Source organism: Gouania willdenowi, chromosome 7 (assembly GCF_900634775.1).
Source record: "Gouania willdenowi chromosome 7, fGouWil2.1, whole genome shotgun sequence".
Classification (NCBI taxonomy): domain Eukaryota; kingdom Metazoa; phylum Chordata; class Actinopteri; order Blenniiformes; family Gobiesocidae; genus Gouania; species Gouania willdenowi.
Window position 1 is genome coordinate 16,994,659 of NC_041050.1, and position 143,967 is coordinate 17,138,625.

At 38.2% G+C, this 143,967-nt stretch overlaps 4 protein-coding genes, 1 long non-coding RNA gene and 1 other non-coding gene across 8 annotated transcripts; 3 read left to right on the plus strand and 3 right to left on the minus strand.

The window, feature by feature from the left end:
* Positions 1-425: 425 nt before the first annotated feature.
* e2f1 (E2F transcription factor 1) lies at positions 426-12,006 on the minus strand. Of its 2 annotated transcripts, XR_003674492.1 has the most exons (8): positions 10,759-12,006; positions 10,578-10,677; positions 7,608-7,827; positions 7,380-7,532; positions 4,597-4,711; positions 4,233-4,509; positions 1,551-3,347; positions 426-1,348 (listed from the first exon to the last, which is right to left on the minus strand). XR_003674492.1 is itself a non-coding variant. In XM_028453193.1 (7 exons), the coding sequence occupies exons 1-7, from the start codon at positions 11,002-11,004 to the stop codon at positions 3,106-3,108; spliced, it is 1,353 nt and encodes a 450-aa protein (XP_028308994.1). In that variant the 5' UTR covers positions 11,005-12,006; the 3' UTR covers positions 426-3,105. The 2 variants fall into 2 exon arrangements, 1 of the variants encoding a protein (XP_028308994.1); XM_028453193.1 differs by having other exon boundaries at positions 426-3,347.
* An 866-nt stretch (positions 12,007-12,872) lies between these two features.
* On the plus strand, positions 12,873-37,680 carry znf341 (zinc finger protein 341). 2 transcript variants are annotated; one of them, XM_028454121.1, is made up of 16 exons: positions 12,873-12,911; positions 15,975-16,085; positions 19,216-19,406; positions 21,184-21,333; positions 23,127-23,423; positions 24,066-24,249; positions 26,126-26,219; positions 26,314-26,404; positions 26,801-26,990; positions 30,248-30,486; positions 30,587-30,795; positions 31,907-32,003; positions 33,611-33,743; positions 33,952-34,063; positions 34,150-34,220; positions 36,013-37,680. In XM_028454121.1, exons 1-16 carry the CDS (start codon positions 12,881-12,883, stop codon positions 36,498-36,500), a joined length of 2,688 nt encoding a protein of 895 aa, XP_028309922.1. In that variant the 5' UTR covers positions 12,873-12,880; the 3' UTR covers positions 36,501-37,680. The 2 variants fall into 2 exon arrangements, with proteins under 2 accessions (XP_028309922.1, XP_028309923.1); XM_028454122.1 differs by having other exon boundaries at positions 26,129-26,219.
* Positions 37,681-38,541: 861 nt separating this feature from the next.
* itchb (itchy E3 ubiquitin protein ligase b) lies at positions 38,542-74,264 on the minus strand. Its single transcript, XM_028452332.1, has 24 exons — positions 74,122-74,264; positions 64,575-64,671; positions 60,227-60,368; positions 58,216-58,340; positions 56,987-57,121; positions 56,810-56,852; positions 55,598-55,779; positions 52,399-52,645; positions 51,891-51,986; positions 51,623-51,797; positions 51,476-51,545; positions 50,181-50,265; positions 48,647-48,775; positions 48,123-48,195; positions 47,140-47,211; positions 46,849-46,937; positions 45,755-45,914; positions 45,512-45,645; positions 44,074-44,214; positions 43,869-43,989; positions 43,696-43,800; positions 41,645-41,741; positions 41,451-41,523; positions 38,542-40,122 (listed from the first exon to the last, which is right to left on the minus strand). Exons 2-24 carry the CDS (start codon positions 64,663-64,665, stop codon positions 40,023-40,025), a joined length of 2,685 nt encoding a protein of 894 aa, XP_028308133.1. The 5' UTR covers positions 64,666-64,671; positions 74,122-74,264; the 3' UTR covers positions 38,542-40,022.
* Positions 74,182-97,273, plus strand: calcrl2 (calcitonin receptor-like 2). The gene is made up of 14 exons (XM_028452333.1): positions 74,182-74,279; positions 75,044-75,197; positions 84,175-84,232; positions 84,322-84,481; positions 88,196-88,303; positions 88,390-88,502; positions 88,925-89,016; positions 89,114-89,243; positions 91,253-91,406; positions 93,835-93,895; positions 94,171-94,237; positions 94,445-94,663; positions 94,776-94,817; positions 96,185-97,273. The coding sequence occupies exons 2-14, from the start codon at positions 75,148-75,150 to the stop codon at positions 96,467-96,469; spliced, it is 1,539 nt and encodes a 512-aa protein (XP_028308134.1). The 5' UTR covers positions 74,182-74,279; positions 75,044-75,147; the 3' UTR covers positions 96,470-97,273.
* Positions 97,274-100,007: 2,734 nt separating this feature from the next.
* LOC114467594 (uncharacterized) lies at positions 100,008-101,287 on the plus strand. Its single transcript, XR_003674527.1, has 5 exons — positions 100,008-100,030; positions 100,154-100,273; positions 100,361-100,453; positions 100,632-100,801; positions 100,896-101,287. It is a non-coding gene; the product is annotated as an uncharacterized LOC114467594 (long non-coding RNA).
* A 2,576-nt stretch (positions 101,288-103,863) lies between these two features.
* trnaq-uug (transfer RNA glutamine (anticodon UUG)) lies at positions 103,864-103,935 on the minus strand. Its single transcript has one exon. It is a non-coding gene; the product is annotated as a tRNA-Gln (tRNA).
* Positions 103,936-143,967: the final 40,032 nt, after the last annotated feature.

Consider the following 143,967-nt stretch of genomic DNA (forward strand, 5'->3'; position numbering starts at 1 on the left):
ACTCAAAAGCCTGAAACTTATTGTACAAATGAAATTTAAAAAAATGCTAAAATATGTCCAAAGCGGTGATTACATGCATCAAACTACACATTAAAGTTGTATAAGTATTGTTTTTATCGCTGAGAGATGACTGTAGTTTTAATTTAACTGAGTTCACATACAAAACCTCTAACATTCAACCTTAGATCAGCAGCAAAGCCAGTAACAACAAAGTATTTCTTAAATTCAGACTAAGGTAAAAAATAATTCACACCTGCGAAAATGGTTAAAACTATTCTTTCTTGCTTCTGACCTCACAGGCTGATGTCAAGGCTGCACATGAGAGAGAAAAACACCAAAATAAAAGCAATGAATAAAGTCCAAAAAAGCAGCAGCGGCACAAACGCTTCTTATTTTATGTACGAAAACACATTAGCAATGTTGCCAAGATTTACAAACATAAAAGTCCCTTCCGGTCAAAAAAAACAAAAAAAACAACTTTCATTTGTGTACCAGATACAAACATCAAACAATAAATAAAACAGTCAAAAAAACATTTTTTTTTTTCATTTTTAACACATACTCACCCACACAGGATAAAAGTCCAACACATAAAATAATTGACTTGTTAGCTTACGTAACTTAAATACAAGAAGGTTGAACGATGATGCATGGAAAAGGACGGCTCTCACACAGAACAAGCCGACGTGACATTATTGCTTCTTTTCTAGGAATCCAAACAATCATCAGATGGACCCAGTGTGACCTCTGCTCAATCATGTTATCCAACACCATTTTTAACTGATAGGTCACTGATTTAAGGCAGAACAATCAACCCTCTGAATTCATATTTGAAGTGCATACGCTGAACATTAGCAAACATTAGCCCGACTATACTTTGAATCCTTCCAGATGCAGTCGTGCTTGAATGGACCCACAGCAGTGACCCGACTGCAGTGAAAGCTCCAGTAATACAAAAAGTTCCAAACATGATTCCTGGACATCCGCAGTCCTGCACCCGTTTGGTGTGTTTGAACAGCATCTAAAGCATGCAGGTCTGTGGTCCTCTAGGGCTGATCCAGCTTAATCAACAACAACAACAAAAAAAACCTCACTGGGAATGCAAATCTCCTACATCGCCACATCAAATCCATCACTGTAAGACTTTGCTCTGCACCAGCTACCCATACTAAAGCTAACCACATAGCTATAATGCTAACCACATAGCTAACTATAGGTAATCACACAGCTAACTACAGCTAACCACACAGCTAATTATAGCTAACCACATAGCTGACTTTAGCTAACTAAAGCTAACCACAAGGCTAACTATAGCTAACCACAAGGCTAACTATAGCTAACCACATGGCTGACTTTAGCTAACCACATGGCTGACTTTAGCTAACCACATGGCTGACTTTAGCTAACCACATGGCTGACTTTAGCTAACCACATGGCTGACTTTAGCTAACCACATGGCTGACTTTAGCTAACTAAAGCAAACCACAAGGCTAACTATAGCTAACCACATGACTAACCACATAGCTAACCACATAGCTAACTTTAGCTACCCACACAGCCAACTACAGCTAACCACACAGCTAACTACATAGCTGACATTAGCTAACTAAAGCTAACCACAAGGCTAACTATAGCTTACCACATGGCTGACTTTAGCTAACTAAAGCTAACCACAAGGCTAACTATAGCTAACCACATAACTAACCACATACCTAACTTTAGCTAACCACACAGCTGACTTTAGCTAACCACATAGCTAACTAAAGCTAACCACAGCTAACTATAGCTAACAAACTACCTATCCAGTATTTATCAATATCATCACTTCACCATCTACATCCTCCTGGTTTCCTGGACGCTGAAGAAACACTACAATTTAAAATAGAGTTTTTTCAGTTCTTAAAATCTTGACTTTGAGAGAAAAATAGGGAAAATTTTGGACCAATTGAAAAGTGCTGTGATGTAATAATTTTAATATAAAGTGACGCATAGTATTTCTCCAACAAGAACCTGTTGTGCTCTGTTTTGTTGTGGCTTTTTTTCAGTTACGTGAGCGTTTAAAATGTATTCATCTTTAACAGTCTACAGTGTATTACTGAACACACCAGGAAATGTTTCATATTATAAAACATTAAATCCCAGACAATCCTGACACTTGCCAATTACTTTCTGCTTTAACGTCAACTTCCACATCAATATCTAAACAGAATATTAACAGTGATGATGCTGATGTTAAATGACAATGAATTTCAACCTGTTATGCTATAGATACAAATTAAGAGTTTACTTAAAATCAACATTTTTTATATATAATGAGGCTGGTTTCACACTACAAGAGGTGAAATTGTGATGAAGGTTACAATCACACGACGAGCTGAGTCAATGTAATCAAATGGCTTGACAATAACAAGACAACTTGAATGACATTTGTGGAGAAATGATAATATTGAGGCTGGTGTCAAATTACAAGCACCAAAGAAGATGGAATTACACATTCAAATCTTTTTCCTTTTTCATGACCGCAATCCATTTTCTCCCCCAATTGTGAGAAAACTCTACAAAAACATGAGTATTATTTGTCTGGGACCCTCCTTTCATTGAAGTCACACACGAGGCTCTGAGTGGGACGAGCCAAAGACGGTCAGTGTTTTATGATGGGAGACTTATGTTGTTTATAAAAGCATAACATGTCCTCGACTTTTCTACCCTCAAGCGGTAAAAATTACTACAAATCCACAATCTTAGACTCTAAAAATGGAAAATCCTGTGTAAAGATACAGAGGATGTTGAACATGTTTTTACAACTCTAAAAACTAACTGTATTCCTGTTGTGTAATTGTGCTGTGAAACTACAACCTGCAGGTTGTGAAGGAGCATGTACTGTAGGTCTATCAGCGTAGAGGAAACCAGCCCTGGGACACGTAAACACCGCACGCGTAAAGGATTAAAACATCACCACCTTCAAAACGCTCACCTGCTACAAACCTCCCATCACACAACATAAATAAATTAAATAGCTATGCTAAAGCCTAGCTCTATACTTAGCCCAAATAGGAGCCAATGAAGTGCTGTACAACTGATAACAACCCCCACCCCCATTAACCTCTATCCGTCCCCCAAAACCTGTGAGAGATCTCCAAAGTCACAGTTGAACAGTTCGCTGATGCCTTCGTGGTCCTCCAGTCCAAAGTGGTAGTCGTGGCTCTGTGGGGGGGACAGGTTGATGAAGCCGTCCAGAGCGAGGGGTAGTCCCTCTCCGTTCAGGAAGTCCGAGGAGGAAAGGGGGGAGAGATTAAAGTCTCCCAGGTCTCCCAGAGCAGAAAACGGGTCACCTCCCAGCAGCGGCTCTGTCGACATGTTGATACGAATATTAAAAACAAAATGAAGCTAAAGATTACAAATGGAAAACATTGCTTTAAAAATTGCTTAGACTCATTTATCACCTCATCCTGCCTCTGACTGGCTGGGCTGTTACCCATACAGCATGCTTAGTTATCAGCTCAGACTAAATGACATCATCAAGTCTGTCTGAGCATGTGATTGGTCAGAGATTTGAGGTCAGTTTATCCAGAATGTATTCCTCAAATTAAGTCGTATTAAGCAGCCATTCACATTAGTTAGGGATCATATGGTAATCACGTTACTTGTCGACTGGCATAGGAATTTTTATGTATTTTGATCACAACATGTTTTAGGCCAATAGTTAATATAATTATCAGAACTAAACATAAAAACAGACTTGCTGTTTTTTGATGCAATCATTTTTTTCCAGTCCCTGCAGGAAACAACAATAAATATTCAGCATTTTCCACTGAAAAGCATGGCTTGGTTATTGTTTCTTTCCACAAGGAAACTGTGTTTACTTTGAGTTTCTATTTTTGTGGCTACACCAGTGGATGCCCACTGGTCCTCAGGGAGGGGTTAAAGACAGATGACTAATTTGGTGTATGTGCCTGTGCATATATGACAATAAGGGCTGATTAATAGTATTATTCTCAGACTAACAAGAAAAAGTGCGTTAAGTAACGTGTGCAGGCTTGAGAACCCAGGAAGCAGGCGGAAACAAAACAAAAACATGGCCGACCTGAAACAAAGTTTGGTTGACCTTTTTTTTGTTTTTTTTCCTACCATATATATATTCCCTCCACTTCCATGTTACGTATTGTGTTTTCTGGTTGTTGCTGTGCTTCTTCTTTGTTTTTGTTTGATCACGTGAGATTATTGCCACTCACCTGCTTCCACACCCATCATCAGCGAGGTTGGATCCTCCTGGGAGGCGGCGGTTATGGTGGACGACGTAGATGCAGGTGATAACACACCCACCTCTGGGGTGGCTGTGGCGTGCGAGGCTTCAGCAGGTTGGCTGTGTGGTGGTGTAACCTGGGAGGGCTCAGCACTGAGTTTAGCAGGGCTGCTTCCTGTTACAGGACTGCACACACCCGAGTTGTCGTCTGGACAGAGGAAAACGTTGATGGCTCCCCGTGTGCTCTTCAGTGATACGCTGTAACCCTGAGAGCACAGAAGATGCACACATTCAGGATAGAAAAGACCAACACATGGAGGGACACAAGGAGCGTGAACAATGTGCGTGCTGACCTCACTGGGCTCAGACACCTGCATCTGGGTCTCAGGTGGAGCTCTGATCACCATCACCAGCTGGTCCGGGGACTCGACGGATCCCCTCAGGTCTCGACAGCCCACGTAGCCCAGCGTGATGACACCATGAAGGAACCGTAATGTTTTACACACAGGCAACAAGTGGCCATTTCATCACAAGCAAACAAACATCAGATTAGTTCATTTAACCAAGCACATGCTTTGGGGGACTACACCAGAGTATGAATGTGGGCTACTTTTGTCACAGCGGGGCCACAAAAATGTGATTGATCTGAGGGCCACATTACAATCACTGATGTCAGCATTTAAAATAACTCGTACAGTGCCCATCGGAAGTATGTATTCATATAGTGGGGGCTTAAGTAACGTTGTCAATTATGGTCAAATGAGTATGTGTTTGAAGGTTGGATGTACAAAGAGGTGTACATACTCAGTACTCTGTAGTGTTATAAAGGGGTTTATTTGCGGGTGAAAAGTAAAATAGCGTGTGTGATTTTCCTGGTTTAATTCTATAGGACATGTGCATGATAAATGTGTTTGTTTTTTTTTACTCGTTTTTATATATTTTTTTTCGTTTGGTGTATTTTTCAGTAATGTATGTTATTTGGAGTCAGTGTGTGTGTATATTTCAGTTGTTTATTGTTTTTTGTTGTCATTGTAATGTGATTCTAGTCATTTTGTGTATTTTTGTATAAATATTTACTTTTGTGTATTTTTGTATAAATACAGTATTTACTTTTGTGTATTTTTGTATAAATACAGTATTTACTTTTGTGTATTTTGAGTCATTTTCATATTTTTGTTGTCGTTTGGTGTATTTTTCTGTAATGTATGTTTTTTGGAGTCATTTTGTGTGTTTTTGGAGCCGTTTTGTATATTTGTGCATTTCTGTTGTTTTGTGTACTTTTTGTATAAATATTGTTTAGTTTTTTGTTTGATTTTACTTATTTAGTATATTTTTATTATCTTATGTGGGGTGATGGCATGTTTTGAGATGTGTGTGTGTGTGTGAGTGACTCTCTCCATCTCTCCCGTGGGTTCTCTCTCACACACGCACATGCACATACTCCGTCAAATGTTGTTGAAATGCGTGTGGAGAGAAAAAAAAAAAACGGACCTGCAGGAACTCTTTCGTTGTCGCAACTTTCTCTCCAAACAGCTCTGTGTGCATTCAGCATGTACAGTACATCCAAGGTGCACATTTGATTATTTAGCATGTGGGGAATATATCAGCACTTATAACGCCGTATCCTAGGAGATATTTGCATTTTTTGCATCCAACACAGCCGCAGCCATGGCACGTCAATAACTTCTGGGTCACGTCAGAACTTCCGGGTCCCGTACGTCCAGTCTAAACAGCGAACGGTCAAACAAACATGAAAATAAAAGTTTTGAAACGTAACCACCACAAACACATGCAGACGTTTCTTGCTTTAATAGGTAGATTATTAATCTGAGCATTAATACTAGAAACAAAGGGTGTGGCCTGTTTTTTGTATATTTCTCTCTCATTTTGTGGAGTTTTGTTGTCGTTTAATGTGTTGAGTCATTTTGTGCATGTTTGTTGTGTGTTTCTGAAGTCCCTTGAGAATTTTTTCATTGCCGTAACGTATATTTTTCTCTTATTTTCTATCATCTGTGATGTTTTTGGAGTCATTTTAACTTTGGGGGGCTGCATAAAAATCAGCCGTCCATGTCTGCTCGGCACTATTTAGCAGAAAAGTGAAACACCAAACAGAAATCCAATGATTAGAACTGATGAAGTTACAGTATTCATTGCTTCCTATCAAAGTGATGATCATTTCCAAAATAGTCAGGATGAACTGTAGATCTGCTGGACAGACAGTTACAGCTCAGTTTCATCTGATTTATACTTTTCTCTGTTGACTTGAAGAAAAAACAAAAAGTTTAGTTCAGCCAACATACACACAGTGCAAATAAAGCAGTAGACAGGTGTGAACACAGCTGTAACAGATGTAACAGATGCATCTTAAACTAATAAAAAAGAATCTTTAAATTAGTGTAAACCACTTTGCCACTTTTTTTTTTTTTATTTAGTCTAGTTTACAATTTGGACAAATGCGACAATATTATTACTCAACCCAATCTGTACAAGACTAAAGAAAATGGCTTCATCTAATGTATTATGTACGTTGTATTATCCCACATTAGTTAATTTTATTTCCACATTGATCATTTCATCATTATATCCCACCTCTGCACATTAACTGGACACGTTTGACTGGTTTGGTCTAGTTTTCATATTTCAGCATAGATTTAAGTCACTATGCTAACATTTGCCTTTTAAATACATATAGTTGACAAAAACTAGGAGTATTTTTGTGTGATCTTTGTGAACTATTACACTCTGTCAATAGATCACCTTTGAAACAGTTTGTCTGTTCCTCAGGCTGTGGATGCTTATGATTCAGTGAATTACCATGTACCATAAAGATTATAATCATATTAAAGCTGACTTCATCATATGACCTAATACTGGTTTGAGGGAAAAGGTGCAACACCAAATTTAAACTTAAATACATTTTTCTTTACGTTTCCTCAGCTTATAGTTTGTATATAATTGAAGCCAATAACGCAATATGTTTATTTTTAATAATTTAATATATTTTAGATACATTCTTTACACATCTCTGTTTGCGTGGAGAGGGTAGATGGGAGGACAGATGACGACGATGGGAATTTACCAGCAGACATGTCACATGGTCACTGAGGTGTTGCACTACAGTGAGAGTAAAGGATATTTCTTGTTCTGTGGGTCCTCTGTGAGCAGGCGAAGCTGCAGGTTACATTTGGCGATGAGTTCATCCAGCTTCTCCTCCGCCTCTGTCAGATCACACAGCTCCCTCTGCAGCTCCTTATGACGCGCCACCAGTGCTGCATCGATTCTATTCCCCCTGCAGGGAATAACACACACACACACTTCAATGAGATGTTTAAAAATGCTTTAAAGGTTTCTTTATTTCACCCACAGCCACTGAATGTGGTTCTTGGACTTCTTAGAAATGAGCTGGATTCCCTCCAGGACGTTGGTGATGTCATAGATGCGCCTCTTCTGGACATCCAGGACTTGTGAGGCCCAGTTGAGATCCACCACGCCGTCAGCGGACTGGGACAGCAGGTTGAGGAAGCGCTTGGTGGTCAGGTTCAGAGAGGTGTCGTAGCGGGACTTCTCTGAGGTGCTGCGGGCGACTAGATGGGAAGAGAAAGGAAGCATCTCTCAGCATTGCTCAGACTTTAACAGCAAAACTCAAGTTCTTTGTGAATCATTTATCATCAATTATTTTAGTCCTGGCTCGGTGATTTGTTTTATTAGTAATGTTTTGTTATAACTGTGCTCTTTTGTCATGCTGTATTCTCTGTATTTTAATACCTTTTACATTTTAGGTTGCCTTTTAAAATCTGACCAGGGACACCAGATGAAAACTAGCCTATTTTGGCTAACTCTGGCTCATTTATGTGCTTATGTGTTTATTAATGTGCATTGTCCCTTTTAAATAATCAATAAATTCAAATGAAACTCATACATTGAATTGACAGGGTGTAAAAAAAACAGACTAAAGGGATTAGTTGGAGTTCTTCTTGAAATATGAGACGCTAAATGTTCTGGTGATGACCCGTTTCATACCAAACCGGTCCAGGACCCCCAAACTGACTTCGATCAATAAGTTACGGGATTTATTTTGTCTGCTGACCCATTTTTATGAATAAAATACACAAAACAAATATAAGAAAAACTAGTATTTTTATTCTATATATTATGTATTATAATATAATAACCTATTTTATAATAACCTTTTATAATAGATTTATTTTTTACTTTGAAATTGGGAGAACATTTTCAGGTTTTTATTGGTTTTGGAGGTGGACATTTGTTTATCTATCAGCTCTTGGTTCCCTTGTGCCACCAGCCAATATTACATTTTATTCACATCATAAGCCAAAAACATAAACAGCACTGTTAATCAGCACTGTTATTTTTTTCAGCACTTATTTCTGAATGAAAATCGCCCTGCTCTGTACATAATTGTCCAATTCCACACGTATAGTCAGTGACCGCGTCCTAGTACAACAAGCGCTTTCCTAAAGTCACATAAATCAGAACAGAGCTGGAAGAAGTGTTGAAGGGCTCGCTTCAAATCCTACTTTGGGGAAAATCTACACACAGAGAAATTAGTACATTGAAAATAGTATATACATGTAGGGGTGTCCCGATCTGATATCAGTACGATATCCGCCTAAAAACCAATATTAGATTCAAATTTCTGATTTATTTATTTTATTTCCTTTTTTTGCCCAATTCATTTTTCATTTATTTTTGTTCAATTGTAGAAAACTGTAGATATTGTGTTAAAGGTTAAAATGTATGTAACCAATTGGTTAATAATAAAGGGGTCAGTTTTTCTCATACCTACTGTTGCCGACTATTATTCTGTTTGAGTGACATCACTTTTCTAACGTTCCACACTACAAAACAAGTAATTATTATTATTTTACTAAGGAAAAAAATAGTAATAAAAGTATGTATGAGTCATGCTGATATCAGCTCAATATCAATAATAAGGCTGCAATATCGGTATAATATCGGAAATGAAAAAGCTGTATCGAGACATCCCTATATACATGTGATTATTTATGTAGAGAAATATATTATTCATACATTTTCCCCAAAAGCCTAAACAGACGCAAAGATCCAATGCATCACACCTGATGTGAAAATACTGTACCTGTGAGTGGAATCCTGGCCTGTAGGTGAAATGAACCCGTTTTTGGAACCATGTGGCTCAGATGTTACGATGAAACATCACTACTTTCAAGAAAACAGTGGCCTGGTATCATTTTCATAATGTGAAAGTTGTTGGCTTTTTAATCAAATATTTCTGCTGATTTTCTGCATTTATATTTAGTTTTTCGTATCAACATCATCACTCTAAATGGGTAGAAAATGACTAAAACGCTCTCTGCTTAAGGGGAGGGCCATGACAATTAAAAAAAACCCGACTAAAATCTTTGAATAATGGTCGAGCAGAGTTCTCAGACTGTTTACTAACTGTATTCATTATAGACAAACTGGGGAGGATCAAATAATCAACTGGAGGAGGAGAACAGACAAAGAACACTGACCATTAACATACACATAAATAAGATGGCAGTCAGAGCCACTGGTCTAGAATAATTCAACTCTCCTGATATCTGCTGCTTTGCAATAGAAACATCTGATCATTTCCATTTTTTTTTTTTTTTTTTTAGAACACAATGTTTGTTAAAGAAACGTTGAAACAGTTTGATGAAAACAGCCACGTGTTGAATTACACAGTTTCGTCAGCCGACTTTTCCATCCACCTGGTTTTATTTTTGCTGACATGGCAGCTAAAACGTTGTAACAAAAAAAAAAAAACTACAGATCGTTTACATAAACCAAATGAATACTATGGAATTTAAGGGTACATTGCCACAAGAAATGTCTCTCAGTAAAGCTACAGTGGAGTGATCTTTGGTCCTACTGCACGGCTGTGTTTGTAATCACATACCAACGTAACTACAAAATGAGTATATGGTGCTTTCACATTAGAAAGAATGAAAAGACTAAAAGAGTAAAGGAGAGATACCAGGATGTATACTAGATCAGGACAATTTTGAAGAATGCACGCTGGGCAAACTAGTCATACTCAATCGCCCCATGATGCACTGCGAGAGGAACATAAAATCGTCCTGGGATAGGCTTCAAGCTAGTAATCAAACATCACCATTTCAAAACAAAAGCATTTATTTTTGTCTTCCATTCGTTGAACACTTTTGTAAACAGGGCTCTTGTTTTGAAGTTAACTGGAAGTTCAGTCAGTAGCACCTTCGTCACGTCTCCGAAATGTCGGAATTAAATGTGGCTGTGAGGACAATGAGGTCACAGTGTGGAACGATCAGACTGATCCGTGGTGTTTTACCTCTGGGAGGGGCAGGCGTGGAGGGCGGGGCTTGGCTGGTGGGCGGTCGGGTGGTGCTCACATACTGATGATCGCTGTCAAGGTCCAACTTTCTTTTTACCTAACGAGGAAAGATGAACAACTTATTACATATTCTAAGTTGTGATCAATGGATTTGTGTGTTACCCCCTCCCCTCCTTACCGGGGGTCTCCCCAGTGCTGGTCGCCTCCTGTCTGGGACATCAGCTGACCCCTGGGGGGTGGCGAACAACAGGACCTCCCCCGTGCTGGTGGGAGCAGATACGGGGTGGAGGCCGTCATTGCTGGGGGTGGTGATGATCACTATCTGGTGCTCCTCACTCAAGTCGATGCTTCCAGAGTTCAACAAAGTCTCAAAGTCAGCCAACAGATCCTCCGAAGTGTGGCCTGTGATCAGAGCCTCTGACATGGCAGTGTGTGTCACTGAGTGGACCCACCACTGGCTTTATGGAGGTGGAGGTGGGGGGGAATCACAAACTGAATGAGGGGCTACTAACCCCAGAATGGTTTGTAGAAGCAGGGTGAAATCACCTGATGGTGCACAGACATGTCTGAAAATGTATCTCAGCTGGTTCACTAAGTAATAGCTTACTGGGAATCGTGATCAGATCCAAATGACAGACACAGGGTGAGGCAGGAGTCCAGGAGGATGTGAAACAAACTGGATATCGGTTCAATGAAGTAACACAGCTCAGTGAATCATACATGTGTTACTTTAGCCGACGATATGAGGTCTGATCATCGTACATGTTGTGTCCGATTAGCCAGTGGATCACAGAGTTAGCACAGCAGCTAATTCTTTGTGTTGACTGAGTACAGTTGGGCCGAGGCCTGTCCACACTGCCTCATTGCGGCTACACAACCTGCTAACACGCTAGCTAACCACACAACAACAAACAGCGCCCAAACAGTTTACAAACATCTAAAACACTAACACATCATCGCGATCGACCCGCATCGATGCTCATTAGCGCTGAGGTGAGCTCAGTTTGAAGACATGGAAACTTTACACTAGCCTCCAAAAGTGAGGATAAAAATGAACTATTCGCTACACAACATATACAGACGTAACTTCAAAACACCCGAGCTACAACTAAAAAGATGTGCATCGGTCTTCTGTCACAAAGCACAGCTCCGCAATCACAAGTGAAACTAAAGGACATGTTAGCATGCTAGCGGTTTATTAGCCTCTGCAGTCCCCTCGTTTAGTCGGGGCGCACAGGAAGCAGTGCGAGCAAACTGCGAATAAAAACCAATAAAACACAAAAAACATTGGCAATAATCAAACCAACAGGTGTCCGTTTTTCGCAGTCACACCCCGCAGACGGTCCTGTCACATTCGCCCCCCTGCCACCCCGTTCCAGCCCGTTCTTGTTGTTATTGTCTCAGCTGATCAACGTCTAAACAAGATACTGACTGTTTTCGCGCGAAATCTTTTTTGCCGCGAAACTGGCATGTGATTCGCATCCACCCCAACCATTGGTCGAAAATATGCGTTTTTCATTGGGTGGGGATAGAACGCTCTGATTGGTCCAAACAGGTGTCTGTCACAACACCGAGCACAGAGTCATCGATCAAGAGCCGCCCTATAATGCCTTCAAGGGCTGTACAAAAAATCTGACATTGCACGATCCATACTTAGTGATTAAAAAAGGTTAAAATAAAACAATTGAGTGTGTTCAATATTATAAATGTAATTCATACCATTTAGTGTAGCATTAACACATTGTATGGATACTGTCTTTTTTTTAGGTGCACTTCTATTATGAGGAATGTCAAACTGTACAGTGCAGCTTATGAGCTGCGTAGCTCGTAAACTGCAAAAAAAATAAATAAATAAAAAATAAATGAATATATTAATTTGTATTAGTATTCAAATATTTTTCAAGGCATTTAATAAGTGTTTGTGCGTGATTTCCTAAATATCCATGGAGCTTTTTGTCAAATAAACAGATACAGACACTAAATGAAAAGTATAAAGGAATACAACAGACAACTCTCCTAATGCCTTTATTCACAGTCAACATCGGTATTTAACATCATCTTACATAACTTTGACAGCAGCCTTGTGTTATAATCTGATTTGACGTGTTAAACCTTTATTAATGTGTTCAACTTTAAATCAATTTAATTAAATACGTAATGTTGTCAGTCATATCAAGCGTAAGCTTCTCCTTAGATAATTATCTTTTAAAATAATTATTTTTCGTGTTCATCTTCAGTAAAAAAATCACGCCTTAAGAAGCAGCCACTACTAATCGAGCGCCTATCCATAGCAATACAAGATGGCGCAGGCAATATTTGAAGTGCTCGAAGGTAGGGACATTTAATTCCAATAACTGTACTATTAGTGACTTTAAAACTTCACTGTATTGGTTGAATAATGTGTCCTAATGTGTTTGGTGAATGGGTTGAAGACCTTGTTGATTCATGGTCATGTGTTTGCACTCACACATTGAGTGGGGTGTGTGTGGATGTAAACAAGCATGCAGATTACTGATGGGATCTTTACAACAGCAATTATAAAAAAACAAACAAAACATCTACGACAATATATCTACATGTTCCTATAAGAAACATCGTTTCACAGAATAAAAGTGTTCAGATAAATCCAGCTGTGTGATTCTTTCTAATATAGTATAACATTTAGAGCCTCACTTCAACTAACCTTATAATATCAAATAACAGGTGATTGCATTTATTATTAGTGATTTAACGATTCACTCAACTCCCGATACGATTCGATTCACGATACTGGGTTCACGATACGATTCTCACGATTTTTTCATTTACAAAATGGGACTGTAGACAATTTTTTTTTTTTGGGAAAAAAAAAACTAGAAAATACTGTATTATTTTCCTTATATTTTTCATTGTCAAAAGAATTCCTTGATAAACTATTCAAAACAATGCAATTTAACTAAAAATAAGTCTTGAATTAAATAAATAAAGGAATAATACAAATGAAAATGAAGCCTATTAATTTAAATTCTGGTTCTATAATAAACAATGCAAAACTGCATAATAGTTCTTTTTCTTTTAAAAGTGCAACTGAAAATGTATTTTGTGCCTTAACAATTGGACTTTAAAAAAAAAAAAAAACCGTCATTGCACTGATTTACGTCATATTTGTTTGGACCATCAGAGGGCGCTGGTAACCCAGTGGTTGGTTGGCATGCAGATATCTTGCAGTGAAGAAGATAAGCTATGTTAGCAGACAGAGCTAATAGAAAAACGTGACTTTTACAGATATTCAAGTAATATTACAGATATTCTTTCGGTGCTAAAGGGGTAATGAATCATTTATTAACATATTTAAGAGTAGAAGGCAGCCAGAAAGAAAGTATTAGCAGACTCCGCCCGCCGCCAACACTTCCGGATAGCGCCGTCTGCTGGTTAAAAAAAGTACTGCGATTTAATTGTCAGAAATTCGATATCAACCGTGATACCTATGAATCGATTTTTAACTGCCTTACGATTAATCGTTACATCCCTATTTATTATGTTAATATAATTCACTGTTTTCAATCAGAATAGATGCTTTCAATATTGAATGATCTGATTCAAGGATTAGGGTGTTTTTTTTTTTTTTAATAATAAGAAATGCTTATATGATGCTTTATTTTTAATTAATCCAGACTATGTTTAATCCTGTTAATTTTATTCCATCAAACGAAAGCTACGAACACTATTCTTACATTAACAATATAACGTGACAACAAGTTACTGTACAGGTATAATAAAATGCAAATAAATTATAGAAAGGGAGGAGGCCATGTATATAATCTTAACCCCTGATTCAAATATATAAACAAAAGGAGGAACCCCGAACAAAGGAATAGAAAAAAATAATAATACGTGTAACCAGTGAACCTAATTAAATGTTTAATAACTGATTATTCAATGTCACTGTTTTTGGTAGCCATTGACTGACAGTCATCATATGATTATGTTTTGCACCAATCAGTCTGAAAGAGGAATTCATCGCAGATTTGATGTTTTCACACCTATTTTGGCGATTGTGTTTTTATAGTTAATAAAGTTCTCTTTGTATGTGTGGTGCCTCTTAATTTCAGATTACAATTATGTGTGGTCAGCAAATGTTCTTCAGTAATAATGCAATTATTGAATAGATGAAACATCTAGAATAGGATCAATAGTTCTACTCATTTAAAATTGTAAGGTAAATCATTTGTAAAAACCAACAATTAGGGATGTAACGATTAATCATAAGGCAGTTAAAAATCGATTCATAGGTATCACGATTGACATCGATACTTTGAAAATTGAATCGCAGTACTTTTTTTAAACAGCAGAGGGCGCTATATATTTATCCCTTCTCTTGTCCAGCAGTGTACCGACGGGCGGATTCTGCTACTATTTTCTTTCTGGCCGCCTTCTACGCTTACATGTGAATGTTACATGTTAATAAATGATTCATTATCCCTTTAGCACCGAAAGAATATTTGTAATATTATGTGAAAATCTGTAAAAGTCACGTTTTTCTATTAGCTCTGTCTGCTAGCATAGCATCTCTTCTTCACTGCTAGATTAGCTGCATGCCAACCGACCACGGGGTTACCAGCGCCCTCTGCTGGTTAAAACTAATATCTGACGTAAATCAGTGCAATGACGGTTTTTTTTTTTTTTTAAGTCCAATTGTTAAGGCACAAAATAAATTTTCAGTTGCACTTTTAAAAAGAAAAAGTACTATTATGCAGTTTTGCATTGTTTACTATAGAACCAGATTTTAAATTAATAAGCTTCTTCTTCATTTGTATTATTCCTTCATTTATTTCATTCAAGATTTATTTTTAGTTAAATTGCATTGTTTTGAATAGTGTATCAAGGGATTCTTTAGACAATTAATAATAAAAAAAATAATACAGTATTTTCTAGTTTTTTTCCCCCCCAAAAAATAAAGGAATATTTTTCAGTCATCATTTGACTACAGTCCCATTTTGTAAAATAAATCGTGAGGGAATCGTATCGTGAACCCAGTATCGTGAATCGAATCGTATCAGGAATTGAGTGAATCGTTACATCCCTACCAACAATAATCAGAATCAGAATCAACGTTATTGGCCATATATGTTATACACACGTGGATTTTGACTTGGTGAGTAATGTAAACATTAAATAATAATAATCAACTAGAAAATATAAACAGTAATTAATGACTAATTTGTACAAAACTAAATAGGATAATATAACAAGATAATAAGATAATAATAATAGGATAATAGTATAATAGTGCAGTGGTAAGTAGTGCAATAAGGTGCACTGTTATCTACATTTATCATTAGAAAATAATTCTATCGCTTAACTATATCACAGTTAAATTCAGAATAGTATAACACTGTGGCTCCTTCTTCCCAGGCATGGACAACCAGACGGTCCTGGCAGTCCAGTCTCTGCTGGATGGCCAAGGCGGAGTTCCTGATCCAAACAACCAAAACGTATCTGGGACGTCTACGATCCAGCCCATGGGTGAGTAAAGGTGGATCTACGACAAAGAATTCATCACTTAAATCCTAGAACAGATCTACAATAGACAGTGACATGCTGCATTAAATACTTAGTATAAGGGGTGTGGAAAAAAAAGAAAAAGATTTCACAAAATATCGCGATTTTTTTTGGGTGCAGATTTTAAATAAATTTTTTAAAAAAAACAACATATTTATATACATTTTTTCATTTTTATTTATTAATTCTGATATTTAATCAATATTTTTCTTGTCGTATTTTTCATATTTTTGTGGACGTGTGTTTTCTACTGCGCAGGCATTTTATTTTCATATCATCTGTTCAGATCAGTGTTTAAACTGACACAATAGGATCAATTATTTTTTCTTATTTTTGTGCATTATCAGTAACTCAGGGTGATTTATCCTTAATGTTCTCACTTACAGTTGTTACAATGCCGTCATTATGTTGTCATGGTTACTTTGAGACTTCTATGCAGTAGTTACAGTGAAAATAAACTTGTTGCACTTTATTTAATGATGTGTAACACTGTGTTTTATTTTTTCAGTGAAAATGTGCAAAAACACTAATAATAAATAATAAATAAGATGTTTTGAAGCAAAAAGTTTTGACTCAGTTTGTCCTCTGAATGATCAATATCTTCTGATGAACATATACAGCAACTTGATTTTTCATCTCTACGTTTAATTTTGATATTAACTGGGTAGAATATCACGATATATCGCGAAATTGTGATAATATTGTATCGTGACCCAAGTATCGTGATGCGTATCGTACTGCAACATCCTTGCCAGTACTCACCCCTACTTAGTGTGGCTGCACCTAAACATTCTGAATGTCAATTATTACTTATTCATGTTGACCTAAGTAAAAAAAAAAAGAATGCACAATCATCAGATTGTTGTGTGAATGGCAGAAAGGTAAAGTTTGTCGTTAGGTTAGAAGCCACATCCTCGTCTGTGAGTGTTTAGTGTCATCAATAACATTTCTCACTATCTAATGCACCAGCTTCCTCCTAGATGTGCATTTGTCTTTACAAATGAGAACTTTTAAAATGTCCTTTGATCCTTTGATCCTCAGTGCATCACAATAATTCCTCCCTGGAAGAGAGATGAGGTCTCTATTATAGTGTAGTGAAGTGTAGTGTTGTAGTAGTCGAGACCGGTCTTGAGACCAAATTTGAAAGGTCTCGTCTCGGACTCTGAAGTATTTTGACTCGGTCTTGTCTCGGACTCGGGATTTTCCCTCAAGGCCGTTCGAGACCAGCACTAATTCCTGCTATTTTTAAACTTTTTTATAATGTGATAATAACACGGAGAAGAAGGGGATAAAACAATCCTTTATTCATTCTTTAATCCACCCTGTATAATGACCACAACCTTCCTTAATGTGACGTGTGTGACACTGACACACATACACACACACACACACACACACACACACACACACACACACACACACACACACACACACACACACACAAGCAGGAGAGAGAGGTGGGAGCTAAACATGTCCGCTAACTTGTTGGTTGTGAAATTTGGTTTCACGAACCACAAAGAATACACTTGTAAAAGCACAGCAAAGAGGAAACACTCTGTGGTGTGTAGGTGACCAGCCATGTTATTTCTTGGCAGAAATGCGTTTAAACACTTGCTGTACATTCAGCTGACATGAAAATCTTGTTTTCAAATATGTAGAATAATTGTGAATTTATCAGTAGCAGTAGTAGTTTTAATATTTTAGTTAATTTTTTGCAGGCACCTTTTTTCTCCATGAAATGTATTTAAAAGAAACTAAAACTAAAGAGAGAATGTTATTTAACTGTCAAACCTTGTCATAATTTTATTTATTTATATATTTGTTTAAATAAAAAAAAAATGTTTATGGTCTTGGTCTCGGTCTCGGTCTCGGTGCATTCGGGTCTCGGGCAAGTCTTGGTCTTGGATAGTGTGGTCTTGAACACAACACTGAGGTGTGTTTGATAAATGCTCAGTCACCACTTTAATGTTTTGTGTGAATTTGCTGAAACTTTGGTTTCTCTTCATATTGACATTCTTCGTTTGTTTGACATTCATAACAAACATTTTCCAAACTTCTGTTTGTGCCAGATCCAGGAACATGGACACGTTTTATACGCACCATTTAAAACGTCTCCCTAGGTAGAGGAGATAGATAGATATGTCATGTATTCATTATATTTACTTGGTACATTCTGTTCCATGTGACTCATCAGTCATCCACCTTTCTTGAATAAAGATAGAGGAATGTAGTTACCTGTCTAGTTCTGAACGACTTACCTTGTTAAATAATAAATAAAATGTGCTACTGTCAGTTTGTTTATAGGCACAGCTTCTCGTGCTATAGCAGACAAGGGCAACTGGGGGCCACATACGGGCCTCGGCCTAATTTTGTGCAGCCCCCAAAGTAAATGCACAAATTGATTCCAGAAACAAACAAAATGGCAAAAAAATACAAAAAACGGACAAGAAAAATAGAAAAAAAAAAAACGAGAGTAAAATGTACAAAATGACAACATAAATGAAAAAAAAAGCACAACTTCAAAATGAAACAAAATAAGAGTAAAATATATAAATTGACAACAAAAGCACAAAAAATGCCTAAAACCTTTGTTGTTGTGTTGATAATCTCAGATCAGACGATCACATTATTGTGGCCCCCACCATTTTTGTTGTCACTCACACAGAACAACATTTAGGTGTTGTTTTGTGTGTTTATTTTGTGTATTATGTTGCAATTCCTTCCAACTTCTTGAATTACTATTTTTGGGGGGCCACACCAATTTAGACGGAAGGCCACATGTGGGCTCTGGGCAGCCAGTTACCCATGTCTGCTATACAGTTTCTCAAGCACGGTTGACTTCATCTTCCCTAGGTACACAACACAGTCATTAGCGTGATGTAAAGATAATACGGTACAACATGCAGGAAGTCATGTCGCAGATTTAAATGTCACATGCCCATTTTTTTGTCACTTTGGGAGGTGGATCTGTTGCTATGAAGCTAAATGCTTTGTAATGTTTGTATTTTTAACCTTTTAACAGTATCATTCTATGCAGTAATAATGTGTGTATGAACCGTGCTGATCTACTGCATTTGGATGTGTTTCTATGCAGACGATGAAGACGTATTCCTGTGTGGGAAATGTAAGAAGCAGTTTAACTCGCTGACAGCCTTCATGACTCACAAGCGGGAGCAGTGTCAGTCCAGTGCCCCCTCCCTCTCCACCGTGTCCCTGGCCTCCACCAATGCCTACACTCCAACCCCCCCCATCAGCGCCATACCACAGACTCCCGCCAACAGACAGGTGCTGCTGCTTTGTGCAACATTTACATTCTAATCAGTGGTTTAAGTGGGCTGAAACGCACCGGTACGGAGTTGCAGGACTTCTAAAAATGTCAATTGAGCGTCTTGGCTCTTCTCCAAGCGCTAAGAACGTTCTTTCAGCATTCCGGTACGCTCACCAGCGTGTCTATTTTAATCCTTCAAATAGCTACTCTGCCGCTTATCAGAGCACATCAGCCTTCACAGTGCCGATGTACAGTAGGTACCAAATGTGTCCGGGCATCCAAATTAGTCCGGGGTCCGGCATGCATACTATTTTACAGTAGTTCATGTACTATTTAAAAAGGTTGAAACCCTGCTTTTTAAAAATAATTAGAAGTTTATGCTTTGAGTGAATTCTGATTTATTTTGGTTTTTATCTTGTTTTCTGTTTGGTTTTTGATTGTCAATGTTTTGTATTGTGTTTTAATTCATTTTTTTTTAACCAAAACACCACAAAACAGTCACATATTTAAATGTGTACTATTAAAATGTTTAATAAACGTCATATGGTCGGTTTTCAATCAAAATTCTACTTAAGTTGTAAATGCACCATATTTCAAAAACACATGTAATAGTATTTCACACAGATTTGTTTTCATACAATTGAAAGAATTAAATGTCTGGTGTTTTTATTAAGAAATGTGCAGTCGTACCAAACCTGGTCTAAACCAGCTCAGTCATAGTCCAAATGTGCTGTTGGTGGTTTTCACACTTTATTATTGAAATGTTTCTGTTTTTTGTTTGGTCCAAAAAAGTTGAATATATTAAGCTAGACTGAAAGTATTTTTGTCGTTTATTTTTGGTCCATTTATTTGTGTTATGTTGTTCACTTTTTTTGCTATTGAATAGGGATGTAACAATTAATCGTAAGGCAGTTAAAAATCGATTCATAGGTATCACGGTTGATATTGATTTTCTGAAAATTGAATCGCAGTAGGCGGCGGGCGGAGTCTGCTAATACTTACTTTCTGGCCTCCTTCTACTCTTAAATATGTTAATAAATGATTCATTGCCCCTTTAGCACCGAAAGAATATCTGTAATATTACTTGAATATCTGTAAAAGTCACGTTTTTCTATTAGCTCTGTCTGCTAGCATAGCTTCTCTTCTTCACTGCAAGATATCTGCATGCCAACCGACCACTGTGTTACCAGCGCCCTCTGCTGGTCCAAACAAATATGACGTAAATCAGTGTAATCACTGTTTTTTTTTTTTAAAGTCCAATTGTTAAGGCACAAAATACATTTTCAGTTGCACTTTTAAAAGAAAAAGAACTATTATGCAGTTTTGCATTGTTTATTATAGAACCAGAATTTAAATTAATAGGCTTCATTTTCATTTGTATTATTCCTTTATTTATTTCATTCAAGATTTATTTTTAGTTAAATTGCATTGTTTTGAATAGTTTATCAAGGGATTATTTTGACAATGAAATATAAAAGGAAAATAATACAGTATTTTCTAGTTTTTTTCCCAAAAAAAAAAAATTTGTCTACAGTCCCATTTTGTAAAATAAATCGTGAGAGAATCGTATCGTGAACCCAGTATCGTGAATCGAATCGAATCGTATCGGGAGTTGAGTGAATCGTTACATCCCTACTATTGAATATAAATTGACCTTTTATTTTTTTAAGATTGACTCATGCAAAAGAGAGTACCGGCACCTTTTTAGAGCCACTTAAAGCACTGATTCTAATACTTCAATGTCGTCCAGAATCTGAAGCTAGAAACTGACCTGTAACGCTTTGTGCTGAGCAGGTGTCCACCTACATCACAGTCCCCCCCTCACCTTTTACACACACTCTGGTCCAGGGGAACGTGCTCGTCAGCGATGATGTCCTCATGTCGGCAATCTCCGCCTTCACCTCCATCGACCAGCCGATGGCGACGATGCAGACGCCCATACAGGTGAGCAGTCAGCCTCTCGCCCTGATGGACTCCTAGCAGTGTGTGATACAGCAGAGACAATAGTCTCAATAGTGTGGCCTCTGAAATAAAAACACACAAAATATAAACCAAAATATGCAACATTGCTCCAAATATACACAACATTACAAAAAAATCCACAATATCAGAAAAAAATAAAACCAAATGACAACAAAAATGCACAGAATAACTCTAGAAATACTTAAAATAGCAACAAAAAGAGAACAAAAATACACAAAATTAGACAATGAACTACATTTTTAAATTTGTTTATTTTCTTTTTATAAGCGCGCTCTGCTAAATTATGTTTTATTGATTTTTTTCAATGGTATTATTGCTTTTATCGCTTGAATTTTTTCTGCCCTTGTTCTGTAGCTATTTTAGATTACTAAATGTAACAAATTAAAGGTATTATTATTATAAAATGACAACAAAAATGCACAAAATGACTCTAAAAACACACAAAATACACAAAGTAGGAGACAAATATAGAAATGACGTGGAGGCGTATATCCCATAGTGAGACATGTCACTCATGTTACTCATATTACTCGGGTTTTGTAAATAACCTATAGTTCTTTCCTGTATTAATGCTCAGAGTGCTCATTATTCTAAATGTTGACGTGTGTTGACGATGTGGCCCTCGGATCAGACGACCACATTTTGTTGCCCTGCTGTGACTAAAGTTGCCCGTCCCTGGGATTCAACCACCTCCTCCTGTAACAGACGAATGGTGTTTTCCCAGAGCTCAACTTGTGAGGCAGGAAACAGAGTTGTGAGTGTTCTGACAAAGCGTTCTGTTAACCTACATTGGAATTGTACATTAAAGTTAATTAGAGCTCAGGACTAGTGTTAATCATAATTTGCACATTTGGATGCTGTCTTTACTTTTAGTCTTCTGGTGAGAATTGTATTCAGTTTTAATTTATTTTAGTCATCAAGTTGTTTTAGTTTATCTGCTTCCTTTTAGGTTTGACTTTGAAACTGAATAAGTGGAATATTTAGTTAATTTTATTTTGAAAAATGTAATGAAATTAAAAGTAATGTACAATACAACAGTATTAACTTCTCATGCAGCGATTACTTTGGATTAGCTCATTTAACATCACGACTTCCTAGAATAATGAAACTATCTACGACCACATATCTGCATGTTCTTAAAGGGATCCTCCACTGTTTGGCCTAACATCTTGGAAATGTACTTATTAGAAGATCTAGCCTTAAAAAAAAAAACACATTATTATTCACCATATTTATTTTATTTGTCTTTTCAAAATGGGACCACTTTACAGTTTTAGAGCTTTTCCTGGTTTTTTAGAGAATCAAAAGGCATAGATCTTCTAATAAGTACATTTCAAAGATTTTAGGCCAAGCTTGTAAAAACAGTGGAGGATCCCTTTAAGAAACTGCAAACATTTGACTTTAGATCTTCATATGAAACTGAAACTTTCCAGTGTGGACCACGACATGTTGCAAAGCAGCACCATTCTTCTCATTTAGAAACAAAAAACACATTGAGTTTTGCACATTTTGACTCATTGTACACTGTTAAAAAAAAAAAAAAAGGAACTATGAGTAATTTTGATTTGTCAACACTTGTGGTTCTTTGCACGTGAAATGCATGTGTTTTTGGAACTTGGTCTAAATATGTTTAAGAAACACATTTTTTTCTCCTTCTATTGCTGTTTCATTAATCATCTAAACACAATTAAAAAGTATTTCACTTGTTTAGAATTAGATCAAAGGAATTGTCGGTTCTGTTTTTTTTATTGCAGAGCAATCTGAGCATGCACACAGCGGGCGTGTCCTATCTTCAGCACCATCCTCACCCTCACTCCCACCACAGCCACCATCACCTCCAGCAGCAGCAGACCTCACACCCCCAAACACCCGCTCACCCCCTGGAGCCCGGGCAGCCCACGCAGCAGCCGCTCACTTCCCAAGTGCCGTCGAGCCACAGCAGCTCTGTGGTGCAGGTGTACAGCACGATGTCACAGATGTCTGTAGGCAGCAGCAACAGCGGTGCTGACATCCACCCAATGGGAGGACTCCAGCCTTTCCATCCTGTGCAGGTAAGTGATGTTGTTGTCATAATTGTTATTAAATTGTAATTGAGTTTAGATAATTGACTTTTTAACTGTAATTGCCATTAAATTCTGTAGAAACATGCCTGTAATAATTTCATGCCAGAGTGGGGAACCATGTTACAGTTCTATGTACATACAGTATGTAGTTAACAATTATTAAATAAAATATGTTTCATATCAAACTTTCCCACATTTAAAAAAAAATTGAAATTGAGGGGTATAGTGACACAAAAAAGGCTCAGACGCCCACACCAAAAATACTAAAACCAATATTTTCATTGATTAGGAAGCCTAACAAGGTAACCAATATATATTAAGATAGATATTTGTATTTTACAGCTTATTTAGGAGCTGTTATCATAGGAGGTGCTAACAGAAAGCTAACACAAGAGGAAGGTTAACTTTTATTAGTTTATTTATTTAGTTAAGGCTCAGTAATTGTGATTCATTGTAATTTAACTTTAGTAATTAAGAAAGTAATTGTAATTGACTTTCGGAGGATACATAATAATTGTGATTTAAACATTGGTAATTGAAAACATATTGTACATGAAAAATGTGTGACTGTGTGAGGAGGGATCAGTGTTAGGAATGTGTGGTTCATGTTTGTGTGTGTGTTTACTTCAGGTGCCCAGTCAGTGTGTGGAAAGCCAGTCATTCACCACCCCTCCAGTCTACAGCCCTGGGAAACAAGGCACCAAAACAAAGACCAGCAGCATCACTGGGAACCTGGCAGAGCTGGGTGACTTTGAAAAGGTCATCATCCCCAAACGGACCAGGAACGGCAAGAAGAACACAGACGGAGCCACAGGTCGGTCAACATTCAATCTGTGCTTCTCTAAGGGGCGTCAGGCTTTGCGGCCCCACAAGCCCCGCCCCCAATCAAAGAAATATTTACAAAACTCCAGACTTCTGCTGTATGGACCATATTTTTGGGGTGTAGTTTAAACCAGATGGAAATTAGCCTATGACTAAAATCTGACGTATCTACATTTGTTGTATGTTCATTGATACAGTATGTACTGTCCCTACTCAAATAAATAAATAAGAATAAATACATTCATAATAATAAAAAGAAAACTTAAATGAGGAAGCTACAGAGCAACCTCCCTGTGTATTTTTCAGCCAGTCGATTGCACCATATAACAATTAAAAATGTGACTTTGAAATGTGTTTAACATGCATCTTGACTTATAGCGAGGAACCCTGTAAATGCCTGATTACATTAGAATTATTAAAATAATTTCAGTTCAATTCAAATTCCTTTGTGACAGAGTGTAAAAAGTGCCAAAAACAGAGCAGAAAATGCTGTAGAGACCATACACATATACAGTACACATGACACTATTTAAAAAATGGTAGATGATGTTTGGAAAATATCAGAATTATCTCTCAAAAACTGATTTTTAATTTTTTTTTAACAGCATTTCGAATTTTGCTCTCATGTAAACAATTGGAATCAATGCAAAAATATCATTCATTTACTTATGGAGCCAATTAATCTTTTTATTTTTAAATGACCAACATCTCCATGCTCTCCAGATGTAATATGTGAATTTGCCGCTTTTTATCTTAAATAAATAATAATAATATTTGACAGCATTTTAAATCTATTTTTCCATGCTAAAAGCTGCTGTCTTGTTTTGCCTAAAATTGCCTGGCCTCGACCATTGCTGCGCAGCAGCTATAATTAATTTAGTCATCCTGCCTTGGTTTGCATTTGATTGGAGAGTGTCGCTAATTATAAATACTTTGAAAATTGTTATACTAGATTAACACTGCTCTCATGTTGGTGTAAAGTTTAAACTAAGAAAATACTAGGCTGTAAATAATGTTCTTGACTTTTTTTTTGTCCAATTTTAAAATATTGACTCACTTTGAACTCCATCACAAAGTGTATTTCAGTTTTCTGAAAGAAGACTTAAGTGAGTTAAAGGGGCCATATGTAGAATTATTGTGAATTTTCAACTGTTAAATACGTCTGAAATACCTCAACTCTAAGTTTGAGTGTTAAGAAACATGTTCTTAGCTGTCATGCAAAATGTGTATTTTTTTTTTTTAGATGACATAGTTACATTATATATAGATTAATAAATAATGCTGACCCAGCCAACCTGTAGTACCTATTTGCCAGTATAAGCCTCTTTACAGCAGAGCCGTCCCTGAACTAGGCCATCTCTGGCGTCAAAGCCTTTTCTGTGCGCATTGTCTTTTTACAGTTTGATATAATGTTCACTACCATCACCGCTGTGTCCATATTTTTGGCTTGTGGTCGTCTGTTAGGTGAAATATACGCCGGTAGGTTGATCATTTCAAACATACGTGTTAAATAAATTTGACATCACTTCCTTTTCGACTGTTTTTGCTGTTTAGATTTACATCAATTAGAGAAAGATAACACACAAACTATTGTTTCTTTATATTTAATGATGATAATAATAAATGCAAACTTACAATCACAAAAAATAGGTTTTATCCTATTTAAAAAACAAAAACAAAACAGAAAACCTATCACAAGTAATAAGCCACCTGGTGGTGGCAGAAATTCATTGCAAATTCAACTTATGGCCCCTTTAATAATTGACACAATAGCTGGTTGGACTTAAACTGCAGGTATTATTGGACGACGTATGAAATCTATGACGTCTGATGGAAGGTTGATCCTTAATGAAATGTGTATTTCTCAGCAGAGCAGCTCAAGGGAAAAGGTCCAAAATTAAAGTGTAATTTCTGCGACAAAATCTTCTCAAAGAACTTTGACCTCCAGCAACACATTAGAAGGTACGTTTAGAATGACTTCATTTTTTGAAAATTACTTCAAAACAAAAAAAAATCTTTCTATTTTTTTTTTTTTTTAATTCCTTTTCCCCTGCAGCCACACAGGAGAGAAGCCTTTCCAGTGCATCGTCTGTGGACGAGCCTTCGCACAAAAGTCCAACGTGAAGAAACACATGCAGACGCACAAGGTCACTTCATCACCTTCACTAATGCAAACATTCACCTCAGAATCAGAATCAGAATTGCTTTATTAATCCCAGTGGGAAATTGCTTATGTTACAGCCACAGAAAAAAATCACAAATAAATGAACAAAAACGTTAAAAAAGAATAAACGTTAAGTAAGTGTATAATTAAATAAAAGACTGTTTAAAATAGGGATCAGATACACACACATTACAGTAGTAGAAAATAAAGTAGGATAGATAATACAACTACTAATAGTAATAATAATAATAATACAAATATGATGCAGATATTTACAAAACTTATACAATGATTTAAATATTTACAACAATCAAACTATGAGGTTACAGTGATATACATTATCATGGAATTAGTAACAGTGTGTGTGTTTATGCTGAAGGTGTGGCCTCTGAGTGTGGCCAGCACGGCGTCCAGGCTGCCGATGACAGTAAAGGTGGTGCCAGGCTCAGCCAATGAGGAGGAAAGCAGCGGTGAGATGCAGCAACAGCATCACGCTGAGGAAGATGAAGATGATCCACAGCAGCAGAACACTCAGCAAAGACACATGGAGGAAGAGTCGGTGCACACAGGTGATCTTTAGACATTCTTTAAAGGTTCCATGTCGTGCTATTTTTCATCCATCTCCATTTGTTCTAAGAACCCTAAAAATATAGTATTTGAGGTTTATTTTCCCAAACTCGACTGTTTTCCAGAGTTTTAGCCTCTGAAAAGTCACTTTCTGAGCAACTCTACACAAACAGGCTGATTTGCGGCCTACTGATGCATATTCATGAGTGGGCGTGTCTATAGATGGGACACTGAATTCCTCCTTCCAGCACGGTGACGTAGGGCCAGAGGACGGCCCGCCCTCCTCCCACCCACTCCGTAGCCGAGCTCATGCTGCTTTATAAACACGAGACAGAGCGTGGGGGCGGGGCGTTCACTGGTACATACATAGACTGTAGAAAATACATACATAGCACTGTGTGAAGGACGCTGAAATGTTTGCATGTCAATCACGACAGAGAGCTTCCTGGAGGCGCGGCTTCTCCAGCTCAGTGCCGCGTCAAATTCGTCATCAAAGTGGGAACGCGTCATCAAATTGGAGTGAGGTGTTTGGGCTCACCCTGCAGTAAGAAAGGAGCAAATCACCCTCTAACTAAAGATTGAGGGAACCACTGAAAAAAACACTTTGGGCATGTGTATGAAGCCCAAATAGCACTTTTATAATGTTTAAAGCACAGAAAAGTTGATTTAGCTTAACATGGGCCCTTTACCTTATTATTGCAGCCTTTAGAGCAGAGATGGACAACTGTTATCACAGCAGGGGGCCACAAAAATGTGATTGTCTGATTCATGGGTCACATTATGAAAGTGGTTCCCAACCTTTTTGATATCACAAATGTCCTGCGACCTCAAAGACATTTTTTTTCTAGAATTAGTTTTTGATCATGTTTCTAAAAGTCTGTAACAAATACTGAGCAGCCTGGATTAGTGCACACACTGACAAGTGCACCACCTCAGATATTTTTACAGCATTTTATTTCAACTAGATTTATATTGGAGAAAGTTTAAATATAAGACACCGTTTTGAAAAGAGCTGAGACACTCAGAGGGACTGTTGTTAAAACGCCTGTATTCCATTAGGGCTACAGAATCGTTAAAAACATGCAAACATGTATCAGCCTAACAGGCCTTCATCAGGGCAGTAACAAAATGGCTGCCAAGCTGCTTCCTTTAAAGATTTTCAACAGGTCACATGACCAAGTGAAAGGTTAAACAATTAAAAACTGTAGAGCCGTTCATTCAATGATCACATAAAATCACATTATACTAGATCGATACACATAGATGTATTAAACATGTATTAAAGTAGGACCCAGAAAAGCTACAAAAAAAGCTACAAAAAAGTTCCCAATTTAGAGCTGGATTGTGTCGCTTTTAATGTATGAACCCAAAAAGACTCTTTGTAGAAGCAATTTTAATAAATCTCCTCCTCTGATCTGATTGAGTGTTGTATTTGCTCAGTGCCTGATATTTTCGGAGTTGCAGCTACCATGATTAGCCTCTTTATATGACAGCACAGTTATTTGATTTATTGTGTGTGAAGTGTATTTGAACAAGTTCGGATGAACTACGGCCGGGCCCGCGGAACGTCTCCGCGCCGAATAGCACATACCACGTTCCCGAGAATTCAGTCAAATGACTTGGTTCTACCGCATAAAAAAAGGGTCTCCGAGAGGGTCTTGACATCCACTCATAGAATGTCCTTGTCAAATTACAGCCCGATTCAACAATTATTAACGGAGGAGTAGTCATTTGAAAAATGGAGCCCCCAAGGCACATACGGAGTAATAGGCCCCATTCATATATTGGTGTGTTAGTGATTCGGGACCACCGACTGTAGCAATATTTGACTCACAAATAAATGATAAAACGACTTTAATGGAAATTGCCAAAAAAAGGGAGGTGGGTGAGGCATAATTGTAATCTACGTTGAATTATCTTTGAAATGATATATCACACGACTATGTTCCCATAAATTTGGAAATTACCGAAAATCAGAGGTGGGCCCCTGGGCCCCATTTCAAAAAAAGGGCTCAGAGCGTCTCATCATATCCATTCATAGAGTATTCATATCAAACAGCATTCCGATCCAATGAAAACTGTCGGAAGAGTAGTCATTTGAAAAATGGGGTGACACGTAATGGGCCCCATTTATATAAATTTGATAAATTTCTTTATTGGAGGATATGCCCCTTGAGATGGAACATCTCGTTTTCGAGTATGTATCGGTATGTGCCAATGATTCGGTACCACCAACCGTCGTAACATTTGACTCGCATTTTTTTCTTCTTTTGGGCCCCAAATCGAAAATCTGGCTCCGAGCGTCGATACGCACACATCCATAGATTATAGCTACCAAATTTCAGCCCGATCTGATCATGAATAACAGAAGATTAGCAATTTTAACTAATGTACACAAGAAGAACAACAACAACAAAGTGAGTGGCGTTTTGAGTCCGGTAGCCCGGCCTAAAAATTATAATATTTTAAAAAACTTTAAAAATACAATTTTAATCAATTTTTACCTAAGTTTATTTATTTATTTTACCAATTACTAGACATTTCAGGCAACCTCATTTTAATTCCAGGCAAATGCAAACACTGCATTATCAACACTCATGTTGTTTAGAAAAATGACCTATCTGATTATTATTATTATTATTATTATTATTAGTTGGTCATTTTTGTATATTTTTCTCATTGTTTTTTGTGTTTTTGCGATCATTTTGTGTTTTTAGAGTCATTTTGTATACTTTTCTCTAATGTTTTTTGTTATTTCTAATCATTTTGTGGGTTTTTGTTGTTTAGTGTGCTTCTGAAGTCAATTTTGTGTATCTATTTTGTCTTTTTTGTATCTTTTTCAGTTATTTTGGTATGCATTATTATTTTTTTGGCATTTTTCTGTCATTTTGTGCTTACAAAGTTTTGTGCTGTCTTTAAACCGAGGGCCATGTGTGGCCCCCCACACTGAGACTTACGTGTCTTTGTGCTTGCGTGTGACCATCACTAGCTTTCTCTGTTAACATTAGGGGGCAACTACACACCAACCAATCTTCATTTCATCTCGCATGTAGGGGGCCTCACGCAAAAAAGAAGATAAAATATACTGTAAGGGTAAACAGAGCTATAGATTAGCATAGTGAGCTAATGACTAAACCTCTGATGTTTATGTGTAAGAAGCTACAGTGTGTGAGAGGAGAGACGTTGCTCTTTGCTGGGACAGCGTCAGAACTGGAGTAACTGGAATTAGTTTTGCTGAGTTGTGTGTGTGTGATCACAGACAGAGTGGGTCAACTGGAGGAGAGCGTGTCTGATGGTCAGGCCGACCCAGAGAGCGTTCAGCAGGACGACGTACAGAACGAGCATCCTCACGTCCAGACGCTGTCCAATCAGAACCGGCTCTGTCACATCAAGCAGGTCATGGTCACCAACAGCTCCTACCAGTGCCAGTTCTGCAGCAGCAAGTTCAAAACCTACTTTCAGCTCAAATCCCACCTGACCCAACACAAAGAAGAGCAGGCGAGTGCACGCTCACTGTGGAGTGTGTGTGTGTGTGTGTGTGTGTGTGTGTGTGTGTGTGTGTGTCTTTTAAAAAAATAACTCCCACCTTTCCCTACAGGTTTACAAGTGTGTGCTAAAGTCCTGCTCCCAGACCTTCCAGAAGCTGGATCAGTTCCTGGAACACATCAGGACGCACCAGGAGCAGCTGACCTACCGCTGCCACATGTGCAGCAAGGTGTTCCCCTCACTGTTTGAACTGGGAGTCCACCAGTACTCCCACTGCTTCTGTCCACAGCAAAACACACGCAAGGAAAGCACCATCTACAGGTGAGCGCACAGCTACGTTACCACGGTAACAGAGTGTATCTAAACCACATTCCACACAGTACTCTGTGTATTTCAAAGTGGGGGTATGGGTTCCCCCCGGTATGTGAATAAAAATTTAAAAAAACACCGTAAACTAGAATATAAATAGAGAAGCAGTCAGGAGCCGCCAAGCATTCCCACAATTTACACATTGGCCTCTGTAAGACAGTGGTGATAGAAAAACAATCTCATCAAAAAAGGGAAAATATGATGAGAGCTACATTACTTGATGCCCTCTGCCACCATGTACTGTACATGTATGAAAGTCAATTTTCAGCTTCAACAAACATGAAAACAAAATACAGAACAAGACTTTGCGTAGAGAACAATTTAAGACTCAGACTCTCTTAATCTCAGCCAAACAATGCAGAGTTCTGTGCATCCGCTCAACCTAACGCTGCTCATTGAAGTCATAGTGAATTGCACAGTTTCAGGGTGATGTGAAAAAGAGAGATTTTTTTCTCACTGAAAATGCCAGAAAGCTAATTAAATAGATCGGGTGATAATTCTGAATGTTTTATTGTGTCCTTACAGACTATTGTTTACTTTTTATTAAAAAGTATTTTATTCCTCAACAGGATAAATAAAACTCAGAGACACATCTCACTGTAGGAGAACATTATATATGACGTTACATTATTATCCAATCCAACTTTATTTGTTAAGCACTTTAAAACAACCACAGCTGACCAAAGCTGTACAGATGAGAAAAAAAACACAAAGCAGCTCCTATTAGATTAAAAAAAAAAAAAAAAAAACTACATTTGAAATACAAAACAAATCAAAAGACATAAAACATGAAATATAAAAAATAAATTAAGAAGCATAAAAAATGTCAAGGAACATGGTAAAATAAATAGAATTGATGTCTTACTAGATGTCAAAGGCCAAGGAAAAGAGATGGGTCTTAAGAACTTAAAAACAGGCAGAGAAGAGGCCTGTCTAAGGTGCTGATGTTGTTTTTAGGGGCTACATGGCTTCAGATGAAATGTCTGAAGGGGTACGGGACTATGACAGGTTTAGGAGCCACTGCTCTAAAGGACTAAATTCACTTCTTTGTGTTCCTTTGTAGGTGTGTGAAATGTCAGAGTAAATATTCTACCCAGGAGGCTCTGGAACAACATGTGCTCACCGCTTCACACAGCTTTCCCTGTCCACACTGTCAAAAGGTACGCACACGCCTGGCTGCCACCACTCAAAGAGCCACTTTATTAGGCACACTGGTTGATATCAGTGATATCAACCATACTGTCTAGGGTATGACCCCCGCCTAGCGCCCAGTGTGAGTCAGAGATAGGTATCGGCAGACCCCCGCAACCCTGAAAAACAGGAACAAGCCGGTCTGAAAATGGATGGATGGATATCAGCCATAGTTAAGTTCTATTAATGCTAGAATTTGGTTTACTAGTGCATGAGTACACTTTGCTATTGAAGCAAAAAAGGTCAATAGTACTACAGGAAAGTCTTGTATGCTAATAAGGGGGTGGGGACAAGCAAATTCAGGCTTGCCCATTGGCTTTCAAACATATTACAACCAATCAGGGTCCTGTATTTAGTGATAATCCCTCCTACTTAATTTAAATCAGGTCTGCTAGTAGTGAATATTTTGGCTTCAGTACTATGAATGCACATTATTGGAGTTTTGGCAGATATCCAATAACAGATATAGATATTTTCCCCCTCACACCTAATTGCAGAGATCATCTAGTTTCTGTAGTGGAGTTAACATACAGAATTATTCTGCAGACTCTTTATTATGTTGGCCCGCTGGCAGATGATGTAAGACAAAGCTGAGAATGATATAGTATCACTAATCATTACTTGTGTAAATTGAATAATACCTAAAGGGGACATACTGTATTATGGAAAATCCACTTTTGCAGTTTTTTTAATCACATATGAGGTAACTTGAGTGTCCACCGGCACACGAAACGTGAAATAAATCCATCAAGTCGTTTTTTCGTGGTCTGTGTAAGTCTTATAACACAGAGAAAATTGCTCCGTTTCAAATTATCCAGATTTGTGATGTCACAAGTCAAATCGGGAAAGAAAATGCCCTCCCCTCCGCTGGTAACCACCCATGGACTCCACCCCACAACCTGATGAAAACTTTTGCGAAAGTCTTGCTTGCAAAGGAGTGATGGCTACCTGTAAAACTAAATACAGAACATTCCTGCTGCCGTTGCCGTGCCTCCACAGTGAACATACACTGTAGTGTAAGCACTATTTGTTCATGCGGAGGTGTACTTCACTCTTGTGGTTCGGCGCATTGGCAAACCTGTTATTTTGCCTCGTATCACTGATCTGACCTGTTTGCGACACAATCCGGCGCAGCGGTTGGAGAGAACAAATGATTATCACCTTAAATGCACTATTCCTGTAGTTAGAAGAGCAATGGAGGAAGAGAAAGTGACTTAGCAGCTTAACACTCCGGTGAAAGTTTGAATGACTGCTGCTGAGATGCACGGAACCTGAAGCGCGTAAGTAGGCCCCAAAGCAGCCTGATTTCAGAACTGTTTAGAAAGTGACTTTTCAGAGGCTAAAACTTTGGAAAACAGGCGAGTTTGGGAAAATAAACCTCAAATAATATGTTTTGATGTTTTTAGAAGAAATGAATATGTCCTCTTTAAAGAATACCTAAACCTCAACACAATCAATGTATTTGCTATGAAGTAGTGTTTGATTCTTGTCCAACTCTTGACACTTTAGTCAAAGTGTTTCAATTTGACATGTTTTTTTAATTCACCGCTAAGGCTCTTTCCTGTGTTCCTTGTAGGTGTTTCCATGTGAGCGATACTTCAGGCGTCACCTTCCTACTCACGGCGTTGGGGGAAGGTTCAAATGTCAAATCTGCAAGAAAGCCTTTAAGACTGAGCACTACCTGAAACTACACACACGGATTCACTCAGGTAGGACCACGGCTGTGTATTCTCTCTGACCAGCACATGCTAACTGGCTAGGGCTGTGATGTTTCAGCTAAAGCTACAGGTATGTCCTCTAAATGTTCTTAGTAGTGCTTAAAGATGCTGGAGATCAAACAAAGACATAGTGATTCAAGTGTGCAGCTATCCGTAGGTTTTTACTTGCTGACAAATTAGACTATGTTCCATTTTTCAGGTGAAAAGCCATATAAATGTTCCCTCTGTGAGGCGACGTTCAACCGCAAGGACAAAGTGAAGCGACACATGCTCATCCACGAGCCCTTTAAGAAGTACAAGTGTCCCTTCAGGTAGGAGAAGACCTCTGAACTCCTACTCATTTCCCTTTGACCTTCTCCACATGTGTTGACGTGGAGCTTTTTCTGCTTCTGCTCAGATCACATGTCGGCTGCACCAAAGAATTCAACAGACCAGACAAACTCAAAGCCCACATCCTGTCCCACTCTGGTGAGTGAAGACTCCAACAACATGACATAGTTGTACTTGAATTAATGCTTTTTGGTATCAGCATCATATTGAATCCAAAGTATCACTTGTATATCAGATTGGTCTGGAGTTGTTTGACAATTAGACATTTAAGAAAAGAGGCTGAGACTCTTAGTAAAATAGGAAAATCTTTTTTTTTGTCTCCTGTGAGGGACCCACAGAGCATTTTCACTCCAGAATAGTCTCGGTACAAGGTTCACATGTTTAAGGAATCATTTTACACCTTTCTTTGTTGTGCTTCATGTCCAGGTTTTGAAGACACTGAATGCTAAAGTTCTAAGATTATAAAACGGCACAGTCATGTAATTCATCAGCAAACGTTTGCGGGCAAAGATACAGTCAATGGATCATCTTTTTTATAAGCTTATTAAAGATTTAGTACAATCAGCATTTGTATAAAAATGTGGAATATTGGGGCTTAAACCAAACATTTCTTTTTTCCGGGTGCGCTTCTTGTGAATGTAAAGTGAGAATATTAGAACATTTTAGACGTTAAAGGTCCATGTCAGGCTGTTTTTCACCCATCTCCATTTGTTCTAAGAACTCACAAACATAGTATTTGAGGTTTATTTTCCCAAACTCACCTGTTTTCCAGAGTTTTAGCCTCTGAAAAGTCACTTTCTGAGCAACTCTACACAAACAGGCTGATTTGCGGCCTACTTATGCATATTCATGAGTGGGCGTGTCAATAAACGGGACACTGATTTCCTCCTCCCCACACGGTGATATAGGGCCAGAGGACGGCCCGCCCTCCTCCCACCCACTCCGTAGCTGAGCTCATGCTGCTTCATCAGAGCTCAGCAGCGAAAGTAGCAGTTTACCTGTTTAACACTATTTTTTTAACAATGTGGATGCTGTTTGACATGAAGGTACTGAAGATCTGTGGTTACTTTTAGAAAACATCAAACCAACATTACACAATAAAAGGTGACTTGGCGTTCTTATCATGCACGTGTGTCAAAATCAAGGCCCAAGGGGCCAAATCTGGCCCCTTTAAAGCATCCATTTTGGCCCGCAAGAGAAAGAAAAAATGACAGAGAAAACATGAATCATTTTGTAATTTACCAAATCATTCAGGTGTAGAAATCTCAGATTCTCAAAATGCACAAATTCAATGAAACTCCACAATATTTACAGGGCTCACAGTTTCCCAAATGCTTACATCACATGATGGCAGTCATTTTTAATTACAAAGTGTTTAATGAAGTCTAATTTTTTTCCAAAATCCTGCAATTTTTCTGCACATTTCCCCAAACGAAATAAAACTTGCTCACAAATGAAAGGAAATCTAAATAAAATCCTGCAGCTACTAATATCTGTCACTTATTTCTTGATGTTGTCGGTGCTTTACATACTTGCGCTTCGTCCGTCCGTGCGTCAGTCCGTCCGAGTTAAAGGGGACAGCTTTTCTCAGAAACGGTTTAAGATAGGACAACCAAATTCGTTGTGTGTTCAATATCTAGATAGAGTTCGAAAATGAGAAGTGTGCAATTATTTTTTCGGGAGTTATTGCCCTTGTCCTGGTTTTCTTACTCTGTTCACGGTATCTTCAAAGGGGACTGCTTTTCTCAGAAACCGTCTAAGATAGTAGTTGTATATTCTGATGTGATAATATTTTCTCATCTATTCATCTAACTTCTTAGATTTAGGACATTTAGGAAAAGGTTGAGAGTTATAATGAGAACCAATCTGGCGTGGGGATGTTGATGACTATGTCTTCTTATTTATTATAATATGACCTTGTCCTCCACAGGCATCAAACCCTACAAGTGTCCGTTATGTCGGAAGGCGTTCAGCCGCAGGGCTCACATGCTGGAGCACCAACAGTCCCACACAGACAACTACCGCTTCAGATGCTCCGCCTGCAACAAGGGCTTCACCAGACAAAGCTACTACAGAGACCACAAATGTCCCGCAGCATGCGCCGGCCCAGGGGGGGCGGCAGAGGAAGACCTCGCCATGGGGGGATCCATGGAGGAGGAGGAAGAGGAGGAGGACAATGGAGAGGAGAGCAGCAGAAGCAGCAGCAGCAGGTTCAGTGGGACATTAAGAAGACCTCAGCATGCAGGAGAGGATGGAAGCCCGCAGGAGGAAGAGGAGGAGGAGGAGGAGGGGAGGTCTGATGAAGGCTGTGTGGCGGTGATGTGCATCACGAACAATGAGGGGCACATGGACCCAGAAGGTCAAAGGGAGGCACAGATTGACAATGAGCAGAACTGTTTGCAGCAGCCATGTTTGTAGTCTTATGGTGCGTTCTCACATATAGTCCGATGGACTCAGTGCGGTCCAGGCGGTGAATCTGCAACATTGTTGCATTTTGGTTCGGTCCACTTTCACACATTCTGTTGGCCAAGCGCACCAAACCTTCTGAACAACGTCACGCATGCGAAACGGTCGGTCTCCGATTGGACAGAATAGCCTCGTCAGCCTCTATAGACTTCTGTCAGAAAAATGCTTTTTTTCGGAAATTCTGTGTGTGTTCGTTGCCAAGACGATGTGGCACTGTCCTGTCACTACTGACAGTCACGTCCTATATTTCGTTTCTCTTCCTATGTTTTCCAAAGGAAATCTAAAAACAATCCCTGCAGAAAAGTCACTAATAATAATTCAAAATAACCCATAATCACACAATGCTACAACCTGCGCTAATGCTCTACATAAACACAGAGATGACTTCGCTCCGTCTCCATCTGTCAGCACTCAGCTGTCATGTCACCGCTAACTTACCGATAAGGATGTGTAATATGTGACGATATGATAATATATACGTAGATAAAACAGAGCAGTCAAATCTACAGCTATCGCTGATCATGTGAACAGTTTGGGAAAACAGAGATGAGTGAAATAAATGAATGATGTGGGAGAAATACGGAAGAGAGTGAGGAAATGTGACGTGTTTGTGTGCTGACAAAGCGGCTCAGAAAATGGATGGATGGATATCTGTGTGTGTTGTTGCTGGAGCACTGGGTTGTGACGCAGCGGCACGGCTGCTGCTACATGCCTGTCACCGATGGAGTTGCTCCGTTATAATTGCGTTTCAATGTAAAGTCCTATATTTGGTCCTGGTTGCTTTCTCACATGATTAAAGACCGCACCATGCTACTTTTGCGCCGAAAACAGACCTACATTTTTCAGAGGACCAGTGTTTGTTTGTTTGCTCCACACCAGAGTTCCAGTGACCTTTCACATATCACAAAAAGACCGGAGTATCCGAAAAAGCGAAGCATGGTGCGGAGCAGAGGCATGTGTGAAAGCACCCTTATTCTTTCCCTGGATATGGACCAATGGTAAATCTACATTAAAAAAAAAAATACAGGAAAATAACGTTTTAAATTAAAATGTTATTTTCATTTTAACACAGACATTTACTTTATTAACTGTATATACAGACAAGTGATATCAAATAAAATATATTGTTTTTCATTGTTTCCAGCTTCTTTCCTTAAAGCTTCATATTTCCATTAAATGTTGTCTAAAAATCAATGAATAGATTCAAAGGGAGTAAATGTTAAATACAGTCTATTCAGCATCAATACATGATTGTTCTTCACGCGTCAAATGGAAAAAACTAAAAAAGTGAGTCTGTCCCGATGCAACTTTTTCACTTCTGATGCCTATAATGTGTTCTTGTTTATTGGCTGATATGGATACAATATTAGCAGGATCCATACATACGTTCACTACTTATTTTGTAATGTGAAATGTTAGAAAAGCCTTGATCAAGTGATATTACTGAGAACAAAAAAACTGACCCATTATTAACCAATGAGTTACATACATTTTAACCTTAGACAAATATTCTACAATTGAATAAAATAAACTAGACAACCCTGAAAAATATATAATATATATATATTAAAAAAAAAGTGCAAAATAACCTTTAGTTTACCTTAAAACTTTCAAAAATTCTACAAATGAATAGACTTAAAAGAGTTAATTATAAAACTAACACCAAAATTGGAATCGAATACCCTTATTGAAAAGTACATGAAAGTTGAGTTTGAAAAGGTCTTAATAATATAATAAACTTAACTGAAGCTTGTGCAATAATACTGACACACAACGCTGATTTTTTTTGTCTTGGTTAGTCACAGCAGGGCAACAACTAGCCAACATTCATAATATTTGCAAATAAAGGTCACAAATCATTTCCACCTGCACAGCTTCATCCACAACCTGATTAATAAATAACTCCGAGAGGAAAAATAGGAGCCGTGGGATGAGCAGATGCAGAAACCCTGGCTGTCATTAGTGCTTCGTTTCAGAAAAGCCACAAACGAAAATCATTTGGATTTCATTTATTAAGATGACACCTTCCACAACACGCATCCGTCATGTACATCTCAAACTAAACATGGCAAAGAAAACAGTGTGTTAGAATAGAGCTCTTAATAAAACCTTTGTTTTACAAAAGAAAAAAATCTGTTATTGACACAATTTACATGTTCTGCTCCCGTGCACAAATGACACTGGTTTAGGTCGGGAGAGGATTCTAGAAATCAGGATCGTTACACGTTTGCTTCATTAAAAAACAAACTCCTAAGATTGAACCATGTGATCGACAGATAAGAATAGGACACTTCATTATTACACTTTTTCTCATACATTCAACACTTGATTCTGACTTAGTCTCAGTAGTCGGTTTCCCAGCTCCAGTCTCAGAGCTTCTTCTTCTTCACAGCTGAGTTTGTTCATCATACGGATGCTGATGTTTGTGTTTGGACAAACAGAGAAATTAGGATTAGAGGAAAAACAAAGAGTCCTGAGACATGGGTGTCCCATGCGTTTGCCGGGAAAGAAAAGTGCTTTTCATGTATAGACAGACTTGGTCGTTATGAATTTAAAGTTCTAAAGAGATTAGAAAATACTTTGAACACCGTGACCTCACCTCACACCATGTGATGGTGTTTAACTCTTTACTGACAGCCTGACACAGAGTCGCACACAGCTAGAGCAATCTGAATGAATACATTATTCTGTGAAACACATCATTATGGTCATAAAAAGAAAAAAACAAAGATGTATGAACTTTAAGATGAGTTCTCAACAAAGTTCATTTAAATCTAAGGTTCAAGATTAAAGCTTAGGGCCACAATAATACAAACCTGTGCCCAATTAATATGATTCCCATTGTGTTGTCAAAAAACCCAAAACAAATTAACTCAAATTCAAAGATTATTGTGAAATATTTTTAAAAGACTAATTTCAAAGAAAAAAAAATAGAAATGAGGCTACATCATCAGAATAATAGTTGGTTGAACATTTTTTAGGCACTACACATTTAGATTATGGTTGATGATGATGAGGATGCTCCGTGTTAGACAAATGAACAAATAAAATTGAGAGCACGTTCATGTTCCGGTTCTGTTGATCCTGGTTTTAGTAAAGTCTCTCTCACACACACGCAGCAGTTCCAACGTGTTCATCATCACATCAGGCAGGAGCAGAAGAAGAAGAGCTGAGGATGTGGTTTCAGTGATTTGGTTAAAACGTAGAAACAGAAATCCCTGAAAAGCGTGGCGACGTGCAGCAATCTTGTCAGAAGATGAGCGAATCAATGTTTAAATCCCAGGGTTGGACTTACACTCATGTATGAGTGTGTGGTTGCAGGAGGACACACACACACGCATGCACGCGCACACACACGCGCACACACACACACACACAGACAGACAGACAGACACAGCAGGCTGTACTAAAGAGGCTCCCTGATTGAACGTCTGCATGTCTGCGTTCCTCCTCCCTCCTGCAGCGTTGCCTCTGTCACTCCTGTCCAAAGCCTTCGGTTTCCTCGATGGCAAACATCAGCTTCTCTTTCAGCTGCTCGTAGCTCTTGTACGGAGGCAGGTCCAGGCGGTTGAAGCTGGGAACGCAACACAAACACAAACTTTCACTGGGTGACAGACAGTGTTGGGCAAGTTACTTTTAAAAAGTAACTTGTTACAGTGATGAGTTACGTCTTCCAAAAAGTAATTAAAACGTTACTCAGTTACAAATTATAAAAGTTACTAGTTACTTCAGAAAGTAACTATTGTGTTACTTCCAAGTACATTTTTAAATGCTCAAATGTGACCCCACCTCCACCCCTCTTCAACGGAACTTCAAATACATGTGCGAGTTAAATTATTTATGATAAATGTGAATATTATAATGAAATGGACACTTACTACAATACATTACTAACAGAAACAATGTACACAAATCTAAACTATTTAAAATTAAATAATGCTTGTTAAACACTAAAATAAATAACACATTTATATAGTCTTTGTAGGGCAAAAAAAAAAAAAAAACTTCAGACAACTGTTACTAGATATACTGAACTTAAAGTATTTTCTTCCTTGAAGAAGTAGAACAGTGTAACAACATGAGGTGCTTTCAATCTAACTGAAAAGTACAATGTATAGCATAACTAAGGAATCCAAACATAAACTTTTATCACAGTGGGGGCGACAAAAATGGGAATGATCAGAGAATAATCTGAGCAGGTTAAATATCTGAGCTTTATCTTCAGCTAATTCAATACAAGGTCCTCCACAGATCCCACATTACACAACAGAAAATGTATAAAATGGGCTTCTCCCCAACAAACATCTGCTCTCAGTGCACCCAGGTAACAGCTGATTCATATTTACATGCCGTATGACTTTGTTCCCCAGTTCAACAGTTTTGGTTTCTAATCACTGAAAAACTGTCCTCCATTTTAGACTGCAGGATTCCTCTATCTCCAAATCTGTCTGATAGGAGACCAAACTATGCTTGACCTTCCGGCAAACCAATCGCAATTCATTCTTGCAGCACTCACCATAGCAAGAAAAACAATATTAGTGAATTGGAAAGATAAAAAATCCTTAAACATAAACCAATGGCAAAATCTCCTCATAGAATTTATTTCCATGGAAAACATGTCTGCTCTCAGAAAAAATAACATAACCTACTTTGAGGAGCATTGGACTCCTTTTCTACTTGATTTAAAATTAAAAAAAAAAAAAAAAAAAATAAAAAAAAAAAAAAATATATATATATATATATATATATTTTTTGAGAAACAGATGAATGCAGTTTATCCTAGTTTAACTTCCCTGGTTTATTTTAAACTTTATGTGCACTCATATCATGCAATCCATGCAGCAGTTTAGGTAACGTTCACAGTTCCACACACTTCAGAGACATACGTGGACTTAAACTCACCATGTGTGACTTCTGGGAAGCCAGTTTTCTTTTCCTACTTTTTCAATGCAGAACTTCTGTGGACCGTTGCTTCCTATTAAGTGAAACAGTACAGCTTGATATAAACTGCGTATTGTGAACATTGTAAACAAACAGCTCATAAACCCATTGGGTAGATAATGAGGGCTTGTAGTTATTATTGGTGTAACTATTACCCATAAGGTCAGAAAATCCTCCCACAGGCAGACGACAGGTACCAGTCACAAACTGAAGCAGTCTCATCCTCTTCTCATTGTCCATCTCCTTCATAAACTGTAGCGACACAAAGAAGGAATTACAAAATTATACATCCTGAAAAACATAGAAGATTAAAAAAAAAAAGATAAATCAAACTTTGAAAGTTGCATTCCTTAAAACTAAGATCGTGTTGTTGCACACAAGTGAATAAGTTTTTATTTCTAACTTCTCTTTCCTTTTTTTTTCTCTCTACAAAAAAATCCTAATTACTTATATTAATAAAATTTTTAAAAAAATGAGTCCTTCTGAAGAACAAGAATAGAGACATTAACTGTAACAAAATCTTTGGAAATGATTTAACGATGACACACAATGGAAAAAAAAACAACACGTGTCAAAGAAGCTGAATGTTTAAGAAGAAAATGTGTATAAAATGTGAAATAGATTCTTGCACAATGTCGACACATTGTTAAAGGGTTTGATTTCAGCACAAAGAAAAACTAAAGTGAACAGTTATGTCAAAATCACCATCAATTATAAAACAGATAATCATCATCAGCAACCTTTTATTGCAGACTCTTATTTGAAGAAAAAAAAAAAAAAAAAAAAAAAAAGCACCATTATTTAGAACAAACAGCTGTACCAATGTCTCCAAAGTTCAGTTTATTTGATTGGGACAGTGCATGTTAATGGACATGCACCAATAAAAAATACATGAATGTAAACACGCCAGATTGTTGCCAGTGGCTAATTTCCATCTGTTGTCCCAAATGGGGCCGGGGTCACAAAGGGCTGGGTCACATGGGGTAATATACAAAATAAGACAGTAAGCCATACACAAATACCAAAAGTTGACCCTTCAGAATGTTCTTTATGTTTAATAAACTCCTTTAAAGGCAGAGGAGCGAGGGAATGCAGGACCTTGTAAATTAGACATGCTCTTTTAAGTTTAATTGTTATTAATATCTAGCAGTCTATGTTTTTTCAGAACATGACAGTAAAGGTGGGATAAGGTTTGTTTATCAATGTTTTTAGAGCTGTTTTGTAGAGGTTTTCTATGGTTATAAGTGTTGTGGGGCACGAAAGTGACCAGCTAGTTAGGCAGTAATCAATATGGGGTATTATCATGGAATAAAAAGGTTTTAGCAGCGTTCAAATTCAGGTTGTTCCGAATGTGACAGAAATTTCCTTAGTCAGGCTTATGATGATAATGTTTGTACGTAGATAAGAAGCTGATGGGACTTATTTGTATTTGTGCTGTTATAAACATATTTAATAAACTATAGTAACACTTTTTTATGAGATATGATAAACCACATTCACTGCCATGTAGAAATTCAACCACCTTTTTCATACCAATCAGAAACCCAATGACTTGTAAGAACAGAGCTGCACTAATTCAGTCTTCATTACACAGTTCAAACAATGAATAATGGTGTACAATAAACAGATTTAAAAAGGGAGGCAGCAATTAAACATTTGTTTAAAAAAATGAGAAGGGCCCGTGTCCTAATTCTACTGTAATCACGATACTTGACTACCGATTTGATTTATATTGTGATTCTGATTTTTGAGTATTGCAATTAGATAGTAACGACTATTGTGTTCAATTCCTTTATTTTCCTTCTCCAAAAAACATAGTAAAAAAATAATATATATATATAATGCACATCACAAGAATAAATAAAAGTGTATCTCGATTTTATAATCACAATTAGTATCAATTTTATTTTTATTTCATTCATTTATTGTGGTTTCAAAAGTTTCAATAAATAAAATAAAATTGTAATATATCAGAAATCGATATTTTTTCCCCACCCATATTAAAAACATGATGTTGAATGCTCAATAGTATGTATATTTGCTTTGATGAAAGATAAATACAGTAATCAGTGATGCACCCTAATCAAGATCACCATTATCTAATGAAAATGATGAACCACATTGTTCACCCTAATATCTAAGTTTGCAGATATATTACTGAGAGTTTAAAAGCAGTGGATTGTTGCTCAAAGCATCTCACACTGACCTGCCAAAACCAAACAATCTGTTTGCTGCTGCGAGTGTAATGTCTGTAGATGGTGTTTCTCTGCCAGTCTGTCAGGTCCACCTCCTGCATTCCACACAGCATCACCTGCCACAGCACACACACATCAGACCACACACTCCTATAGCGTCAAACTGCAGCAGCTGGGAATTTACCTCCAGCTCTTTGGCATCAAAGTACTGCAGGTACTGCTGAGGCAGGACCTCGTTGAAGCCTTCAAAGAAAGCTTGAGTCTGCTCCTCTACTCCTCTGGACAGACGCCACTCAGCCACCAGCCTGCAGTGGGACACCAGTGGAAAGTGTGAAACACAGCTTGGTTTTTATCTATGGAAACATTGCACTGTTCTGACTGAAGCTCACCTCACATACTCCTCCTTGTTCTCCTCCGTGACCTGGATGTCTCCTCCTCCTGGCTTCAGCTCGTGGGTGGTGACTTCTCCCAGGATCTCGTTGTCCACACAGAAGAACATCTCCAGGCCACACTCCTCTATGTCGTTATCTCTGAGGAGCACCACAGACTACGGTCAGTACACATGGACTCCATGAAGCAGCTCGCTTTCACAGTTCCTGCTTTTTCAAACTTTAATAGTATCATAAACTAAACCGTAGACAAACAGAATAAAAATACTAATGACTATTGGATCATTTGAAACAAAGTCACTCGATGGCACAGATGGAAGTTTGTAACAGAGTAAATAGGCCTGAGGTTAGTTGTGATTCTCTGAGTGAAGTTTGAGAGACATTCGTGTTAACTTTATTAGATTTTATAAACCGACTGTAGAGTGAATGTGTGACAGTCTTTGATCGTCTGTCCTATATTTGTTTATCAACGGTTTTATTTAGATGGCAACATATACTAGGTGTATCCAGTCCAGTGCTTTTAACCTCTTTTCACCATATTTCATGCTTATTTTTGCCAATTTAACCACATTCACAATTTGTCAGGTACATCATTTGCCAGTTTAAACTAATTGTTCCAAATTTTTCTGCCACTATTAAGCAAATATCAACACAGGTGCAGTGGCTGTAGTCTGTAGCATCAACCTTGTTTATTTATTGGCACCATTAATTTGGGGGTCGCATGCTGAAAAGGTTAAGAACCACTGATCTAGATTCTCTGAGCAGTTATTTATTCTCCAGGAAATTTGTGTTGACGCAGACACTGATTGCATTATGTTTGATTTTAAAAAGCTGATTAATGTCTTTGCTGCTGTACAACAGTCTGGAAGTTAGCTGTGGAGGAAAGCTTAACGACGTTTAGTGCTTCATGTGCATGTTGGGGGGAAGAAATGCATCTGATCAGACTGATTACAACCATGCTTGTAAAATGTAGCTTATTGTTATCAGATCTTCTGCGGTGCTGCATGATGGCATACTGATTGGATTCAGCTGTGCTGTGACACTGTCCCAAACTGTACTTTTCTTCAAGTATTAAAAAAAAAAATCACTGCAATCCCAAGAGACCACACTTTTCTCCAAATGTTGCTGGTCATTTTTTAAACTTCCACTTGGGAAAAAATACAAACAGCTTGTTCCACATGAAACATGAACACAACCCAATTAATAACGCCACTTTTAAAAAATTAACAAATATTTACATTTTCTGGATGTCTTCACTTCATCTCATGCTCTGTCATATTTGTGACAGCACTTGTTTTCATAGAAGGTTCCTTCATCGCAGCCTAAAGTGGAGCTGTGCCTTAATGCATTCTCTTTTTTCACTTTAAAACAGGTTTCCTTTGTTGAATTTGTCGTGTTATGCAAAAGTGTCAAACATACAGCAGATGTCTGTACTCACTTGATCCAAATGAGAGAGTTGTAGAACTCGGGGTCGATTGACTCGAGGTCTTTGAGGGCCAGCGGCTTATTGAGGATACGTTTGTAAAAAGGCAGTGAGAAACCAGTGTCGATGAATTTGCCGTGGAAAAGAGCCTGCAGTGCAAGGACACCATTAAGTGTTTCATTCAGCTGGTGTCACAAATTGTCTCTGCAAATATTTTACGTGCACATAGCCTGTAACTAATAGAAACGTGGGACAAACCATGGCGATGAAGCGTCCGATGAATTTGAAATACTTGAGGTGGTCGGGGTTGATGTAGGAGGCGGGGTTAATCTGGAGGCAGTAGTTATCTTTCCCAGCATATTCAAACAGACAATACATGGGGTTCAAAACCTCATGGGATAAAAGGAAGAACCACTCCCTGGAAGAGAAGGAACCACAGGAACGTATTAGCTCAGCCTGACATGGAAACAATGAGTCATCAAATACAGAAATCTCTGAAATCACTGTTCAGAGAGGAAACCAAGTAAAAAGTAACTGGTCACTTGTTTTGTTTACCTGCTGCAAGGATATTGCTAAAGAGTAATTGAACCCAAAAATCACATTTGTCTGCTGTAAACTAAAGTATTTGGTATGAAGTAGTATTGTTGATTGTACAGTGCATCCAGAAAGTATTTACAGTGCTTCACTTTTTCAATAAATTAATCTCTTTCTTCAAAATTCTACATAAAATACCCCATCAAAATCACAAAGGATTTTATTTATCAAGTACAGTTCAAAACAGGGTTTGAGGTGGGGAAAAGAATTGCAGCCAGCCACTGGGGGTTGTTTTCAGCCAAAAAACTTAACATTAAAGTAAAACACATGGCTATGCAATAGGCTATTGTAATTGTGAGTCCGTCTCAGCGCTTCAGTCTCGTAGTAGCAGCAGCAGCAGCAGTCATCCAGCTGTTGAACTGCTAAGTCACATTCTTCTCCTCCTCTCTTCTAACTACAAGAATAGTGCATTTAAGGTGATAATCATTTGTTTTGTCTACCCGCTGCGTTGCATTGTGTCACACACATCAGATCAAGTCAAACGTGATACGAGGCGATAGAACAGGTACTAAAAATGTGTCTGCTCGCTGGGCGCTGCCCACTGCTCCTCAGGGAGGGGTTAAATACAGAGAACACATTTCGTGTATGTAACTTTACATTTATTTACTCCATCTCTTCTTAAATAAATACTCCTCTCTCTGTGTATTTGTGTTCTATATTATTGTTGTTAAAATACTTTTTCATTAAACCAACGCAGGAAAAACTCAGTGTTCCAAAAATCCAGTTACCCATGAATATGGTAACATTTTGAAACCTACCTGGCCACACCTCCATAATCGAGGCCTTCTTCCCCAGGAAATATAATCCACAATCTTCTTCGTAAATCTGGAGCATTGAAGCTCATTATCTGAAATGAAAAATATCGTCAGAATAAGATTCCAGCTAAATCTCTTTTTATATGAACTTCTCTGTGACTAAAAGCCTGCATATTAGTACATATTAGAATTCAATGATAACAAATCTGTATCTGTTTCATACTATAGTGTAAAACTTTATAGACACCCCTGCTTTAAAAAGAGTCAGTGAATGAGGGTGTGGGTGTGCTGTACCTGCTGAAAGGAGTCCTCAAACAGGGTTTTTCTTGATACTGTGATTTTAATGTGTTGAGGCATTGACAGTTGCTGGGGGGAAAAAAGAGAAATATTCAGTGAACAAACTGATTTATTTGTGATACAAGACTAACAGCTGCTACATGCCACTAAAGTGACGAGCTTTATCTGTTAGAAATATAGTACAACTTCTAGTCACAGGCATTTACTTACAAATACTGGGTAATTCTTGTAGAAAGTAATTTAATCACTGCATAATGAAAGTAAACAATTGCTAGTGACATTTAAGACATTTATAGGGATCATAATAATAATAATAATAATAATAATAATAATAATAAATTTCAACGAGTTTAGTAACCAGTTGGCTACTCGAAAGTTTGTTCTGATTTCTTTTGTAAACACTTAGTTTACTGATATTGTCAGAAAAGTTTCACACATTGCATTGTGGGTTGTGAAGTCTGGATGCATACAAGTGATTTTACTTCATTCTTACAGTGATGTAACAGAGTACAGTGATTTTTTATTACTGCATTTTGTTCTAGTTTTTTCCCTATACTCCCCATGATATCACCTCACTGTTAACATTCAATTTCTGACAAATTTGGATCTTAAATAACATTCGCCATTGTTTTGCCGCATCTTTCAGTCCGTGAAAACAACACAAACGTTTGGGAGTTTTTGGGAGCAAACATAAGAGATCACAGTAAAATTAAATGAAGTAAAAACATTCAATGCATCCATCTATAGGACTCCCAATCCCCCACTGCAGACTTTTCAATTTTTTACATATTTTTAACAAGCAAATGATCTTTGTTTCATTGCTCTAAGAGGCCTACACTATGCCTTTATCTGATGAATTATTGTACATATTGTATATTTTTGGTCTTATTCAATGTGTTGATTATGTAATATCACAGCAAACATTGAGCCAGGTCATTATACAGAGGGAAAACTGCACAGTAAAGGGCTTTGGGTCTCACCTGGCACCAGATTCTGAAGTGCTGTACTTTGGCTTTTAGGTCTCGAACATACGTGATCTGTGGTCCGTTTACACTGAGTAACACAAAATAGAAAGAGATATTTATCAACAAGGACAATTTAATCTACCTTCATTTCAACGCCTGCTTTGATGAGATTAGTGTAAATATGTAGCCTGTACAGTGCCAACAGGACTGTTAGACTGAACTGGTTTTTCCACCTCTTTCGTTTTTAACACGAGAATCAGATTCATTGGACGTATCAATAAAACATCAATTCTAAAATCAACAGATGAGCTAGAATACACCTACTTAAAATAGACAAACCAGTAATTGGTGTGTTATGTGTGTGTTATATATAAGTGTTATATGCTCAGAAGATGTGTTAATATTCAAGAATTCATCTTGTCAACTAGTTCCGCATTTCTCTGGATATCTTTGGTAAACACGTTTGTTCCTGGTACATCATGTGGCTTATTAACCTTTTAAGAGACAAAAAGCAGACCATACTCTGTTGTGCAACTCACAGAGAGGACTTTCCAGTGCGAGGGTCGGTGTAGGTGGTCGTTCTCCTGTTGTGGTCCACAAAATAGGGAACGCCATCAACTGTAAATCGCATCTCCCATCCCTCTGGCAGTGGCTTATCATTTAACAATCTGAAACAACACATCAGACCAAACCTCTAAGACCCAATAGTTGGTAGTGACCAGAACAACAACAACAACGTGTGTCTTCAACCAAATGTTTCTAAGTGCAATGTTGGACATGTTTCTACGAGAACCAGTGTGACTTTTTCCAATTTCTAGCACAAGAACTTTAATGTCAAAAGGTTAACTTTCTGAATAATGTACACTTACCACAAGCAGCTGCTATGATGATAATTTGATTTTCAGTGCAATTTAATTGACTTGTTTGGAATATCATTGGGGACATGTTCAAGTTTTTACTTAAACTCTTAGAAACATTTTTTCTAATCAAGAGTGACAAAGTTACCAAATATTTGCTGTTTGAATTGTCAAAAAGGACTACATTAATTTGCAACAATCTCAGTCAGGCAAACAGATGTCGGACACGTCACAAAAGAGCACTGTGGGAGATGTAGTATAGACGTCATGTTTTCATAATGCTCTGTCACAGATTTTTTATGCAAGACCTGAGACCTATGTTATGAAGCTGGATGAATATACCCAGGATATCTCGCTGTTAGCGAGCTTGACCCAATCAGACATACACAATCCTGAACAGTTGTACTATGAAGCTGGTTATTAACTTAGTAATCTAACCCCGGCACGCTCACATTAAAGGGGCTGCATTTGCAGCATGTGACCAATCGCAAAAATGGGGAAACCCTGCAGAGCAGCCTATGTTACCTTGGAGAAACAAACAGTTATTCCTAAAAAATAGGAAAAATTTAAATCCATAATCCAGGTCAAAACAACACTGTTCCTGCAGCTAAATGCAGGTAGAAAGGAATGCTGGCAGAAAATTGCAGACATTGTTAATGAATGAAGGAATTAATTTATTTTCATACGCACGTGGTATTTTAAGACACTATAATCATAATGACAAGAAAATAATCAGTAAAACCACTAAATATTTAAAATGTGCTTGAATGATTGATTAACCTATTACTCAGTGTAAAGCACACAGACTGCAGTGAGTTGCATTTGCAACGTATGACTTGATCACTTGACAAGTGTAGAGCAGTCAATCAAATGAAAATCTATACATTTCTATAGGATAAATGGAAAGGAATGCATCCATCCCCAAATATTCGTTCTCCCTGTCACTTGTCAGATCCGTGTGTCATTGTGTGTAAAGAAGGACCTGCACATTATCTTCTAAAAATAGTCAGGGCAGATCATATCTCCAAAAATTAGCCAGCTCCGGAGCAGGTCTACTGTTCAGCATCAGTTACCATGGTGATTTACTTCTGTAAGACGAAGCGTCATGGGACAAAAAGCTCAGGGTTGATGTTACCTCCATATGAGAAAATCCATCATGGCAACAGGCCAGATATTCCAGTGCGTAGGTGAAATCAAAACACACAACAAAGCTTACCCCTGTGTGCGTGGGTCCTCCCACTGGGTGGTTCTGGTGGAATGGTGTACAAAATAAACTCTGCCATTGGAATCCGTTCTCTTCTCTGGAAAGACAGAGTTCAGCAAACACAAGTGACAAATCAAAGGTTACAGCAGAAATGTAATCATGTTTTTTTTTTATCATTTAATAATAAACACCAATAAAACTTAAAATTTTAACCAACCATCTGTCTCTATTTAGCTAAACAATATTCAACTCTGCAGATTTTTCGTCTCACAATAGATGGGGGATCACTTCTTTTACTTCACACAGGAACATTTATTAACAAACTGCACAATATGTGACACTCATTAATCATCTAACTGAGCTTTACATGTTGTTCTCAGAAGTAAAAGCAGCGACTCCTAAAACTAGTATTTTGATACATAATAAGCTATAATATATATATATACAGAAAATAAGGGATATATATGTATTGATATATTAAATATTATAGTTTTCTATATCGCCAAAATAGAAAACTCGATACATCTTGAATCTCGATGTATCGCCCAGCCCTAATTCCTAAATTATAAAACAGCCTAAATAAAAACATAAATGGGTATATGAAGCACATGTGTTTATTTAATATACTTACAGTTTATATACAAGTTAACACATTGAATATTTATTGTTAATTTCACATTGCTTGTCTTTAAGTTAGACATTTACATTTTATTTTCATTGGATATTTTCTTTTAATTTTTTATGCTCACTCATGTAGTTCTCTTGTATTCACTAATGACTTATTAGACACATTTATTACAGACTTTACATTCTTTAACACTTTTTTAAAGCGGTGTATATTTGTGGCGCATGTGATCGGCTGATTTTTCATGCTGACTTACGTCGTTCCTTCTGCTGTGGGAGACGTTAAAATCTCAGTTACTAATCTAACAAAACGTTTAACTGTGTCCCATCCTGCTGTTCTTTATGAAGGTAAACTCTCTGTCACATTTTATAACGTATTTACACCAGTTCTTTGTTTTTTTTGTCGGAACGTCTTCATTCATCCATCTCTGATCTGAGTTGTTTCCAGGTTTGTTGCCGCTGCTGACACTAATCTTGCGAGAGCTGCCACCCAGGCCATTTCGGGTTGCAGTTCTCGCGAGGCTAGTGATGCCGTTCAGTTCAGTAAGGCATCTTTGAATTATTATTACATTAAAATACGGGATATTTATGAGAAAATACTAATACGGGAAGATGGCGGTAAAGAGGGGTAAAATACGGGAGTTTCCCAGCCAAAACCAGATACTTGACAGATATGCTCTCACCCCATCCTTGTGGCAGAGATCCAAGAGGATCCAACTGGTCTTCCTGGGTTGTAGAGACCTGATCCTGTCCCTGCAAGTAGAAAATAAAGTCAATAAAACCTAAAGCACCTGACGGCACACAGGGAGTGTTTGTGACCAACTTCTCACCCCGACTATGAACCTCTGGTTGAACTGCTGCATGGCGCCTTGCAGCTGACTGCGCTGGTGCTGCCACTGCTCGTAGTTGCGGACTGTCTCCATGGTGGGGCGCTGCCACGTGGTGGTCCGGGTGATGTGGTCGACAAAGTAGACTCGTCCCATCTGGTCAATGCGACGCTCCCACCTGGACACACAAACACCCACAATATCAATCAGCAACTCCAAAGAAACAAACTCCAAATATCATATCTCATATGATAGGATGAGCGGTTCTTACCCAGGTGGCAGTGGTTCAGGGCGTTCCCATGATGTTCTCTTTTCCACATGATCAACAAAGTACAGTCTGCCATTGGGATCCATCCTCTGTTCCCATCTGAACACAACAACACAAATTAACTCCTGGGTGATTCCTATGGTGCACAACTCCAGCCATTTAACCTACATCTAAATTCATCCCAGCCATTAAAACATGAGACTTCACATTCTGTGCAGCAGCTAACAGTCAGTGAAGGTCACAGTGTCGTCACGGCAACAACTGTGAATCATCTAAGCGGAGGTGTTGAAGGTATTACAAGCTGGTTGGAAGCACAATGAGGAATGACCTCACAGTTGTTGTGCAGACACACCTGTGTATCCTTTGTGTCAAACCATGGCTGGCCTCACCCATCTCTTATCGCTGCACATATTTCCATGCACATAACGCTCATGCTACATCTACACAAACTAAATGACATTTCCACAAAACCTGCACTTGCTTCCCGCAAACATCTAAAAGCTGAGTGTACCCAGGGGGGAGTGGTCCTGTGTGCACAGCGGGGACTCTGGGAGGGAGAGTGGGTGTGGCACTGCTGGTTGGCGGCCTGGTCGCTGTGGCTCCTGAGCCAGAGGCTGACGGTTGGCTCCTTTCGGCAGCAGCAGACGGGCTTGAATTCGGGATTGACGAGGTTCCCGAGGCCGGCGTTCGCACTGGAGTGTCGGAGCTCGATTGTCCGTCGCTGCTGTCAGCTGTTCCTGAGCCGTTACTGGAGAGAGCTGAGGAAATTATACTGTAGTGTCAGTGAACAGTTGGGTCCAATGCATTTAAATAAAAAAAACTGTGTTGAATTTTTTTTTTTGTAAAATGGCTTTCCTGACAATGACATAACAGCTGCTCTAAAATTAACAGATTGTTCCTGTTCATTCTTTATTGCTATTTTGCGAGACTTTGGCTCAAATCCAAGTAAACCGGTTGTACAAAACTGTCAGTCAGGTGAGTCAAGGCTTGGTCTAACACTCAATTAACTCTGAGGGTGAATGTTTGACATTCATAAAGTCTCAGTCAGTGCAACTTGAGCACAGATGGTTCCTGCTTTACCGAAGCACAGACTTATTTACAAAAACTCCAAGCAGGAAATGATTAGGAAGTGCTGACAAAGAGATGACATCGGTCTAAAGATTATGCATGGATACAATTTCAGTACTTTACTAATTTAGTGGAATTCATCAAAAGTATCATATTATCTATAACACAACTAATTAACTTTTCCAAAAAAAAAAAAAAACCCCAGCTCATCCAATCTAAGGTTTGATAATAATATAAAAAATAAACAAGACTTCTTTTAAAATTAGTTATTCCCTCAGTGTGCAATCACTCAGTATGGTGTACACCAGTGGTCTCCAACCTTTTCAAGCCCAAGATTCCTGACCTCCACCTTGGTGATGGCAAGATCTACCCAATGAAGTGTTAAAAAAAAAAATGACTTTACTTCCACTTTCACACTTTTTATTCAGGCTAACTTTATTTGAATTACATGAAAAGCATTGGTCCAACATTCAAAAATAATGAACCCAAAATGCAATCTGTAAATTGCATATTAAATTGGCCGTATCATTTGATCCTATTGGTCAATTTAATGTGCCTGTTACGCTGAAAAAATACAAGGACTGGATCGACAGAAACTTTAATCAGCCATAATGTATTTGTGTTATTTTTATTTTATTTTTTTGTGATTATTATACCTATGTTTCATTTGTGTTCCAGTGATTTTTTTCAGGCAACTAAACGGGCAGGTATTGTTTTTTACACTGTTGTGTTCGGCCGCTAAGGGGTCCTGACCACGGAATATACAGGTGATAATATTCTCTGTCACCCTGGATTTTCAATGGATGCGTAACTGCAGCGTAACTTCTGCAAAACAGCAATGCAGCTGATAGGTTTCCATTAAAGTCAATGTGTCAATTTCCACCGCATGCGAATCTGCTCCAGCACAGCACCGTAACTGATGAGTAAATACAAAGCACTTCTATTCTTGCTGGACGCTGGAGCTGTGCTGCAGTAAGTTAACAAAAATAAGCCAGTGCGGGACAGGAAGTAGTACATAGACAGAATAAAATATCCAGATTATTTTCAAAATAAAACACTACGTGTTCAAAGGGGAAAATGCCGACTTTCCGGGACCTCCAACGGGCCCATTTTGGACTCTATCCAAAAACAAAACACACATTCAGACTCGGGAATAAAACCTGTCCGCTGACCCTTTTTTTTCTGGTTATAAAATTGGGCGTTCTGATTCTAGCGGACGGAATTCGGACTCTACCCAAAAACCAAGCGCTAGTCGGACTCAGGGGGACCAGACCGTTCTGTTGATACCATGGTTGGCCTGATATGAGCACTTTTAAAATCGTTTTTCACATATAAATATTGCATTTGTCCATGATTGAATCACACACATGTATCACGTGATTACACGTGAATTAGCGAGATCTCCTGAGTCCTTGCTGTAACAGATGCGCAGCAAAACCGGAGGCAGTGGAGATTGCGCTGAAGTCACGCAGCAGAGCAGTTTTGTGCAGATATGCATCCAGTGGAAATCCAGGGTCACACCCCGCAAATGTTCGACGCTCATGAGGAAAATACCATCTCATCACATCGTTTATCCTTTACATCAGTGAACTAATGAAAAGTTAATCACTGTTGTCATGCTAAGGCTGTGTGCTCTCTGTCCGGAGCAACTGTGTGGATGAGGTGTCCAAGCAATCACACACTTTCATACACGGGAGAAGCAATCTAGAGGGAATGTTTGAAAGATCTACCAGTCGATCGCGATCAATGGGTTGGCGACTACTGGTCTACACCGTATTTCCCTCATGCAAACATGTATTCTCTCCAATCAGATGCAGCTAACCACCCTGCAAGGAGGCTACGCTGCATCTGGGCAAACATCCAAACAGTTTTTCCAAAATGTAGGGGCTACGATTTTCCGTTTCACAATTTACCCAATTCCGATTTTGAGCATACCAATTTCTGCGTCACTTTCATTTTGTTTACATTTCAACAGCTTTCCCTCTTTTTATGGCTTTACTGGCAACTAAACTTCCCAAAATCATACTAAACATTTTAAATAGGGTTAATAGAGTCAACTACTATTATTGATGTTAAATTATTCCACAAGAGCTTTAACACATCCATTTACTATAAAAATACAATGGAAGTTGATGATATGGTCCCAAAACATTATTTGTGAGACCTTTAATAACCACCAACCAGAGAATCGCACTCACGTTTTGCACAAAAGTCTGCACAGAGGCGTGATTGTAGACTCTTCTGTTATGACGCATCACCAGGTAAATTGATAATTAGTTGAGCTAATACACAAACAACTCACCCTGTCTTTGTACAGAGTCTTTTCAGATTTTAATGCAGCAAATCACAGATAACATGGTCACTAGACGAATCTTAACACGTAGCGCAAGATTTTCTAGACATTCAGTCACCTGATTCAGATTGCTTTTTCCATTTCAGAACGCGAATATCACTTTCTGTGATCAAGGAAAATCGGAGCTGTAAGTATAATCAGGGTTTCTATCTTATTTTACTTTTATTATCCATTTATCCTTTTCTAGGTTTTTTTTTTTGTCGTTTACTGAGAAATGAGAGCTAAGCTCCGTTTTCATCACCTAATGTTTGAATGAGAATTAAAAAAAGAGTCACAGTCAGTGACTGACCTGGTGACGAGGCTGGCCTACGTGGGGTGGGAGGAGGAGGTCTAGACGGTCTGGGTGGGCGAAGCGGCCTGGCGTTTCCAGACGACACTGAGGGAGAGCCTGTGCTGGTGGCTGACCTGCGGCTGCCTGGTGAAGACCTGTGTTCCAAGATGTCCATAGCCGGAGAGCTGTCTCGACTCCGCCTGAGGGGCAAACGGACATGAACAAGCCAAGCTGATTTGTAAAGCACATTTCAATAAATGGCCAGTTAAAAGTAACACTAAAACTTTATAAATACATTATGAAAACACAAAAGCTTGGGAATAAGAAATTAAAAAATGGCTAAAAAAAAATAATCTAAATAATGAAGTATTCGAGATTAAAAGAATGAAGTGACTATTGATGGACAGAGGACTATTTTAGGGAAATGCTCTAATTTATGAACCAGTTGTGGCCTTCTTGAACTTAATTTTTTAGACTTATGCAGATAGTGTTCCATTTTTGCATGAACTTGTGCTCTTTAACATGTCCAATAAAATCCGAGCACTAGTACCTAATCTCAATGATAGGTCTCCAAAAACTGATTCTTTCTGTGTTGTTTGGTTTGTTGTCACCCCTGCATGTTAAAACATAGTTTTAGACATATTTTATTGAAAAAAGAATCTGGCAATTATATGGGAAGCAATATACGTCTTGATATTAATTATATAATAATATAGGAGTTATATATACATAATTTTCTTTCGAGGGGAAGCAGAGGCTGGCCAAGCCACTGTTTGTCAAGAATGAAACAGCATAACCAAAAAATGACACTGTGTGTCCCAGTTGGTTGCATTAAGATGTCATCACTGATGACCAGTCAACATGTGCATGCTAAACCCTGCCACTACCCAAAGCACCAGCGTGAGCATGTAAACGGCCACATGGGCAGGTGAGCAACATGGATACATCTAGCAAGATGTTGCGATGTTGACTCGTCTTGGTTAACAATATGTCTGCCTTACAGCAGGCTGGGTTCCATTCCCAGGTCTTCCTGATACAGGAAGCCTTTCTGAGATCTTTGTGTGTGTTCTCTCCTGGTACTCAGGTACCATCCAGAGACAAGTACGTTAGGTTGATTTGAGTAGCTGAAATTGCTCATAAGTGTTGAATGAGCAGAGGCCGCAGCAGATTTCCGCAACCATGAATGCAGGAGAAAGACAGTATGGAGAATAGAGGGATGCAACTTTTTACCTTTGTGGTTGATCACCAAGCTGTGAGTCCCCATTTGGTGTGCCTAAAATAATGCAAACAGGGTGATGATTCAAAATACAGAAAAACTATAAAGAGAGATCCAATTCTCTGTTGATAACAGGTTTGTATTTCCTCTGTCTTTGGAAGGTTTCTTTATTTATGACTTGAGAAACTCACTGTGATGGTTGGCTTCAGCGTTGGCGAACAGCTCAGGGTCGACGGACATGCCGTCGAGGCAGATTGACAGGTCTCCCACCACATCTATTTGGTCTCTGTCTGTACTTAGCTGGAGGGTCTGCACCACCTCTGAAACTTCAATGAGATTACAGTGGTCAGAGGAATACAAAAAAATAAACATCATCATAACAGATTTTTACAAAAGTTGGGTTAGACACAAGTTATGTTGCCACGATTTGTTTTACTGGTTTATTTGAGCTGTTTGTCCTTTGTTGAATCAAACTGTTGTGTAATATCTAGATCATGACTTTATCATTTCTTTTATAACCCATCATCTCATTGCAGTCCTTCCAAAAACATACTGAACTAAACATCTACAAACACGAAAAATAAAAACTCAGATTTCTAGGTCTAATGTTGATGTGCATTCTATTACAGCTATTACCATTGTCTGGTGGGTACATTTCAAATTTATTTCTATATAATTCCTCATTATGAGTGCAACTTTCTGTAGCATACACATATGAAATACAACTAAATATTTACAGAAACCTTTGGATGGATGGGGCAACTATCCTAACTGTACATAGTCAAGTGTGTAGTAATAATACAAATAATAGTAATAAAAGTTAGATATCAATTGCAATAACAAATAACAGCTTTATTGTTACAGCATTTTGAAAACCGCTTCCATTAAACAATGTAAAAAAAAACCCTGTAATTTCCTCTTTCAAAAAGCAGTCATGACAATGATCTACAGGCAACGGTTCAAAGCCTCCTTCTGGTTGTGCCCCACGAGGATATTCTGTTTATGACACTTGCCATCTGACATGCATTTAAAGCACTGCATCCTTGTGTTGATGGAACCTTTGATAATAATGAAATGAAAACAATCTGTTGACAAGCTTCTTAATTACAGCTCTAACCTGATACATGTTGTCAACTATAGTCTTCAAAATTTCCCGTAACAGTCCTCTTGTGTTAGTATTGACAGCAGTTGGTGACCAGAAATGAACTATATTAGTGCCAACTTAGTAAACTAATATCTCTTCATTCGTCCATCTTCAGCTACTTTGGCCCATGCAAGATTATTTAGAGTACACAGAAAAGTACACAATAGATAAACTAATGTTCATTTACAGTGCTTTTTTTCTAATGAGGATTGTGAATTGTAAATTGACCCTGAATAGACCACAGGCCTTACAGCACTGTGGGTCTCTTCTACTCACTTTTCATGTCATTGGACTTGAGTGTCTCACTGATGTCCAGCGTAGCGATGCCCAGAAGAACATCGGCCTTCAGGGTCTGATGGCTCCACACTCGAAACACCAGTTTGCTGAATGGAGTCACGATCCTGTGGAAACCCAGCAGCCAATGTTTACAATCATTTTAACATCACACTTTGAAAAGAGGGGGTGAAAAAAGTCAGTCATTTTAAGATGTGATAGAGTAGGCTGTGCATGAGCAACCTGGTGTCTTGCATACACAGACCAATAGTCTTTAATGTGTAAATGAAAGCACTATGAGTGCGTAAATACACAAACAAAATCCACATGGATGATGTCACATGAAACAATGGATTACTGCTTCAACACCTGGGGTTACAGGCTGTCTAACGTCTGTGTGGAAAACACCCGTGTGAAACCGGAGTGAAGACAGTCAAATTCAGCAGCTACAGTATCTAGTGAGAGCCAGCGCCCATAACCATTAGTGACAGTTGTTTACCTGAGGTCATCAAGTGCCAAAAGGGAAACATACGGTGGATACATAAGCTGGGGTTGGGTTACAGGCCATGGTAAACACTTGTTATATAATGCATGGGACAAAAAAAAAACCATAGAAGACCTTAAAATCAAAGTTACAATGAAAGCAGAATAACTTACATGGGGAAACATTAAAAGAGGATGTGATTATCTGCTGACAGCAGGGATACAAAAATATCAAGGCATGGCAATTTCCAGGGAATCAAAGTTAAAAAAAAAAAAAAAGATGTTGAGCAATATCCTACTAATGCTATGTTAATATCCGGTAAATTTGCAGGGGGCCTTAAGCTGGGTAACTTCAAACTATAAACTTTTAATTAGAATTATGGCAACCATAAATTGGAGTACATAAACAACTGATGCTGATCATTTAGATGATGATGGAACATATTTTCCAACTATATTCAACATCCCTGTTCAATTACTGTTCAATTTTCTAAATTTTCCAGTAATTCCCATAGAAAGTTTACAACTTTTTAAATTCTCAGAATTTAGCAACCATAGTTGAAATGTTATGGTTTTTCATTGTTTTATTTTGAATGGATAGCAATATTTAATGATATAGTTATTTAAAATTAGTTACAATTACGGTTAATTCCAATAAAAACACTTTTCTAAAAAGTTTATATTTTTGAATATTTTCAAAATTCTAGCCTAAATTCCTAAGGTAATGTACTGCACATTTTCAGCCTCTTTCCAACCTTATGTCTGAGATCATACATTTATGACTGTGTCAAAATACAAGCCCATGATGCTGCATGGAAGTAGTCCGAGTGCTGATTAGAAGGGAGTACTTTAAATGACCGAACATTCGCTGAACACTAGAGACTTTCAAGGTTGGTGCCTACGTTGACAGCAACTAAACTAACAGCACAGACAGCATTAAAAAATAACCCTGAGTGAGGAATAACTAGCTTGTAGCCTGAGGGAATTTTTTTTCTCCGAAAGCCCAACATACCACACTGCCATGTGATTCCCTTCAATGAAACTCAGAGCATTATGACTGTGGGTGTTCAAACAACAGTGCTGTGCTACACAGGTACTTCCTACAATACCCTCTATGATTCAGCATGTTATTTTTCTTTTACAATCTCCTCACAAACCCATTGCATTTCCCACACTGCCGAAGAAAACCAGTTTGAAGCTTTTGACAGTGATCAGTTTAACAACTGCTGAAACTATTTGTTCAGGAGCATTTCGAGGTAAAGCCACAGTTTCATGAGTACAGTGGGAAAAAAACAGTATACTCAAAGAGCTCTAAGAACTTTAGCAAATAAAATGTTCCTTAAAACAACAAAAAAGTCACATAAAAAGTGAAAAAACCTCTGTTAGGACTGAAAGTGCTTTAAGACTTTGGATGTGACAATTCCTGCTTAAATGTGGCAAATCTATTTTTTTGGTACAGAATAAAAGGAAGTGCAGGTGTAGCATCAGTGATAGCCCATATCATCACACAAGTTAAGTAGCCGTGACTCACACAGTGAGCGGCTGCTTCCATTTGGGGCTGTGGGTGTTGTTGCATTTCTCCGTCTTCTTGGACTGCCCGTCAACTGTCACTTCCACATATGGGCTGGGACCAAACCAGTTCTTCTTGTTCTCCTTAAGTTTTGCTGTTAGCACTGAAAGAGAGTGAGGACGCCATATAACGTTTGGTCAGATGTGGGGCAATGGGGGTGGGGGTGAAAGAGCAAAAAATCAAAAGGAAGGGAAATATACCAATAAGCACACATTTACGAAGAGAACATAGCAACAAGAATAGGAAAGAAGACATATATGTATATATATCAAAGTTGTTTATTACAATAAGTACTAGGTTTTTGCTTTTGGGAAGTATCTCTACATTTTTCTGGATAATTGTTGTGTCTGGTTAGAGAAATGCTAAATTATTCAATAGTCGTGTGACAAAAAACTATTTTCTTTATAAAAGAAAGCTTTTAATCAGTATTTTTTTTTTTTTAAAAAGAAAAAAAGATTATCATTCTAATTAACAATGCACCAAAAATTCAGAGCAGTTGAGACAGAGCACGGAGTGAAAACAATGACAATGTCACTCTTAAGGCTCAAACACATACATCAGCTAAGCGGAGTCCACCAGACAAAGCTCAATTTTACTACCGCGCGGAGTTGTCCGCGTAGTTGGTGTCACACTAAACACTGCTCGGTATTGTATCGACCCACCCTAAATGTAACACCGTCCTGCATTTCACCGGCTGGTGAGACAGAGCAGGAGAGATGAACACAAGCTTAGAGGAGAAACTGGCAGATGAGCTACGACAGTACCGTCAGCTTGAAAACATGTCTTAGAAGGAGTACAAGGACTACAGAGAAGCACTAAGAATTGTGGAAAATGTAAGATTTGAATGGAAACTACTATGTGGCGGGCGCCCGAATGTAAGCTCTGAGGAATGCGGACAGTCCATGCAGAGTCCGTTGTGTGCGAAGTCCACCCAAATATGTTTGAGCTTTTAAGTAGCTACTCGTAGCTCTCTGCATCAACGTGGACCCCTACGCCTCAGCCTGACATGCGCCTCCAAAAAGTCCTAATTATGCATCAGAAGCAGCCATGTACCATATGTCACTGTCCTTATTTTAACCTGTGTGTATTTGTGCATGTCTGTGTATAGTTGATGGGGTTTGTGGATTTTAACTATGTAAAGCACTTTGAGTTACACATTGTATGACAAGTGCTTTATAAATATTCATGAGGTCACTGGTGGCCTAGTGGTTAAGGAAGCGGGCTTGTAATCGGAGGGTCACTGGTTCGAATCTCACCTTATTCACCTTAATTTTGTGTATGTAGCTGTACATATATGACAATAAAGTCTTCTTCTTGTCATTGATTGATTAAATTGAACTTTGGAGTCTCTCAGCACACGTTTTACCAAAATCTATTCGTATTCTAAGCACTTCATTACGACTGTACTTGATCTCTGTTCTGCAGATCATTACTCGGATGTACAGAACCCACTTGGAGACAGAAGTGAGCTGAGCGCAGGTGAAGAAGAGACAGCAACAGACTTCACTGTGACAAAGCACAGAATATACTCATCATCAAGAACGTCGTTTTATTAGAGAATATATTTTACTTCACTATCTTTCAGCAGCCCAGTCAGTTATAGGCCTGTACATTATTATTTAATGTACAGTACACAAGTGGAGGCAAGTCAAACATTTTATTTTATATTGTGCATTGTCGGAATGTCACTGCTAAATAAATATATATATATATATTTTTATTATTATTGATCTATTCTTTCAAGCATTGATGTTAATTTATGCAATTGCAATGCTTTAATCATAGTGAGGTTAGTACACATTCAGCGCCATAAAATCAATGGTACTCATAATTGGCATAATAATTTCTTTCGGTGTTTCGGTTTTGGCCAAAAATTTTCATTTCGGTGCATTCTTAATTTCAAAACGGCCATGGCCAACTGGTGCCCGGGGAGCACATTTGGCCCTCAGTCCAATTTTGTTCAGCCCCCAAAGTGAATGCACAATAGGCCAACAAAAAACATTACATTAAAAACAGAAAACAAAATCAAAAGTACACAACTGGAGAACAAAAACACACAAAATCAGGGCCCTACACTAACTTTTCCAGTGATGGCACTGGTGCGACCAACTTTGTCAGTTGGTCGCACCAGCTCAGAATTTGGTTGCACCTTTTTTTCTTTTTTTTTGAGCAGGGGTGGGGGTTGTGTACAGCATAGCCATGCATGCTGATGAATAGTTGACTTAACTGGCGTACCGTACTTTTGTTTGAAGTAAAGATTGACAATGACTTGAGATATATTTGCTAAATGTTTCAATGTCAATATTAAGTTTTTCTGCAACAAGCAGTGGCTGAAATAACAGGTCATTTATTTTATATAGTTTTAAAAGAAGACGTAACATTTTTTTAATTTTTTAAATGACAGCAAAGCATAACAACAGGTTACATGTATCCTGTTTTTTTATTTTGCAGAAAGGCTGTGCTTGAATTAAATTAATAGTAGCATAACCAACTTAGCATCTGCATTGCTTCACCCCATGGAATTCAATTCAGAGGGTCCAGCTCTTATAGTGGGGTCTCCTAAACCTCTTCCCGTGGTTAGGGCTCTGTAACCTTTACTCTACAAGGAACCATTTAACCTCATCTCACCTGGATTAAAGTCCTCCTGGAGCCGAAAAAAATACCTTCTCAATGAAGACAACACAGTGTATTAAATTCTATACAGTTAAAATTATATATAATAGTGTTTGATTTAATTTGATGTTATTTATATTGATCATATAAACAGGAACTTAAAAAGTTAAAAAAATAAATTAAAAAAATTGATATCAAGAAATAAAACAGTATCTTGCATTTTCAAATTTTTACACATCTCAGTTTACATGAACACAATGTTATATAAAGAAGATTTTTTTTTTAGTTAATGTATTTGAAAGGCTACAAAAAGTAACTTGAATTTGATAACACATGATCATGTGATCAACACATGCTAATTGCTCATTTCTTGCCACACATAAAGCATGCATATTTAACCTGCACATTGGTAGATAAATGAATCTGTTCCCACACAATTAAAATCTTTATTTTCTTCCAGAATAGTGTTTTTGTTGGTTTAGTTATCTTACCAGGGATTTAAAGCTTAAGGTTAGTCACAAGTGCAGGAAAGTTGATGGTCTGTAGATGTTGCAGGATGTGAAGTAGGAAGGTGCTGAGTCATTGCACAACATGATTTATTTTTAGGTTAACAAATTGTTATATCTTGATTTTATTTGTCATTAATCATTAATAGCCTCTGTAAAAAAATATGTATTTATTTCATTTTTTTGTTTGTTTTGTTTTTTAAAGTTATAAGGAGCCATTGCAAAAGAGTCAAAGGGCCACATTAGGCAACAGAACCGCAGGTTGCAGACCCCTGCTCTGAGAGAACCACAGCTGAACATCTGGCCTGGCATCCTAGTCCATCAGTTCTGGTCCCTACATTATGATTCTGATGAGCGTGTACGCTCTATCGCTGCTCTCGGCACGTTCTTACTTTTTACTGCTGCTCTCAATGTGAGCGCGCTCTGAAGGGCTCATTATTCCTGGCTCCGTTCACGGACCGCGCGTACTCCAAAGGAGCACATTGGTGTTTATACTCAATGCATTCACCGTTGCATTACCCGCAGCCAAGTTGCATGAGCGTGCATCGTCTCCTCACCCGCAGCACTGCGGTCAAGCCAGCCTCCACTCCAAAATCTTCGATCAACCTAGCCGCCAGCCAATTTGCAGTGCCTGTTTATAGACAATATTATGGTAATCCCGCAGAGCTGAGTGAGAGAGAGAGCGAGAGAAGTGCACTCTGTGGAGCGTGACGGGCCGCTCAGCCGCTCCGTATAAAATAAGGTCACCCTATTCGTACTCGCACGGATGCGACCAGATAAAATTTGGTCACTTGGACACTGAAAAAATACTCGCATATGTGACCATTTTGGTTGCAGTCTTGAGCCCTGCACAAGACGACTGCAAATAGATTAAAAAATATACTAAATAAATAAAACTAAGACAAACAAATAAACAAAAATACAGAAAATTACAATAAAAGCACATTCAACACTTTCTTATTACCTGTATTAATGCTCAGATCGGTCATTATTCCAATGATATGATTATTATTTCAAATATTACACCAAATTTGAAATTTACAAAAGTTTATATGCAACTTTTTCTGCCATTTATTTTCATCTCATATGCAAATCACAAAGGTTTACGTATTGTACATTTCATCATTCTACCTTAATCTTATAAAATTCTTTATTTTAATGTAAATGTTGACGGAATACTTGTGACTTACCAATGATTTGCAGCTGTGCCTTCATCGGGTAACCATTGGATGTGCCTGACTTGGAGACTCCTCTTGCTGGGACATAGGGCAGAGATGACATGACGGCCTGCAGCAAATATATCATAACACATAATCAACAATAGCAAGAAATTTCCTCAACGGTAAAGTGGAACTTGCGGAACACAGATAACATTGTTCAGATCAAGCGGAAGTAGCATAGAAAACATTTTTAGAAAACACAACCATAAAACGTTTCCTTGTAAGATGAATTATTATTGCCATTATCATTATTCTTAATAATGTTCATCCAAAATGTTTACAATTAGGTATAATTACCCAATTATACAAAAAGAGGTGCTAATAATTATTAAATTCACATGTATGCTGACCTAAATGCTAACAAAGGTATGTAGGATTATGCAATATACAGAAGATCATTAAGACATGACCGAGCACAAAAACAAGATACAAGGAAGTAAATATATTACATCTCCAAGGTCTGTCCCAGAAAAAGATTTTAAAGTTGACTAGTATTTGAGATGTGCCATCGAGGTGACAGTGAAGAAAAAAGCACTACATAATATAATATAATATAATATAATGGTTGTTAAAGAAAACATTTTTCTCATCAAAAGGTAGAGAGATCAAAATTACCGTTCTGTATGAAAATGACTGCAGAACTTCATCTGTGGTGTGTTTTGTAATGTGTTGTGATGAAGAAGCGTTTTACATTATTATGAATCCATTTAAATCTGAAAAGGCTTTGGTACAAAGACTGGCTTAGCTGATGATGTTATAGCTGAATCATTTTGTCTGGTGAGCAATCACACCGCTGTGCAGGCTTTTATGCAAATCTTGAGGGTGATTCCGCACTTGGCGGTAATTAAAGGTTTCACAAAAATTATTTTAGGACCATATCCTGAATTTCCATTCTGTCTTTCTTGTTAATAGGTGGCTGAGGTTTGAAAGTGTAGCCAACGTCGCTCTTCGGACGTAATGTGGTGTGATTTCGACATACGGTAACTATCCCAGATTCTGGAAGTCATCCAAGTATGTAAATTGCAAAATTATTAAAAGCACTCAACTCTATCAGCCTTGCAAGTTTGATATGATTTCAGGAAGTTCAATAGCCAGGAAAATCATCTAAACAGGGAAAAATGAACAGAAATGAAACAGGAAAGTGTAACGTGACGTGGAAATAAATAAATCATGGAAAGGTTTTTGGAAAATTTTGAAACGGAAAATCTGAGGACCTAGGTGAGGATCATTAGCATTATAAATGATAAAAAACTACATGCAAGTTATCAGCCATCATATAAAACAGTGGTCCCAACCACCGGGCACGGTTTCAATGATGATCTAACTGTGATTTTCCTGCTGTTCTAAGAAGTAGTGATTGCTGTACAGCGACTCCTAAAACAAGTATTTTAATATATATCAATATAGGCAATATTGTAATTTTCTATCTCGCCAAAATAGAAGACTCATTTCTTAATTCCCAATATATCGCCCAGCCCTAGATCGGGCCACAAAGAAAAAATAAAAATAAGAGTGCATTCTGGTATAGTTTGAAGAGTTGTCACTTGTGCTTTTGCACTCACATCTCATTTACTTGTCTGCATTTGATTAGACTCCGACACCATAAGGAAGTGTATTTACTGTGCTGGATACATGTAGAGGTTGTTTTTTTTTTTTTTTAATGTCAAAATAATTATAGATAATTTGCCCTAATAACCCAGCTCGAACTCAGGCTCAGTGATCTTTCCTTCCATTTGTCAGATAACGTCAGCATGTGACTGAATTATTCATTTTCCTTAGTTTATCTGGCCCTGAGCACAAGAGACAGAGCAGCAGAGTTTTAGAAGCTCCTGGATAAACTTTCACTTGTGCTTTTGCTGAGGCTTTCAATAATTCATCACTCTTGACTCTATAACCTGACAATCAGTCAGACTCTGCCTCATGGATGAGGGCGATTGCTTGCTATTCAAAGGTGCAAAGGTGATGTCTTGGCTTGGATGTGGAAATCTGATCGCTTCTACCAGCCATGGGCCAGCAGGCTGCTTCTAGGGAAAATATAATTAAATATAAACTCAAACAGCTCAACCTCATCTTAGCGCAGACTCACTGCATGCATTACGTACTATGTAAGAATGCTGAGGTTTTTCTGGTGAGTTGTTGAGGTCATGACAAAGCATTCCAACAATTCTTCACAATTGTGGGTCAATTCCTGGGTGACCCACATAATATCATTGGGACAAATGAGCTGGTAGGGTAGATTGTTTTTGGGAATGCAAACTAAGAAGCTCAAAAGCAAAATGACAAAGAAGGACATTTGTTATCAGATGATTAAAAAATAGTTCTCTGCAAATGCATTTTATACAAGCGCACTTAGAGAGAGCAAACCTCCGCCAAACTACAAACCTCCTCTTTTCCAGATATTGGCAGTTATCTGAATCTGTAATCCTATGATCATTCACACCCCATTTTTTTTTTTTTTTTTTTTTTTTTTTAAATCGCAATGAAATGCGCAATCCAGATCTAACCCGGATGAAACTCTAAGTAATTGAGGAATCAACCCAAATAACAGTCAATTTTTATCATGATAGGTCATTACGAACCGAGATACTTGTTTTATTTTTTCAAACAGATCCAGAAACAGTATATTGATTGGATCCCCTTCAATGGCGTAAGGTTTGTCTTTGGTTAGAATTTTGTCAAAATCCGTTACTTACATACTTTTGATTCTAACAAATAAGACTAACAAATAAACAAACGCCGGTGAAAATGTTAACTCCTTGGTGGAGATAATTATTAGGAATGCACCAAAATGAAAATTCTTGGCCGAAACCAAAACAGAAAAAACCAAGGCAAAAACCGAAACACCAAAATAAATTCAAAAGCCAATTATTAGTGAAATATGTATATGAATGTATACAAACCTCACAGTTCCTTTGGATGGTCCAGGAAATTAATGTTATGACAGAGAACTATAGGTTATTTACATAACCCCGGTTCTCTGAGTAATATGTGTGTGATGTCACACCAGACAACCCTTCTTGCTGGGCGAGTGAGAAGAGATTTGCTTATTTGAATGGCGTAGTATCATCCGTCCACTCTATTTATAGTAGGTGGGACAACGGGTCGCGGATGAATAAATTTCACCAGCCAATCAAGATTGGTGTAATGAGATTCTGAGGAATGACATGGAGGCGTATACCCCATACTGAGACATCTCACTCATATTACTCAGTGAACCGGAGTTATGTAATTAACCTATAGATATCTTATCGATGTCGGTCAATAAACAAGGGCATATTATTGGCATCAGAAGTGAGAAAGGTGTATCCTTTTTAAAATATGACTTTTCTGTGAGAGAGTTTAGATGGTTCCATTTGTCCTGTGCAGAACAATCATGTATTGATGCTGAATAGAATGTATTTAACATTTACTCCCCGATTATCAGACAACATTTAATGGAAATATGATGACATAATTTATAATTCAGTACCAAAGCTGAATCTTTCCTTTCATCGTTGCATTGAAGCTATAGGGAAAGAACCCGGAAACAATGAAAAACGATAATTTTTTCTTATATCACTTGTCTGTATATACAGTTAATAAAGAAAATGTCTGTGTTAAAATGTTTTAATTTAAAACATTTTCCTGAATGTTTTTTTTTTTTTTTTTTTTTTAATGTTGTTTTCCATTGGTTCATATCCAGGGAAAGAATAAGACTACAAACATGGCTGCTCCAAACAATTCTGCTCATTGCTCTCAATCTGTGCCTCCCTTTGCTCTTCTGGGTCCATGTGCCCCTCACTGTTAGTGATGCACATCGCTGCCTTACAGCCTTCACCAGACCTCCCCTCCTCTTCCTCCTCCTCCTGCTGCTGGCTTCTATCCTCTGTATGAAGCAATGTAATTCTATACATTTACATTGAGGATTCAATGAATAAATTAATTAAACATATCCATCCATCCATCCATCCATCCATCTTCTTCTGCTTAACCGTTTCCGGGTCGCGGGGGCAGCATCCTCAGTAGGGAGGCCCAGACTTCCCTCTCCCCGGCCACTTCCTCCAGCTCTTCCGGGGGGACCCCGAGACGTTCCCAGGCCAGCCGAGAGACATAGTCTCTCCAGCGTGTCCTGGGTCTTCCCCGGGGCATCCTTCCGGAGGGACGTGCCCTGAACGCCTCACTAGGGAGGCGTCCAGGGGGCATCCTAATTAGGTGCCCGAGCCACCTCATCTGGCTCTCCTCGATGCGGAGGAGCAGCGACTCTACTTTGAGCCCCTCCCAAATGACTGAGCTTCTCACCCTATCTCTATGGTCAAACTGCCCTAAGAAGGCCAGATACTATCATACTGTTAACACCAAGGCCTCTTCCTCAGAGGCTCCGTCATTGTTTTGGCTAGCGCTATCAGTGGCAACAAAACCCTGAGAGCACATAACAACTACTGATTCATGGGACGCTCACACTGAAACCTCTGAATCCCAGACCGGTCTGCCTCAAAAACCTTTTCACCTAGGGATGCATCAAAATGAAAATTTGTGGCTGAAGCCGAATAAAATATAAACGCTTGGCCGAAAACCGAATAATACCGAATATCAAATGCAGTTTTTCACTATTTTTTTAATAGTGTATAAATAGCCTAGAATACATTTTTAGACATGTTTTTTTAAAGAAAGTTAATGTTTATTGAATATTATGACATTTTTTAAATATTCCAGTAACGTTTGCTATTCAAAAATAAGCACAACAAAGTTTTTCATTTATATTAGCCCTTCAAATAAAACAAAACATGCATTCCAAAAAAAGCTTAAGTGCATTAAAGGGGCGGTATGATGAAAAAAAATCACTTTATAATGTTTTTGCTACAGTGATATACATCCCTTTAGCCTCATTCAGAGGGACAGAGCTGGAAAAGTTCTGTTTCCTCCCTCTCTTGTTATTCCACATTTTGTAAAAACAAAGTTAGCTCCAAACAGCAAGTTGGATTTTGCCCACGTTGGCAGGTGATGTCACCTAACACGCATCCCAGAATGTGAGCACCTCCCTCTCCAACTATCTAACAGCTAAAAAATCACTGCGGTTTAATATAGAATATATAGTATACTTTATTGCCATATAGGTAAATGCACTGCACTACTGGACGCCCAAACTGCACTACTGAGCAGGTTCTCCACATTCATTGCAGCGTGGACCATTTATTGTGCCCACTGCTTTAATCCCATCTCAGTAATAATATTTATTAGCATGGCCAATGTACAGTTGTGACTCGTGATGAAGTGTTGAGGATCTCTGTGAAACATGCACGGACATGAATGGTCTGTTTCCAGAAAAGTGCACGTGCTGACCGTGGTGCTTGCTTGCGTCATTACATCTTGTTTAGGCCGGTGTCACGGACTGAGTTTACTTCAGTACTGAGAATGTCTTACAATCTGCTACATACTGAGATGTGGCCCTGCTGGTATAGCCATGCGCAATGTCATACAGAGATTGCTGTACTGATTTTAAAAATAGCTTAAAACATCACATCAGTCGACCATCAATAAAAAAAATTGACCAATGATAAAAAAAAAAATGATTGTCATGATCAGATTGCTAATTTATATGAATACAACAGCTTATTACTGTAAAGTTACATTAGGTTAACTGTTATTTACTGCAATGTATATTATAATCATGTTCTTTTGGAAAATAAAATATTCCTTTTCGTATTGAGTTTTATTATCATCATGTTTTGTTTGGAGAATAAACTATTCCTATTCGTACTGAGATTGCTGCATGAGACGCTATTACTTTACTCAAGTTGTTGACTGAGATTGTCACTCACTCAGCACGGTAAAAGTAGCAAAAATTCATTTTCCGGTAGTCCGCATGCTCATAATCGATCTCAGTACAAGGTAAACACAGTCAATGACACCAGGTTGTATAGGTGAATAAAAATGTTAATGTCAAAAAATTTTGGCGGCCGAATAATCGGTCATCACAAGTAATTATTGTGCTCCTGCTGCAGCTGAAAATGTGTGTAATAAATTGGCCAGGTGTTCTCTGTAAAATTCAATTAAATTAAATCAAATCTGTAATATGTTTATAATATATATAATGGGTTGGACTAAGTGGTAGAATAAAGCATATTTATCACAGACCAATCACAGTGACAAACCAGCTCCCAAAAGTGAGAGGAAGAGCTAAAGCAGCATGTGAATTAGTGGTGGTCAGGGTTAATGTGCTAAAAGCAGGAGGAACTGGAATAAATACAGACTTAAAATGTTGGGGACAATAATTAACAGTTTTATAAACTACCTGTATTTCATCTAAAAGTTGTTCTCATCCACCACTGATGCCAGTGTGACCAGTAAAACGCTGCCAAAGTGACATTCCTGGTTTTTTGACAGAATGAAAGCTGTTGACAAAACAATGGCGGAACTTAATTTTGTAGATTTCCACGGAGTGACGTCATATCACAGGGAACACCATAAACATAAATTAGAACAAAAATTAGGTCAAGCAAATAAATCACCATCTCCTCTGTCTTTGACATTTGTCAACAAACCCAATGTTTGTGATGAAGTAAAAAAAACTATCTTACGAGCAGCAATTTCAATTATCAACATTTGATTGTGTGTAACTTTTTTTGTTTTTCAGAAAAAATAAGGGGCGTCCCGATCCGATATCAGCCAGAAAACGAATATCGGATCTAAAATCTCCGATATTATATATATTGGTTTTTTGAATTTATTTTTTCAATATCTTCTATTTTTTTTTTTTTTTTATTCAATCATAGAATATTCTTATTCGAAAAGGTTAATTATATGTAATCCATTGGTTTATAATAACAGGGTCTGTTTTTTTTTTTTTTAATAATAAAGCCTTTTCTAACGTTCCACACCACAAAATAAGTAATAAAAGTATGTATGACTCGTGCTGATATCGTATGGCAATACTCAAGGCTGCAACATCGATATCGTATCAGAAGTAAAAAAGCTGTATCTGGATATCCCTCGAAAAAATAGCTACACTATGTCTCTATCGGTGTTGTAGTAATGTTAGTTATCACCTGTATCTTTTAAGAAAGAAATGGACAAAATGTGATGACACGCAAGTCAAAGCCATGGTGATTTAGTCGAATGAAAATTTTCGTCCTAGTTTTTGCCGACGAGAATTTTTAAGTGACAATAACAAGACTATGACTAATTAAAAAAACGTGAATAAAAACTATATCTGTAACAAATGTAGTCCACTAAAATCTAAATGTCATTACTTGACTATAACTAAAACAGTCCTGATGACTAAATTTTGACTAAACCGAAGTGGCATTTTAGTCAAAAGACTATGAATAAAACAAAATCACAATTTTCTGTCAAAATTAACACTGAGTCGTAAAATTTCCAAAATTGTTGCGCTTCTGGACTGCTTTGAATCTTATCAGTATCTGTTAAACGCTAGCATGCTATGATGGATCACACTTTATCTCCTAACTTACAGGATTTACAGGCATCTGCTGATAAATGCCTGGTGTCAGATACCATTGCACACCTTTAGGGATCTTATGGATTCCATACCTTAGCTTGCAAGGACTACTGGCAGAATTACCAGGCTGTGTGTCACTACACTGGGCCAAATATATTATAGGTGTTGTGTGCATATACAATTATTTTACTATTTAATTAGTAAAAAAAAAATAAAAATGTAGCTCTACTTTAAATGTTAATCATGTTGTTGTTTTGTTTCTTTCCTACAGTTGCTTATTTGACATTATAAAAAATGTACCTTGTTTGCATAAAACCAAACTACCAGATATTTTGGTGTTGATCAATCTTAAACATGTAATATATTTATACACTAAAATTATTGCATAAAGATACCGTTAGAAATACAACAAACAAATGCAGTGACAGCAATTGTCGTGTGCATGTGTGTGTGGTTTAGAAGTGTTAAATGTCAGCTTCCTGTGCTAAAACTGAATTACCAGCTAAACGGTGGTTTAGACTCTATATCACTGTTTAGCTGGTAATCCGTTTTTACATATTAGAGACATGTACAAGCATTAAAGTTAGTAGTGCACTGCACTACTAGACGCCCAAACTGCACTACTGAGCAGGTTCTCCACATTCATTGCAGCGTGGACCATTTATTGTGCCCACTGCTTTAATCCCATCTCAGTAATGATCTTTATAGCATGGCCAATGTACAGTTGTGACTCGTGATGAAGTGTTGAGGATCTCTGTGAAACGTGCACGGACATGAATGGTCTGTTTCCAGAAAAGTGCACGTGCTGACCGTGGTGCTTGCTTGCGTCACTACATCTTGTTTAGGCCGGTGTCACGGACTGAGTTTACTTCAGTACTGAGAATGTCTTACAATCTGCTACATACTGAGATGTGGCCCTGCTGGTATAGCCATGCGCAATGTCATACAGAGATTGCTGTACTGATTTTAAAAAAAGCTTAAAACATCACATCAGTTGACCATCAATAAAAAAAAATCAACCAATGATAAAAAAAAATGATTGTCATGATCAGATTGCTAATTTATATGAATACAACAGCTTATTACTGTAAAGTTAAATTATATATTATAGGTGTTGTGTGCATATACAATTATTTTACTATTTAATTAGTAAAAAAATAAATAAAAATGTATCTCTACTTTACATGTTAATCATGTTTTTGTTTTGTTTTTTTTCTACAGTTGCTTATTTGACATTATAAAAAATGTACCTTGTTTGCATAAAACCAAACTACCAGATATTTTGGTGTTGATCAATATTAAACATGTAATATATTTATACACTAAAATTATTGCATAAAGATACCGCTAGAAATACAACAATCAAATGCAGTGACAGCAATTGTCGTGTGTGTGTGTGTGTGTGTGTGTGTGTGTGTGGTTTAGAAGTGTTAAATGTCAGCTTCCTGTGCTAAAACTGAATTACCAGCTAAACGGTGGTTTAGACTCCATATCACTGTTTAGCTGGTAATCCGTTTTTACATATTAGAGACACATGTACAAGCATTAAAGTTATTGTCACTCTGATAGATATATGACTGGTATTATTTAGAGTATTTAATATATTACCTTGTGGTTGGTTGGTTGGTAACCTGAGAACAAAATGTATCCTTCACATGCTGTTTTTTCTTTGACTCTTCACACGTGATTGAAGATGTTTAAAACTATGGACACCCAGTGTAGCTTGGTCACGACTTTTTTTTTTTTTTTTAAGTCAATAACAAAATTAGGTTTCTGGTTATTATTAGACTGTAACAATATCCGTCACAGTGATTTAGAGTCATTTAATCAGGTAACACGAAGCAATAAATGAATGTTAATAACAAGAAGATAAGGGCCGATTTAAACACTCACGTAACCAAAGCCAGTATTTCACAGGTGATCACTTTTATGCTACAACACCTGTTCTGACAGCTAGCCCGGATACTTGCTAGGCTGCTAGCTGGTGTTGACATCATGGCTGCCTGGGAATCCCAAAGTAGAGCGGCTGAAGGAGAAACAGAAAGCAGGGAGGAATGCAGGCTGACACCTGTCACTCACCCGGGGCAGAGGAGAACCGGGGAACCCGAAGTGACGAGGCTACAGCGGCCTCTCAGCCCTCGCTGTCCAGGATGTTTGGCTTTCAGTTAGGCTGTTACTTCAGCGGTGAACTAACTTCCACCATCTTCGCTAGCTCACCGTCATGTGACCGAAACAAGGTGGGGCTCGGGGTGCCCCGCCCCTATGTTGTGTTGCGATTGGACCAGAGTTTTTATTTTATTTTATTTCATTTTATTTTTATTTTATTTAAATTATTGTAGAGGAAGACGCGGGACAGAATATATATATATATATATATATATATATATATATATATATATATATATATATATATATATATATATATATATATATATATATATATATATATACATATATATATATATATATATATATATATATATATATATATATATATATATATATATATATATATATATATGTATATATATATAGTCTGAATATTAATTAATATTAATATTGTCAATATTCAGTTGGGATGTTTTTCTTTAATGATTTTATAATAGGCTTCTTAACAACAGTCCCTCTGAGTGCCACAAGTTCCTGAACTTTGTCTGAACTCCTACATAACATAGGATTGCCATATATTTGCTTTTTCAATCCCCCAATATCTTAATCAAACGCCAAATTGATCATTATGGGATTTATTTTGCAAACTGTACCGCAGCTACAGACATCAGATGGCAGTGTTTCATTACAGATCACGAGTAGCTCAATTGTGACGTATTTATACAATTTTCATCATTATTATATTGATAAGTGTTGCCTTGAGAAAATGTGTTATAAATAGACGGGTTTTTTTTGTTTGTTTATCCAAACAAAAACAAAAAAATAAATAAATAACTGAAAACATATTATTTTGTTGAGTGTATGGTTTGGAATGACAATCAGCGTGTTGTAGTGGTGTTTTATTTTGAAAGAGCTGGTAGTTGGGCAGCACTGCTGAGGCTGGTCAGTGGTGGTCAGAGACAGCATGAGACGATTCACTGCTCGGATCATGTCAACATGGGGACATTTGGAGGAAGAAACTGTCTGACATCTCACACTCAGTCAAGGTAAGTCACAAGTCCACTTTATTCATTTATACACACATGCTGATTTAGGATGGATGGACTCCTGTGGTGGATGGAGGTCTGGGGAGAAATTCATGTTATGGTGCCTTAATAAAATACAAGTTTTAACCATACGTTGAACTTTTATTTATTTATTTATTTATTTATTTATTTATGTAATAATATGTGATAACCAGATTTTATGATGCGAAGTTGTAGAGGAAGTTCATTCCCTTGGATGTTTATCTGCTTCCACATTTGTTTTTGTTTGTGTTTTTTTGTAGCTGCATTTTGAATATATAATAATGCAGAATAAAACATTTCTTGAACTGTTCTTGTTTTGATTCCAGGGGTGGGAATCTTTAAGCAGCTCACGATTCGATTACGATTATCGGGACTGCGATTCGAACATTTAGCACTAAAAATAGAAATAATAACTTTGTTATTACTGTTCTAAAATATGTCATTGTACATTTATGTTATTTTAAACAAAGTGTCTATTGACACAGAAACAAATCAATAGCCTCAGGGACTATGGGTACGTTTTACGCGTTTTCCGGACCTTTTCTACATAAGCCTAATGTGCCTTTATTTTTACACCTCAACTCAAGGATCCTTCCTTCCTCTAACATTGTTTCGAATCCCACTTTAGTAAGTAATTGTTTTTCATTTTAACAGATTTAACACGGCAAAATCCACCTTTAAAAATACATATACGAAAAAAACAAACATTTTAGGGTATTTCCTGCGAGGGTTAGGGTTAGGGATAGGGGTAAAATAAAAGGGTTAGCGGGGGAGCTAAAATAAATATGAGTTAAAATAAAACTGACGGAACTTTACGTCACTATCGCGTCACGTTTCCGTATAAATAGCCATGGAAATTTTTGATAAAGGTTCCATTTTTCTGACCCATTTTGTTGAAATTGAGTCAGGGGAACCACTGTATCAGTGCTACTGGGGGAATCTTGTGGCTTTACTAGTACTACTAGTGAGATTGTGAGTGTATTAAAACATCACTAGTAAAGCTTTGAGTTTTTACTAGTAACACGTTAGTACTTGTAACACAAAATTGTATTCGAGTAGACCATTTTGCTTTACCAGTAAGGCCTACTCATACACTAGCATATGAAAAACCTTTATTAGTTAAACATAATTTTTGTTTACTAATTATTGTTTACTGAGCAGGTTAAATGTTTGGAACAATACACAAAAAAAAAAACATTCCCTTTGGCACAACACTACTGTGAGGGTCTGACAGTCATCTAATAAGAAATGAATAGTAATTAAAAATTAGAGTAACAACAATAATGATTATGGTAATAATGATGATAATGATGATATTATAATATCAATGATGGCAATACATGCAATGACTTTAATACAGTACATAAATTAATTAAATTTAAAAAAAAAAAGCATGCATATAAAATAAAATTAATTTATTCATCATCTGACCTGTTCCTGTTCAGGATTGTGGTGGGAGTATTTTTTAAAATTTTTTTTTAAAAGAACATTCAATTTATTTTCTTCCATCCCCTTATTCTCTCCCCATCCATCTCTCTGTCTGTACCCTCTCCCTTTCCCTCCTCCCCCTCTTCCTTTTCCTTCTTTTCCATATATCAATACATTCTATTTTCTCAACCCGTGTATCGGCACCCAAAAGTGGTTAGCCGACAGATTTTCTGTTGGCTGTAGGCATTTGGCAGAGCTAAGAAAAAGAACAGCTTTTGCGTTTTCACTCTATGGGACTCAGTGTAGCGGAAATAGGTTGTTAAACAATCTTTTCAAAGTGTACAGTTTCCATATTTACTGACTGATCAAGTGAAAGTCAGCTATTTCAAAGTACTCAAATATTATCTGCTACTAGGGATGTAATGATTCACTCAACTCCCGATACGATTTGATTCACGATACTGGGTTCACGATTCTCGATTCTCTTACAATGTATTTTAAAAAAGGAGACTGTTGACAAATGATGACTGAAAAATGTTCATTTTTTTTCTTCGAATATAAAATTAAAAATACTGTACTATTTTCATTTATCTTTCATAGTCAAAAGAAAGCCTTGATAAACTATGCAAAACAATGCAATTTAATTAAAAATAAATCCTGAAATAAAGAAATAGCACAAATGAAGAAGCAGCCTATTCATTTTTTAATTCCAGATCTACAGTAAACTATGAAAAACTGCATAATAGGTCCTTTTCTTTTTAAAAGTGTAAGTGAAAATGTATTTTGTGCCTAATTAACAATTGGAATTTAAAACAAATCCCATATAAAGAAATAATATAAATAAATTATCTCCAGATAAATTCAAACAAAACAGAAACTCTGATCATCGCTCCTGATAAAAAGATCCCTGTGATTAAAAACTCCCTTGGTGATCTGGGCTCATCTGTTGAAACCAGCCTCAGAAACCTTGGGGTTGTGTTTGATCAGTCAATGTTTTTGGAGGGTCACTGTTGTCAACTGACTAAAAACTGTTTTTACCACCTGAGAAATATCTCTAAAGTGAGGCATCTGTTATCAAAGTCAGATCTCGAACTGGTCATACACGCATTTATATCATCACGCATTGACTATTGTAATTCTGTTCTCACTTGTTTTAATAAGTTGACCCTAAACAGACTCCAGATCGTTCAGAACGCTGCTGCCAGGCTTTTAACTGGTGCTCCCAGAACATCCCACATTACCCCCATTCTTTCTACTCTGCACTGGCTCCCAGTTAAGTTTCGAATAGTTCTTACATGCCGAGCGTTACATGGTCAGGCCCCTGAATACATCTCAGACTTGTTGTGCCCCTACACTTCAGGGCAAAGCCTTCGGTCTTCAGGTCAGGGTCTCCTAAAGATCCCAAAAGCTAAATTGAAAACCAGAGGAGACCTGGTGTTCCAGGCTGTAGCTCCCAGACTCTGGAATAACCTGCACCAGTTTCTCCGGGAGCTCAACTGTGTGGACACTTTTAAAAAACTGTTGAAGACTTCACTTTTCAGAAAAGCTTTTATTTAACTGGATTTTAAATTTGTATTATCCTTTAATGATGCTGCTCTTATGATGTTTATGCACCCATGTTTTATTATTCTATTATGATGTTGCACTTGTATTTTCAGCTCTGTACAGCACTTTGTGATTTTATCTGCAAAAAGCACTTTATAAATAAATTACTTACTTACTTACGTAATAAACAAACTATGGCTTTCATTACCTCTCCCTCTTGTTTCTCCCTTTCCTCTCTGTGCTTCTCTTACCTTGGATTTCACATGTTCTTTCTTTCTCACTTCTTTCATTTTGTCTTGGGGAAGTCAAAATGCTTCCACACTTCTGATTTAAAACACGGTGGTGCGTCCTGAATTTCAAATTCTAATTAGATAATGCCCTTTGCTGCGATTCAGTTTCAGAGTATGATGTAAACCGTGACACCTTTGAATCGATTTTTAACTGCCTCACGATTAATCTTTATATCCCTATCTGCCACTTTTTCCACCCACAGAGTTTCAAAGCGGTATTCCCTGACACATTGCTATCACACTAGCTTCCTGCTTGACCTTTAAAAAACATGAGGAATACATCTTAAAGCTGATTGGCTCACAGTGCGTCCATCCATGGGAAAACCACCACCTATACCCTCAGACCTGTGACCCAATTTGTCTTCTGACTGGGGCAGTCTGCTCTGCCAAGCAGCTATGAGTATTAACAGTATTAATGGGTGTTTTGACTGCTGTTTTAGTCTCAGCCCTCCTCCTCCTCAACTGGCTTTGCAGTTTCTGTAACACAAACAAACCTCCCAGTTAGTGATGGGTGATATTATTGGCACACAGATATTATCTTCTGATATTTGCCATAAAATGTAAAATTGGTCGACATTGGCATTGGCTTGTGTATCGATTTTGACAAACCAATATGTGCAGTTTGAGAAAACACACATTTTTTTGTTACGAAAGTTGCACAAGTATTCTATATTATATATTAATTATATTTAATGTTTATTCATTGAATACAGCCTGTGGGCAGAGGTGTAAAGAGTACTGATTTATCCTACTCAAATAGAAGGACTGTTACTTGATTAAATTTGTACTCAAATACAAGTAAAAAGTAGCTCAATTAAATAGTTCTCAAAGTAAAAGTTATTAGTTACTTTCGCCCCTGATGTTTATTTTCCTTAATAAATCTTGCTACAGTTTCCTTGCATACAGTAAATATCTCATGTATAAACTTAGAAAGGAAGAGACCAAATCTTACACAATTTGGACTTCCACAAAGCCATCTGTATAAAATGAAAGGTTTGTCGAAATGTGTACAGTAATTATATATTTTTTAGATAAAATAACAAATTACATTTTAAATAAAAAATTCTCAGGCTCTAAGTATAGCTAAAACTCTAAAACTGAAAAAATAGCTGGTATTCAATGCTGTTTTGGCGCCCATTACTTTTAATCTGGTTGGTCGGCTATGATGTGAGGATGTGTGAAAAATAGTGGCATTTTGGCAAATAGCTAATATCAAACACATCTCTACCCCAGCATGAGAAAGAGTTTGTGCTTACTATAGACACATCAAAGATTATATGTTGATTACATTAATGATGTATGTAAATGTAATAAATAGTAAGTTTAATTGCAAAGACATTTATAGAATTTTTAAAAAAATCATTGAACATTTCCACTAGTCAGTAAAAAAAAAAGGCGAGATGAAGTTGTAACTTTGTTGTTCTCTGGGGAAAACTGAGGAACAGAAGAAAAAGTACGAGGCTAAATGTTTTGGTGGTGAACTGGTGTCAGGCTGATCTAGGAACTGTGTCAGGGTGTGCTGACTGCGTACTGACTCATGGGGGACTCGTGGGGAGTGGGGGGGGGGCATCATTACTATCTTACTGGTGCCGTTTCCCCAAATCTAGTTCTTTGGTGTACAAACCCTCTTGTGGTTGTGGAAATAAAAATTCCCCTTTAGCCCCTGAGACAAAGAAAAAACAAATGAGGAATGTTTAAATAAGACCATGGCAGAGCTCCAGGCTGGAGGAGCTATTTTTGTGCTGAGCTATGGGAACACTACCAAGCTTGTATCTAATCAGTCATTCTCGGACAGCTCGGACGCTGTAAATCCTGGTGTTACTCATGTCCCAGTGGTTTTTGGTGATTTAGAGAATCTTATAAAGTAAAGAAACAAAAGTCCACATTCTTGAATCCCTACAATTTGGGGAATTGATTGTTGGGAAAAACATGTATTGCATGTACATACTCTGTAGCATTATAAAGGGGTATATTTATGGGTGCAAAGTAAAATAGCGTGTGCAATTTCCCTGGTTTAATTCTATGAGACATGTGCATGATAAATGTGTTTGCTTTTTTTACTCATTTTCATTTTTTTTTGATTTGGTGTATTTTTCTGTAATGTGTGTTTTTTGGAGTCATTATGTGTTTTTTTTTGTATCTTTCTGCTGTCTTTTTGTATAATTATTGTTTTTTGTTACCATTGTAGTGTGACTCTGGAGTCATTTTGTGTATTTTTGTATCTTTTTTGGTGTAGTTTTGTGCATTTCTGTTGTCATTTTGTGTATTTTTTGTATAAATATTTAGGTTTGTGTATTTTGAGTAATTTTCATATTTTTTTGTCGTTTAGTGTATTTTTCTGTAATGTATGTTTTTTGAAGTCATTTTGTGTGTTTTTGGAGCCTTTTTGTATATTTTTGTGCATTTCTGTTGTTGTTTTATGTCCTTTTTGTATAAATATTGTTTAGTTTGTTGTTTTACGTCATTACGTGTACTTTTGTACTTTGTGCATTTTTTGTACAATTATTGTTTTTTATTGCCATTGTAGTGTGATTCTGGAGTCATTTTGTGTATTTTTGTATCTTTTTTAGTGTACTTTTGTGCATTTTTGTTGTCATTTTGTGTGTGTGTGATTAGATTTTAATTGCATAAACTTTTCTCTCTGGTTAATTTAAAGATTAAACTATCAGGAGGGGATGGAGCGATTGGTAATGTTTCCTAATGGAGACATTATGCTGATGTGCTCTGTAGGATTTTCAATGGTCACCCTAAACTTGTGTATGTTTAATCCCAGCTGTGTGTATGTGCGTGTGTGCCTATGTTGACCCTGTGTTGACTTGGTAACCTGCCTTGCTCAATAAGTCTGCCTGCATTGGATCAAGCACAGGGAGGAGAGTTGGACCTATGACCTCCAGCAGCATCATCTTTAACCCAACCAACATTGACCTAAATCTCCCTCACCTAAATGGATTGTTTGCAGCACCTGGTCACAATGAACGTTCCTTCCCTGTCCCTTTGTGTTAGCATAACAACTGACTTATTTTTACCCCGTTTAGCTCACGGAGGAGGAAGTGTGTTTGCAGGAAGACTGTGAGAAAGATAATAGTGTCCTCCATTTTGCATGTAGACAGAGGAAGGGTCAAGTGGCTTCACAATCCATCCCATTGAGAGATAAAATAAACAGAGGAAGATACGTGAGCACACACACACACACACACACACACACACACACACACACACACACACACACACACACACACACACACAGTGCGTGACCTTTGAGACTGCCGGGGCTTGGAGAAAAGTGGAGATCTGAGAATGCTGTCAGTGCTGAACTATAAAGGTAATTCAGACACATAGACGAAGTTGCCGTCTTTTGAGCGGAATTCTTCAAAAATAAGCAAAATCATACCAAATGTCATCCAGTGTGTGAATGTGGTTGTATAACTTAATACACGAAGCTGCGCAATCTGGTCAGCCTCGAAAATGAGATGTTGCATCTTAAAGCTGTTATCCGGAGTTTCTGAGAAACGTCTCGATGTCCCGCCCTAAACAGCCTCACTTCCTCTCCCTGCCTCTGCCAATCTACCGGAAGCCACGCCTCTACTTTTCTGCACGTGCATTGCAGAACATAACAAGGTCGCATCGGGTCACATTGATTTAGGTCTATGGGTGAGGTAAGAGCCAAAATCATATTAACCTGTTTGCTGTTGTGACGCGCGGCCTTGGTTCCGTGCACAGTTCTATACTCACTTTGATTGACAGTCTCAAAAACAGGAAATCGAAGCCTATTGGCTGGGCTCACTCGGCGATTGTTTCCATTTGTATTGGGGTCTATAGGACGAAGGAGGGACTTATATACATTAATGTATATGAATGACCACCAGCAGTAGACCATAGCAAAAGAGTTAGGTATTTTTTCACATTTCAAAAGAATCATACACAAACATAGATTTCTCAGAAACTCTGGATATCAGCTTTAAGGGGCTTTCCACGAACACATTTCGTGGAAAGCCCCACGAAATCAATCAAATTCAATCAATCTATACATTTGGTGATCGGCCGAATGGAGCATCCCTAATGTAGGAAATCAATAGAGGTTTCTAAACAGGGGTGTACATAACTTTTTTTTGGTCTGCTCCTCAGAGGAGTAGCTTTCTTTAGACATGTTCTCGAACCACCTCAGAATGGAGTAATAAGTGTATAATGTGACTATCCTTTGTTTGTTTTTTTATTTAAATTGATTATAGATAAAAGCAGCACAACAACATCTTCTGTTCTTTAAATCCATGTAGAATATGAAGCTTTGTAATTAAATAAAATGACTGAAAACTAAATTTGTCAACACTGAATTCCAAATGAAACTAGAATGTTTGTATTTCCTGAAGAAAATGCAAGTGAGGATGCATAGCTGAAACATACACCTATTTGGGTGCTGGGGAAAAACCTGATGTCATCCACCAATCAGGAGCCAGCATCAGTATAATTATCACCAGTTTATCTGATGATCAGTTTATGTGGTAACCAGTTTATCTGGTGATCATTTCCATGGACCAGTTTACCCAGAAGCCACTAGTGATCCGCCTACCTTTGCCCTCCCCCAATTCAATTCAACTTTATTGATGACCCCATCCGAGCACCCCTCAACCCCATCAGCATCACCAGTTTATGTGGTGATCATTTCAATGAACCAGTTTACCCAGCAGCCATTACTGCGTAACCCTCTCTTCAATGGCTGGTGAACCTAGTCTAACTCTTGACACTTTAGTCAAAGTTTTAGTATTTTGCCACTACATATGGAAGAACATGTTTTGACACTATTTTATTAAAAGACACTTTTTGCATCACTTATTTAGTTTTACACTCATCTGCCATTTTACCAAATAGCCCAGAGAGAAGAAACCTAATGGGAACTCACTGGCCTTTTGGCCAAAAATAATAGTACACAAACATCTGCTCTCTGACCGTGAGTGGAGAGTGCAAAGGAACGACTGCTGTAGCATAAACTTCCTGTCCATGGTTTATGAGAAAATAAACACAAAATAGATGCATAATTACAGAAGCATTTCAGTGCAGATTATAAACACAACACTATTTTCATGGTTCACTGTTCATTGTATAAATGCAACCAATGCTGGGTCATATTCTACCACAGTGGGGTCACAAAAAGGATCACATCAACATTCATGATGTCAACATTTGATACAATATTTAGTCTGAGCACTGTTATGAAAATCTTCAAGCATACACTATATGTATGATAAAATAAAGTCAAGAAAGGACCAAAAGATCTTTTGTGGAGTTTTTCCAGAGCTCTGGCATGAACAAAAAGGGTACATACAATAAATGCAGAAAAGAACAAAGGGTTGAATCTTATTTTCTTGTCGTTTTGTGCCTTATTTGTGAAACTTTGTGAGTTGTTTTCAGTCATATTGTGTATTTTTGTTGTTGTTTTGAATATTTCTCTGTTGTTTTTGTGAGCACCTGTAGTTATTGTCCTGTTGTGTAATTTTCTGTCATATTGTATCCTTTTTGGAGTAATTTTGTGTATTTCTGTCATTTTGTGTGTTTACTTTAGGACAAAAATAGTAATAAGTGTCAGGGGCCCAAGTCAGTTCCAGTCTATTTTAGATATCAAATCAACATGACTTGTGATTATGTGTTGTTGTTTTTTTAAAAGCTTAACGATAGCTTTGTTTATCTTTCAATTTTAGAGACATGTGGAGGACCGTAACACTCTCACTGATTGTCACATTGGCACTGGGCACGGAGGTGACTATGAATTAAATGATCAATTAACCAGGAAACTTCATCAATCATGTGTTTTAGCAATCTAATCTATTACTTGCAATGGATCTCAGGATCATGTGTCACTGGAGGCAGCTGAAGGAGTTCTGGTGGAGGAAGTGGAAAACTCAAGTGACATATCCACTGTTCTCGGAAAGTCAAGACGTCAGATCCTTACTGCTCAGTTCGAGTGCTACCTCAAGATAATCCATAATCCACCACGGAGTGAAGAAGGTGATAATATATTCCTTACATCTGCATTGATGCCATGTAAGCCAGAGGTTCTCAACTGGTCTCACCCTGCTGGGACCTACATTTTGCCACGGTCATTAAATCGTCACCCACTTTTTTTTTAGAATTGCTGTTGAAAACATACATATAAAGTTTCTTTCAAAATAAAAGACAAGTCCAACATGATAGACATTAAAGGGGCAGTATTATGAAAGAATCACTTTATAATGGTTTGTAAAGTTGAAAAAGTTCTGTTTTCTCCCTCTCTTGTTATTCCACATTTTGTTATAAGTCAACTTCAAATGGCCAAGTTCAATTTTTCTTACTTTGTGACATCACAATGCGGAAACTCCTCCTGACAATCCTGGCTCCTCCTACCCTATAAGAATGTGAGCTCATCCCTCCCAAACTACCTCAGAGTTAAAACAAACACTGTGGTTTAATAAAGAATATACACTGTACTTTACTGTCATATAGGTAAAGCTACATATACAAAATGTGTTCTCTGCATTTAACCCCTCCCTGAGGAGCAGTGGGCAGCCACGGAGCAGCATCCAGGGATCAGTTAGAATTATTATAAGGGACTGATCAACATCCCATAGTGATGGACTAGGAAGATTCGAACAAGTGAGCCAACGATTACATGCCTGCTCCTTTAACCACTAGTCCCTTTATTCACAAATAATATGTTTACGTTCAGTATATAGATTATCCAGTGTATCAATAATCCGAAGCGCAGTGTGAGCACTCACAATCATTTCCACTTTTAGTTGCCGTTATACCGCCTCGTATTGCCTTTGACATGAAATGACGTGTTTGTGACCCGATGCGATGCAGCGGTTGAATAAAACAGCAGACTATCGTCTTAAATGGACTACTCCTGTGGTTATAAGAGGTGAGGATGACAAGAAAGTGATTTAGCAGCTTAACACTTCGGTGAGTGTTTGAAACAGATGACTCATATGTCAGTTTACGCTGCTGCTGCTGCCGCCACACTCTGAAGCATCGTTTGTCAGACTCACAATTACAATAGCCGCTTAAATAGCCATGTGTTTTTTAAAGTGGTGACTGAGTATCAAATATGTTGCTGGTGCAAAGCAAACAATAAATGTTAGATGGAAATTTTCCGATTAGCGACTTTTACAAAAATCATCAAACAGCTTTTTTGAGAGCAGTAATAATATTTTCCATTCGTTCGTTTTGATACCGAGCACTAGCTACGGCAGTTGTCAAAACACAAGGAAGTTGAGCACAAGAAACGAGGGACACCAGTTGATTCAAATACCAACTCTGGTTCATTTAATCAGAGATGTTCAAGTGCTTGTTGTCATTTTAATTCACCAGTTCACCAGTCATGTGAATTCATGCACCGCTCCTAATGGCCAGCGGGCTTTTCTACAACATCAATCAGTCCACAGTGGCCACTACCAAAAAAAGGCAAAATCCCATATCATGCAATTTTTCACCCATCTCCATTTGTTCTAAGAACCCCAAAAACATAGTATTTGAGGTTTATTTTCCCAAACTTGCCTGTTTTCCAGAGTTTTAGCCTCTGAAAAGTCATGTTCTGAGCAACTCAACACAAACGAGCTGATTTGCGTCCTACTTATGCATATTCATGAGTGGGCGTGTCTATAGACGGGACACTGACTTCCTTCTCCCCGCACGATGACGTAGGGCCACTCCGTAGCCAAGCTCATGCTGCTTTATGAACACGAGACAGAGCGTGGGGGCGGGGCATTCACTGGTACATACATAGACTGTAGAAAATAGACTTTTTGCTTGAAATTGAAGCCGTAAACCTGTAAAACTTAACTAATGATTATTAACCAATCACGTCTCCCTGTCTCCCTGCTGCTTCTTGACCCCTTGCGTGCACTAGCCCACACTCTAAGCATGTCACCGGTGACATAGTTTTTAGTCAATTTTTTTAACTTATATGATGATAAAGTTTAGTGCTTACTTACCGCTGAATGAGACATGAGACGACAAAGTTTCTACAAAATACAAGCGATGAGCTTGTTAGAGCACCGGCGCCTGTGCATGTGGGTGGCTTTAGAGGGAACACAGAGGCGAGGGGGCGGATAAAAGCAAATCACTCGGAAGGATGCTACTTTCAAAATCATGATAGTTTTCGAAAATTACCTACCCTGCCTTTAAGCTACTTCTGCTAGTATAATTTAATTATTAATTTAAACTTACTTATTGTCAGGGTTTGGTGTAGGCAAGCGTAACAGTTCAAAAGAACATCATTATTGTTTACCGGTAACTAGACCAAATAAAGGACAGAACTTACAGGAGGGATCCAGGAATCATGATGACAATACACCAACAAGTGCACAGAGGTCAAACATTCCTATAAATAGTGAAGGGGAGCTAATCTGAGGGATGTGAGCCTAATCACTACTCACACACATACCCACGGTGACCTGAAACACAGTAGGAGCTCAACCACAACAAGACAGATAAAAACCAGCAGAGCAAAACTAAAACAGAATCAAGGTTAAGCACAACTGAAAGACTGCCCCACTCTTCAAACACAAGGTAACTCAATGTTCTTTGGAGACAATTTAAAAGGCAACAAAAACTTTTATAAAATGGCAACATTGTTAGGATTTAATGAATCCATGGGTTTAGCTACTGATTTATTTATTTTTTTGACTTAATGTGCCACAGCACAGCTAATATATTTTAAAAAATGGTCCATGGCACACCATCAAAGTTGTCATACTAACCTATTGCCAGCTATTAGCTTGTGGTAGTGTCAGTATTGTGAAGTGTTTAAGGAATTGGTAGCGTTTTTATATTGGCAAAGCTGACTGACACCTTTGGATAAACAAGGTGAAATTGGTGGTTGAAAATCACTGGGTTACACCATGAGTTAGTTTTGCATTTGGATCTTTGAACAGTTTCCATCATTTTGTGTTGGAGGAAGAGTCTGAAATAGATGGGAAGAGAGGAAGTGAATGAGAAAGAAAGGAAACATGGCCTTTGTTATTTTTCTAGTGCCTGCTACTCCCAGTCAGTAGCTCACCTCCTTTGGAAGGTTACACAGAGCTCAGTTCCTCAAAATGCCACAGCGCAGACTGGCACTGCCTGGTTTCCGTCTATTGTTGACAAGCTTGGTGTAAGCCAACTTTAAAGATAGTTTGTGGTTCTCAAACTTTTTTCCTGTGGTGTCCCATTTGAAGAATGAAAAATGGGCAAAATGGGCCACAAACGTAGCCTCTATTTATTATTATGTTTTTGTTTGTTTTAAAAAGGAAAAAATGGGAATACTCTATTTCAAAACTAAACATTTTTAGAACAGTAGAAATAAAGTAATAAATCTGATTTATTACAGATATCATCAACTACAATAGACAAGGTAAACATTTTTGCATGAAAACATGACAAACTGTAGCACTGTGAAGGACACTGAGCATAAAAGCAGAATTGGCTCTAACTGTTGAGAGAAAATGTAAAAAAAAAAAAAAAAAAGCCTGACAGGAATAGGCTTAAAAACAATGATATAATGGTTCCTTGTACATAAATATGAAAAAAAAAATTATTGAGTCACAAGATATTTTCAATAATAATAATCATAACCTTAAATCTAATTTTAGCCTTTAATAATTATACAAAATCCCTATATGATATTCAACCATGTAATAGGTTTCTACCATGAGGTTTGAGTGTCAATGCTCATACATATCTCTAATGTGTGCTCCCCTGCAGGCGATTACTGTAACCGCACATGGGACGGCTGGCTCTGCTGGGGAGACTCAGCTCCTGGGACGGTAATGCAGATGTGTCCTGAGTACTTTAAGAACTTTGATCCTGGTGGTGAGGAGCACAGATGCACACCTCTTTTGTAATCAGTACATGGAGGAGAAATCTATTTCACAGACAAGTGTGAATTGTTTTCACAGAAAAAGTGACCAAGGTCTGTAATCCTGATGGTCAGTGGTTCCATCACCCAGAGACCAACAGAGTCTGGTCCAACTACACGCAGTGTGAGGCCTACACTGAGGACAAGCTCAAGGTGAGACATTATGGAAGGTGTTTGATCTGTCAACCAGTAAGCAATGTTAAAATCCCCTAAAATTCAATGAAAATGATTGATTCAGGTTCTCCATTGTGTAAATATAGCAGCAGTTTAACAGACTTAAACAGACTTCTAAAACTTTTGAGACAGAGATTCCTTGCTTTTATAGAGAGATATGACTTGCATCCAACACTGCACTGTTAAAGTACTTCACACATTCATATTTCTTTATCATAAACATACAAGTTTATTTGGTTGTGTTAGAAAACAATCTTGACAATAAAGTTTAATCTTTATAGATTGAACAAATCAGGGTTATGTGGAGGGTACAGAGAGATTAGAAGTCAAACCCTCTTATTTCGTTGGCTTGATGTGCTTTTTTTTTTTATTTCTGAATAAAACATTTTCTCCTTTTGCAGTTAACCCTCATTGTGTACTACCTGGCTATGGTTGGTCATGGTCTCTCCATTGTCTCTCTAATTATTTGTCTGATCATCTTCTCTTATTTCAAGTAAGTACTCCATAGGAAGATTTATTTTTAGATATTTTTTGTTTGTTTAAAGGTAAAAAGAAATGTATTTGACGTCATCTTCTTCTCTTTGTTTCAGGAGTCTTAGCTGTCAGAGAATCTCCCTCCACAAGAACATGTTCCTCTCCTTCATCTTGAACTCCATCGTCACTATCATGTGGCTGTCGCTCACTGTGGTCAGCACTGAAGCCTTAAGTGCCAGCAATCCTGTGAGACTCCATAACTAGGGATTGACTGATATGGATTTTTTAGGGCTCATGCCGATATCGATTTTTTTTCCATCAGCCTTAGCCAATCATCGATACTGACTGCCGATTTTCTTGGGTCGATATTTGGAGCAGATACTACTTTTGATCCTTCAATTTACATCACAAAAATTACACGTCACACGTTACATCATAAAAATTACACACAAAATTGTACCATGTAATTACCATTACATGGTACAACTCTCAATTTAAAAAAAAAGGAACATTTATTGAAATTAACAAAAGTGAAGTAGAACGACAACAAGTAAAAAATATTTAACAAATATTAAAAACACATGATGTAAAACAAGAACAAGTCAAAACTATTTAACAAATATTAAATAATGTGAATTGGCAAACGCAAAAGCCCGCATTGGCCGATACCGATACACGTAAAAACCGCAAAAATCGGCCGATATATCGGCTGATGTATCGGTCTATCACTATCCATAACACTATCACTCGTCGACTCGAGCGACTTACAAAACAGTACACAAAGAAATTCAAAGTCAATTGGAACATAAATCACAGTAAAGCACATGCACTAGAAATCGGTACAGGAGTCTGGATTGGAGAACATGCATAACTGCAAGCGTGTAAAAAAAAACCTCTTAAACGCTAACGGAATTAAAGGGCCCTTGGTACGCTAATGAGGCAAACAATTAGTTAATCAAGGTTATTTTCAGAGTGTGTCATCCAACAGGTGTTAGAGGACCCAAATGCAGAGTGAGGAGGCAGGAGTAGCATTCATAAAACCAATAGTAACAATTTATGTGAAGTTTTATACATAAGGCATTTTTTGGGCAAGGTGGAGGGATCTAGTGGGGTTAGGTTGGGTTAAGGTTAGGGTTAGGGTTTAGGGTAACAAACAACACCTAATGACAGCCTTCATGACACATTATTTATGATAACGACAGGTGTCACGTCATAATAATGACAGCATAATGTCAGCCTTATGTATAAAACCTCAAGTGAAGTGTTACCAGAACCAATCCATGTTTTAATGATGAATCTGAAGTACAAAATAAAGACTTAAGGCTGCGTTTGTCAGATTATGTACACAGAGGGTATGAGCTAAAGTTGAGTATTGTCAGAATGCTAGTTTAGGATCACTTTTGAGGGGGATGTATAGATTTAGTAAATGTTTAAACACACACACAGCTTTGAAGGGAACAGAGAGAACCACTGTTGTCAGCACTCGTGTAAGTTATATAATGTTTCGCCTTCGACTGTGAGTGAAGACACAAGCAGGATCACCTGAAAGCACAAGAAAATGACAACCTGAACTAGAGCTATAGAAGCTGCACAATTACACATAAATAGGAAGTGAAGCAAAACATTAACAGACCGTGACGGGGAAATGTCTCGTTAAACTTCAAGTCATCAAGGCATCATTCATTGAAACAACATTGCATTCAGAGTTCATATAGTTCAAATTCAGTTATCTTTACATAGCACCAAACACGACACGGTCATCCCATGCCATTATCAAATCAATTTTAAACAGTTTTTTTTTCATGAAAAAAAGAAAAAAAACATTTACAGCCTGTTATAGTTCTATGTATAGCTTACACAATTTGAAAAAGATGATACCTGAGTTAATCATACAATGATTATATGATTACAATTTCTATGACATGGCCAAAGTATTCAGTTGCAAGCACCTGGAACTAAAATGTCTAGAGATGAACTTAAAAAGAGATGGTTTCCCTGTCATTTTTATTTTACGTTCTTAGAAAATTAGAATGTTGACAGCATGCCCACTGTGTGCATGACTGTTTTTCAGACATGCAATCTGCAAGTACATCAAAAATCGTGCCACCTACTTACATTGGGTGGTTTCAATCATGTCTAATCTAATTAGGGTGTGGCATTCTTTAGTTTGAAATGACTTAAATGCTGCGCTCACGGTTTTAATCCATGTTTTTGTGCCTTATTTTAATGCAGGTGATCATTTTTATGCCCATCAGGTGAGCTGTAAGATCCTGACTGTGCTCATGCAGTACACGTCGAGCTCCATCTACTTCTGGATGCTGTGCGAAGGCACATACCTCCACACACGCATTGTCGTGGCAGTCTTTGTGGGAGAACAGCATCTCTTCTGGTACTACATCCTTGGATGGGGTAAATATTAGTCTTTTGGTGCTTTACAGTCTGAGTGCTCCATCAAACACATGAGTGCTCGTATGCTGCTATCTGAAAATCCAAACACTGGAAGCACCACTAAGAGTTGGAATTTTTCTGCTTTGTCTTTCCAAGATTTTTAATGTTTACTGTACTTCACTTTTTATATTGAAATGATCGATTGTAGGCATTATATCAGTAAAAATAAATAAATATACACAATACAAGGACAATTAGACAAACTTTATCAATTAGTGACATTACATTTTGCATATGAGCTTTTTAACCTTTTACAAGTATTACATTTTATTTTACTATTTTTAACCAGTACTGTTTTTCTAAACAGGGTTTTCCGCGTCATATCTTAATGAATTATATTAAATTATTGGTATTTTAATTGCATTTTAACAACAAAATTTTAACATGGTGTTTAACACCATATATAGTATTTCTTATAGTTTTAACAAATGGGGAAAAAAATATTCTTAAGAGTAATATTTTAATGTATTACTATACTTTAATCTCAGGTATTTTAAAACTGTTTTATGCCGTCATTTTTAAGCAATGTAGAGCATTCTAGTTTACTAATTAATGAACTGCGTTCAACTATTTTATCTTAACTTATTTGTATTTCACATTAAACAAAATTAGTTTTAATTATCAGTAATTCTGACACTTGAAAATAAGCTTATTAAATCTTTCAATTAAACAATACATCGAACCCAATAAATATTTCTTGTACTTTGCAATTTACTATTAATCATTAAGCAATATGCCAAACTTTACAAGCAATCCGCTTAAATGAGTAAGACATTCATTCAATTTAAGTGCCCATGCCCAACATTGTAAAGTTCAAGTTTCCCGAGTGTTTTTGAATGCTCCGACGAAGCAACAGAAGTTTTACATAAAACCTGTGGCAATCGGTGTGTAATAATAGAACGCTCTCCTGGTTAGTTCTGGTCAGACTGCCCTAAGCAGACCAGTTACCATTGTACACTGATAGCACACACCAAGGCCTCTGCCTGAGGAGGCTCAGCCATGTTTTGACTACCGCTATCAGCAACATTCCTGGCTGTGATACAGTTAAAGGCGAGTATTTGGGGTGCGCGCCTGGACAAGAAACTGAATCGTGGAAGTCCTAATGTGGTATTGGGTCTCAGAGTCTGGGGTACTGATTACAGAGTGAGATGTCCTGTATAAGGCAGGGTTAGTGGTCCCTGCGGCTTTTGGTCCGTATATAACACGCAAAGGTTTCTGTGTCCGCTCCCATGGTGAGAGTATGAAGAACAAACACAAGGAGGTCATGAGATAAACACAGGATTTGAACTATGAATAGCTGAGAGTGAAATGACTGTATCAGGAGCATTCTCAGTTTGGAACGGGTCTTAGTTAGAGCCATTTGGATTGTGTTGGGCATGAAATGACAGAAGTAGGTCTTAGATGAGTATGAGGTACTGATGCAGGGAGTCTCTCCGGCTAAGTCCAAGTGAAAGTGTGACGACTAGAACAAGACCACTCCCGATTTGGCAAAAGCTGAATTGGCTCTCATTTCGACGACCCTTTAGAGCCGTTTCTTTTCTTTGGCACCAGCTGTGCATCCAAACTCACGGCGCATAACTGTTCAGTCCCAATAAAGGGGAAAGGCCTCTTTCCACTGTAGGCTGCTAAACAAGTGCTGTCTTTGCGCCAGTTCACAACCGTAGGTTAGTCTCATTAAAATAACCAGGTGTGCATACCTACATCTGTTACAGATATAGTTGACTAACCTTATATGGGATGGTATTCATGTTTGTGACTACACAGACTGATTAGATTTGATGTGATCGATCCGTAACACCACATGAGCACGAGTTCTAATTTGCATTGGATTTCGTCCCATGTGACAAAATTACGTTTTTTTTTTTTTAATTGAGAAAAACAAATTTATATTTTGATATAGCTTTGTTATTTTTTTTTAACTATAGTCATAGTCATGTTATTGTCAATTAAAATTAGTCGACGACAGCTATAATGAAAATTACACATATAAAGAAACATAGCCACTGACATGATATTATTAAACAACTAAAACTAAATTCATTATTTTTATATTCAATATGATTTTTTTATTTGAAATTATTCATCAGTTAAAGATAAATTGATCGACTAATTTATTTAATTAATCTATTGATTGATAAGACTAAAAAAGGTCCAATGGAAAAAAACTTTTGATTTGAACTCTTAACAATGAAAGTAGGTAGTAATAAATACATCTAAAATACTATTAATACTATTAATAATGATATAGCTTTTTTTATTGCAATTAAAGACAAAATTAATTAGGGATGTCTAATTAATTGAATTACCATTGTAGTTTTAAGGAACAACTAATGTGCATTTGTTGAGGTTGAGGGTTTGATTTTTTTCCCATTTGTGTTTCTCTCTGAAGGTTTTCCTGTTATTCCTGCGATCACATACGCTGTAGCTCGAGGAATCTTCTTTAACGACAAGTAAGACAGAGCATTACCAATTGCCTTTCCCCCGAAAAAGCTCATTTTCAGACCGACAATCGTGTTTTATTAAATGTCTTCTGTTTCCTTAAACCCTTTGGATATGTTTGATCCGTTGAGAATGAGACTTGGGTAAGATAATAATTGTGGCCTCATCCATCTCTGCCACTATCTGGCATAGAGGAGATTTAGTTTAGTGGTCTTGATGTTTTCAGGATCTGTGATTTAAGTGTGACTGTGCATGTGAGTGATGATGGGGATGTCGTCTGTTCCAGGTGTTGGATTAGCTCTCACACCCACCTGCTCTACATCATTCACGGCCCCATTCAAGCCGCTCTGCTGGTGAGTGATCAGAAGAATTTGACAGATATTGAAATGCCAATATACGTTACTTTGAGCTGCAAAAAAAAAAAAAAAAAAAAAGAATAATAATTTGTAACTGCAGAAAAGCTGTAAAATGTAAATAGAGTTTTTTTTTATTATTATTAAATCATATCATTATAGTACTGCTCAGTGTCAAATAATTCCCTTTCTCTGTTCATCAATCAGGTGAATTTCTTCTTTCTCCTTAACATTGTGCGGGTTCTGATCACCAAGCTGAAGGTGACGCACCGTGCAGAGTCCACGGTGTACCTGAAGGCAGTCAGAGCAACCCTCATCCTCGCCTCTCTGTTAGGAGTTCAACATATCCTGTTCCTCTGGAGACCAGAGGGACGCATCGGCCGCGTCATCTATGACTTCTTCTACCACATTTACGCCCACTTCCAGGTAACAACAGCTAGAAAAAACACGCTTAGAGTCAGATTGACTAAGATCTCAAATAAAGGGCACAAAACGTCTCAGATGTTTGTGAAATACAATTGAATCTGTTGCTTTGCAGGGACTCCTGGTTGCAATCATCTTATGTTTCTGCAATGCTGAGGTACGTATAACACCTGACTTTGCCTGTTTTAATTTCTCTGTTAAATTCTATTTTTAGTTTCCCAAAGGAAGAAGTAGAGATACATTTAAATATTCTATATCAGGGATTCTCAAACGTTGGGCTGGGACCACAAAGGAAGTATGAAGTTTACAAAACTTTACCCACTTCCTTTGGCTATTATATCACATTTTATTTTTATATTTTTGAACAAATTAAATTTAGATCAAAAGTTAAAAGAAGATGCATTTCTGTTCATGGTGTGAAAGTTTGGAATGATCTTGAGGATTTAAGTTAATGAGTTCACTGTCTATGTTAAATAAAATTTGCTCCTATTGAAACAAAAGTTAATAAGCTGACAAATACTGCTGTTATTGAGTTGTTTCTATTGTGTTTTTTTTATATAATGCTGTTTGGTTGTTAAAAATAATGTTGATTCTTTGGATTGTATTGTATATGAAGACAGCCAAGAACAAATAAATAATAATATTTATCTATCTATCTATCTATCTATCTATCTATCTATCTATCTATCTATCTATCATTCTATCATTCTATGCATTTTATTTCTGGGTGTTTTATTTTGAAAAATTCCCACCACTTCTGTTCTTGATGTGAAGCGTCTTAAACAAGCTTGATGTTCGCACACACACAACCAGAGCACATCAAGTGCTCTCTTTAATGTTGTGATGCAGTTGTTCACATAGAATTTCAAAGCGTTCCAATCTGCGTTCTGGAGAATGTCTTCCTCGGCTTTCAGACGCTGTATGCACTTTGTCATCACAGGCACGATACACGAGGAGATGAAGTGCATCAGATGCCTCTCCACAGCTTGTACTTATAATGTACATAGAATAAGGAAGGCAGTGGCTATCCGTACGGTTGTCGTATCAATATACCGACATTCTATCCGTACGCAGCGCCTCTCATTGGCCAGTTTAGGTCACGTGATAAGGTCAGTTATTGGCCAGTTTAGGTCAGGTGATTAAGACTAAACCAAACCGTAAACCCTAACCCTAAAAATGATTGGGATATAGAGTTATAACCTAGCCCTAACCCTAACCCTAAGACGCTATGTACGTGTACTTCGGTAAAAGGAATGTTTGTTTCACCATCAAAAACTACCAAAGTACAGGTATATCCAGTTTATACATGTCATCATTGATTTTTTGGCTACTTATAAAGAAAATGGATTTAATAGAAGATTTTATGCTGTCTACATGGGCCTTATGGGCCAGACTACAACTTTAACTCTCCAGTAGCAAGTGGGTAAGCTTTACCATAAAAGGTTGGGAACCATTGTTTTATATTATAAAGAACAGAAGGAGAAGATCCAAAGTCCCATTTGAATTATCTCTGTTGTTTTTCAGGCTCAGACTGCGCTGCAGAGGAAGTGGTCTCAGTGGAAGTCTGCATGGGGTAAAACTGGTAACCACTTCAACTACCGCAACTCCTCCATCACTGAGAGCAGCCGGGCCACCGTCAACCTGGAGCCTCCTTTCTCTGCTGCTGCTGCTACTGCTGCTGCTCGTGCTGCTGCACCTCCTCAGCACAAAGAGCTGAGCCAGTCCACGTCCCTGGTGCTGCGTAAAAATAATGGGCAAGACAAGAGCACCAACGATTACAGCAACACGCAGGAAACCACTTACATCTGATCCTTTCTGATAGCAGGGAGCTCAGGAGGAAAAAAACAAGTTCAGATGAACTACGGCCAGGCGTTGAATTGCCTTTGAAACAATATATATCACACGACTATGACTATGTTCCGATAAATTTAGAAATTACCGGAAATTATCTCATCAAATTATGAGAGCCATAGTCGTAATCTACGTTGAATTACCTTTGAAACGATATATCAGACGACTATGTTCCCATTAATTTGGAAATCACCAGAAATAAGGGGGTGGGCCCCGGGCCCCATTTAAAAAAAAGGGCTCTGAGAATCTCATCATATTCATTTATAGAGTATTCCTACCAAACCATCTATTGAGAACTAACGGAGGAGTAATCATTTGAAAAATGGGGCCCCCGGGGACCCCCTGGTGCCCTCGTGACTCGTACAGGGTAATGGGCCCCATTCATATATTGGTGTGTGCTAATAATTTGAGTAAAATTTGCAAGGCGAGGTGATATCACTAATCCAAGGATTCGTACCGAGAACCCCACTGACAACGATTACCAACTGGCCTCGCTAACCCTTGCCTGAACACGTTGCTCTCTGTTGAGGCTGAATAACATTGGTGTCAGTTTATTTGCCAATTTTACTTTTGGTTTCTTTAAATCTGTCATGTTTTTGTCACTTTCTCTGAAACAACCAATCACAGATCTTTTGAGAACTAGGGATTAGGTTGCAATGATGGTGAACTTCTACAGCTCCATCATCCAGTCCATCCTCTGCTCCTCCATCACCATCTGGTACGCTGCAGCTACGGCCAAGGACAAGACCAGACTGCAGCGTATCATCCACTCTGCAGAGAAGGTCATCGGCTGCAATCTGCCCTCCCTCCAGGACCTGTACGCCTCCAGGATTTTGAGGTGTGCAGGAAAGATTGTGGCCGACCCCTCCCACCCCGGTCATAAACTGTTTCAATCTCTCCCTTCTGGTAGGAGGTTTCGGTCCATTAGGACCAGAACCTCCAGACACAAAAACAGCTTCTTTCCCTCTGCCACCATCCACATGAACACACCCCAAGTCACCCACTGAACCCCCCACCCGATCACCACCTCCACCAGCTTGATACCATGCTGCACTGTATATATATATTTATCCTATTTATCCTTTATTCTCTATCTATCCGTTATTTATCCCTCATCCTTTAAATTTATCATTATTATTATTATTATTATTGTTGCTGGGTTGTTCTTTGTTGTTTTGTTTTTATTTCTTTTATTTCTTTTTGTTGCTTGTTTTGTGCACCAACCACCAAGTCAAATTCCTTGTACTGTCCTCAAAACTGTACATGGCAAATAAAACATTTCTGATTCTGATTATCAATTCTTCTGAAAAGGAGCAGGTTCTCAGGGGTCTGCTGGATCACATTCTATACTTACTGTACATAGTCAATATCAAGGTTTCCATTATCCCTAAAAATACATGATTTTAGATTATGATTTCTTTTTTTTAATGAGTTTCTGGAATTAACTTAGACATAGTGAGAACAGGTAAATTATTCCTTCGTGTATTGAAGCTGGCAATGAGAAAAGTTAGAAATTACATTTTAAAATGTTTAGACAATAGGAAGGTTAACAAATGAAGCACATACTGGAAACCCAATATTTGAATTAATATACCGCCATCCGCTGGCCAATCTTTAATATGACATTTATATAGAATAATAAAGGTGTCCCTAAGAAGTCTGGCAATATTAAGCTTTTTATTATTATTATTATATATATATATATATATATATTTTTTTTTTTCATTTTATTTTATTTTTTTATCTATCTATTTGATTTTGAGGTTGCTTAATAGCGTATTGCATTGTCATTTTGGATTTGACAATATGTATAATATGGGGTTTTTCAAACTACAGTACATTATATTTTACATTATTGAATTTTGAGAGCAGAAATGCACCTAAATATGATTAATCACAGGCAAGATAAATACAGCAAATGTTGCCCAGCAGTATTTAAATATAGCTACATGTTGTGTGTGTGTGTGTGCGTGTGTGTGTGTGTGTGTGTGTGTATACCTAGAAAATATATTAGGTTCATTGAAGTCTCATAATTGGCCAAAGATGTGAAAAAGTGTGTGATTGTCACCCATTGATTTTTCAACTACAGGATTTTAATGCACGACCATGATTACAACAAGGTACACAGACGTATGTCAAGGAAAACACAATGGGAGTGAAATGATTATAACAAATCTGTAACTATGGCTTATTTTCATTCATAGATCCTGGCCAGCTGAAATACAGATTTTGTGAATTTATTTATACAAACAATAAAAAATAAAAATAAAACACAGTTTAAATATTGAGCTTACCACTGTATTTATATGTTTTTTTTGTGCAAATAATGTGGTCTGAAAATAAATATTTAACCCCTTACTTTGAATCAATTCATCCAGATTATACATTTGGAACAGTACTTCATTAATTAAAGCATGATTTATTATAACAATAAATAAAAAATTTTTTTACATCATACGAATAATGATAACAGTATCAACAAAAATAATGCACCTTAATGGTAGTCTGTCATATCTGAGTGACTCAGAAGGAAAGTGTTGTTTATATTTCAACAAATATATAATAATAATAATGATAATAATAACTAGAACTGCAAGCAGTTATGAAAGGGGGCCAAGCCTTCCCGCGCGACTCGGCCCCCAGGTTTCGCGAAGCCCGTGGAAGTACGTCACGAAGGATGACGGGCTCAGCGTCCTCTAATGGTAGGCCATGCCCTCCACAGCCCCTCCACTCGGTACACAATCCTGGCGTTTATCGGAGAAGGTAGCTTTGGGAAAGTTGCCAAGTGTCGTGCTCACAACAGCAGCAAATTGGTGGCAGTAAAAATCCTAAAGAAGAAGTATTTTCAAAATGTGGAGGACGAAGTAAGTGTTTGGTGCCTTCAACAGAACTTTAACTATGAATTTTTGGGGTATTTTTGTTCCACCTGGTCCGTTCATTAAACGTCAACTTCATCCGTCCTATTGCAAAGCAGGTATGAATCTTTTCATTACTTGCTGATCAATTAAGAAAGCCATGAGTTCAAACCTGAGCTTAAACAGCTCCATGAGAGGAACTCCATTCTCATCCTTTTCTCATTGTGTCCCTGCAGCTGATGGTGGCATTACAGGGACTCAAAGCTGTAAAAATAATGCACACTGACATCAAGCCAGACAACATCATGATGGTCAACATTGATGAAAGTTCATTTAGCGTAAAGCTAATTGATTTTGGAGTGGCTTCTCCCATTTCTGCCGCCATGCCCGGGCTCAGACTTCAACCAATCGGCTACAGGTATGAGGGTGTCACCCTGAACAACTTCTGGGTTTTTGTAACAAATCTGTGTTATTATAGTGTTGGTACTTAATGCTAAGATTTAGAGTTCTAAAGTGTATTTCATTAATTTTGCTTCACAGGGCCCCAGAGGTTTGTCTTGGCCTTCCTTACTCGGGGGCCATTGACAAGTGGGGAGTGGGCTGCACGCTGGCATTCCTCTTCCTTAATGACAACCTCTTTTCTGTCCACTGTGAATACCTCATGGTAGGTCGTCTTTTTTATACATCATCCTTCCAATCATTTAATTACCTACGTTCTCTTTTTCACATGTACATAGATAGTCTTGACGACCTGCCCCTAATGTGTGCAACTGTGTTCTTTCTACAGATGCAGAGCATGGTGGAGATGCTGGGAATGCCATCAAAACAGCAACTCCACTTTGGCCTTTAGAGCAAGAAGTTCTTTTGTCATGAGGTGGATGAATTGGGCACAAGATGGAGGCTGCTGGTAAAACATAGTTTTTATTGTTGTTGAACCTTGATTGTTGCCCTAAACGTATCTTAAACCCCTTTTATTGTCATTGTGTTTCCTCAGACACCAGAAGAGTACAAGTCTAGGAACAGATTAAAAGCTGAGGAGTGGCCCGAATATCATCCACATTTGTCATCATTAGATGACCTGCTCTATGTAAGTGTTCTCTATGATATTTGAGTTCAAAAACTTAGAGATCTCTTCTTTAAAATGCAACCTACTTTAGACATGCGTTTATAAGCTGAATTTACTCACTGTTTCTTTTTTGTTAACATGAGCAAGAGAGGTATGAACTTGTGTATTGACCTAATGCTCTGTATTTTTATTAATCCAGATGACTGAACTATGGGACAGTGAGACAATGGAAGACAGGAAGGCCTTCATCGAGTTCCTGAAAGAAGTCTTGAATCTGGATGGGGAAGAGAGAATCTCTCCCACTGATGCTCTTCAGCATCCCTACATTACGGGGTCATACCTGAGCCAGGAGCCAGACAGCAGAGAACAGTGAGTAACTGCACTGTTTAAGCATTCGCGCACATGGAAATCAACATGTTGTTCTTTTGAATTTTGTACTAATCTTTTTCAATTTTTCCTCTAGTCAAACTGAGGCACAGGTCATTGAGTCACAATCACCCAAAGACTTGGATACCGAGTACCCCGTTTTTCATGAAAACTACAAAGTTGGACTCATTGAGGCACAGTCACCCGAAGTCTGGGATACCGAGTACCCTGTTTTTCATGAAAACTACAAAGTTGGACACATTGAGGCACATTCACCCGAAGTCTGGGATACCGAGTACCCTGTTTTTCATGAAAACTACAAAGTTGGACTCATTGAGGCATATTCACCCGAAGACTGGGATGCCGAGTACCCCATATTTAATGAAAATGGCAAATGTGGACTCATGAAGGCACATTTGCCTGAGGATTGGGATGCTGTGTACCCTGTTTTAAATAAAATTGTGGCATATTAACCCAAAGATTGCAGTACCGAGCACCGTCTCTCATGCAATTGGCATAATTTAGCAACATTTTTACAATAAACATTTATGACTTACATGCTTTGTTAATGTTTTCATAGTTTTGACCCATTGAGGCACATTCACCGGAAGACTGGGATGCCGAGTACCCCATATTTAATGAAAATGGCAAATGTGGACTCATGGAGGCACATTTGCTTGAGGATTGGGATGCTGTGTACCCTGTTTTAAATAAAATTGTGGCATATTAACCCAAAGATTGCAGTACCGAGAACCCTCGCTCATGCAACATTTATGACTTACCTGCTTTGTTAATGTTTTCATAGTTTTGACCCCTTTCTCAAACATTTTTTTCTCAGCTTTTTGGGGAAGTACCTGACATTGTAGTGCGCTAAAGGTTCTGCGGAGCTGCTAAAAGTCCCGGATAGAAATGAAAAGGGGCTTGTTTTTATACAGTATGTCACTAGGGGTTTGGGCATTGCCCAATACATGTCGGCCTGAAAAACTAATTCCAAACTCCAACATGGTAGCATGATCTCAGCTTCTTCCTATGGTTACCAGAGGTCCATGTGGCCTTTGTCCCATCTACTCACCTCATGCAAATTGCTTCAACAATAATGCCACTGATACAATAACAGATCATATATTTAGAATTGGTAAAACATTTGTGATGGAATAAAATCTGACAAAATATTATTGATTAATTAACAGTAGTGATAATTTTGACTCTGTCCATAATTATTTTCCAACTGAAAAGATCAGCACAGTACAAAAATAATTGATGGGTGATCTAAAAAAAAAAAAAACTACACACCAAAATAATAAAGAGCCTCTGCTCTCTACTTGGATGAATTATTCACAGTCAAACTCAAGCTTTAAAGAAGACCAGCACATGATGCCAAACCAAGTCCAATTTCTCACAGCAACTGAACCAAGAGTGAAAATCCTCCTTATATAGTCCAGTCCAGCTGATTGTCAACAACTCACAGCCGTGCTCAACTCTACAGGTGCAGCAGATGTACCTGATTGACATGATGAGCTGGACATGGCTGTGCACTTTGTGCCAATCTGTAACAGTAAATACTCTTATCTCTCTGAAATCCTGACACCCACCCACAACATTCTTTTTTCGTATGAGACATATTTATATATACTGTTTATGAATAAAGCTTCCTTTAAATTTCTTTTTTTTTTTTTTTTTTTTTAAATCCAATACAAATTCCACTACATTCCCAGCCTCATTATCTATCTGGGACTTTTTGTTCTCAAAATTACAAGCATTAGTGTGTTGTTTTCCTGGTGTAGTTGTAATACCATGTTTGTCCACTTAGGGGTAGCAGATGATGGGTTTTCTTCTGATATCACTATAGCGACATCACTAATCCAGGGATTCGTACCGAGAACCTCACTGACAACGATTACCAACTGGCCTCACTAACCCTTGCCTGAACACGTTGCTCTCTGTTGAGGCTGAATAACATTGGTGTCAGTTTATTTGCCAATTTTACTTTTGGTTTCTTTAAATCTGTCATGTTTCTGTCACTTTCTCTGAAACAACCAATCACAGATCTTTTGAGAACTAGGGATTAGGTTGCATTATCAATTCTTCTGAAAAGGAGCAGGTTCTCAGGGGTCAGCTGGATCACATTCTGTACTTACTGTACATAGTCAATATCAAGGTTTCCATTATCCCTAAAAATACATGATTTTAGATTATGATTTCTTTTTTTTTTTTTTCATAATGAGCTCCTGGAATTAACTTAGACATAGTGAGAACAGGTAAACTATTCCTTCGTGTATTGAAGCTGGCAATGAGAAAAGTTAGAAATTACATTTTAAAATGTTTAGACAATAGATGAAACCCAATATTTGAATTAATATACAGCCATCTGCTGGTCAATCTTTTTTTTATGACATTTATATCGATTAATAAAGACAAAACATGTTATATTACAACAATAATAAAAACTAAAAAAAAAAAAAAAATCATACGAATAATGATAACAGTATCAACAAAAATAATGCACCTCAATGATTGTCTGCCATTTCTGAGTGACTCAGAATCAAAGCGTTGTTTATATTTCAACCAATATATAATATTAATAATAATAATAATAATAATAATAATAATAATAATAATAATAATAATAATAACTTTAATTTGTAAAGCCCTTTACATTCAACAATCTCAAAGTGATTCAAAAAAACGGGCAGAAAAAAAAATTCAACAAACGCCATAATAAAACCAAAAGTGAAAAAATCAATAACACAACATAATTTCAGAATCACAAAGTTTTATTGCCAAACTCAGTTTACAGTACACAATATATTTGTTTTGGTGGGTTGGTGCAAACATTAATATATAGAGAAAACTGTATTTATATTGCGCCACATTCAACAATCATTCATCTCACAGCACTATGGCGTTGGGATGAAAAAAACCCATCATTTATAATGAAGAGGACAATGTAGCTAGCAATTTCAACAACGTTATCGTATGCTAATTGAGTTACAATGTAAATACAAAAATTGTAATTGAGCTAACATGAGATCAAGCGATTGTTTTATTCAAAAGGAAAAAAGATGAGGTCCCACCGAGATTTGAACTCGGATCGCTGGATTCAAAGTCCAGAGTGCTAACCATTACACCACGGGACCAGGTGACTAGAAGAGATCAAAGTGATTCGTTATAAAGATCTTCTAAGAGAGCGATTGTTTCTTGATTATAAACGTGCATAGATATCATATAATAAAGGCTAGAATGTTTTATAGACTTTATATAACATAGTGTACGCATTTCTTTCTTTCAGAAGCGATTTATTGGATATATTAACACAAGCGCTTTGACATCCTTGACATTTATTTTTATTTTATTTATCCAGGTTAGCCACACCATGTCTTGTTCTCATGCACATTATTTTGATATTCTCTAATGAATTATAATAATAAAAAAGAACCTAGTTTGATCTGTATACACGTCTTTTTATTTTTATTGCATTGGAGAGATGCAATAAAAAATAAATAAATAAATGTTAGTTTAAAAAACAAACTTTTTTAAACTAACATTTACTCTGAGTACATTTTAAGTGAGCTACTTTTTTACTTTTACTCGAGTAGATTTTTACTTTAAGTGAAATTTAATCAAAGTAACTTTTACTTAAGTAGATTTTTTCTGTACTCTTTCCACCCCTGATTAGTAGCGCTACTAGTGACACTTTTTGCTTTACAAGTAAAGTCTACTCACGCACTAATAAACCAAAATTAAGTGCATGTACGTACCTCAAACTTGAGCATTAGTAGAGCTTAACTATGGTTGATATGACTGATATTAAATGCACAAACGAATGCATAATCTACAGTCACTAAAATGATGCATTCAAGCCGTGGAAACTGTGCCGTTAATTCCCCAGCTGTGCTTCGTGTGCATTCATCCATAGCTTAACGCAGGGGTGATGTGAGGATATGTCAACTTGATGTCCCGCAGCTTAATGCACGCACAGCTCTGTTATTATCACATTCCCTACCACGTGATCGGACTCCTCCCACTCTGCTCTACATTTCTTTAGCCCCATTAAAGAACACACACACGCGACACGAAGCTCAGGCGTTCCAATTTGACCGGCTACGAAGGATTGGAGGGAGATCAATGCTGTGTCGGACTTTGAATGCAGCGCGGAGCCTCCGATCAATGCAGTGGACTTTGTTCTGTCTGTACTGAAACTTAAGCAGGATGTAGGTCAACCACATGGATGGTGACGATGAATATTGTATGATCGTTTGTAGAGATGTAACGATTCACTCAACTCCCGATACGATTCGATTCACGATACTGGGTTCACGATACGAGTCTCTCACGATTTTTTCATTTACAAAATGGGACTGTAGACAAAAAATTTTTTGGGGAAAAAAATGAGAAAATACTGTATTATTTTCATTTTATTTTTCATTGTCAAAATAATTCCTTGATAAACTATTCAAAACAATGCAATTTAACTAAAAATAAATCTTGAATTAAATAAATAAAGGAATAATACAAATGAAAATGAAGCCTATTAATTTAAATTCTGGTTCTATAATAAACAATGCAAAACTGCATAATAGTTTTTCTTTTAAAAGTGCAACTGAAAATGTATTTTGTGCCTTAACAATTGGACTTAAAAAAAAAAAAAAAAAACGTCATTACATTTGTTTGGACCAGCAGAGGGCGCTGGTAACACAGTGGTCGGTTGGCATGCAGATTTTCTAGCAGTGAAGAAGAGAAGCTATGCTAGCAGACAGAGCTAATAGAAAAACGTGACTTTTGCAGATATTCAAGTAATATTACAGATATTCTTTCGGTGCTAAAGGGGTAATTAATCATTTATTAACATATTTAAGAGTAGAAGGCAGCCAGAAAGAAAGTATTAGCAGACTCCGCCCCGCCGCCAACACTTCCGGATAGCGCCCTCTGCTGGTTAAAAAAAGTACTGCGATTCAATTGTCAGAAAATCGATATCAACCGTGATACCTATGAATCGATTTTTAACTGCCTTACGATTAATCGTTACATCCCTAATCGTTTGTTTTCAATCTCCCTTCCACCGATGACGATGTGATTGATAACTTTGCACAACGATCCAGATCAATCAATCTTACATTATGATTTCACGAGTGGTAAATATTTAATGGAAGAAGGACACAATCAAAACAAATGGGTCATAAAAATGTCAGGAAAAAAAAAAAAAAAAAAACTTAAAATGGTGTTTTTGTTCTTCCTTTGATTAGCCTAAATATTGCAGTACATGAACACTATAGAGAAATAAAGATAATTGCCCTGTTTTTGTTCTAATTTCCCCCCTTCCCGACCAATGAAGGCAAACGTCCAATTGCCGATGTCTTACATGTTTATTCTATAAAATAATTTTGAGGTCTGAGGTGTGTTAAGAGTGAATTTGTCTAAATAATTGGCTCTGAAACGGGCTGACAATTGTAAATATCCAACTTGTTCAGTAATTACAATTAAATCTTCTCCTGTTTGTGAAGAATACAGATGACCCCTGACTTATGACCCTGTGATATATGACGTGGAACTGAATATAGCCAATCAAGAATCAAGCTGGCTGAGAAACACGTAATGCTTTGCTCTTCTGTGTTGAAAATTCTGATCTCTGAGTTCACCCGAGTTCAGTGGCAACACGTGGAAATATCTCAAACATGGCTAACCGCTATCATATTAGAACTTTTCTCCACTTTACCGAGTAGGAACTTTGACTTAAAGCTGTTATCCGGAGTTTCTGAAAAATGTCTCGATGTCCCGACCTAAACATCTTAACTTCCTCCCCCTGCCTCTCCCAATCTACCAGAAGCCACGCCTCTACTTTTCTGCATGCGCATTGCTTAATATAACGAGGTCGCACTGGGTCACATTGATATAGGTCTATGGGTCAGGTAAGAGCCAAAATCATATTAACCTGTTTGCTGTTGTGACACGCGGCCTTGTTTCCGTGCACAGTTCCGCATTCAATTTGATTGACAGTCTCAAAAACAGGAAGTCGAAACCTATTGGCTGTGCGCAATCGGTGATCGTTTCCATTTGTATAAGGGACTATAGGACGAAGGAGGGACTTATATACATTAATGTATATGAATGACCACCGGCAGTAGACCATAGTAAAAGACTAGTTAGGTATTTTTTCGCATTTCAAAAGAATCATAAATAAACATAGATTTTTCAGAAACTCCGGATATCAGCTTTAAGGTGATTCCAAGTCTCTTTTTCAAGGAGGAAAATCCAGAGTTCTGAGTTGCGTGGAACAGCATTAGATGCCGTTAGGTCTTGTTTGATCACGTAAGATTTCTGTCTTGGGGGAAGATCAGTGGTGGGACAGAATGGTTATTGTGTGTGTGTGTGCTGAAAATCCTTATGTGTGAACCCTGCTAGACGATTGTCTGAAATCTTGCCAGAGTTACTCAACATCCTGATCAAAGTAAAGTGGATAAAGATGGACAACAGATTTCCTTTCTTTTATTGATCAGGTAAGAACATACAAAGATAATCACCAACCTCTTATCCTGTGAACCCATCCAAGGTTTCTTTTTTTGCCTTTGATTGAGTTGATGTGTTTACATGCCACATATTTTCCACTGTAAACAGAAGACATCAACTGTGAAACAATTGGTACTTGCTGTTATTCCAGCGGTACAAGCACCTCTGATCAAAATACAAAGTTTAACATGTGTTTGATATCATCGTTATTGAATGAATACATTAAAGTTGATCAAAAATACCTCTAGACATCAGGTTTTGGCTGATTTTTCTATCTCTAGCTTTTCTAATGAACCCCAATAATATGAAAAATGAAGTCCATTTACCATTTATTTGACAAATGACTAATTATTAGAAAATGTTTAAAAAAGAATATTTTTTCCTATTGAATATCTAAGGATGCCTTCCCACCAGGACAGTTCGGGACTGACTCCGAATAGGCAATTACAAGAGTTTCATTTTAACGGCTTGATTTAATTGATTAGCTACATTATCATTTGACCTGCTTCATGTCAGGTTGTGCTCCATTTCCCAACTCTCTAACTTATTGTTTTCTACTTTAGTCTTCCTACCCACAATGCTGTCTGCTCCTCATCACAGGAGTGTTTGTGCTCAGACAGCAAACAAACAGTTCTAGAGTTTGGTTTCAACCATGCCGAGACCCTTGTCTGGAAGCGGACCAGTCGGCTTCTTTGATCTGCATCGGAGCCCAGTTACTTGTTCACGCCTGGCCAGGCACGTCTCACCTGTGGGGGATGCGACACTCACACTTTCATAAAAACAAAAATTCATCCCCCTCACTTTTTACAGAGGGATTCATTGTATTGCCTTGTGATGGACTGGCGCCCTGTCCAGGGTGTACCCCCGCCCAGCGCCCTATGAGAGCCGGAGATTGGCACCGGCAGACCCCCGCGACCCTGTTAAACGGGAATAAGCGGGTATGAAAATGGATGGATGGATGGATGGATTCATTGTAGAAAAGGTATTGGTCCAGTTGATTGATTGAATCGTGATGAAGCCAATCACAGCCAGCCATTTGACAAAGCTGCCGTTCCGAGAAGGTAAACAAAGAGTTAACATCGATGAGTAAAGTGTTAGTAAAGTGACAAAAATGAGTAACCGGTGGCCAAAAATGGGCCAAAAGTGGCAAAAAAACGTAGCAAGAAAAGAGTAAAAAGTGAGTATAATGGGCCCAAACCAGTCAAGAGTGACAAAAAAAATGACAAAAAGAAAGGAAACAAGTGGTATGTAATGGCAAAAGGTAGTTTAAATGAGCACAAAAAAAAATAGCGGAGATGTGAATCAAAAAGAGGCAAAATGTCAGGAAAAAACAAGTGTTATTATTGGGCAAAAGGTTTTTTATTTGGATAAAAAATGGTTAAAGAATCAACAAAAATTGGATAAAAGTGTCAAATGAACTGGGGAAAAATTGGTGCTCCACCCCTTAAAGCAAATTAAAAAAGGGCTGGTATGATAGCACCCTGAGATAAATACATCGTTCTTGTTTATCTCACCTTGTTGTTAGAACAGGAGTCATTTCTCGGTTGCTTCACGGTCACTGCTGCCAAGTGCCTCACTGACCTGACTCTGACCTGGGAGGAGCCACAACAGATCACTGGCTTGTGGGTCATTGAAGTCCGTGGATTTACCTTTGGTCCTGTTTTAGATGCTGTTGACATGAAACATAATCCAGCCAAACGTGAATTAAAACCAGTTCCAAACAAAAGTACAAAGGTTATATTTGCCAATAGATTTTGAGGTTCACAGTGACTGAAGTTTGAACTTCAGCGCCCACGTAAACAGTGTTTTATGCACAACACATCGTATTGAAATAGTACATATCGTCTGAATAACAAACTATTAAATATAGTTTTAAGATAATGAACTGTAGTCAGTTACACTTTTTTACATTGAGTACATTAAATTTGGGTGTTCATAATAAACACAGCACAGCCATTGTCTTTGGTTTGCTAATTGGTATAGTAGTGACTTTGTTTCACGACTGGATAAGCAGCTTCAAAGCATACAATAAAGTAAATCATATTAAATAAATTCACATATACACAGTGTATTTTATGGTTAATAACCATGTTATTTTGTTGGCACTTGGAAGTCATGAAATTTCAGTTTTCAGGGCAAATATTGACAGAGATACAGTAGTATAAATTGTGCACCAAAAGTTTTTATTTTCCTTTTCCTCTTTTGTATTTTGGAAGCATTTTTATATTTTTCTCGCAGAAGGAGCATTTTTTTTTTTTCCCAGGAAAAGGAAGCCAGTGCTGTCTGAGATCTTTAAATCAGATCCGGTGTCCATCAAGGTGTACTTATCTTGTTGGATTTGTATTTTAGGGGAAGAAGCCGTAGTACGGTGGCTGGGAAGTGTCAGGTGAATGCATTTACAGAAACGAACACAAATGCAAAAAGGTCACAACACGAATGCAAAATGGCCACAACGGAAATGTTTCCGCAACGGAAGTGTTTCCGACGGACCGGTATTATGATACGATAGCCTGATATGAAAAATATAAGAGTATCCTAATCCACTTTCACTTACTTTCATACGTGTTTCGATGTATTCTTCTTGTTCTTCTCTGTTCTGACGGGTTAAAAACATCCGCCAGAAACGTGTCCGTCTGTAATACCGGTCCGTCGGAAACACTTCCGTTGCGGAAACCCGGAGGCCGTGTCAGGTGAATGCGTTTAAAGAAATAAACACAAATGCAAAAAGGTCACAACACGAATGCAAAATGGCCACGACGGACCGGTATTACAGACGGACACGTTTCTGGCGGATGTTTTTAACCCACCAGAACAGAGAAGAACAAGAAGAAGACATCGAAACACGTATGAAAGTAAGTGAAAGTTGATCAGGATACTCTAATATTTATATTATATTAAATTCATATCAGGCTATCACATCATAATACCAGTCCGTCGGAAACACTTCCGTTGTGGCCATTTTGCATTTGTGTTCGTTTCTGTAAATGCATTCACCTGACACTTCCCAGCCACCGTAAAGAAGCACCTCAACCCATGTGAGGGACCCGATAGTACGGTTGTACGCCGTTACTTCTTTGTTCACAGAGGAGGAATGTGCAGGCAAGAAGATCACTGTCAAATTTTATTGTCATTACAATTAAAAGAGATGTAGATGTTTTAATAGTCTATTTTTATTTTCACAGAGCTATAGGACAAAGTGCATGCTATATTAGCTGTTCAACTATAATATGATTCTATATTTATGGAATTCACTTTCTGAAATGGAAATGACAATATATATTTACAATTACAATATGACATGCAGTATATCCTCACATGCATGTTTTTGGACCATCATTTTTTTCACCATTAACAGAAAGCTAGTATAGACATCTGATTAGGCAAAGCTTATAAAATGGAAAAATGGAAACTGACATAGAAATGACGTGGGATTAGGTAAACTCTAATGGAATTGGGTACATTTTGAAACAGAAAATCAGAGCCTCTTTTGGCAACCCCACTTGCAGTAGTTTCTGGTAATGAACGTCAGGTTCTGTTTAGTTTTGTTGACTTTAGCCCTCGTGGTCCTCTTTTTGTTCTGTTTAGTTTCCTTTATAGTTCCTGTTTCATGTGTCAACTCTTGTCTTTGCGTTCCTAGTCGCGCCTCCACCTCCCAGTGATGTCAGTGTGTTTGGCTGCTTTGGGAGTGATTAGCTGCCTAATGTTTTGCACCCAGGTGTGGCTCTCTCCCAATCAAGCCTCTCTCACTATTTCAACTGAGCGCTTTGGCACAGAATGATTGCTGGATCATTGTCTATGTTATCCTCCTCGTGTGCTGCTGTGTTTCTGTACACTGCTCCTTGTTTTCCTCATGACTCCTTGTGCCTTTTTGGATTTCAGTTTTTGCACGTTTTTTGATCATTAAAATGGACTGGTTCTATGAACGCTATGCCCGCCTGCTGCCTGACTCTCTCTCTGCGCTCGGATCCTCATCCACAACTCAGAAGTGTGACAGTGAATAAGATAATGGTAATGTGATTTTGGTATTAACTCATCTACATATTTCATCATCACTATTTATTAATTTGCTTGTAAATAATAATAATAAAAAAAAAAAAAAAAAAACACTTTTAGCCTTAACCATAGTAAAAACACTGTTGCATTAGTGCTGTTGGCATGCTAGTAGTGTGCTTATGCAATGTTGGTAGTGGTTTGCACATTCGTCTCACAGCAAAAATGCCCTGAGTGGACACTTGGGTCCTTTCTGTGTGGCGTTGGCATGTTTTCTGCAGGTACTCTGGCTTCCTCCCACCATTCAAAAACATGACTGTTTGGTTGATTGGAGTCTATAGATTGCTAAGTTGTGAGTGTGAGTGGTTGTCTATCAGAAAATCCTGAAAAGAAGCAAACGGGTCAGAAAATGGATGGATACGGATTGACAAAATTTACATTGTTGACTGTTTGTGCTGGTAAACGCATAGAATAAAAGTGATTGTATGTAAAATCTTTTCTCACACTTCAGGACCAAAACCTGTACAAGAAGCTTTTTTTTATCTTGACTTTGACTCAACGGTGGCACAGCTGCTGTCTGGTCATGCAGCTCATTCTTGCTCAGATTTCTCAGGGTGTGAACAGTTTGTCAGGACTGGAAGATGTTAATTTGACACTAGGCATGGGAAATGTGTAGTGCATTGCAGTTAATGTACTGCCTATCGAAGTTCAACACCTTTGGAACGTGCCCAAAGGTGTCCCATAACTGCCAATATGTCACCTAATTTCAAACAGATTCGTCTTTCAATACTCTTTAAGATTATGTTCACACTTAAACTTTGTACAATGTATGCCAGAAGCATGAAGATGGGCTGGACAATAGTTCCATAAAAGCAGTGATAATTCACACCCAAGTAAACTGGTTACTTTAACTGGTACACTTCTGGCCACTTAGAGTGGTGATAGACTTTGCAGGGCAATCAGGATTGCATCTGTCAAGCACGCACATCATTTAACGTGTTTGCCTCTGATGAATACACAATGTGGGCAGATCTGCTTGCGGGGCCTTTTTGCGTGGAAATTGTGCACGTTCCACAGGCAGGTGCTAACTGGGTAACACTTTACTAGAAGTTTTATAACTAAGGCTGACATGAAACTATCATGACATGTCATTAGCATGAATAAGGTGTCATGAAGGCTGTCATTGAATGTCCTTCGTTACCCTAACTCCACTAGATCCCTCCACCTGACCTAAAAAAGGCCAACATAGCTCCAAAGGTGTCGTAATTTAGCGAACAACACTTCATATCAGCCTTCATGACACCTTATTCATGCTAATGAGAGATAATGACAGCATAATGTGAGCCTCATAAATAAAACTTCAAGTATAGTGTTAATCGCTAATTGTCACAGCTTTACACACAGAGATGGCAGCAGTGAATATTTGCAATGAGAAGATGCAGGAAAAACGAAAGAAATAAACAACAATCGATGCTTATTGCTGGAGTTAACCCTTTTGGCATAAAAAATGATTGAGCAAAGAAAAACAAAACTAATCTATATTGCAGCCACATAGTGAAAAAGCCGTGTAAAATGTGTGTGAGGGTGCAGTCCTTTAGTCTTAATCCTTCATATTGTATTTACAAAGAGATTAGTGTTCAGTTTTGTCACAGAGGCAGTCTTTTTTTTTTTTTTTATTTCTAAGGGGTCGTGTCAGTGTTGAATGTATTGCAGTGGAAATGTTTCAAAGATTATGTCCACCTTGGGGATTTTGACATGTTGTTCTTGGCTGTGAGCTGACAATTCATATAAAGTCGAATTCTAAAGCATCCAGTTGCAATGTATTTTCTGTATGATATACTGTATGTAGTCAGTGTGAGGGAGTTGTCAACGAATAAGCTCTAAAACCACATGACGGAGTACATCCTTTTTTAAAAAATCTGTCACTTGTGTGGAATGGATGAATATTGTTTCCTTCCTGACACTTAAATGTCTCCACAGTTGGTGAAGCTGTAGAAAGAGGAAGATTGTTAAAAGCAGTGAATCACTTCTTACCTTGTTTCCATGGAAAGCTCAGTAAAATGTTCCAGCTCAGCAGTGAACTCAGAGATAATCGAAAGAGTGAATGATTTTTGTTCTTGTTAACGCATTATAGGCTGGGTTTATTTTACACAATCGTTCTGATTTACACATACTGTACATTACGTGAACAGAATCAGTTTTAAAATGTGGTATTTCAAGTAAATCCCTTGAATCATCATAAACATTTGAACAGTGGTTAGCTGTGCTCCCTTGAGCTTAGCTCACCACAGAGCCCCCATTAGTAGAGTGGTCCAGTTCATGAGAGAGAGACACATTGCCGCTCCGCACTTCGGCATTGCCGCACGCCATTTGCTCTCTGTGTGGACAGGCCAGACATTTGTGTTCAACGTCCCTGCACTCAAAACACTTCATGCTCCCGGCGCTAGCATAAACCGTATAGAAACTGCTCCAGTGACGTGCAGTCAGGGTAGGCAAGGTAGGCAGTGCCTACCCAAGGGTGAATTGTTATTGATATTATTTGTTTTAAGTATAATATAATTATAAATTATTTATTTTTCCATTTCCAGTAGCCTACAGCACCTATAAGTTTGAAAGTCTTAGCATTTTGTGTTTTTCATAGCCTAAATGACTAAACATCGCTATTTCCTGGTACGGCAGAGATGTTGCATAGTCTCACTCTGCTGTAAGGCAGGAGGAGGCCACGCCCTTTTCCAAAAGCACATTGCTGCTCTGCCTCTGTTCCCATAGCGTGTTTTTATGTGTCAGTTCCCCAAGATGAAAACCATTTACGTAAAAAGGCAGCTCTCTATGCTACCTTTGGACGTAACTGTGCTATGCTAAATGCTATACGTACGTTCAGAGCGCATTAGCAGTGTTTGGAAAAACGGCGTTTAAAATAACGTCCTTTGTTTTTCAGTAACGGGGTAATCTAACTAATTACTTTTTACGCCGTTACAACGCCGTTATCGTGACTGAACGTTAAATGCGGTGCGTTACATGCATTGATTGAATAAAATGTTGTGCGAAAGCAACCCTGGCTTCTTACTCAGCTGTTCTGAGGAGGTGGGCTAAAAACAAGGTGAGCGATTATGATTGGCTAAGGTGATGTGCCAGCACACGCGACACACACACACACACACACACACGCTGCAGATTGGAAGAATCAGCAGAGATGGTGAGCGTGGAGCAATCTAATGAAAAGTTGACATTTTTAAGGTGACGATACAAACACTACTTTAAATTAATTGTGGTCAAAGGCAAGAACGTGTATGTGAAGTGTTCATTATATCCAGGAGTGAAGATTTTTTCGACATCCGTTGTAAGCAACTCAAAATTAATGAAGCACCTCACGACACACACATCTAAAAAATGTGAATTATTTGTCATATAGCAATATAGCAACTTTTTTTTTTTAATAGTAACGCAAATAGTTACTTTCCTTGATCATGAGTTACTTTTATTATAGAGTAATTTAGTTACGAACGCAGTTACTTTTTTGAACAAGTAGTGAGTAACTATAACTAATTACTTTTTTAAAGTAACGTTCCCAACACTGCGCATTAGTGAATTGATACAATGTGACCGCTGCTGCTACGTTCTCTAGCTAGAAGCGGATAACACTACAGGCAGGATGACAGCACTAGAGACAATAGAGAAATTTTCTTTTGAGGAAAAACAGCAGCTTTTAAAAGATGAGAGACCAACACCTGAGCTACAAGACCTTCAGCAAAGGTAAGGTCAGAACAATGTTTTATATTTTCCACAGTGAATGGTAGGATTGGCTTTGTGGATGCGCCTCACTGAGGCTGTTCCGACTTGTTGTCATTTTCACCGTATTTCTGTGTTTCCATCACAATCAACGGATGCACTGCCATGTCATGAGATATACTGTATCTTGTTGGGAGAATATGAAGGCTATATTAAATAATTGTTTGTTTCTTTAATGGTGTTTTACGATGTTGATTTTGTTAGATGGCTAAATACTTGTTCATGTGGATCTTGTTGGGTTTTTTCTTTTTTATGAATTTTATATTTTGATAAGCGCATTGAAATGACTTTGTTGTAAATTGTGCTATACAAATAAAATTGAATTAACACTTGCCAGCAGAAACCTATGGAATTGTCATTGTTGTTGACATTGGTGGTCTCAATTTTCAACTCCCTGCATACCCAACCCTAGTGCTGACGGCATGTAACTGAACTGCTCCCATGCTTAACCTTAAGCGTCTGAAGCGGGTCACTCAGATACATGAAGGCTTGCCTACGTAGTGATTGGACATACTGCAGCCCCTCATATTTGCAGCCAAGTTTCACTTTTTTTGAAGACGCTGGAGAACTTTGCATAACGGGTCAGCTCTTGCTCCAGCAGCTCATTTGGGAGGAATGGGGGACACCGGACACGGTGATGACTTGGGGAGACCAGGACGCACAGGTCATCCAGAACCACACTCTGCTCTACCAGTGAGTGGACCATCTGCTCCTTCCTGAGAAAAACCACCATGAATGTTAGCATGGCCCACTATCTCACTTACAGCAAGGAGGACCTGCGCCACAGCGTATTGGGGGTCAGCAACGACCCGAAACCCCGTGTTTTGATGGACTGAGGTGGCAAGCCCTCCCCAGGGAGGGACGCCATGAATCCTCCAACCATATTAAAAAAAAATACTTTATTTTCTCTCTTTTGATGAATGAAACTTTCTTTACCTTTTTCACGTGAAGCACCAGAAAGTGAAAGATCCTAAAGAAAACTTTTAAAAAACACTTCCAAACGCACTGAAACTTCTTCAGATGCTGCACACCTGCTCTCACACACAACCAGCACGCAATGCGCGAGAGAGAGACTTTTATTTTTACACAGATTTAGTTTTTACAGTTCAATAAAGTGCTAATGCATTAATAACTCAGTTTGTTTTAACTCATAAATACTTTTTATGAGTTAAGACTTTTTTTAACTCATAAAGCAAAAAACACACCTTCATCCACAAGTGAACAACCAATATTATTAGAGAGAGAGAGAGAGAGAGTAACTGCAAGAGACAATATTTTCAATATATACTGTATATCAGATTAAGACTTTGTGGCAAATTTAAGATCTCAAATAAATTGAGCAAAATTTCCTGCATGCTTGATTTCTTTAGTTTCTTTGCCAGCAAAGATCGAAACAAACATTTGAGCGGCAATCTCAACCTTTTACTTCTTTTTCACAATAATTTATTAATCTATTAGGCCTTCACAAAAGTATCGCCTCATGTACTGTAGCTATAACAAGAAGATAAAATGCCAACCCTGCTTACAAAATTGAATTGGCTTTTAGTTGAAATGTTTTGGAATTCCATAGAATGGTAGCCACCACTTATTAATGTATTGGCTCTATGGAATGATAAGTTACAAGTTGGTAAACTATAAATTATTGAAAGAACAAAATGTAGGGGCTACATTTTTGAGTTGCTGTGAGTGTGCAGTAGGTTGTCTCTTTTCCTTCTGTAGCCCTATCACACATCGTCAGCATGACAACACAAACATGTACGGAACAGGAAATTCTTTCCCTGCATTCAGCCCATCCCTTCAGAGTCTGCCTGATAATAGATGTGTGGAAAGAACACGCATTACTAGTTGCAGCACTCAAACTGCCAAGCAGGTTTGTGCTGAAAATAACATTTCCATCACCTTGAATAACCTTTCTCTCTATAGCCAGGTGTGATTCTTGCTTTTTGGCATTAGGAAGGAATTGCATCTGAAAAATGTGTTTGATCTGCCCTGTCTGATATTTTAGATCATGAACTGTAGCTCTTACACTGCTGGGAAAGCAGATGATGTTGAAGAGAGGTGATATGTCAGATGTTTGTAAAGGGAGAGCTTGTAACCCCTGCCTTGCTCCTGTGTAAGCAGATAACATTTGTTGGCTTCTGTTTTTTTTCCCACCAAAGTTTGAATTGGATAAAACATTTTTTTTTTTTTTTTTTAAATGCTACATTTTGCTGTGTTTGTTTATTAAAATGTCAAATTTTTAAAAATGTACAGAAACCAGTGGGATTCAAGTAATACTGACCATGGAGAATTTAATACTAAAAGAATCAGCACCTACAATATGAAAATGAAACTGAGGAACTCCATCCTCCATCTAAACAATTGTACATATTTGTATCACAATTGTTTTCACAGGACACACATTTGTAAACATATGGGACTTTTAGCTTAAAACCTTTAAAATGTCCTTATTAGAAGATCTATGCCTAACAAAACACATTATTTTTGCACGATATTTGTTTTATTCAATTTTAAACCTGGGACTACTTTACCCTGTGCTCCGCCATGTTGAAATGATGTCATTGGTGACGTGTTAGCCCTTTTTAGTCCATTGAGTTCTATACACCTTTTCTTGTGACGTCACCACTTGACTTAGAAACGCACAACGCCATTTTAAGAGTGGTAAACATTTGCCTGACAACCGCTATTTACCGCTGATATCACGGTGGAGATTTTGCAGTCTGGCTGATTTTTATCGTATAATGCGTAGTATTTGGCTGTCATAACCACGCCTGGCTGAAGGAAGTACAGACAGAAAAAGGCCAGAAACGGAAATTATAGATCCAAGCACTGAGGCGAAGAAACGTAGATGGAACTACATGGAGCCCAAAATCAAAGTGGTCGTATGTTTGCAGTAGACATTTTGTTAATGGTAGGTTGTGTATTTAGGGGATCTAATTTCTTCCTGACTGATTTTATGACATTGATTATGAATTAGCCTACAGTACATTTAAATTGTAATTTATTCAGTAATGACTGAAATATTTATGGCTAGTATGTCTAACTTGAAGACAAGCAATGTGAAATTAACAGTAAATGTGCAATGTGTTGACTTGTATATGAACTGGAAGTATATTAAATAAACAAATGTGCTTCATTTACCATTTATGTTTTAATTTAGGATGTATTATTATAATATTAGCGGTGCTAGCCTAGCATAGCCACATCACGTAATGAGCTAATTATCATGACACAGGCCTATATAGACACAAAAACACATACACCTACCTTAAAGAAAATATATGCATCCAAGCTTTTGTAAGTCCTCATCTTCTCCATTGTGTAGACGCCAGAGGGGTATTCCATAAAGCAGGGTTAACAAACTCTGAGTCTATCCATAAACTCTGGGTCAACATACCCAGCGATGGGAAAACTCTGGGTATCGGATACCATTACAGCTGGTATGAAGTGGGTCAATCAACCCTGAGTATGTAAACCTTGGGTTACTTACGTGCACGCGCGTGATAAAAAGCCATCATCAATGGATCAGAGATGACTCGAGCTGCCATGACAACCAAACGGAAGAGAGTGATTTATTCACCCTAATGGGTGAAATAAGCCAGTGTTTGAGGAATATGAGCCTGTTCTAAAGGTGCGTTCAATCTTCAGTGACTATAGTGGCTTAAATCACCCGTAATTAGTCACACTTTTTGGTCGCTTCATCCCTTTATTGCTTCAGTGACGTGATGAGCGGGGAATAATATGAATAAAATGTGTCTGAGGAGACATGGCTGCATAGAGAGCCCTCTCGTTACACTGGATATAAAGACAGTGACTACCGCTTGATATTGAATCAATTATATTGATTTTAATGTAATATTGTCGGCAGAGTCATCTCAACGTCCTAAAAAATGTCATAAAAAATCACTTAAGTGGGACGCGAACCCGCTACCCATCGCTTCCAAAACCAACGTCACAATTCACTACGCCATACCTTCAAAGATGTGCAATCTACAGATTTAACTGTATAACAATATAAAACAACAATTGAGCGTTAAAAGTGGATTCATTTAAATGATCATCTGATTATCCACAGGTTTGTATCCAGGGAACTTTACTACAGACGTCAGTAGATGTTTTAATGCAGATCAACCTCTCCGTGTCTTTCACTTAATGATCTGCATCCACAATGTTATAAAGAAAACTACCGTTTGCACAAAAAAAAAAAAAGTAAAGCAACACAACATAAGTAATGATGTGAGCACGTCTGTGGTGTGTGATGTGACTGTGTTTCAGAGAAGTGTTACGGTTCATAAACGGTGTTCAGGTGGGCGGAGCCAGGTAGAAACCCAGAGTTTCTTCGATAAAACCTGCCAGCGACCAGGTTTAGTTCACGGAGAATGTTGCCATGGTAACATACTCAGAGAAGAACATACGTCGCGTTTAGGAATGGGATACTCAGAGTTTCCCTCATTAACCCGCTTAATGGAATACCCCTCTGGGCTGTTAATGAGCTACTCATAAATAACAGGCCATTGGAGATCTGGCCATGTTGTCAGGTCGTTTTTCTATGAACCTTGAGGTGCTTGGTATGGACATGATTCTAAACCAACCAGATGTACCTTCCCTTCATATTGGTGCTTGGCCTTTGGCTCTAATCTGCAGAAATATTCGCACAAAATTGAGTAAAATCTTTGCGTTGTCTGTGGTAAATAGTATAAATAGTGGTTCTCAGGCAAATGTAAACCCCTCTTAAAATGGCAAAGGGCGTTGCTAAGAGAAATGTCCCGGATGATGATGTCACCGCGAAAAGGTGTATAGGAGTTTAAGCATTCAGGATCAATTAGCAGCCTTTTCAGTCAAAATGACAACTTATGCTCCTTTGGGTTGCTCTAAAAATCAGTAAAACTTAAAAACATTTGGTGTAAACCTCTTTTGTTTACTGAGAAATGATAAATTAGAACCTTGACCCGAAAAAATGTGGCCACAGGGGACGATAATTCCCACTCTACTGTTTCGAGAGATTACCCATCCACCTTCTGTACTAGTTTATCCTATTCCGTGAATGTAATGCTGGTCCCGGCTTACACAGGGCGGAATGTGAGTTACACCCATTACACAAGGCCAATCAGGGGTAAGACTTGAAAGAGGCGTGTCTTGTGACAGCATTGATGGCCAGTGTAATTAACAGTACTTGGGATTTACAGAGAATATCGTTTCTCTTTAAAAGAAGACCAGATTATTCTTCAATTCTTTCCACCTTTTGACATCATATTGATGTAACCATAAATGCTGACTTTATTGTATCACAACTTCTCTCAGGATCTGTTTCTTGAAAATGAGCATATTAAGTGATGTCTTACTAATTTCTTATCCGAGTATTGTTTTCTGAAGACCAATTATTCTTGTCCAAGAGAATCATTTTATTACTATGATCAATATGCCAAAGAATCAGGTATGTGAGGTGAGTGAGTTTTTGAAGTGGACCCAAATGCCACCAAAAACAGCACGGTTAAAGTAAAATAGCTAACCAAAATAAATACACAAGAATAACAGCAAAAAAAAAAAAAAAAAAGGAAAACCAGACCATCCAGGGATTGATCCTACGATCATTGATACCCAAGGATAAAACCGAACTAAACTAAACAAAGTCTAATTACCACAGAAGCGCGACGAGAACAACCTGAACCTAAACATGTAGACATAAACACAAATCCTACTTTCAGACACAAATCATGACACAGAGAGAATACAAAAGGAAGATGTTTGGGAACAAAACATGTTTTTTACAAAGCATTTCTCTGCATCCCTGGTTGGATTCGTGACTATATCGTCCTCGGCTGTAGAAGTAGGACAGTTTGTGGATGCAACTCTAGAAGCTCACGCTGAACACGGTAATCCTACTTGAGTAGAGATACATTTGATACTGTTCATGTAAATATGTTTTTCTCAAACAAAAGAAGAAAGGAAAATGTTAGTTGTCATACCACCCAGTTTTGAAATGGAGATTTCCCAGTCTTTTGGTTCAAACCTTCTGATGTTATGTCCATGTTACCCATCACTGTACACACAGTCTGTGAGCATGACTTTACCTGCTCTTAGTGGTCCTCACTACCCAGGCATGGACTGGCCATCTGGCATACTGGGCAATGTCCGGTGGGCCGTCGACCCAAAGTGGGCCAGTCCGGTGCACTATATATATATATATATTTTTTTTGAAAGTGTCTATTTGTACAGTTGTCGTACAACCAACCCCCGGTGCTATTGGCATGGTTACAAAGTATAAGTAGGTAGCGTCTTAGGGTTAGGGTTATGTTTAGTCTTAGTCACGTGACCTAAACTAGCAAAATAGGGGCGCTGCGTACGGAGAGAATGTGGTATATTAATACGGCAACCGTACGTGTTGCCACTGCCTTTTTTTTTAATGATTATTTTGACATGACCCATCAGACCATACCTGGTCAAGTATTAAATTTTAGCCAGGAAACTCACGTATTTTATTCCTCTTTCTCACCGCCGTTCCGTGTTAGTATTTTCCCGTAAATATTCCGCATTTTAATGTAGTAATAATTAAAAGAAAAATTGAAAAACTCCCTCTGCCTCTCTAAACTGAACGCCGTCACTAGCCTCGCAAGAACTGCCCCCTGAAATAACCTGGATGGTAGTTCTCGCGCGATTAGTGCCCACAGTGGGACCAAACCCGGAAACAACTAAGAAGAGAGATGGATGGATTAGAGAAAATAAATACCTTTGAAAATGTGACAGATTTTATCTTCATAAAGAGCAGCAGGATGGGACACAGTTACACGTTCTATAAGATTAGTAACTGAGATTTTAACATCTCCCATGGGGGAAGGAACAAGTAAGTCTCCATGAAAAATCAGCCAATCACAAGCACCACAAAATCACTCCTTCCAAAAAGTGTTAAAGGATGTGTTACGACTTGTTACGACCTGAGTGCTCAAAAAGGGCACCCGGACAGCAACAGACGGCCAAACAGCAGCAAAGACAGTTCAGTGTCGTTACAACAGGACGAACAGTTCCCAGGTGGGGAAGGTGAGGACTGGGAGGTTAGTGCCAAAGAAATGAAAACAACAAAACAAACCAGGCCCTAGCAAACTCTTGCACTCCAATATGAAAAAGAACAAACTAAAATCCTGACTAACTAACTAAAGAAGAGGCCAAAACATACATGGGGAGGCACCAACCACTTACCTAGTGTTTCTAGACACAAAATTCCTAGGTGTGTAAAATGTAAGAGGTACCTCGTCTTACCTAACCCTACACCTTACCACCACACTGAGAACCAAACAAAAGGCAAGGCCACCATGCAAAACAGCTCTCTCCCGACTGCTCATCAAAACTTCCTCTGAAGACTGTCCTGAAGACCTCCTTTCAGTGAGCTGATCGAGCCCTTATGTACTGCAGGGCTCTAACGAGGCCAGGTGAGCACAGCTGCAGCCAGCTGATTAGCCTGCTAAAAAAAACAGAGGAGGATCACAACAGTGTCAAGTTCACTTGCACGTAACACCCCCACCCTTTTAAGCTCACACACAGTTTGACAAAGCTAAATTTTTTTCAAAAACAGATCTCAAAGTGCCCGTGACAGAGCATCCACAATTACATTGTCCAAACCCTTTTTATGACAGATCTCCAAGTTGTACTCCTGTATGATCAACGACCATCTCATAAGCCGCTGGTTGTGGTTTTGCATCCTGGAAAGAAAGACTAAAGGGTTATGGTCTGTATAAACTGTAATCGGCTGTGGACTGGACCCGAGGTAGGCCTCAAAATGTTGTAAAGCCAACAATAAGGCTAAAGCTTCTTTTTCAATGGTCGCATAGTTCAATTGATTTCTCAAGAGCTTCCTTGAGAAGTAACCCACTGGATGGTCTATTCCTTGGCTATCTGACTGAAGAAGAACCGCTCCCACACCGAGCGCACTGGCATCAACTTCTAATGTAAAAGGAGCATTAAAATTTGGAGCAGACAGAACAGGACCACAAGACAAAATGCCCTTGAGGCTCTCAAAAGAGTGCTGACACTCACTGGTCCAAACATAAGGCGTTGACGGACTAGTAAACGACGTGAGTGGAGCAGCCACGGAAGAAAAGTTTTTACAGAATCTTCTGTAAAACCCAACCATACCGAGAAACTGGCGGAGTTCCCTCCTGGTGGTCAGCACCAACGGAATATGTTTTGTGACATCAAAGACTTGAGCTGGTTTCAGACTGGCAGGCAGAGACTGAGTAGAAGTAAAATTCAAGGCCTCCACCTCTAATTGTTTCAACTTCACCTCCTTCTCCGCCTCAACTTCCAGCTTACGTACCTGGAGTCTCAACTCATATTCAGCTTTGCAGAGGTTTTCCCTCTCATGAGCGTCTAACTGCAGCCGAGCCAGTCGTACCTTCAGTTTGGCACAGGATATCAGCGACGACGGTGTAAATCGCTCAAACCGAGGCAGGGTCGCTGGCGGGTCCATTGCCACTGTTGGACTAGCCGTAGGCGTGATCGCTGCCGGGTCCACTCCATCCTCCAAATCTGTAACAGACACTGCACCAGTCTCAGGCTGGACAACAGTGGTAGGAAGCTGAATCAGTTTCAACATCACAAGTTTTTCCAACACCAATTCCTTTATTTCTCTTTTTAAGCTTCCCCGAGGTATTTCAACCCCATACTGTGCAGCAAGTTCAAGCAAATCTTCTTTCCGACACTTTTTGAGCTGCCCCAACGAGGGATTAGAAACAAAACTATGCACACTAAACCTCATTTTCTAAGCAATATTTGATTCGTCGTGCCCAGGACAGTTGTATAATATCCCGGACAAGCCCCCACTTGTTACGACTTGTTACGACCTGAGTGCTCAAAAAGGGCACCCGGACAGCAACAGACGGCCAAACAGAAGCAAAGACAGTTCAGTGTTTAATAGAGTTTTATTCGTCGTTACAACAGGATGAACAGTTCCCAGGTGGGGAAGGTGAGGACTGGGAGGTTAGTGCCAAAGAAATGAAAACAACAAAACATACCAGGCCCTAGCAAACTCTTGCACTCCAATATGAAAAAGAACAAACTAAAATCCTGACTAACTAAAGAAGAGGCCAAAACATACATGGGGTGGCACCAACCACTTACCTAGTGTTTCTAGACACAAAATTCCTAGGTGTGTAACAGTGGCGGCTGCTGGTCTTTCATGCAGGGGAAGCTCATTTTCTGCCTACTTCAGAAAATGTATCTGTTTATTTAAATGTGAATTCTAGTAGAATTCACATTTTGTTGTCAACAACTATTTGTAGATTATCGCGCGCGCACGCACGCACGCACGCGCGTAGCTGCTGCGCGCTGGAGTGTGTGTTTGGTCAAAAGTCTCACAACACAAGCAGTAACAGTCTCCACAAACACCAAAAACAGACACTAGGTTTGTCAGAAGTTAATTCGCTATGAGAGGATCAGCAAAGTCTCCGTGTCAACACAGAGCAACGGACTGAAACATTTGAAAAACCCGCCTGTGTGCTTACAACGTCATACTCTCTGATTGGCTCATTTCGCTGTCAATCAAAATTGAATTAGCCTGAGACAGATCATCCAATCATCATCCATTATTCCAGCGTCCGGAACAGACAGATCCAGCCCACTGCTCCATAGACCTCCTGTGAATCCCGGCGTCCGATGGGCGGGACTAAGTGCGTCATAACCGAGCATTTATCCAATGAGCGTCTAGTTTGACTGCAGTGGATCAACCACTAAATCCTGTCCCATTGAAATCAATTGAAGCTGAACTTCACCACTGTTTATTAACACTGTGACGCTGCGGTAATGAATGAAGAACGTCACGCTGTCACTGTCAGTTTCCTGTTATAAGAAGCTGATTCTGAACTAAACATACATGTGTTCTGTCATATATTTAGTCAATGAAATGTACACACAACACTACATATTTGACCACTGATTTTAGGGGAAGCTGAGGTTCCCTTGTAGTCTTAAAGCATCCGCCACTGGTGTGTAAAATGTAAGAGGTACCTCGTCTTACCTAACCCTACACCTTACCACCACACTGAGAACCAAACAAAAGGTAAGGCCACCATGCAAAACAGCTCTCTCCCGACTGCTCGTCAAAACTTCCTCTGAAGACTGTCCTGCAGACCTCCTTTCAGTGTGCTGATCGAGCCCTTATGTACTGCAGGGCTCTAATGAGGCCAGGTGAGCACAGCTGCAGCCAGCTGATTAGCCTGCTAAAAAAAACAGAGGAGGATCACAACAGTGTCAAGTTCACTTGCACGTAACAGGATGTACAGTCTGCAACAGACGTTTATAATAAGTCATTAGTGAATACCAGAGAACCACATGAGTGAGCATGAGAAATGAAAATAAAATATGTAATGAAAATAAAATGTAAATGTCTGACTTAAAGACAAGCAATTTGAAATTAAATATGCCTTGTAATATGACTTGAATGTGAACTGCAAGTGTATTAAATAAAAAAAAAAAGTGCTTCATATGCTTGTGTTTTCATTTCAGCTGTATTATAATGTAGGAATTATAGGACTGGTCAATATATTGAGATTCAAGATATATCAAGTTTTCTATTTTGGCGATTTAGAAAACTACAATATTGCAGATATTGATCTATTTTTCTGAGCGGCTGTAACACAAGTAATTTCCCCCTGGGATAAATAAAGTAGTTCTGATTCTGAAAAGGGCAAAAATGTGGAACAAAAAGAGGCAAAATATAGGGGAAAAAGGAAACAATATTTATTGGAAAAGAAAGGGACTTATTGGGCAAATAATAGCTTATTTGAAGGAATTGGCAAAAAGAAAGGATAAAAATTGGATGAAGGAGTAAAAAAACATTGGGGGAAAGAATATCAATTGGCAGAAGAGCTAAAATTAAAGTAGTCAGAAAAACTGACGAGATGATGATAGCACGTGGAATTATGAATGAAAATGTTTTGGGATGTTTGTAATCTCAATATTAATAATAATGATAAGTTGAAACAGAAAAGAGTCAGAAACATGTTTGAATTAATACAATTGCATTATTATTAAAGAATATTAGAGACACATCTTTCCTTAATAATATTTGGGGACATTTTAGGCTAAAGTCTACAAATGCTCAACTTAGTAAATTATAACAAGACTCACTGTTTTCAGTCAAACTCATTACAAGCATAATAATGAGTCTATAGAGTTTTTTTTACAACCTTGTCTTTGCTAGTTTGGAGGTGGTCACCATGGTGTGGGTGTGAGCGAGAGATAGAATTGAATATATCTATATATTATATCATCATTTTACATGGATGAATGGTCTTACCGTGGGCACAATTGTGTATTTGAATAATTCCTTTGACATCCACTTTCCATTCAAGATAGGAATTGTGACACTGTGGTCAGCTCTCCCAAGATAAGCATCTTTATAGTATAGAAACAGCATATGAAACCTTTAATTGGTTACTCTCTTCCACGTAGACTGCTACGCCTTATTTTAGTTTTTGAAACAATGCAATTGTATGTTGTGTGCTTTCACATATTGTATGGGGGTGGGCCACTATGGCCAAAAATGCCAGGGCCGTTTTTGGGTCCCAGTCCAGCCCTGTCGCTACCTAAATGCAACCAGCCAATAAGGCATGCAGAGATAGCTTTTATGCAACACAGCTTTATCAGTAGCCTTGAAGCTCCTTGTTGTTCTAAGGTCCCTTTAGTGAATGTTGACACCTTTGCTAAACTCAGACTTTGCATTCAAAGTGTACGATAAGATATCCTTTATTGATCCCCAAGTGGAAAATCAGTAATCTTGAGCTGATAGGCATGTAATTATATTTTCCATTATTGTTTTCAGCTTCCTTTCTCCCTCTTTTTTTTTTTAAAGAACCTTTTGTACATTTTAAAGACATTGACACCCCTCACCCTTTTGTTTTCATTCCCCTCAGGTTTGGGATAACCTCTTTTTGTCCTTCTCTCCTTGAGTGCAGTTCTGTCACATGTGATCTCGTCACTCAGGCTTCACGCCTGCCTGAACTTTGTGAGAGTCAAAATCACTGCGGGAGCGTCAATGGAAAACAAAGCACAACGTTCCCCTTCATCCTTTGTTATGGCAGAGTTTTCGGAGGTGGCATTGGCTATTTTAGTAAATGTCATTTGGATAAAATTCCATCGTGATTATTCTTAATTATGAGCATATGCTTAGAAAGCTATTTTATATTGAGTTAAAGGTATAATCTGCCATCTTGTTTTGTTACTCTGGGTGAAATGGTGCTTCCGTCCTGTGAGTAGTCATTACAACATGTATTCAGGAAAATCCTGTACGAACTCTGACCAATCGCTGCCATTCGGTCCGAGTGAAAACAACCAATCAGATGCCTTCTTGTATCATCCTGCCCACGACGCCCTCTGTCCATTACTTCTCCCCACGTGCGCACTCCAAAATGGAAACGGCACAGTCTGCTCTATTCTCCCCTCACGTTCAAGCTTGCGGGTCCATCTTGGGGCGTGGCTTTGGACGGAGCCTTAATGGGAGCATACAGTAAGGAGAGAGAGGGTGGAGCTAAGAGGAGATCTTGCTAGGTCAAATCTTGCGAGCTCTACCAACATTGCAGACTGCACCTTTAAAGGGGAAGTGAAACACTCCAACATGTGTTCTTGATTATGTCCATTGGCATCTTTGTTTATATTATGTTTATTATGACAAATGTCCGTTATTTACATTCACTTTTACTACATATAAACTCTACACCTCACTATGGGTGAATACCGTTATTACTCAGCAGCATTCCACAGCTTTGTTGTGTGCGGGTGTCTGTTGCTAAGAATAAATAGACATAATAATAATAATAATAATGAGAAGACATTTTAAAGTGAATAAAATGTAATAAAAATGAGAAACTGTAAACTGTGTAAGCCAATTTTACAAAATTTTATATTGACCTGATTATTTTCATGGACAGAAGTAGACTGCTGTGTACGGTTAGCCCTTCGTAAAATGTCATCCATCGCCCCAACGCTGCTTTATTTGCATTTGATTCTATAACAATTCCTGTTTCTGCTCCTATTTCTAGCTCTAAGTTGAAGGTTGGCTTTAGCTCTTATTCCACGCCAAGACCATATTAATATTTTCAGTATTCTCTTTACTTCTTTTTCGCTAAGCAGATATATGCAACAAGAATATGGGCCTTCACGGTTTACTTCCTCAGCCACCATTCATTGTTTTAATGCTCCACCTCTTTGGTGGATGACACATTAAATATCATGACATTACATTTCAAGACATACATACTGATATCGCAAAACATGACCAAGCCAAATTCAAGCCCATGGGGGAAATTATGTCTCTCGTGGCATTTAATCATTCTAAAAATGATCAATCTTATATTTTGTACATATGCCTCCATCTAAGATTTCAAGAACAGTAAACCATATGTTAGTTACATTCACAGTTATGAGATTCACATGTGTCTCACAAGGTTAAAAACGTACACAGTATATGTAGAAAATATGACCCACACTGATCTGGATTAAATCCCACTCAGCCTTACAAATTATTGTACCCACTAAACCCAGTAAAAGTAATGTTAGTGGTTGATTACCACATACTGTGCTTAGAAAATAGTTGCAATTCTCAGCAAAGACACATATTCAGCACATCACTGGCTCATTAAATCTCAGACCGCAGAAGTGTGACACTCCTTGTCTGCAAAAGGATTGTGGGTAAAATTTGAAAGCGACTCAAATCTTTCAGATCTAATTTTAAATGCTTCCTCCAGTGGCGCTTCCCTTTTTAAACAAATGATGGACTTTTCCTCCATAAGCATCATTACAGTATGCATCCTAATGCTCCAAAAGCCACTTACCAATGTGTGCCTTACCCCAAAAAACGGCCCTTTACAAACTTTGCATAACACAAACAGTGCTCACTCATTCCTGTGGAGCAGAAAGAGCTCTAAATCTATCTGAAGGTGTGTTTTCACTCCCTGACTCCCTCCAGGTGGGAAGCCTCTGATAAAAGCCACAGGCAGCACACTGTACCCAGGAGAACTCCCACAGACAGGCAAACACTGTGAGCAAAGACTAGACTGTGGGAGAGAAACAGCAAGACTTTCACAAGTGAGAAAACTGTGAAAGCGTGTAAGCCAAGAAAAGATGGTTACATTCATGGAAATATAAAAATACTTTGGTGTACCATTGGATTTTAGTTTAAAATTCACTGATTAATGTAACTATTGTAGGTGGGATGATATGTTGTGCGACAAGACACCAGACAAGATTAAAGACCTATTAAGAGATGGAGACCTGCTATGCCTATTTTTCAGCTATAGTTGGCAAAGCCCCCTCTAGTACATTGAGTGCTTACACCATGTACTGTGCCTGTACTCCTAGAAACTGACTATGCACCATACTGTACAGTATATTTGAGTTTTGGATGGAGAAGATTTATAATGTACCGCATTTTGATTCTACAGTTTTTATTATTTGTCATTGGTACTTGTAATAGCCAAATCCACTACTTGGCTTCCTTGATGAGTTATTAAAGGGTTGACGTGCCCACCATGTACACCTTTCACTGTCAGGTTGAGATAAATCACGTACAACTTCTTGATGTATACCTATCTCTTTATTTTATGTGTAATTGATTCCAAACCAATGTGTCCATTAAAACAACCAGTTCACCTGTATACTGCTTTTCACACGGTATACTAACAAACAGTGTTCATGGTATTACGCTGTGGCAATAAACTCTTGTCCCAGAAGTGGCATCACATATACAGTCTGTGACACGCTCATATAAGACCCACACTTGTATACTCCCATAAAATGGCCATTACAGTGCTTATGATTTTAGTTTTCCCTTGTGTCTTTATACATGATTCTATAGGGATATATAGGTGTTATCAATATACAGTATGGTAGATCTGTACGGTACATGGAATTGGATGTGTCTTAAAGACTAATTACAATATTGTCTATTTCTAACATTTTATTATTTTGTTATATTTTCTGGTTTACCCTATTGTGTGCTTGCCTTGTTGTTGTTGTTTTGTTTGACGTATTCCTATACTATGTGGCTTCTTTGTTTTTGTCTGGTTTTTTTTTTTTTACCTGAAGTTTGCAAATTCAAAATGGCTATGTAGTAGGGAATCTCTTCACCGTTTTACTGTACTATGTTGGCTGAAATGAATAAAAACGAAGTTAAAAAAAAAAAAAAAAAAAAGGCATTTCAGCAAGTTTGTAATAGTAGGAAACAATGAAAGGCATAAAGTTACTAGATCACCATTAGGTTTGTTCAGGAGAATTTGATCGATGTACTGTACCGGACCATCATCTGGTAGAGAAGCACATGGTATAAGAGAGCTGATGAGCTACTCTTTCTGCTTATAGTTGGAGCCTATCTTAGCTTATTCCTGGCAGAATGTATGATATGCCATTAGTGCATTCTGTTAATTATCTCACAAAGCTCAAACTTAATCTTAATCCTGCAGAGAATTCATTAAAATCAGAAATTAAATTCTGATTCCATAAACCTTGCTTTCTTGGTCCAGTCAGCAGTGAATTTGAAATTGACAGCACACACAGTGGAATAATGAACTCAAATTATACCCTTTGTTATTCCCGGCTGTATTGACTTTCTTCTGAAACCTATTAGATCTCATCTCACCTCTTACCGCATTGCTGAATGAGACGCACAATCTCTACTAGAAATGTCAAAATACCACTGTTTCGAGTACAAGTATAAGTACAATTTGGATATTAGTTTACCAATGACTAACTCTGCGCCCAGCAGCTTGACAGAGACAACTTGGTTGCCATCAGCGAGATCTGAACCCATGATAATACAAGTAACTTTTGATACAAATTCCTCTAGAAAATAAGCAGTTTGGGTAGTATTGTTTTTCCATTTCAATTAAACATCTTTAGGTTAATATTGTGTTTCCTCTATAACCCAAATGTTACAGGTTTGTTGATGTGACTTTTTTTGGTAGGCTACCCAAAATAAGTGAATTTACAAAGTTGTTGTTCATCTGTGCTACCACTTTGTGGTATGTACTGGACCCATCACCCAATACCCAAATCATTAGCAAGTTCATAATCTGAATGCGGAAAACGTTGTTAGCGTGACAGAAATACATTTTTGACGTCGCTCATGCAACACATCACAGAAACACAATTATCTTACTGTGGCCCAGCTTCTTTGGCAAACATTAGTAAAACCCTTTACGCAAACCGTAGTGTTGAATTTAAAATAGAAATGAAACAAAGTTTCTCTACCACATTATCAGACAGAGGTGTGTTCTGTTTAATGAAATATATGCCTTTGATTGTTATTATCAGTAAAGACAGGCATACACTGTGTGACTTTTGGCCCACTTTTCGACTCGTGAGTCTATTTTTGGGATCGTGTGAGTCTCTGCTAGATTGTGTGTTGTGCGTCGTGTAGTATACATGGGGTCACGAGAAGCAACCAGCTGCCAATCAGCAATCGTATGGTTGTAAGGAAATCAAACATATTTGAAATCCAGTTGCTCCTCGTGAGGGTATCTCACAGTTAAAGCAAAGCCACGGACCGGCTTACTTTAAACTCTCACACTGTGCATGCGCGAACACCGTAGGACAGCTGTAAAAATGACTGGCTGTACTGCCCATGTCTGTCCAGCCAGCTCCTGGTCGATCACATCACCGTCTTTTTTTTTTTTTAAAGCTCTTTTTGCTGAGATTTGGGAGTGTCTCTTCACTTCCGAGTTCTTCTTCGTCTGTTTTAATGGTGACGCTTCAGTGTTCTTCTTTTTCTTCTAATTTAACGTGCAGTTCCGGAAACAAGACCCAGACGTGTCGTATATGAGCGTACAGTGTGAGCAGTCAGATCGTGTCAGAGTGTCAGTCCGTGTAGTGTGAGAACATGTATCGTGAGCTGCGCACATTCGGGCTCTGCACTTGAGTCGCACAGTTTGAGCTGGAGCTGAGTACAACGATTGAAAAAATCACACAGTGTATCCCAGCCTTTAGTTAGGGCTTGTTCTTGGCCTTGGTAGCCTTCGTTAGGGCTGCCACTGGGCTAACTAATGTCTTCTGTTTTGAATATCAAAGTTAAAAAGCAATTTTCTTTTTATATTGTATTAAGTCAGGAATTGTTGCATTTGACGCTTAGCAGCTAGCTGTTTGGCTTGGCAGCTAACAAAGTGTACTTCAACCGTTGAAACACAACTGTAATAATTTTGCCTTCAGCTTTTTGAGGCACTAATGTAACAGTTGGTAACCACAGATACAGTATATTTTTAAAGGCAAATGGATAATGTGCCTGTAATTCAGTAAAAAATCATTGGCTCGCAAGAATTCCCTATGTTTACAGGTGTGGTCAGTTCTCTGAACAGTCCTGATGGCCCCAAACCGGCCCTGGTGGGAGTTGGAACCAGAAATGGCTCAGATTTTCAGGGCCTGGACCTGGAAATGCCCAATAGCAACAGTAACAGCGACTGGCCCTATGATGGGAAGCCACCATTTTTATCCGTGTGGTTGTGAAGCTAACCCTCACACCAATGAGATGCAACAAAAAACTTGCTTTTGCAGAACTGTGTAAATAGCCAGTGAAAGGCAGTGGTTTGTGTTGGTTGGTCTGACGAATGCAGTAATGAAATGACTGTAAATTTGCCCACCGCGTGGCGAAGTGTGGGGCTCGCTCACAGGAGAGGCTGTTGTGAACGTGTGACCGAGCGACTGCACGCAGCAGCCAGGCTTGGCGACAGGTCGGACAGTTGAGCCTGTGTGCAGCAGATAACTGAGGAAGCCTTTGGAGCCTTTACCTTTCTGGGAAACGCAGGCTAATCAATTTGGCCTGTTTTTGCACTGCTGTTACCTGCTGTTCTGTTCTGTTTTTTTATTTTTTGTTGGGCTGGTAAAGTGGTAATGAAAGTGTGTGTTCCATCAGAGCTTTCAACATGCAGGGTCAAAATCTGAGGTTTTATATCTAACAGGACAGACAGTTGTTGTAAATAAGCTTTTCTAGCAGTAATCTACAGAAAAAAATGTAGTGTGTGTGTGTTCTCGCTCTCGTGCAATGAACTGAACCCAATTTTGATGTATGTAGGGTAATTTTAACTTTTGGCAGAGTGATGATCTCATCTTATCCCCTAATTTTGATCAGTGGTGTGAAAAAGTGTTTGCCCCTTTCCTGGTTTCATACTTTTTTTTGCATGTTTTCCACACTTAAATGTTTCAGATCATCAAACATTAGTCAAAGATAACACAAGTAAACACAAAATGCAGTTTTTAAATGAAGAGAAGAGGAAGAAAAAATCCAAAGCTACACGGCCCTGTGTGAAAAAGTGTTTGCCCCCTAAACCTAATAACTGGTTGGGTCACCCTGAGCAGCAACTACTGCAAACAAGCGTTTGCGATAATTTCTCAACGCAGTGGAGGAATTTTGACCCACTCAACTTTGCAGAATTGTTGTAATTCAGCCACATTGGAGGGTTTTCGAGCATGAACCGCCTTTTTAAGGTCATGCCACAGCATCTCAATATAATTGAGGTCAGGACTTTGACTAGGCCACTCCAAAGTCTTCATTTTGTTTTTCTTCAGCCATTCAGAGGTGGACTTACTTGTGTGTTATGGATCATTGTCCTGCTGTTTCTTCAGCTTGATGTCACGAACAGATGGCTGGACGTTCTGTTTGGATGCTGGGTTTGATCATTACTCAACAGCATGTGGAGTTTAGCTGTTGTGGTGGAAGGTAAAGTGCACCTGTACCACTGCATACAACATCAAGTGTGTTTTATGTACTTTCAATTAGCAAAAGATGTGCACATTCATTCAAAACACCTTGAAAGTACTTTTCTGGGCAATTTTCAGAATCAGAAATCAGAATCAGAAATGTTTTTAATGGCCATGTACAGTTTTAAGGACAGTACAAGGAATTTGTCTTGGTAGTTGGTGCACAAAACAAACAACAACAAAAACAAAATAAAAAAACAAAAAAAAAAAAAACAAAGAACAACCCAGCAACAACAATAATAATAATAATAATAATAATGATAAATATAAAGGATGAGGGATAAATAAAGGATCGATAGAGAATAAAGGATATATATATATATATATATATATATATATATATATATATACAGTGCAGCAGCTAATGTCATCATGGAGGTGGTGATCGGGTGGGGGGTTCAGTGGGTGACTTGTGGTGTGTTCATGTGGATGGTGGCAGAGGGAAAGAAGCTGTTTTTGTGTCTGGAGGTTCTGGGCCTGATGGACCGAAACCTCCTTCCAGAAGGGAGAGATTGAAACAGTTTATGACCGGAGTGGGAGGGGTCGGCCACAATCTTTCCTGCACGCCTCAAAATCCTGGAGGCGTACAGGTCCTTGAAATGCAACTGAAATGCAACTGATACATATTAACCTTTTTTTACCCGGATGTGATGTTAACAGTGACGTACCGTGACCACTAGGGCTGGGTAGGCACGTTGCAAATTGAGACCACCAATGACAATTTCATATGTTTCTGCTGTCAAGTGTTAATTCAATTCAAATCAATTTTTATTTGTATAAAGCAATTTCCAACAAAGTCATCACAATGAGCTTATCAAAATATAAAATTCATAAGAAAGAAAAAACCCAACAAGATCCACATGAACAAGCATTTAGCCATCTAACAAAATTAACATCATAAACACCATTAAAGAAACCTAAACAATTTTTTATTATAACCTCCATCCTCTCCCAACAAGATATATCTCATGACACGGCAGCGCATCCATTGTTTGTGTTGGAAACACAGAGAAAATGACAACAACAACTCAGAACAGCCTCAGTGAGGAGCATCCACAAAGCCAATCCTACCTTTCACAGTAGAAAGTACCAACAATGTTCTGACCTTACCATTGCTGAAGCTCTGGTAACTCAGGTGTTGGTCTCCCATCTTTTAAAAGCTGTCGTTTTTCCTCAAAAAAAAGTTTCTCTATCATCTCTGGCGCTGCCATCCTGACTGTAGTGTTATCCCGCCCACGAGCTAGAGAATGTAGCAGCAGCGGTCACGTGGCATCTACTCACTAATACACTGTGAACTTAGGTATAGCATTTAGCATAGCGCGGTTAAGTCCAAAGGAAGTTCGCTACGCTGCCTTTGGACGTAAATGGATGTCATCTTGGGGACCTGACTGCGCATGCGCAAACACGTAAAAACACGCAATGAGAACGGAGGCAGAGGAGCAACATGCCTTTGGGAGGGGGTGTGGAGATGTGTGCAGATGTTCCAGGAAATAGCGCTGTTAAGTAATTTGGGCTATGAAACGCACAAAATGCTGACACTTTCAAGCTTATAGGCACTGTAGGCTATTGGAAATGGAAAAATAAATAATTTATAATTATATTATAATTAAAACAAATAATCAAAATCAATTCACTCTTGGGTAGGCACTGTCTACCTTGCCTACCCTGACGGCACGTCACTGGATGTTAACATGTCATAATATAAATTAGATCCTTTGATTCTTGTCTAAGTTTAGGTTATTGTATTTGCTTTTCTTTAAATTGTCTTTATGTCGTCCTTTTTGCACACAGGACCTGCTGCATATTGTTCTGGGCAACAGGAGCAAGGAGGACAGAGACAGGACGTCATGGTGGAGAAGTCGGAGAGAAGGTTCTAGTGATTCAGAGGAGAAAAATTCCACCAGAGACATGGGCTTGAGCAGATTCAAAACAATGTTGTTGTGCCACTACCATCAGCCTGTGATGAGATATAGAGCTTTGCAAAGCATGCACTTTATAATACAAAGAGCCAGATAGAGCTGTGGTTCTCAAACTGTGGTCCTGGAGCTGTAGCTTGGGGGTTTGTGAAATAATAATAAAGAAAAATATTACTATTATTTTTTTTTATTATTATTCTAAGCAATTTAATACAACAAAAAAAGTTTTCATAGTATGTGAACATGTGTTTTTCCATTTGTAGCCTATGGCTAGTATACATGATAGGCATGAACATAAATACTATAGATAAACATATATACACTGCACCGAAAGGGAGTGGGATGAAGTAGCACTTACTGTATTATCTCCCACCCCCATTTTTCATTCAGTTTTTAAAACTGAAATTGTCATCATTACATACATCAATTAACATTATATACTGTACATACACAAGCTGATAGACATGCAATAAACCACGTTAGATCTTATCACTCATTCTCAGCTCTATACTTTGAGAGCATAGATTGTTTGTACATTGATTTAAATATTTAAAAACGTTTGCATTGCTTGTGTTCATCCCCCAGGCCGTTCCACCAATGAAACAGACATACTGTATGTGACATTTAGTAAATGTACACGAGGCACTGCTGTATCACTGTGAAGTGTGATGACTATAAAATAATGTATTTTGTGTTATATATAAGACTCGGACAGGAACCAGTTAAGTTCTGAAACAACAATGTTTAAATATTCACGTTGAAACATTTAAAGATTAGATCATTACTCATCATAAACTTTACACTTTTCAAAGGTCACTCAACTAATGCAGAGACATTTGATACATGTTGACCTTATTTGTGCTTCCTACTACTGTAGATTTGAGAGTCTGCCACTCTTAGTGTGACAGTGGGAGTTAATGATTACTAAAGGCAGTGATATATAATACTGGTATCATTCAGTTCATTCAAGGTTGAAGTGCTGAGGTTCTTCCAAACATTTACCATCCCTGCTTTTGATATTTGCTTGTGACTCATAGAATAATAATGCATTGTGGCTCAAAACACACTCGGGGGCGGACTCACTAAGATCTGAAATAAAGGGTGCTAAACCATCCTTTGGTGACCTGTAAAAGCTGCACGCACACACAATTCTGGCAAAAAAGTGGTCTATAACCTAACAAATTCTAGATTCATAATCCATAATTTTAATTTTAGAAAGTTTTATGAATCTATTTACTTTAACTTTCTATTTTTACTCTCTCCCTCCTTCTTAGAGCGTTAAAAAACCCCATAGAAACCATTACACAAACTACATAAAAATTCATAATGTGTACAAGATTGGTGTACATAATATGGATAACAATGAATCAAAATGAACCTGTTAGTAATTGTGACAACTGCCTATTATTTATCATCACCATGCTTGTATTTTACATCAATATCTGCTTGTAAAATGAAAATGCACATATTGTAACAGTGCATTTTTATTGACATTCAAACTTTTATTATAACGACAAGAACCCACAACAAAAACAGGGACTGTAACAATTGATAAAACATAAAGTGATCCAGAATACTTCAAACTCATTTCTAGAAGGCACCTCTGGCAGCGAACATAATAATAACTAATTCATATTTTGAAATATCAATTGCTCTGCTTAATATTAAAAACTCTGCGTATCCTATTCCTGAAGGCGAGGTATGTTCTTCTCTGAGTATGTCATCATGGTAATATTATCAGTGAACTAAACCTGCTCACTGACAGGTTTTGTCTAAGAAACCCTGGGTTTCTACCTGGCTCCGCCCACCTGAACGCCGCTTCTCAAGGAACATTTGCCATGACCCTCTTCTCTGATCATTACAAATGTTGTGCCGCTTCACGTTTTTTTTTTTTTTTTTTTTTTTTGCAAAAGGTCATTTTCTTTATAACATTGTGGATGCAGAGCATTTAGGGAAAGACACTGAGAGGTTGATCTGCATTAAAACATCTACTGACATATTTTGTAAAGTTCCCTGGATACAAACCTGTGGCAAATGTAAAGAAGAAGATGACTCGAGATGACTCTGGTGACTACATTACTTTAAAAATCAATATAAATGATGCAACGTCAAGTAGCCGTCACTGTCTTTATAGCCACTGTAGCGGGAGGGCTGTACACTTTCCCAACTTACTGGGACTAAATGAAAGTGGAACACTCCTTGTATACACCTTTTAAATTATAATTACATTTTGAGCAAACTTATCCTTTAGAAACTCTACTGTACGTATAAATGGAGCTGTCTATGAAAAGTGCTGTAAACGTACGGCTATAGGAGAAGTGATCAGCCCTCTCACAGCCCTCAGCGATCCTGCCCCGGCTCCTCAGACCCATTTTATTTCCCTGTCGTCACGTCACTGGCGCAATGAAGTGATGAAGCGAACAAAACACGCGACTAAGCACGGGCGATTTAAGCGACTATAGTCGCTGAAGTGGCGTTCTGTGTGAATGCACTTTTAGAGCATGCTCATATTCCCCAAACACCGGCTTATTTCGCTCTCTTCTGGGTGGTTGCCATGGCAGCTTGTGTAATTTTTGCTCCATGGCATTTCATTGCGCTCGTGCACGTAACTAACCCAAGGTTTACATACTCAGTGTTGATTGACCCACTTTATACCAGCTGTAATGAAATCAGATAATCAGGGTTTCCCATAGCAGGGTAAGTTGACTCAGAGTTTATGGATAGACTCAGAGTTTGTTAACCCTCCTGGAGGTCACCACAGTACACCAGTTCATCCTGGGATTCCTCATGCCTGATTGGCTTTCATGGTCTAGACTGTAATCCATTTCAGGTTAACCTAGGTTAAGTTTGCTCAAAGGAGAAAAGTGTTCATGGTTTATTTCAGCACTCCAAATACGTCTGTGACTACACACTACACATTTTGTTTCAGATTTTTGTTAAGAAAATGATTGATTCTTAGTGAATATATTAATATTTATGATGGTAACATTGATTTTAGCAGAAAGCTTAAAGACACAGTGTATAGTGTTGCTGCCAATCAGCTGGAAAAGTTTTTTTTTTCCAACCGGGTTGCTTTGCTTGCAAAGTCACATCAAAAGCTTGCATATTATTAAGCACATATGAGCTGCATCCCTGTTAAGATATGCTGCAAGTTGAAACCTGCCTCTATTTATATATGATCATAAATGCAACGCAGGGGGAAAAATAACTTGGTGCGGAAGTGATTGGCTAGTTTTTACTGATGCACCAGTTATTTCTGCACTTGTGTTGGCTAAACAAGAACTGGGTTGTGCAACAGTGTTAGGGGTGTCCTGTGAATGGGGCGTGGCCTGTGTTACTCATAATGCAAAGGGTATTTCAGGTCTCATGTGAAAACTCACGTGAACTTACCTGGTTAAATAAAGATTGAATAAGTGAATGTACAAGACCAGACACTGGTGCCATTTTCCATTCTGCATTTAGATGTTTCACTGTGCATTCCTACTGGGGACACAATGATTGCCTTTTGTTCTCATCAGGATTAGAATGTCATCCAAAATAAAAATTAGAGGTGTGGCTCAGCTTCATTTCTAGGCGCACAGCCAGTTTGATGGAAAAGTGCATTTGCAGAAAGCACAGAAAGTATTACTCATACAACCCAATGGAAACTAATTGTATTGATTAGATCACTGTTTGAAAGTCATTGCTAATTATTTTAAGGGTGTGTCTCAAATGAGCCAATCTCAACATTAATACAGAGAGAACAACATTTTTTCTAATGTTTTGCATTTTCTCCTGCCATCTTTGTATATTGATTTCTATTGTAGTTTTGTGTGTGTGTTTTTTTATTTGTCTTTTTGTGCATTTTTGTTGTCTTTTTTTATTCTTTTTTTTTTTTTGAGGGATTTTGTGCAATTTTTGTGTATGTTTCATGTCATTCTGTGTCATTTTTGTTGTTGTTTTGTCGGTCAAGAGCAATTTCTTTGGTCATTTTGTATATTTTTCAGTAATAATAGTTTTAGCTTTTTCTCATAAAGCTGGATAGTAAATGTTTGAACAAAGCACTTTGTGGAACAAAGGATGAAAAAGCCCATTCGCTGCTTTAAGATTTCCAACAAATAATGTCTTGGTGTGTCATTTCTCTGCAGAATACTTCCTTTTAGGGAACACGTTTGTTTGGTCTTTCATGTGCCTTGTAAATAAAAGTGTTTATCCAAGCTGTATTACCATCTGGCACCGCAGATCGACACCTACTGGTCCTTAGTTATATTATGCTGAAAACACACACACGAGCCCTAATACAGTTCATTAATCTTACTAATTGAAGTGTTTCTATCAGTTCAATTCACTTTAGCTTAGCAAATGCTTTTGGTCAGTTTAATCAAAACATAGCTGAAAAAGTAAGGAATGTTTGTTTTGTAAAAATGAGTCTTGGCAATACATCTTAAGCCTGTTTCCCTTTAATGGTGCCACGTTTTGTCGGGAACATGCATTTGTGGAATGAGCAGCAGTGCTGAGTGTGTAGGTTGCACCCAAGAAACATTTTCCAAACTTTTTGTGCCAATGCTAATTGTGTGATAGATTGGAGGATTGAATTCTGGGAAAAAAAACAAGATATGTCGGAAGTTTAACTATTTATACATTGAACAAAGAGAAGCCTAAATAGTGTGTGGAAGAACCATCCACACCCACAACAGTCGGGCACAGCGATCCTTAACCTTAATGGAGGTACAGAACGGAGCAAGCTTCATCATTAACTTATAATAATCATAATAATAATGGCTTGGATTCATATAGCGCTTTTTTTTTTAGAGACTCAAAGCACATTATTGAAAACATTATTCATTCACACCGGTCACTCACAACAGTCATACTTGTGGTGGTAAGCTACTATGTAGCCATAGCTGCCCTGGGGCATACGGCTGCCATTTCGCACCTATGGCCCCTTTGACCACCACCAACATTCATGCACAATTTACACCCATTCATATGAGGCAAAGTGGGTCAAGTGCCTTGCCCAAGTACACAACGGCAATGACTTAGATATAGTAAGATTCAAACCCCCAACTCATCGGTTATTGGACAGTCCACTCCACCAAGCCACAGTCGCACCAAACTCAGTTAATTGGATAAATAAAATATGATTTCTCCAAAATATATACAGTGAGGAACATAGGTATTGCAAGTTTTTCCACTTGGAAATTATGGAGGGGTTGAAATTTACATTGTAGGTGAATTTCTACTGTGAAGGACAGAATTAAAAAAAAAAAAAAAAAAAAAAATCAGGCAGGAAATCACTTTGTAAGATTTTTAAATTATTTATTTGTATTTTCTTGCTGCACATAAGTATTTGAACACCTGAGAAAATCAGTGTTAATATTTGGTACAGAAGCCTTTGTTTGCAATTACAGAGGTCAAATGTTTCCTGTAGCTCTTGACCAGGGTTGCACACACTGCTACAGGGATTTTGGCCCACTCCTCCATACAGAACTTCTTCAGATCTGTCAGGTTTCGGTGCTGTCGCTGAGCAACAAGGAGTTCCAGCTCCCTCCAAAGATTTTCTACTGAATTTAGGTCTGGAGACTGGCTAGGTTTCTCCAGAATCTTGATATGCTTCTTACGGAGCCACTCCTTGGTTATCCTGGCTGTGTGCTTCGAGTCATTGTATTGTTGGAAGACCCAGCCATGACCCATCTTCAATGCTTTGACTGAGGGAAGGAGGTTGTTGCTCCAAATCTTGCAATACATGGCCCCATTCATCCTCTCCTTAACACTAGAAGTCCCACAGAGGTGTCAAATGAACTTTTTACCTATAAAACCCAGAGAGGTGTCATTTGACCCAAAGAGAACACAAAAATTATTTATTTTTAATGACAGTGTGGTGTGAGAAATGTGCAAAAGAACAACTGTGATTTGTTTTCAATGGTTTTTATTTGTTTTAAAAAAAAAAAAACAAAATAAATAAAAATAATGATAATAACAAAGCAACTGTGCACATATTTAGAAGAATCTCCTTCATCCTCTTATTGAGACTCGTGACATACTTGGCACTGCCACGGTATCTCTCTCCTACATTTGCCACATGTGTATTTGTGGCAATGAACACATCGCACAGTTGCGCGATTGCTCTTGCAGCAATGGTTGATCTGACACTTAGCCCTTTTCCCAGGGCCAGGTGTAGGCGGTTGTTGTTGGCGCAGTTGCTCTTTGAGTGCCTTCTTTTCACTCACATGAGAGTTAGCCAACTCTCTTGCTAGCTGAACCAGGAAGTCCACCCGTCTCTCCTGCACCCCGGTGCATGCTTGATAAAGCAGATGTGCATTGAGTGCCGCCATGTAGATCATGTTGTAGAACACGGCGACTGGCCATCGCCGTGTTCCTGTGCGCACACTGTACTCCCGCACCATCTGGTCCATCACATCCACTCCGCACTTTGTGGTGTTGTATTGGGTGATGGTGTTTGGCGTCCTTTTGATGGTTTCCTCAGTCTCAACCACGCTGTGCATGCTGCTGAGAATGTAGACGGTCTTTTTTCGTTTGGGCGCATACACCGTCAGCGTGGCACCAGTGGTGGAAAACACCTAAAAAAGAAGAAATTGTTGTTATTATAGCGGTTTTAAACACAATGACACACTCAGAGGTGTTGATGGAATAAAAAGACCAACAACATACCTGAGTGGTGAATTCCTTGCGGTCCATCTTTCTAGTTGACTGAGGAATTTCCCGGCGAATCTTGTTGACTGTCCCGAGGATGGTGGTTTTCCGGCTGAGCAGTCGTCGTGCAAGTGTCAGTGATGTAAAGAAATTGTCCGTGGTGACAGTCCTGCCTTTGTCCATAAATGGTTCCATCAGCTTCATCACCACACTCTCAGAAAGTCTCTCCTCACTGGGACGACTGGGGTCCTTTCCAAGATATGGGAGGACATTGCAGATGTACTTTGTTTTCAAATCACAAGCCACCCAAAACTTTATGCCAAATTTGTCGGGTTTTGTTGCAATGTACTGCAGGAAACAGCAGCGAGTCTTCGATGGGAAAAGCTGTTCATCAATTGTGATGTGTCGACCAGGGTTGTAGCATGTGATGCAGTTGGTAACAAACGATCCCCACACATCCGAAATTGCAGCAAACTTATCTGTCTGCACTCGCTCACTGCGCGTAAACATGTCATCAAATCGTAGGTGACGCATGATGTCTTGGAAACGGTTTCGTGACATAATTCCAGTGATAAGTGGGTTTCCCAGGCATGCTGACCAGCTGTCACGCAGAGATGGAACCTTGGTCACCCCCCTCAAAATAATAACAGAAATAAATGCCATTAGTTCATGGAGGATCATGAACCAGTCCGTCTGCTCCGTTTGCCGTGCATGCTGAATAGTCCATTCTTGAATGGTACGGAGCATGCCAACAGTAATGAAACAGAGGAAGCTCTGAAGGCGACTCCTGATTCTTCTTCTGGCCTTTGCTGTTGGCTCTCCATCTGCAGCGTACGGTTCCATTGGAGTGAAACGGAGAATTGTACCCACATGTTCTTCATGCCACACTGTGCCCTCTTTCGCCGTCTCTGTGGGCTCACTCTCCAACCGAGCTCTCTTTTCCAGATGAGGAGCAGTCTCGTCATCTGCAATGTGAACAAATTCAAATTATTCTTTTGTTTGGTTTTAAATAAAAATAAAGTCAGGAAATGAAAATAGGATGTTTGGGAAATCTAACCTGAAGACAGCTCAGAGTCCGAATCCGAATTTGGCTGAAGGTTTATGTCCTCTCCATCTGAGTCACAAGGGTTTGCCTTGTTCAGGATCAATTCCAACGCTTCTTGAGTGGTAAATCTTCTCTGCATTTTGAGTAGAATAAGTGTGGAGTGTCAGCAGGTGGAAGCAGCCAGCTATTTATTCCCCACAGCACAAAAGGCTGCATGACAACAGGGTATTCCAGGGGTGTCCAATTCCGGTCCTCGAGGGCCACTAATCAGCACACCTTATTCAAATGATCATCCAGCTCTGCAGAAGCCTGATAATCATTTGAATCAGGTGTGTTGGAAGAGGTGACTCTGTTTCTTTCAATGTTTGTAGTCTGTGTTTGTTCTCCCCTAGCATCAAGCAGAACGAGTTAATAAACGGGGCATTGTGACTTTAGCTTCCAGGGCACTTCCCCCTAACATTCCAGACTTCCATTGTTAGAGTCAGGCTCTCCCCCATGCTGATTTCTCAGGTGATTCATTTACAAATGAATAGATGCAAATTGTAGCCATCAGAGTTGTC

Coding starts and splice junctions, on each gene's coding strand:
- e2f1 (XM_028453193.1), bottom strand. CDS start 11,004: ATGTCAGAGGCTCTGATCACAGGCCACACTTCGGAGGATCTGTTGGCT. Junction 10,678..10,758: donor CAGCACTGGGGAGACCCCCG/GTAAGGAGGGGA, acceptor TTTCCTCGTTAG/GTAAAAAGAAAGTTGGACCT. Junction 7,533..7,607: donor AAGAACCACATTCAGTGGCT/GTGGGTGAAATA, acceptor TATTCCCTGCAG/GGGGAATAGAATCGATGCAG.
- znf341 (XM_028454121.1), top strand. CDS start 12,881: ATGGCGCAGGCAATATTTGAAGTGCTCGAAG. Junction 23,424..24,065: donor AGCCTTTCCATCCTGTGCAG/GTAAGTGATGTT, acceptor TGTTTACTTCAG/GTGCCCAGTCAGTGTGTGGA. Junction 32,004..33,610: donor CCTGTCCACACTGTCAAAAG/GTACGCACACGC, acceptor TGTTCCTTGTAG/GTGTTTCCATGTGAGCGATA.
- itchb (XM_028452332.1), bottom strand. CDS start 64,665: ATGTCATCTCTGCCCTATGTCCCAGCAAGAGGAGTCTCCAAGTCAGGC. Junction 46,938..47,139: donor TTGAGGACTCCTTTCAGCAG/GTACAGCACACC, acceptor TTTTCATTTCAG/ATAATGAGCTTCAATGCTCC. Junction 43,990..44,073: donor AACAAGGAGGAGTATGTGAG/GTGAGCTTCAGT, acceptor GTCCCACTGCAG/GCTGGTGGCTGAGTGGCGTC.
- calcrl2 (XM_028452333.1), top strand. CDS start 75,148: ATGGGGACATTTGGAGGAAGAAACTGTCTGACATCTCACACTCAGTCA. Junction 88,304..88,389: donor TAAGAACTTTGATCCTGGTG/GTGAGGAGCACA, acceptor TTGTTTTCACAG/AAAAAGTGACCAAGGTCTGT. Junction 94,818..96,184: donor TATGTTTCTGCAATGCTGAG/GTACGTATAACA, acceptor GTTGTTTTTCAG/GCTCAGACTGCGCTGCAGAG.